This window comes from Anomalospiza imberbis, chromosome 16 (assembly GCF_031753505.1).
Source record: "Anomalospiza imberbis isolate Cuckoo-Finch-1a 21T00152 chromosome 16, ASM3175350v1, whole genome shotgun sequence".
Lineage (NCBI taxonomy): Eukaryota > Metazoa > Chordata > Aves > Passeriformes > Viduidae > Anomalospiza > Anomalospiza imberbis.
Genome location: NC_089696.1, coordinates 848953 through 990163, shown reverse-complemented (window position 1 = coordinate 990163; position 141211 = coordinate 848953). Strand labels below are relative to the sequence as shown.

Sequence of the window (141211 nt, the reverse complement as noted above, 5' to 3'; positions counted from 1 at the left end):
GCCTCTCTTCTCCCATGGGGGACCTGCTGAAACAAGGTGAGGGTGGCCAGAGCAAAGACATCTTCGCCTGAAGCAGGATGATTAAGAAGCATGTTTATAAAGTTCAGGAGATAGTTGAAAGAGTTAAGCTACTTGAGTGCTTTGGGATCCTTCAGGATGAAAAATGCTGTATACATACTGGATTTTATTATTTCAATTATAGTCAGATGTTAATCACCCCACCAGGATTTACTCAGGCAGCAGTGCCAACATCAGTACATCTTGCTGAGTAATTGCCCCCTTCCTGACTCTTGTGTGTCTCTGCTCTGAGGTGCTTCTCATTTCTGTGTTTGCTTTAGTTCTGCCACTGCTGAGAGCATTGTGTTTTCCCACCCAGCAGAGAGCGATGGCAGAGCACATCTTGCACATTCAGGTTGCCTTCACTTCAAGCACTGCATGTGTATCGGGGTCAGAAAATAGATAATGAGAACATTTCACGGATAACATTCAGCTTCAGGGGATAGCAATACCCATCTCTTTTTCAAATTGTTGAGAGCTAATGCTGAAAAAGCTGGGAAATGGTACAGTTTCATAGGTCTAATTGCAGAGTATCTGTGAGCCAAATGAGTGAAGAAAAGTTCCAAGTTCAGCAAACCAAACTGGGATCATGAAAGCAGAAATACAGAGTGAGGGAAGAAAGGCTAGATACACTTAAACTTCTGCACACAGTAAATTACTGGGATCAGCTCCCACACGGGCGCAGTGGCTCTGTCTCCCCAGTGTCCAGCAGATGCTCTGACTCTATTCAGACTCAGGGCTGGATGTCCAGCCTCTCTGTTTTAGGGGGATTTTTTTATGTTTCTTGTCTGAACCTAATATTTGGCATTTCTGGGATGATGAAGAGATAGAAGCCAGGGGGGATGCTCAGTTACTTAGTCTAGTAGTGAAGCCAGCTCTGTACAACCCCAAGCATGTGCCTGAGGGATGCTCTGGGATGACCTGTTGCAACAGTCCCTCACTTTGCTAGGTCAGAAGCACACTGTGGTGAGAAACTGTCCCTATGATCCACCTCAGGCCCTCTGCACCCTGCCTTGGCTCCAGTGGGTAACTGGTTACCTCATGGCTTTTGGAGAGAGTGACTGGCATGGGCAGGAATGCTCTTACACACTGTCAGCCTGGAGGAACCAGCTGTGTGTCCAATTTCTGGATATGGTTCAAGTGTGAGCTCAGTGCTCAGCAATGTGGAGGTAAAGGAGGTGAGGAGGGTTTGGGGTTTTGCACTGTTGACACACACCAGGCTGGCAGTCTCTGTGCCTCAAAGGCTGTGGGTCCAGCTCTTCTCCAAAAAAAAGATGTAGCCCCACACAACTGAGAAGGAGGTGAAGGAAGAGTCAGTGCTTTAACCTGGCTGGTTATCACACCAACTTGCACTGAGGGGTGAAGGGAGGCTTTCTCCCGAGTAAGTGTGATACTTCTGGAACGCTGCAGGCTTCCTTGCAGAGGGTGCTGAGATGCTGATGCTGGAGTGGTCCCACTCTGGTGTGCTGTCCCAGAGGGGCTCTAAGTACATGGCACCCTATTCTACTAAAGTTCTGCGTAAAGCTGGAAGGTAGTTTGATGGCGGCTGGGCTCTCGTGGAGAGGCAGACATGGGACAGCAAAGCAGCTGTGGAAAGCAGGGGCAGAGCGAGGGTCCCGCTACCCGGGGCTCCGTGCAGTGCCCCGCTGCTCCGGGGCCATCGGAGCTGCTGGGATGACGGCTCCCGGCGAGCCCGGGTCCGGGACCGCAGGTGGGACGCGGCTCCGGAGGGAGGTGGGCGGCTCCGGGGGTGGCGGCAGGACCCGGCTGTCACTCAGCGCGCGGTGAAAGTGACAGGGGGGCGGGGCGGCCGCGCGCCGGGCGCGTATTTAACTTGGGCGGCAGCGGCGGCGCGGCAGAGCGCGGCGGGCGGGAGGCGGCGGCGGCCGGGACGTCGTGACACCGGCCGACACCGGCGACACCGAGCCGCGCTGAGCCGAGCCGAGCCGGGCTGCACCGCACCGCTCCGAGCCGAGCAGGCAGCGCAGGGCACGGAGCGGAGCCGCGGCTGGATGCGCTGAGCGCGGTGGGGACGACCGGGTCCCCGTAGCAGCGGCAGCAGCAGCGGCAGCAGCATGGGTCGCCGGGGCTGCTGAGCGACGGACGAGCCTGCCCCTGTCCGTCCCCGCCGAGGAGCTGCCAGGGAATCGGGACGCACCGCCTCGCCGGTGCCGGGGACACCCTCCGGGTCCCCAGCCCCATCACGCCGAGGATGCCCCGGGGGCCCGCGGGCCGCCCCCGCCGCTCGCCATGAGGAGGAATCCGGCCGGGCCGCGGGCGCTGCCGCCGCCGCCCGCCGCCGTCTGAGCCCCGTGCCCCGGCCGTGCCCGCGCAGGGGCCGCCCGAGCGCCCCGGCGCCGTGACCCTCCTCCCGCCCCCTCGCCCGGCGCGCCCGGCTATAAAGGAGGGTTTTATTCTCGGGCTCCGGTCTCACGCCAAACCCTGTCACATCGTCTAGACGAGCTGTCGTGGGGCTCGGCCCAGCTGTCACCATGGCGATGGAGACGAGTCCGCTGTGAATTTTGGGGGGGGAGCGAGCGAGCGAGAGCGGCGGCAGAGGAGGAGGAGGAAGGCTCGGTCGCCGCCGTGCCCTGCCCTCCCCCGCGGGGGAGGCTCGGACCCCCCGGCGCTGCCGACCGCGGCTGGAGCCGGCCCGGCGGGGAGCCCCGGGAGCCAGCGGCCGCGGGCGCGGGGCGAGTCTCAGATGCGGCTGTCACACAACCCTGGCCGGGCTATTTAAAGTAACGGGCCCCGCCGGACACTGGTGTCTCTGCCTATTTATGAGCCCCCGGGAGCCGGCGGGCGCCGCCGGGCAGCGCTAGGAGCCGAGGCCGCCGGGAGCAGCGCCGGGGCCCGCCCGGAGCATGACGGCGATCCGGGCGCTGCTGCTCTGCCTCTGCCTGGGGCTGCCGGCGGGCGGGCAGCCCTTCCTGCGCCTGCGACCCTCGCCCAGCGACAACCTGCCCGTCAAGGACATCGTGGAGCACCCGGACCCCGAGTACGACCCCAAGGAGCAGGACCTGGACGAGAGGACGCTGAGGAAGAAGCTGGGCAGCCATTTCGACCCCGGCTTTATGGCCGTGGCCGTGCCGGGGCCGGCCAACGCCTCGGGCGCCGTGGCGGCGGCGGGGCGGGGGCGGGCGGCGCTGCCGGCCGAGCTGCGGCGGCTGGAGCTGGGGCCGCCCCGGGGCCCGCGCCTGCGGCTGGGCAAGAAGGCGCGGCGGAAGGTGCTGCAGTGGCTGTGGGCGCACACCCACTGCCCCGTCTTCTACGCCTGGAAGGACCTGGGGGTGCGCTTCTGGCCGCGCTACATCAAGGAGGGCAACTGCCTGGCCGAGAAGTCCTGCTCGCTGCCCGAGGGCATGTTCTGCAAGCCCGTCAAGTCGGTCACCAAGACCTTCCTGCGCTGGCATTGCCAGGGCTGGTCCAGTCAGAAGTACTGCACCTGGATCCCCGTGCAGTACCCGCTCATCTCCGAGTGCAAGTGCTCCTGCTAAGCCTCCCCGGCCCCTTGCACTGCCGCCCTCCTCCTCCGGATCTCTTTAGCGGGGGGGGGAGGTTTTTCGGGTGGGTTTTTTTTGGGGGGTGGGGTTTTTTTGGGATAATTTTTTTGGGAGGTGTTTTTTTTTTTTCCAACCCCCAGAGCGAAGTGGGAGAAGATGAACCGCTTTGGAGTTTTGGTTTGTTTTGGTGGTTTTTTTGGTTAATTTTTAGGGGGCTTTTGTTCTGTTTATTTTTTGTTGTTGTTGTTGTTTGATTTTTTTTGTTGTTAATTTTTTTTTTCTCTTGGACTTCTTTTAATATTATTTTATTCAAAAGGGGGGAAAGCGAACCCAGGAACTGCAGGGCAGGCCAAAGGCACAGTAAAGCACTACAATCAGATGTCTATTTTTATACGTATATAGCCTTCTAACAAAAGGAAAATTAAAAAAAAACTTAAAAAAAAAAGGAAAAAAAAAACTACCAGCCGTGTAAATAGAGAGATTTTAAAGGAAAATGGGGGGAAATCGCAGCTGTTTTTTATTATTATTATAATTATTATTGTTATTATTATTATTTTAAAGACATAGGACCACATTTTAAACCCATCCCCACAGAACCCAAGCACTTCCCTCCCAAAGGGAAGGGCAGAAATTTCTTGTAAAGATGTTTTTATCAAAAGGAGAAAAGGGGCAGAGGGTGTAAAAAAAGAAGAACAAGAACCACAGCATCCCCGAATGGTTGTTTCTCTGTGCTGTATTTTTTTATCTTCTTCAGACCTTGTCACTGATGTTTGAACTAATTTGCCAAGCTCTCTAGTGGTTTTTTTTTTTAAGTTTAGAACAATTAATTAAGAAGGAAATTTTAAAGGAAAGTACAAATCTATGAAAGAGTGGAATTGTTTTGTTGTGTGGGAATACATATAGTCTTGTAGAGATGTTAAAAGAAATTTTCTGTGTACAGTTTATTTATTTTTAACGTTTGTGTATAGAAAAAAAAAAAAAGCTAGAGATTATGCCAGAAACTATTGGAAATGTTTACTTGAATATTCCTTTAAAAACATATCAATGTAAATATGAGCTATCACTGATCAAAACATTTTTAGCAATAAACTCTATCTTTGAAGAAAAACCCCATGCTGCACTCCAGCTCTCTGGGAGACCAGCGGAAATTCGGATTCTTACTCAGAGCAGGTGCTGAGCAAAGGGCTTTGCCTGGGCCACGCTGGTGTAAATCACGAGATGCCCCAAAAGTCGGGACAGCTCCTCCGGTTTCTGTCTCTCCGGGATTCCGCTCTGGGATTTTTTTGCGCGTATAACTATAACCTGTTGAGGAGAGAGAAAGACACCAACGGGAGAGAAATGTCTCGTAACGCATAAAAGAGCCGCGATGTCCCGGACTGGAGGTGTCACCTGAAGTCCTTGGGAGATTCCGCGCTCTGCGGCTCTTGGATTCGGCTCTCCCACTGGCAGAGGAAGCGGTCGAGGTTATTGCCCTGGCCATCAAAGCGCCTGACACAACTTGGCAGCCCCGCGTGTGTCGGAACAAATGTTTTTTTCTCGGCTGCCGCTAGTAGCGAAGGAGAGAAGGATGGAGACGGGCCTGCGCCCCGACCTGCTGCCGCGACGGAGCCCCGACTCCAGCATCCCTGCCTGCCGCGCCGCTGGGTGTGTGCGGGGTCAGCAGACCCTGCGATGGCGTGCAGTGCCCACAGCTCGTGCTGGTGCCAGGCCGATCCCAGCACTCCCACCGGAGCTCACCGAGCCAGGGCAAGGCAGAAACGGGATGGCTGCACACGGGGGGGCTCCGACAGCCGGGCTGGGGAGGAGCCCGGCACAGGATAGCTAGGGCACTGGCAGTGGGAACCCGCTGCCGACGGAGATCTGTCTTTCAGTCGGTCACAGGGCTTGGAGCACGGCCCTGACAGGCTGCCAGGCCATTCCCCTGCGTGTTCTGCGTGGGCTGCTGGTGCTGGAGGGGAAGGTCTGGCCATTCCTGCTGGTGAATGAAACGTGTCTGAAACGTGCCCGAAACGTGCCTGGCATCCCTGAGAAACAAACTGCTGCCAAAGGCCCTGAGCAGTGAGGAGATGTTCTCCCCCAAGGCAGCTGTGGAGCAGCAAGGAGACCCTGCCCCATTCCAGCTTAGCATGCAGCACAGGAGAGCAGCATGACACCAAGCCCATGGGAAGGCACCAGGACCCTCCAAGGGGTCTGGCTTGTATCCCTCCATCATTGTCTGAGGAGACTGAGGTCCAGCAAGTCCCGTGAAGCAGGACTGCAGAGCCTGGAGGTCACAGATTGAAGCTGAAACAGGGAGAGAGTAGTTGAGATGGGCATGGTGGGGACAAGGCAAGAGGGACAGTGACATCCCATAGCCCACATCCCTGCAGAGCCCTGCAGCCATCCCCTCATCCCCATTTGAGAGGGCAGGTTGATCATTCCACACATTTCTCAGGGAGGGATCAGGGAAGGGAGAGATGCAGAGGGCAGGGTGAAAAGGAGACTTCAGTGAAGACAATGTGCAAATCATCAGGGGCATTTCAGAGAGAAAGGAGAAAGCTCATTTTGCAAGAGGAACAACATCTGTGGTGTGGGGGCTGAACATCTGTAGGAGGGAGCATGGGGGGAAGGCATTCTGGGAAAATATTTCTGACATAATCCCAACAGTATCTGGTGTGTTGGGATTTGGTTACAAATGGCCCTCTAACATCTTTGTGCGTTTTGTTCTGCTGGTTCCAGGGGCACACAGAGACCCCTGCTTTGTGCTAACCTGGGAAATAAACCATTCGCTGGGCTCAATGGCTGAGTTCAGTTGCGCGGGGAAGGGGGGGCTGGGAAAGGGGAAGGCGAGATTTGTGTGAACTCAGCGAAAACCAGCCTAAAAGCCTCCACGCCATGTGCTAGAGGGAGGAGGGGGGCTGCCTCCATCTCTGGGGAGAACTCAGTGGTCCCGCTTGAGATGATGGCTTGTCTGGAGGTGGAAGCATGAGAGCTGAGAGCCAAGGTGCTCAGTGAAGGCCAGGGCTGTGGAGCAGAGGGCAGCCCTGTGTGCCAGCCCACCCGGCTCTGCTTTGCCAGCCTTCCACAGCGCTGGACCATGGTCACCTGGTGCTGGTGGCACAGTGCCCTCATGCCAAGGAGCTTGGCTGCCCTGGGAGGCGGTGAGTCAGATGTGTGATGGCCGGGCCATGGGCGTGATGGCTCGCCTCAACCGCCGAGCCTCAGAGGAGAGTAAGACAAAGGGGAATAAGCCTGATTCTTCGGTGCGGTTATTGCATTGTCTCCCCAAGCTGCTTGTGATTAAGGGATGAGCTGCAGGGGGAAAGGGACAGAACAGGCAGAACCAGCAGAACCCTGAGATGTGGTGGGTGCTAGCTTCTGAAAACACGGGCTCTCCCAGTGTGTTCTGGGGTCATGGCCCGGGAAAAGGGCTGGAGCACTGAGAGTGGGTGCCATCCTCTAACTCAGGTCCCTCCTGTCATTACACTGTCAAAAGCCATGCACGGCCATGGGCACTCACTGACAGGGCTGTGCACCCCCACTCCTGGGCACCCAGCTGTTCCTCCACTCACCTGGTGCTTGCAGGGGACCTGTGCCCATGCCCTGTGGAGCTGCAGTGAGCCCCATGCTTTGCAGTGATCCTTCTCCACGCTGAGTCTCCACGATTAAGCAGAAGGTGGTTATCTGGAGGATCAGCCCTTTAACCACTTCTTCAGGCAGGGCAGAGCACACGTGATGAAGGAATTTCCACTGGACCCAATGGATGTTCCGTGCCCTGCAGGCACATGTCCCTCTGCATTACGAGAAAGCAAAGGCAGCTTTCCTCTCCACAGCCAGCACTGGCCAGAGCTCACCTGCTCCAGCACCATGTGTGGTTCAGGGGCAGCTCCCTTGGCTGGATCACAGCTGGATCTCTTCCTTGTAATCCCTACAAAGCCTGACTGAAGCAAAGAGCCCCTCTCTCAGGTCTGCAGGGGTCTCCTATCCTGCATGTCAAGGCCCTTCTACCACTAGGTGAATTGATTTCCCATGCATGAACCCCAGATTTAGATTATCCTGATTCTCTTGGGAGAGAGAATGAGTTCAGGATGGCTCCTGACATTTGACTCAAGCGGATGAAGTCACCTTTCCATTCCTCTTTCACATCCCAGTTTGATTTTGACACCAGCAGCAGGTTAACTCTTTGTCTCATTGGCAAAGCTTATTTCATCCCCATTTTCTGCCCTGCCTCTCCCCGTTTAGCTCATGTCCCCTCAACTAAGGCCAGTGTCCAGGAATGCAGTTTCTGTCAGCACGCCGGCTCTGCCAGGGTAACTCAGATTCATGGGGCCAGAGCTCACAGATGTTCAGTGCCAGCTCTTGAGATATCTGACTCAGGCCCAGGGGATGACCTAGGCCCATCACTCATCATTCCTAGAAAGGCAGACGAATGGACTGGAGGCAGTAATTGCCTTTCTTACCTTTGAAGCCCAGGCTAAACTTTTTCTCAACATGCAAAATTGTGTTCATCTCCTCCTCCAGGCCGAGCATTTGTTGTCAATTGCCTTTGCAGCCTGTCAGGAGCTATCATTGCCACCAGGAGCTATCAGGGAAAGCCAGTCTCTCTGCACACCCTGCTTGGTCTAGCAGCAGGTCCCTAGTGAGCTCATCCCGCTGACTGCTGCTGGTCAGGAGCTCCAGCTGAGCTGGACCCACTTCCTCAGGCACCCCCAGCTCCTCGCTCATCACCTCAATGAAAATCAAGCCACACTGCTGAGGTTAATAGTGCCAGGGTGCACTGTGCTCAGTGATCTCAGAGGTCTTTTCCAGCCCCAGTGATCCAGTGCTGACCATATGTGTGCCCTGCAGGGTGGGCACAGTTGGGCTCATCTCACCATCTCCTCACGGCTACTGGGCACAAGTGTGGGGGTTCTGCTTTCTCTATGCAAGACCCAGGATTCTTTTCCACTCCCGTGCAGTTCTCCTTCGCTGTGTCCATGTAGCAAACCCAACCACGTGCCCAGTTGCTGCTCCGCAGAGCAGGACCCTGACCCCTCTCCATGAGGGAGCGTAAGGCTTTACTCACTGACACTCCAGAGGTGTCAGAAGGGTTGCTGGCTCATCTGCAAAAGCTGTGCACGAGCCTCCACTCCCCCTCAGTGATTAAAAGCAAACATTAACAGCAGCAGCATCCCAGGGACATGGCTGCTCTTCAGCATTAGCTGTTTGGTATTCTGCCTACAAGTGTCAGACCCCTGTCAAGGAGAAGGGACAGCGTCATGTGGCACTGGGAGCCCAATCAGAGAGGCAGAGCCACGGAGAGGAGCTGGGAGGCAGCGCTTGTGAACCAGCCATTGGCTAAAATTGCCCTTTCAGGAGGACGGTGAATGAATCCATTCACAAAAAAAAAAAAAAAAAAAAAAAAAAAAAAAGCAGGGCCTGTTGGAAACAGCAAAACAGTCTACATATTTTACTTTTTTTCGTCTGGATGAGTCTGACCCAAACCCTGAAACAGATGTGCGGGATGTGGCTGTTGCAGCCATTTCCAAGCCCATGAGAGAATCTCAGTGGACTGATTCTGCCCATCTTTTTGTAGGCTCCACCATTCCTTCCAAGGAGTTTCAATGACCTGCCCAAAGAACCTTGGCCTCCTACTGGGCACCCTGGAGTGGGACACAGACCACCAAGGGCCCATGGACCACTGCTGGGATATGGTGGGAGACCCTGCTCTCCAGCGTCACACTGACATCCTAAAAAGGGAGAGGAGTCCTCAGAAAAGCCCATGGTCCCAGCAATATGACAGAGCATGTGATGGGAAAGGCTCCTTCTTGTATCTGGAAGCTGGGAGTGAAGGGCATCCAGATATGGGACATGCTCATAATCTGACTAGGTCAGCCATGTCCTGTGCTTTGTCACCTGTGAACATGGTCCATGGAAACCGGTGATCTCCCCATCCAGAAGAATGAGAGCAAGGTGCCCAGCCAAGCTCACTGCCCCCCTCCTCCCCCCCCCCCCCCCATTTTAAGTAAGATCTCGACCTTTCCCCAGGGGGAGTCTTGCATGCCACTAAGAGAAGCTGAGGATTTGGAGCCAGTGCTGCCAGAGCTGCTGGGGATCCACAGCAGGGACCCTGGAGTTTCCAGGATGCTGAGTCCACCCACTGAGCAGCAGCATGTCCAGTGCTCCTTGTAGCTCCTCTGTTTCAGCATTGGGTGCTTTGGAGGCAGCCTTTGGGGAGGTAGCAGGAGGCAGAGTGGAGCAGAGAAAGGCTGAGAAGAGAAGTAAAGGCTGCATCCCTGGATGCCATGGCAGGACAGCCTTTGGAGAGCCAGCTCTGAGTCTGGGGTGGGAAATAGAAAAGCAGTGCCAGAGAAAAAAGTTCCTTGTCATGGATGCTGGATCATGTACAGGTATTTGAGTCCATAAGCTTCTTGGAGGGTTCTGCAAGAGCCATTAGATCCCCTCTGAGGCTGGCTGTGTCCTCAAGCATTGTCCAGTCTGTTTCCATCACATTTGCTGCCAAAAGACACTTTCTCTCCAGGAGATGGTACTAACAAAGGACTGGGCCTCCAGCCTTGGCTCAGTTTATCTGCTTTATTGGGACAGAGACCGTATTTCATCGTGGAGCTGAGATTAAGCACTGAGCTGCACTTGGTGTTCTGCTCTTCAACCATATTTTAGGAAAGAGCCTACATTTGTCTCCCCCTTTCCCACCTGGGAACTGAGCCAGCAATCATCTTGGGCACCTCTTTGAGCCAGCAAAGGCAGCGTGTGGGTCAACGGATCGCCATGAAGCTGGGTAAAGAAGGACACTAATAAAGGACATGGTGATGGTGTTTGTGATGTCGTGGTGCCAAACCGAGCCCTGGGCTGAATTGTTCCGGGAGGTGCCCTCCACGCGGGCTGCTGGGCCGGGCTGGGACGTGACTTCTCAGCGGGAACACGCGGGCTTTGCCTGCTCCCGGGCACTGCTCTGGGGGTGCCTACGGAGGCCGGTGCAGAGACCACTGGGCAGACGCAGCACGGCAGTGTCCCCACGGAGCCCCGCGGCTGCTGTCCGCCGGGAGCGGAGCGCGGCCCCGCCGCCACCTGCCGGCCGTGCGGGCCAGCGGGACGCGCCGGGTGCGCGCCGGCGCCGCGGGCTCGGAGCGCCTGGAGGTGCCTCGGCGAGCGGCAGGGGAATGCGCCACCTCGAGCATCCGGCCATGGGACATGAGAGAGCGTCTGCCAAGTGCCCTGCGGCGGTCGCAGAGCGGTGGTGCCGTCCTGAGGAGCAGCCCGAGCTTGCAGTGCCAAGGCTTTGTGCCCCGGTGGGATGGCATGTGTTGGACACGCAGCAGCTTTCCAGGAATTCCAGCTTCGCAGCAGCCACTGCTGACCCTTGGGTGGCAGGAGCCTCTTTTTCCTCTGGAGGCTGCAGCAGCAGCAGACGCAAGAAAGTCCTCCATGACTCTCCTCTGGGCTGAAGCAAATTTGTTCTTCATGAGGAGTTTTAGCATGCCTGGAATATAAAGGCTGCCCACAGGAGCTGACAGAGCATCTCTCCGTCCTCCCAAAGGGAGCAGTGGAAGAAGCACAACCAAAGATATCCTGCATAGAAGAAAGGACATATCCTCCATGAGTGCTCCGAGTGAAGTGGGATTCAGCCAGGCCCCTCTATCCCTATTCCATACAGGCCTAGTGTCTGGGCACAGTTGTTGTCCTGGGCCAGGTCCAACCCTGTTGTCCAGCTCAGTTACTTCAATAAGACTTCAAATTGCTTAACAAATACCACAAATGTTTAAACCCTGAGAATTTGTACTCTGGATTCAAAATGTGATTTATCTTCATCTGTGCCCACGAGATTTATCAGCTGCAATTAAGGGAATGGCTGTTCTCTTTAAAGTGTGGTTCTAGTCAGAAAAAACAACTGGAGTCTCCTCTCAGTGAGTCAAACATATGGCCAAACCAGAAGGGAAAAACTGAGAAACGTTTTTCTAAAAACATCCTTATGTTTTTTGGTCAGAAATTTTTGAAGCAATGCTGGATTTAGAAACATTCAACCAGCTGTAGTGAGACAGGAATCAGGAAAGGAATTGTGAAAATTCAGTCAGGTTTTTTGCCCCCTTTTCTTCATCAAAATTTTATATTTTTATGCCATTTTTTCATTAAAAACTGCTGTCAAGGACTATGCAGCACATCTGCCTAAGAAAGACCATTTGCAAACCTCTCCCCGTGTAGCACAGACAGGAGGTGACTCTGGATGCCTACACAGGAGAATAAGAGCTCTTGTTCACATGCTCTGGGCAAGCCTGCTGAAACATGGGATGTGAGGACTTAATGCTGGGCATAGAGGAGTGCATTCATAAACAAAGCACTAATTCCTGCTAACGAGCCCCATGGACTTAAAGTTCAAATCATGGCTGCCCTGCTTATTCCTTTCCTCTTCTGTGACACTGAGCTCTGAGGGAGGAGGATGGCTCTGCTGTGTCCTGAGAGCTGTTGGAGCACAGCCAGGAAATGCCCAGGGCAAGGATTCAGAGAACATGGTGTTCCTTCATCTCTCTTAAAAGCTCTTCAATTTGATCTCTGAGGTGCAGGCCATGATCAGAAGGACAAGCCCAAAAAAAACCCAACCTCCAACAGGGTAAAACCTCAAACAAGGCAGAGCAGATGGAGAAACACACAAAGACAAGCCACTGAGTAGCTGCCACTAGGATCCAGAGATGCTAGCTTCGGCACTGTCTGTCATTAAGCCAGTGCCATACTGTTAAATGCACCTCGTCTGGAGGTGGGAAGGCATGAAAGATGGGTGCAGAGACAAATGCCAGAAGGAAATAGCCCCAGGAACTGCATTTGACATTGGCAGGAAACTTTTTTAGACCAAACTTACCTTGAAACTATATTATTTTTCTCCATGTGCAATTTCTCAACAAATTAAATTGTAAGGAAAAAGTAGTGATGGGGATTTTAGAGGTTTCCCCCAGACAGCACCAGAGCCTTTTGACCCAGTTTGAACCCATAGACTCTGTGCATTCAGATTAGGGTGCCAAAAAAGCACCAGAAGTTCCTTTCAGGCCAGATGGTGAATGTTATCCTTTCCCAGTAAGTGTGAGGAGAATGTTTTAATCCTCATCAGATTGCCTGGGTCAGTATGTATTTCTCCCTACAAAAAACTAATTTGTATTTAAGCCTTTTCTGTTCAGCACTTCAGGGCACATAATGAAAGGATTTTCCTGCCTGGAACACTGTGCTTGTTAGACAGTTCTGTCTGTAGCTCTCACCTGGGACGTACAGTAAAGAAATCTGACCTTTTATGCTCACCGTCTTTGAAGCTAGGAGGGTCCTGATTTCAATCTCAGCAGCAAAGGGCACATCCAAATCTTGATTTAAAAGGTCTGAAATTACTCTCATCATCTCGCCTGGCTGCTCGTCTCATCCAGCCACTCTCACCTCATCCTGCCTCACCTGGAGTCAGGCACAGGCAGCTGGATCACATATGCTGGGCTGCTCTGGGCAGTCCACCAGTGATCATCAGGGCCAGATGTCCTGGGCTGGGGGCTTGAGGGGCACTATTCCCCTTGTAGGACCCATGTCACATAGCATGACCACGCCCATGCTGTGTGGGGTCCCCCTGATCCAGCCAGGTTGTCATTCATCCCAGCTGTGCAGGAAGGCGCATGGGAGGAGCAGGAAGAAGCCCCAGAACTGACTTTCCCAAGCCTGAGGCAGACCCATGAGGAGACATGAGCCCCAGGAAACGTCCTGGTTTCCCCTGACACCAGCAGCAATACATTCTGCAGCCAAAGACCTGAGGGCAACCCAGGCCCAGCTCCGCATCACCAGTGACCCCTGCTAGCAGCACTGCCTGGACTTGGCTGCAGCGTGGAGATGCTGAGCCCCGGCATCGTGCTGTCCCTGCCCTACACACCACTTGGCATGCAGACAGGGAAGATGTGCAGGGACCAGTCTGCAGGGTGAGCCCCCAGACACTTCTGAGGAGGAGGAGCTGATCAGCCATCAGCTAGCAGATGGTTGCCAGTGAGCAGAGTCCCTGAACCCTCAATGCTTCTGGCATTTGGAGTGCAATCTGCTCTCCACCAGACAGCATTAGCTGATGGTGTGGGAAGTTTTTTCAAATGTGGGAGGATGGTTTACAAGTGCTAAAATTGCTCCTGGTGCTGCCAGCACCAGGTGAAAAAAAGCAGGGTCGTGGTATCTGTTATCTCAAGATCTCTCCTGTGCAGGTGGGCACATCTGGACAGATGTGAATGATCTCAATCTTACCAAAAAAAGAGATTTCCTCCTACAGGGTGCATCAGCTTGGCTACTGCTCAGTGGGCTCTGGGAATCAGTTCAGCATCCCAGCCCTGTGCCTCCAGTCAGGCGCAGGCACCTCCCCAGGACTCCTGGGGCTTGTCATAGGCCTGTCCCTGGGGTGGTTCTTTGCCCTTGGCTTTGCTTAGCATCTCTTGGCCTTTCCTATAAGAGGAACTGCTGGAAGTGTGAATTTCCATGCCTCAGGGCTGCTCACTGGAGCGCATGCACTTCTAGAACCAGTGGAAAAAGGCACAAGGTCCAATCCCTTGTAGGTGCAAACCCTGCCTCCTTCTCCTTGTAGTGTTCTCCTGCAGGAATCTGCACCTCTTCCACGCCTCCTGGTTAGGAATAAAGCTGTGGGGCCATGAGGCCCTTGGCTTTTGCCTCCATGAACACAGGCAGGCTTTTCTCCTGCCTGCACTGGTTCTGCCTCTGGAGCAGACTGGGGACTGTTTGACGAGCTGTTTGGGTGTTTGAGGCCAAAGCCTGATCCTGGACCACAACTTTCCCAGGTCTGAGCTGCTTTTGAGACATCTGCCTCCCAGGGCTGAGGAGAGGTTCTCAGGCCTGCTCAGAAGAAAAGCGTCGCTGCCTGCTTGGCACCAGAGCTTGGATGGGAATTCTCTTGTTTTTCACAAGCAGGCTGAGCGGTCAGCACATACCATGAGCAACAGTCAGAGGAGCAATAAATAGCCAGACCAGAAGGAGACAACCTGTTCAGACTGGACCGCTCATCCCCTGCGCCGGCGGGATAACTACTGCTCTGCGTCAGGCTCTCATGGGAGCCGGCACAGGGAGCCACCGTCCTGGCCCAGCCTGGCCCGAGTGCATCCTCCAGGAGCAGCCATGCCTACTGCTCCAACCAGCATGTCCCAGGACTGGGTGGGCAGCCATCGGGTTGTCTGTGTGGGATGTCTCACTCCTGCTCCCAGAACTGTGCCAGAGGACAGATGCTATCACTGCAGGCTGGCTGTGGGACTGTTCCCCCAGGGCTGCTTCCCATTTGGGATCACACCCAAACTTATTCCTGAGTCCCAGTGAAAGTTCCAGTTTTTGTTGTTCTTCATGAAAAGGAGCGCTTTGTAAATATTAAGGTTCAGTAACACATCTCAGAAAACTCTGTTTTCCCAAATGATGTTCCTTTGTGATCTTACACCATGCCGTGACTGTGGGGTACAGGAGAGGTCCCAAATAGCCAGTGAAAGCCCATTGCTTGGCATTTTCCTTTCTCCTCTTTAAGATCTGCAAGAGAAGCAGGCATGAAGGTTGTTCCCACTGCTCCAGGTCACCTCATGCTGAGCATCCAATATGGAGTAGCCAAGGGTTGTAAAGTGCTCTGAACCTGAAAAGTGCTAACTAAGAAAATGAAGCCCAACACGAGTGTTATTAATAAATGCCAGCCACTGTTATATAACTCCTAATCATGAACCGAGTCTTTCGGCCCCCATTGTTCCATTGTCAGGCCCTATTATCTGGGAACTCTTACCCATCAACCACAAGAAATAGCCTGGGCTCTGCGGGTTTGCAAACTTTGTTGTTGGAAAGCTTTTCATGCAATTGTTTTTGCTTTGCGCTGTTGCCTTCCTCATTGTACAGATGTGGGTGTGTATCACAGCCCACACCCTCTGCCTTTTGCCTCAGGATAACTTCGAACATGAACTGATCCGTCTCAGCGAGTGTTTTTCCTAAGAATTCTCTTTAAAAACAACAACATTCAAACAAAAAAAAACCCTCCTCATTTTCCTTAAGTGAAGCTTTTGCTGGGGAAAGAGGCGGGCCTGCAGTCCCAGCAGAATGAGCGTGCTGTATCCTCAGAAGAGGCTCCCCGCAGGAACAGCAGTGCCTGTGCCCAGGCCTGAAGGAAGGAGGGCGTGTGGGCTACCTGGGTCACTGGAACTCAGTTGGAGCAGGGCAGATTGGAGCTTGCAGGGCTGGACTATTGGCACCCCCCCGACCACCCCCCCAGGATTTCAGGCACCCCCACTTCAGTGCTTCCTGTCCTCTTCACCACAGCACATCTCAAGATGGGTTTCTGCGTGGTGGTTCTACTTGGGAGTCCACATGAAGCTCATCTGGCACTAGTGCAGGCTTGTAAGGAAGCCTCAGCTTTCCTTTTGAGCTACTTCAGGCCTCTGCAGAGGTTTCCATGCCTCAATAAATGTGGATCTTCAAGGCACTTTCCCACTGGTCAGTGTAAGGTACAGAAGCATGGGAGGTTCTGCAGGCGGGTCACAGCTCTCCAGTGTAGAAGCACGATCATTTACAGGGCTCAGGCTAGGACCAACCACACTGAAAAATGCCTTTCTGGTCAAAATTTTCCAGGCTGAACTTGGTCTCATTTGGAAGAAAAATTTTAAATCAAAACCAGAAAATGCCAGGCAAAGAGCTTTTGGTGTCCAGTTTTGAAGGCCTGTATTTTCTCTACCAACATGTTTTAAAAATCTGTGAGACTTTTTTCTTTCTTTCACTGGAAAGCCTGAAATGACACAGAAAGCTAAAAATAGTAACAATGCCCAACCAAGTCATTGGAGTTTTTCAGTAAGCTCTAATGCAAACTTTGGTGCTGTCTTGGGCAGGTTTTATTACTTTTCTGACCAGGGCCTATTATTAGGGTTGTAAATATTCCCAACCAAAATGGTCTGGAAGTCACCAACTTGTTCCTGAACAATTTTTCCTGTAGTTCATCCAGGGCCTCGCACCTTTGAGCAGTGACAACCTGGAAGTGCAGTGATGCTCTTGGGGTGGGGATGGAGGTGAGGAGCACCCAGAGCAGTGCTGCAGTTGATCTCAGCATGGTCCCCAAGCTGGGACTGTGGCCTTGGGGTCACCTTCCCTCACCATCTGCAGAGATGGGCTCCGGGACACTGGTCATAGGACCATCCTTGGTGGCTGGATGTGCTCCCCACACAGGTCTGAGCTGTTGTCCATCCTCTGGCTCATCTGGGCTTTGCAGGAAAGGGCAGGCACAGAACATACGTGGCCACCACTGGGCATCCCTCTCCCCAGCCACCCCCAGTACTTTCCCTTTAACAGGGAGCAAGACACGAGGTACAGAGGTTTTGTGTGCTGTGCAGGGAGCTGGGGCAGCTCAGGAGACTGCTCTCCTGGGATCTCTGCATGGCACAGAGACATCTACCTAACAATTGAGGGAATACTTTCCATCCAAAGAATCCATCTCATGGTCCCCTCTTCATTTGTGACACAAGGGAAAATGTGAAGCAGCCAAGATGCATGAATCACTGTCCCAAACAACATATAATGAACTCATAAAATCAAAGGCAGGGTTAGTTTCAACCCGTGCTGCCAGGGCTCCTTGGACATTGTCTGGAACGAATTTAAGTTGTTACAAAACTTTGTGTGTTTCTCTTCCCCCCAACCCCCCAAACCATCTTTCTTCTCTCCCTCTTCACACCCTGTTTTCCTATGAACTTCTTTCCCTTCCCTCCCTCCCTCCCACCTCTCCTCTCCTGCCTTCCTTCTCTCACTGTTCACCCTGGTCACTCGTTCCCAGCCCTTTGTCCCAGCCCTTCCTCTCAATATCCCTTCTTCCCCCAAACATCTGCCTGCCAGCCACATACCACCACCACCTTTCAGAAAGACTCATTTTCAGGACAGCTTCAGACAAAAGTCTTGAGGTGATTCAGCAAGGCCCGTGCCACCTGCTCGGCCTGACATGGCTGCACCAAGGGACCCCCTAGGCTCCTGCCTCGCTGGGAGCTCAGCCCCAGAGCATCAGCAGAGGCAGTGGAGGGATGACCTCCCCAGACATTCTGGAGGACTGGAGAAGTGTGGCCACATGCATTTGACCATAGGCTCACACCTCTGCTGCCTCACAGGAATTCACAGAATCACGGAATCTCCTGGGCTGGAAGTGGCCCCCAGACATCGAGCCCAGCTCCTGGCTTTGCACAGGACACCCCAACATTCCCACCATATGGCTGACAGCACTGTCCAAACACTTCTGGAGCTCTGGCAAGTTTGGGACTGTGAATTGCCTTCATCCCCAGAGGCCTGCTCATGTACCAGCACTCCCAAGGAGGACAAGGAAGCAGGCACTTCAATCCCATGACCACTTCAAAAAACAGGGATTTGTTTGTATCGCAGTGGCTGCTGCTGCTTGCAACTGAGCAGGCTCTGGAGCCACAGGAGCTGCTCGAGGCAAGTTTGAGCAGCAACAGGCCCTGCTGCCTTGGAGACCTGGGCTGGCATCTCTGTGCTGCAGCTCATGGTCCCAGCAGCAGGCTGGGGCCCCAACCCTTGGGCAACCAAGGCCCCCTGTGCCGTGCCCAGCTGAGCAGCAGAGGCACGGCCCAAGCTGTTGAGGCTCTCTGGAATCCCAACCCAAATCTACTCAAACACTGAATTGGTTTGGAGCAAACAAGATGCAAGCCAAACCTCAACCCCAGCCATGCCAGAGCCAGCCTAGCAAGCTGCTCCCAGCTCCCACAGGACAGCCTCCATCTGCCAGGCAGGTTTGTGGACCTCCTGCCTTGGTGTCTCGTTGGAACACCCCCGAAGCACGATTGCCACATCGTTCTGCGGTGGCTGCCTGCTCCTCCAGCGTTGCGGACGAGGTGTTATCTGCCAGCCGGCAGTGCTCACATTCCTCCGGTGCGAGGGAGCACCGCCCGACTCCTTCCGATCCCTGCACAAGGCTCGGAGCAGGGAAAAGAGAGCAGATGGGAGCAGGGTCCCCAGCACATGAAGATGCTGAGGTAGCTGATGAGGTTTATTAAAAGAACCCCTTGTGCTAAAGCTAAGCTTTGCTTCTGACTTCAGGCCCGTGAACAACATTTGGGCCCCTGGAAAACAGCTCTTAAAATTCAGGAGAGATATTTCCCAGGAGAAGCCCTTACTCTGCAGCCACATAATCCCGCTGAGATGCCGCTGGCTGGCAGCTGTGCATCCTTGAGAGGCCCCCGTTGCCCCGAGAGCATGGCGAGGCTCCTGCCGTGGCACAAGGCGGGCAGGACACGCGCAGTGTCCTCTCACTTGTGACAAGCACAGCATCCTTCCCCTGATGGCAAGAGGACGGGCGCAGCATCCTCCTGCCGACGGGAACATACACTCAGCTGTCAGTGCCCCCGGTACACCGGTGTATCCGGTGTTCCAATCCAGCCGCTCGCGGCTGCCGGAGCCTGTCCCCGGCACAGAGCGAGGGCCGCGGCCGCAGCTGCGGGGGAACGGCTCCATCTCGCGGCCGCCGGGGCTGGAGGGCCCCGCGGCTGCTGCGATCGCGCCCTTGGCGACACGCGTGTCCCTTTGCCTGCCGTGGGGAAGGAACGTATCGGTGCCATAGCAGTCACTGCAGAGCAGGGGGACACAGACAGGAGTGTAAGGTGTGGGGGTGATATTCTTGAGCGGTCTGCACACACAGCCATGGCAGTGATGAGGGGATGGAATTAGATAAAGATGAACCAAAGCATGTTCAGGAAAAGGGTCAGGCTTAGTCTTGTAGCTCAGAAAGCTGATGAGAGAGAAAGAGGCACAAAATCAATTCCTGACCCCAGTTGCTTGCTGAACAGGGGGACCTGGGCTGTGCTCATCACATTCAGCATCGTCCAGGAATGTTTTCACTGTGAGCAGCGCCATGCAAATCCCTTTGCCATGGGCTAAAAGTCACCACAGGGGGATAACACAGAGCTGAAGATGTGCTAGAAGAGCAGGACCTGGAGTGTCTGAAGAACTGCCACTTCCTAGGGGCATGGAGTGTGTTTGAGGGCTGTGTTGCACATTTTCCCCAACCTCTGCAGCATCTTTCCAGTCCAAGACCAGGAATGTCAATGACACCAGAACATGGCCTCAGCACACACTGCTGCAGGTTCAGCATCTCTCCAGCCTTGCTAGCAGACTGCAGTCCCTTGGGCTGCCCCACCTTGGCCTGGTGCTGTAAACTGAAGCTCCAGCTCTGTGCCTGACCTGTGCAATGTTTATGCTGGGGTGAGCAGGGGCAGGGCAGGGCAAAGTCCACGTAATGTCACTGCAGTGGTTATATGTGTTATAAGGAATTATTCGCTGGGTTTGTTGGTGGTGTCACACTGGGTTCCATTTTCCCAAGCCACACTCACTGCACACCTTTCAACAAACAAACCTTGTCTCCACCAGGGTGAATGGTCCCTACTGACCTTTCTGAGAAGCAGAGAAGAGCTGTTGTGGCCCAGAGCAGGGCTACAGGTCCCCAGGGAGGGCCTATTTGGGCTGCCTCTACATCCCCACAGTGCTCAAACCGTGGGTGCTGCCAGCACCTGGACCCCAGGCTGGGCAGGCAGCCCAGGACATCTGTTTTCCCCAGCTGTGCAGAGCAAGAGGAAGAACCCAAATGCATCATCATGGATGCACTGGGCCTGCAGGAAGGCTGGTGGTGAGCAGGAGAATCAGGGTGGAGGGAATAGACTCCCAAGGGCTGCTGAGACTCAGGTGAGCCCCAAGCACTGGTGTGACAGAGCATGGCAGGATGTCTTGGGCAAATCACACCCCATGAGGAGGGTGTCTGTACCTCCCCGCAAGGTCACATATCAGTTCCTGGCAACTGCTGCTGTGACCTGCACTCCAGAAGAAACCATGTGTGGGGACAGATTCTGAGCACAGGGTGGGAAGGCAGATGTGTCTGTCAGGAGACTGATAGTCCCAAAAGGGAGGCAGATAAGGTGTCCTTGGAAGAGTAAATAACACAGAAAGAAGAGAAACATGAGAATTATGGAGGCATCCTGAGGATGACCCAGAGGCTGAAACGAGATCCTCCTGTCTTACTGCACTGGGAGAGAGGCCTCTGGGACCAGTCAAAGGAAAGAGTCCTCCCTTCTGGCAGTAAACCTCTTCCTTCTCAGTGAGGTGGTTGAAGAAGGACATGGCGAGGCAGCAGGTAGGGTCTCTTCCCTGCTTGTCTGGAAACATGAGCCTTCACCTCAAGGAGCCGTTCCAACACACCGGGATGGGGCCGGGGCTGCCCACGGTGACACGTTCTCCTTCCTCAGCGGGGCTGTGGACTGGATTACAGCGGGGCTGTGGGCTGGATTACAGCGGGGCTGTGGGCTGGATTACAGCGGGGTTCCAGTCTGGATTACAGCGGGGTTGTGGGCTGGATTACAGCGGGGCTGTGGACTGGATTACAGCGGGGTTTCAGTCTGGATTACAGCGAGGCTGTGGGCTGGATTACAGCGGGGCTGTGGACTGGATTACAGCGGGGCTTTGGACTGGATTACAGCGGGGCTGTGGACTGGATTACAGCGGGGCTGTGGGCTGGATTACAGCGGGGCTGTGGGACTGGATTACAGCAGGGCTGTGGACTGGATTACAGCGGGGCTGTGGGCTGGATTACAGCGGGGCTCCGGACTGGATTACAGCAGGGCTGTGGACTGGATTACAGCGGGGTTTCAGTCTGGATTACAGCGGGGCTGTGGACTGGATTACAACAGGGCTGGGGACTGGATTACAACAGGGCTGGGGACTGGATTACAGCGGGGCTGGGGACTGGATTACAGCGGGGCTGTGGACTGGATTACAGCGGGGCTGTGGGCTGGATTACAGCGGGGTTCCAGTCTGGATTACAGCGGGGTTGTGGGCCGGATTACAGCGGGGATGTGGGCTGGATTACAGCGGGGCTGTGGGCTGGATTACAGCGGGGCTGTGGACTGGATTACAGCGGGGCTCCGGACTGGATTACAGCGGGGCTGTGGGCTGGATTTCAGCGGGGTTCCAGTCTGGATTACAGCGGGGCTGTGGGCTGGATTACAGCGGGGTTCCAGTCTGGATTACAGCGGGGCTGTGGGCTGGATTTCAGCGGGGCTGTGGGCCGGATTTCAGCGGGGCTCCGGACTGGATTTCAGCGGGGTTCCGCAGGGAGCGCTGCCGCGCCCCGCCGTCACCGCGCGCCCCGGGGCCCCGCGCGGCCGCCACTCCTCGCTGTGCGATGGGACCGCCAGGGGGCGCAAGAGCGCCGCGCGCCCACCGCGGGGCCGAGTGGGGCGCGGGGCTCGAGTGTCCGCGGTCCGCTGGGCACTGCCCGCTGTGCACTGCCTGCTTTCCACTGCCTGCTTTCCACTGCCTGCTTTCCACTGCCTGCTTTCCACTGCCTGCTGTGCACTGCCTGCTTTCCACTGCCTGCTGTGCACTGCCTGCTGTGCACTGCCTGCCGTGCACTGCCCGCTGTGCACTGCCCGCTGTGCACTGCCTGCTTTCCACTGCCTGCTTTCCACTGCCTGCTTTCCACTGCCTGCTGTGCACTGCCTGCTTTCCACTGCCTGCTGTGCACTGCCTGCTGTGCACTGCCTGCCGTGCACTGCCCGCTGTGCACTGCCCGCTGTGCACTGCCTGCTGTGCACTGCCTGCCGTGCACTGCCCGCTGGGCACTGCCTGCTGTGCACTGCCCACTGCCTGCTGTGCACTGCCTGCTTTCCACTGCCCGCTGGGCACTGCCTGCTGTGCACTGCCTGCTTTCCACTGCCCGCTGGGCACTGCCTGCTGTGCACTGCCCGCTGTGCACTGTCTGCTTTCCACTGCCCGCTGTGCACTGCCCGCTGTGCACTGCCCACTGCCGGCTGTGCACTGCCCACTGTCCACTGCCCGCTGCCCGCTGTCTGCTATGCACTGCCCAGTGCCCGCTGTGCACTGCCACCTGTGCACTGCCCACTGCCCGCTGTGCACTGCCCGCTGTGCACTGCCCGCTGTGCACTGCCCACTGCCCGCTGTGCACTGCCTGCTGTGCACTGCCCGCTGTGCACTGTCTGCTTTCCACTGCCTGCTGTGCACTGCCCACTGCCCACTGCCCGCTGTGCACTGCCTGCTGTGCACTGTCTGCTTTCCACTGCCCGCTGTGCACTGCCCACTGTGCACTGCCCAGTGCCCGCTGTGCGCTGCCCGCTGTGCACTGCGCACTGCCCTCTGCCCGCTGTGCACTGCCTGCTGTGCACTGCCCACTGCCCGCTGTGCACTGCCCGCTGTGCACTGCCCAGTGCCCGCTGTGCACTGCCCGCTGTGCACTGCCCGCTGTGCACTGCCCACTGCCGGCTGTGCACTGCCCACTGCCGGCTGTGCACTGCCCGCTGTCCACTGCCCACTGTCCGCTGCCCGCTGTCTGCTGTGCACTGCCCGCTGTGCACTGTCCGCTGTCCACTGCCCACTGCCCGCTGTGCACTGCCTGCTGTGCACTGCCCACTGCCCGCTGTCCGCTGTGCACTGCCCGCTGTCCACTGCCCGCTGCCCACTGTGCACTGCCCGCTGTCCACTGCCCGCTGCCCACTGTGCACTGCCCGCTGTCCGCTGTGCACTGTCCGCTGTCCGCTGTCCACTGTCCGCTGTCTGCTTTCCACTGCCCACTGCCTGCTGTCCACTGTCCACTGCTCACAGCCCGCTGCCCACTGCTCATTGCCCACTGCCCACTGCCCGTTGCCCACTGCCCGCTGTCCGTTGCCCACTACCCACTGCCTGCTGTCCGCTGCCCACTGTCCACTGCCTACTGCCCGCTGCCCGCTGTCTGCTGCCTGGTGTTGGGTCCGAGCCGCTCTGTGAGCACAAGGCAGTGGCCGGGGGAGTCCTTTGCAGGGCTGGGCTGGCTTTGAGAGTGTGCTGCAGGGGGAGGGGGGATGGGGGGTGAGGTACAGAGGGTAGAAGAGGGCATCAGTCTGGGGGCCAGATGGCTCCAGGGGGACTTCAGAGCCCCTTCCAATTACTAAAGTGGCTCCAACAGAGCTGGAGAGGGCCTGTGCAGTGATAGGACACAGGGAATGGCTTCCCACTGGCAGCGGGCAGGGTTAGATGGGACATTGGGAAGAAATTCTTCCCTGTGAGGGTGGTGAGGGCCTGGCACAGGGTGCCTAGAGAAGCTATGTCTGCCCCATGCCTGAAAGTGCTCAGTGCTCAAGGATAGGTTTGAATGAGCAATTTGGTCTAGTGAAAGATACCCCTGCTGAGCAATTGGACTGGATGATCTTTTAAGGTCCTTCCAACCCATTTAACAATTCTGTATCTGCCCCAGCTGACTTGATGCCGGTGCTTTTGCTCCAACAGCTTGTGGGTGTCTGTGTCCCTTCAGCAATCCTTTGTTGACTGGAAGGCCTGGCTGGCACCAAATGCTGTGCTTTCATGAAGCACAAGGAGCAGGAATGGATGCAGAATGGGAGCTTGCGACAGGCAGAGCTTCCTGCAGACTGCAGGGTGACAAACAACACAGTGTGCTTGCCCTCTCATTCTGCCAGTCCTGCCAGATCTGCCCAGGAAGGCAGCGAACACTGGGTGATGTCAGCATGCTGAGGAACGCCAACAGGGTCTCAGTCTGATTCCTACCTCAGTGAGTGTTCCATCCCTGCTGAAGTCTGTAGCACTCCCATTTGCCAAATCCACATTCACATCTTTCTCTCAGACTCTCCGTCCTATGAAGAGGGAATAGGGGAAACAGGGATTCAGGAAACAGCTTCTGCCCATCTCAACTGGGCTTTCACTGATGTAATGCCTGTGGAGAGCAGTCCCAAAACTTTTCCATATGGTGGCCAGCACTTCCAACTTCATGTTTGAGTCATGGGAGGGTGGGGGCCCAATGGGTGTGAAAACAGGAGCACTGAGGTTGCGGTGATGCAGGCCCCCCAGCTCAGCACCACCCTGGAGCAGCCAGGCCAGGCTGGGTCAGTATTTCAGCTCCTGTTCATGGTTGTCCTTGTGCTTCCTGGTGAGGAAAATGCCTTCAGGTCCATCCCTTGGACAATTCCTGCTTTGTGTCACTTCAGGATCTTATAGCCATGCCCCATTTTGCCCTATAGCCTTCATCATCCCAGCCTATCCCTGGTGCCACACTGTCCTGGCAACCCTGGGCCTTGCTCTGTCCTGCAGTCTGATGTGATCCCATACAAAGCAAACATTGGTGCACAGATGCACTAGCATCTTATCTGCGATCTGCATTGGGGCTGCTTTTGTGGCCTCTGGCTTGACTGCCCAGCTCTCCAAATGCATAAGCGTCTCCGAGAGAGACAGGGGAGCTACAAGACACCCGTAGCATTGGACTTAGAGCCTTGATGTTTCCCTGCTCACGGCCCAGGTCCCTTCTGTTCTGGTAACTTCACTCTTGTTTATCCACATCCCTGCTGCTGGAATAGGAGGGGAAACGTGTTTAGTGCAACAAGGCAGAGAGCAGCAAACAGCAATTCCCCTGGGGCTCCTGGCCAGCTGGGGTCTGCTCCTTCAGCGAGCATCTGCCAGCCGGCTGGGAGAGCTGCTCCTGCAACCTGCTGCCCCAGAGCAACAGGATGTAGGTAAGCAGGGGTCCCCCGGGAGCAGGGTGATGGTGGGTGGGGGCTTTGAACGTAATGGGTGGGCACTGTGCTGGCACCTTGCCTTTCTTCCCACCTCCGGTGCTGTCTTCAGCCCTCACATCCATTGCAAGGGCAGTTACAAGAGGATGTTCCCCAGGCCAAACTGGCAGATGTGGGGGCCGCAGGGCTGTGAACACGGCCCCAGTGAGGGAGAAAATCCAGGTCCGAGTTTCCTGCTCTCCTCCACCCCCTCGCACCCCCTCCCCCTGATTAAATTAGTTTCACCTTTTTCGTGGCCCGCTCGCAGGTGGTCTGGGGATAGCAGACCAGCCCCTGGGGGCAGCCCGGAGGCAGCTGTGTTGGGTACGTAAGTGCCCCGCTTCTCTCCCTCCCTGCCCAAAAATCAGAGACCAAGGGCGACTCTGGTGCAGCAGCGCGTGAAAAGCTCCTGTACCACGGGATGGAGCGGAGACTCCAGCTTTCTCCATAAGAGGAGCTGCTTCCGCCTCATTTGCTTTGGGAAGCAGAGGGAGAATAATCGGCTGCCTCGGCTGCGGCACCGCTGAGCCCTCGGCGTGGTGGGCTACGGTCCGCAGCCTCCCGCACCCCGCGGGGATGGAGCCGCTGTGGGCTGAGCGAGCTCCTGGGGTGCGGCGGGGCTGGCCGGGCAGCAGGTGGGACAGCGGCCACCGGGAGCCCCGCGGCGCTGAGCGGCGGGAGGGCCGGCGGGGTGGCACCCGGGACCCCGCGGGGAGGGCTGCGTGCCGGTGGGGCGGCCCCGCTTCCCGCCCGGCTCCGGCCCTGCCCGCTGGGCTGTCGGCGGGGCGGAGGGCGGAGGCAGGGCTGGCAGCGGCAGCGGGCGGCGCACACGCACACACCTCCCTGCATGTGATTAAATGGCTCGAAATCTGCTTCTGATTTCCTCGGGGAGGTGACTTTTCCCTTCTTTTCAACCCGGGATTTATTGGAGTCTTTTTACTCCACGTCCAGGCGGCGGTCGGGGCTCAGTTTCTCCAATTCTTGCTTTTCTTTTCTTTTTTTTAAGGGGTGTTTTTTCTTTTCCCTTTCCTCTCTTTCTCGCCCTCCCTTGCCGCCTCCCCCTCCCTCCCGCAGCCGAAGCAGCCGCGGGCGGTACGGTGGAGCGGGCGGGAGCGCGGCTGGCTGCGGGCACGGCGCTGGGACCCGCCCGCACCGCCGGGAGCAGCGCTCCCGCTTTTTACTATTTCGCCTTATTTCGTCCCCCACGCACGATTCCCTGGAAATTTGTTATCATTGCTTTTCTCCCCATACACCCTTTTCTTCACTTTTTATCCTTTCTTCGTGCTGCGGCCAGCACCGGGAAGGAGATACCCCTGCCCGCCGTCCGCTTCGCCGCGGCCCCGGCTCCTCTCGCCGCCGCTCCCGGACCTGTCGCCCAGACCGGCCCCGCTACCTGCCCGGCCGCGGTAAGCTGCGCTCCAAACTTCCCGACGCTCCGGGCTCCCGCTTTCCTCCCCACCGCTCCCTCCCTCGTTGCCTTTTATTCCTCCCTCTTCCCCCCGCGCTCACCCTCCCTTTATTTCCCTTTCCATCCTTTCACCGCCGAGAACGGGACCTCCCCGCAGCGAGGCCGCCCGCCCGCCGCCGAGCCCCGCTCCCGTCTCCGGGCAGCTCCGGCCGCCGCCGCTCCGCACCCTGGCCCGGCTCGGCTCGGCTCGGCCCGGCTCGCTGCCGCCGCCCCGCAGAGCCGGCTCGGGGGTTCTCGGTGCTGTAGGGGGCCCCACAGTGTCGCAGCCCGGCGGAGCCCCGGCCCCGCTCCGTGCGGGCGCGGTGCGGGCAGCGGCGGGAGCCCTGCCAGGCCGAGCCTGCGGTGCCAGCCCGGCTGACCGGGCACGAGGCATGCACGTGGTCCCCTGCCCGCCGCTCCCACCGCAGGCCCTTCTCCGCCCGTGAGGGCTCTGCCGGCACAAAGCCACCTGGGCGGGCGGCATCGCTCTTGTCACCATCCCAGGCTGGGGTCCATCGCTCGTCCCTTCCCAGCACGGCTGCCCCGAGAGACTCCCCTGCGGGGTGGGTCGGCTGCCTTTGGACACGGCTCCCGTGGGATGTGCTCTGTTCCGTTGCAGTCCTGGAGCCAGACTGGGTGAGACCCTCGGCACCCCGAGCACCTGGCCCTTGAGCCACAGCTGGGGTGAGAGCTCTGGCCAGTGAACGTGCAAGTGAGCAGCTTCATGGGAAGGGAAGCTGGGCTGCGTTTGGTGGGTTTGCTTTTGCTTTCCTCTCTTGGAGCTGCTGAAACCTCATTTCCTCAAAACACCGTCCTACAGCTTCCCTGGCCCACTGGAGAGTGGGTGGGTGGAAATACCTTTCTTGGGATGAGGACTAACTGGTGTGACGGGGACGTGGTGCTTGGCAGTCTGCTGTGTCGCCAGGCAGGGTGGCTGAGGAAGGCCCCGTGGGCAGGAGCACAAGCTGCTCTGGCAGTGCTGGGTCCTGCTGGCTTGATGCTCATCTAGGCAGCTCTTGGGCATGAATGCTCCTCTCTCAGGGAGTTCATTCCATGAACGTATGGGATGTAAGCCAGGCTGAGCATCCCCACCTCCATCTGTGGCATTTGTGTTGGACCAGTAGCCAGGCTGAGACAATACTGAATGCAGACATGGATGTGCACACCCTACATGGCTGGAAATGCCACAGATCCCTCTTCCCTGGCCAAGTTTGCTGTTGACTGTCTCTCAGAGCTAGGAGAGGCTAGAGCTCTCTGTAACCAGTGGAGAGGGATGTGGCTTCAGCCGTGTGCTGGCAACAGCCTCCAAGGTGTTTGGATGGATGGAGGGCAACTTTTTTTCCTCTTTTTCTGCAGTATCCCATTTACAAAACAGAGGGAGCTGCTGTGCTGCTCTGACACCTGTTTGGAGCGGGTTGATGAGAGGACAGGAGATCCAGCAGTCCAAGAGCAGGGTGGCCTGAAAGGGTCCCAACACCCCTTCCTCTTCTACCTGTGTGTGGAAGGAAGGTAGGTCCCTGCAGAGAAGAGGGCAGGTATAATGCCAGGCTGGGAAAAAGCTGATGTGTGTCTGCAGGCTGTGGAAGAGAGAAGCCTGGCCTAGGGATGCAGCTGAGTGCAAGATGCTCACCAGAAACGCAAGCTGCTAGGCATCCAGGCTGAGGAGCATTTCCACTGCTCTCTGAGCAGCAAAACAATGGTATTATCAGTCTGGGTTGGACTGAATGGAGGTCCCACCTTGGCTGACTGCTGGCAGAGGTGTGACTCTGAGAGAGGATTTCCCCAGCCCTGAAGAAGGAGGTGAGCATCAGTGCACACCTTGGGGGGTGTGCTGAGATGTCTTCAGCAGGAAAGCAGCCCAGCATGTCAAGGGTGTTGAGGCAGCACCTCTGCCTCCTGTTCCCCCACCCTGGTTAGTCAGGCCCTGCCCCATAAGGAAGCAATTATTCTGTGCCCCTTCGAGCCTCTCCCCGAGCCTGCGCAGGACACTTGTGCTCGGTATGGAAACGCAACAGATTTTCCATATTCCGCTTTGCCCCGTGATGTTTAAAAACGTACATGACAGCTTCCTCCTAATGCTGTAGGCTTGGCTGGCACTCAAGCAATAACAGCCTGTGGGACACCAGGGGCATGAAATATTGTACCAATAGCCAGAGAGGGGGTAAAAAAAAGAAGAGATGTCAAAGTGCAGTGTGTTTCCAGCCTGTTGTTATGAGCCATCCTCTGCCCAATGTGAGAGCTCTTTCAAAGCTGGCCAAATGTTGTCATTTCTGAATACCATTTTAAATATTCATCCAGACTATTTTCAACATCTGTGCCCGGCATGTTGTGAAAACGCAATGAGGCGATGTTATGGAAACTAGATCACTTTATTCTCATATGGAGTGGAAAGGGGTGGAAGCATGAGGACTTCTGGACTGGAACTATGAATCCCTTGCACCCACTGGGAGTAGTGGGAGGAAAACCCTCTGCACCCTGAGGGATGCTGCTGAGACCACTCTGTAGAGCCAAGCCTGGCGGTAGGAATGTGCAAAGGGGTTCGGGAGACTGTGATGGGGTTAGAGTTGTGTCAAAAAGTTAACTGGCCAAGATGCAGTAGAGGTTAATAAATAGGGAAGAAAAAAAACATAGAACACCCTGAGTTGGAAGGGACCCACAAAGACCATTGAGGCCAAATGCATCCAGGCAGTGCTTTCTTGTCCTGCAAGGTCAAGGGCTCCAAATGTCTCCTTGAGCTGCTGTTGGATTGGGAACTTTAGGAGATCTCCAGCTTGCACTAGCTGGGGGATGCAACAGCTTTGCAGCAAAATGAATTCAGGTCCGCATCATATGGGTGATACTGTGCTGAAGTCTTCTCTACCCAGGGCGAGTGGCAAGCAGAGTGGGCATGGGGGACCCAGCAGGACACCCAAGCTGGGTGTTGGTCCTTCCTTCCTGTGGTCAGCATGGCTTATGAGTTACTGAAAGTGGTGAGCAGGGATGTGTCCTAGCATCCTGCATTTGAGAGCTCTATGCATGTAGCTGAGTAGCCTGGGGACTGTTTGTTTCATGATGAATTTCTTTTTTTTTTTTTTTAATTGTTTTCGATAACCTTGGAAATCTGGGCTCTGCTGCCTTTTGTAACATCAGGCTGCAACTAATTCAAGCCAGGCTAGATCCTGACCACAGGTATGCCAGTGTAAATTTGAATGGAGTTGCTTACGTCTTGGTTTGGCCCGATGTGAATGGAGTTACTTCGGGCTGATGCCAAAGCACTGAGGTCAGAATCTGGCCCATCCTTTCCTGTGTGCAGTGTAATTTGTACACATCTCCTGGCACTGCCAGGGTATCGTCTGGCTTGTGTAATTCTGGCTCTGACCTGCCAAGAGTGCATTGCAGTATCCCTCACCTGCAGTGCCTGCTGCAGGAAGATGCTGCTGTGTGATTGCCCCCCTGAGCTGTGCGTGCAGGGGGCTGAGTCCGAGGGGCTGCGCAGAGTGGGCAGCCCAGCGGATGTGGGGCCATAAGCACTCAGAAGCTTCTGATAGTTCAATGTCAGGAGAGATGAGGGAGCTTATAAAAGAAAGTGAGGCATCTCCTTTGTGCCATTAGCCATGTCCCAAGTGGGCACCAGTTGCTCCATTAGCGGCTGGGAAGGCGATTAGCACTCCCAGCCACAGTGCATCTCTCCAGCTTCTCCCAGTGCACACTCCCTCCCTCTGGAAAGCTGAGCTGGACCAGTACCTTGGCTCCATGGAGTTTTTCCTTCCACTTTAAATACTTCTCAGTTGTGTTTTTATATCCCAGAAACACATGGAATGATTTATCCACAGCTGGAGCAGAGTTTGGGCCTGATTCTGTTTGTTGGCTGGAGAAATTAAGCTTCCCTGAGCTGGCATCGGCATGGTGGAAGAGGGATCTGGGTATCCAGGGACCCTGGCATCCCCCCAGGATGGATCTTGTTCATGGGCTGGGGCAGAGCTGCAGGGGGTTGCTCCCACAGCACATGTGGCAAGGGAGTGCAGATGCCCTCATTACAAAGGGCCTGTAACGAGGTGGAAATGTGCAGGTTGTAGCAGCAGATACACCCTGATTAAGGGACATGCTCTGGTCATTTGTGCCTGGTTTCAGCTTCTCTGAGCACATAATTTCTCTTCTACTTTGGGTCCTGTCCTGTCCTCCCAGTGGCTTCCTTCACAGAGAACATCTGAGATGCTGGTGGGCTTTACTGGAGATGGCACAGTTCAGGAATGAGCAGTCCTCCTGGATCAGTCTTAGCCAAGAGTCTTAGTTGTTGGACCCCCTCAAGTACTCAGCTCCTTTGTTCCTTGCCCAGGAATCTCTGCTTCCTGATCCATGGCTTTTGCTGTGCATGTTTGTGCCCCATGCAGGTGGGTGGCTCTATCCCTGCCCCATGCTGGCACCCGGGACCTCATCTCTGTGCACAGGCTGATGCAGCACCTCACGGGGACCAGTCATTCCCCTCTCAACCAGTTCCAAATGAGGCCACATCATTTCCTCAAGTAATGCAATTCCCTCACACACTGTGCTGTCCTGGCCTGGAGGAGAAACGCAGTGGGCTGCAGCATGGCAGCAGCATTGGTGTGGGAGCATCAGCCTGGGGGAGCAGCACAGGTCCCTGGCAGGAGTGCAGCACCATTCCCCTGTCATTCCTTGGGGTTCTCCCATCCCCTTCCAGGGCAGCGCTGGCTGCTCAGCTTTAGCTGTCACCTGCCCTCTAAGCCCACATTTTTCTGACAGCAGAGCACCACTCATGCCTTCCCCTCCACTTTAATTAGAGAAGGCTGCTCCTGTGCTGCAAAGGTCCTGGGATCAAATCTGGTTAATAACCTGCTTCCCTCTCTGCCCTGTGTTGTTCCACCTAATCCTGTAATTACTTCAGCAAAGTTGCTGTGGCCCTGGTCTGCCAGGTGGTGATCCTGGGCCTGCTGTAGGCACCAGCATCCATGTCGTGGGAAGTTTGTTCTCCTTGCCCTGCCTCACCTGCTACACTTGCCTCACCCATTCTATTTTGGGGGCCAAGCACCTCCCCCATGGCTCAGCATCAGGAGACCCAGAGCTCCAGGCATGCATCTGCACCCAGCATCACCCTCGGTGGCACTGGCTTCCGCAAAGATGATGGAAAAAAAGTCCATGGTAGGCTGGAGCATTGCCCTGACAAGTCTCCCACAAGGCAGGGAAACACTGCTGATTGCTCTGGGAAGCGTGTGGTTGTAGAAAGAAGGGGTGTGGAGGTGTTGATTATGGAAGCTAATTTTTTTTTAAAGCACTTCTGAAGTGCTCCGGCAGCATAACTTCCTTCCAAGCCGCACGGCTGTTAGCATTCCCGGGGTGGAGGAGTGAGGAAATCGCACACCTCAAAAATGCAGCCACTTCTGGGGAGGAGCTGGAAGGGCGGCCGCTTCCTTGGGAAGGGTGAGCCCCGCCACCAAATTCCCCCAGGGCACGGCTGCTGCTCGTGGCAGGGAGCCGGCAGCCACCCGAGAGCCTTGCTAGGGACACCTTCGGGATACTGTCCCGGGGAAAGGGGCTCCATTGCTCATGTCACTCCTCATGCCAGATCCAGGAACGTGCTGGGCTGGATTCGGCACCCAGGGGTCATCCCAATTCTTTCTGCTTAGTCAGCAGTGTCTCCATTTGATCTGAACCAGGGGTAGCAAAAATGGGAAGTAGAAAGAGGGGGGCAGATGGGGACCAGGGAGAGAAATACCCACTCCCAGGCCTCTCTGGCAGCTTGCCGGCAGTCCCAGGGTCATGCTGAATATGCATGAAAGGGAGCAGATTGCAGCTTGCCCTCCTCTCCAATACGGAGGTGAGGCCCACGGAGACCACTGGCCCCAGCTCTCTTTCAGTGGGATAATGGGGTGAGCTGAGCACGGAGTGTGCGTGCCTGTGTGTGGTCCTGCGGATGATAATGATTTCCACTCCTGCCCTGCCTCTGCAGTGCTGATGTGCTGCTGAGCGACTGCTGGCTCCCCAATGGCTGCTCCCCGGCAGCAGAGCCACCAAAACTTTGACACTGAACCTCAGGGACTTGTGCTTCGGTAAGACTGGCAGGAGGGACAAAGTTCCCCACTGGCACAGGGAGGATGAGCAGGAGATGCTCATGCCCCCATGCATGCCAAAACCAGTAGTATCCTAGTCCTGGGTCCTAGACCTGCTGTTCATAACAACTTCACCTGTGGCCTCTCCCCTGGTTACCAGAGATGCTGCTGCTGTCACTTTCCCCTGGGCAAGGATTTTCCCACACCTTTGTGTCTTACCAGAGAGGAAATTAAAAGGCCTTTGCTTGAGCATGTCCCTACTCCTGTCACCTTGCTGCCACATAGCAGAGAGGAGGTGGAGGAGACTCTTTGATGGCGGGATTTAGTAGATGCCTTGTTCCTTACATCCTGATTCTTCCTGGAGTGGATGGATGCAGCTGCTGAGGACCCCTGAGGGTTTCTCCTCTCTCCTGGTGCAGAGGTTTTCCCACTGGGTTGTATCCCGGCTAGTGCTGCCCAGTGGGTGGTGGGATGGGAGGTGACGGCTGCAGCACCTCTGTGGGACATGCAGTTGGAGGGGGACAGTGTGGGGGAGAGGGCTGGCGGCGCCACAGGGCCAAAGGTGCTGTGCTGGCTTCTGCAAGTATACGGCTGGGTCTTGCCAGGTGTTGAGGGGGATCCGTCAGCACCTTGCAGCCCCTTTACTGGGTGAGGATACAGGAGCAGGGCTCTACCAGTGGGCTGGCAGGGGCTTGTGCCCACTGTGTGCTGTTCAGCACCAGGCAGGGGCTGAGGGACCATCCTGTCAGGATTGTGTTGGTGGTTTCACCAGCTGCAGCCTTTGCTCAACAAGCAGATGCAGGGATCTGGCAGCAGCCATAGCTTCATCTCCTGCCCAGGAGTCCCAGCAGGGCCCTGTAGGTTGCCTGCCTGTGGGGGAATGCTCTGCACTGCCTGGTGCTTGTGGCATGGTACCTCCTCTGCTGTGGTGACAGCTACATCCCTGCAGTCTCTAATCTTGCAGCCACACTCCTCAAGTAGTGGGTTCTCAATGCTCTGGGCACTCCAGGGATGGTATCTTTTGTCTTCCTGGCAGCCAAGTCACCAAGCCATGGGCTGACATGTCCCCAAAAGGCTCTGCAGCATTGTGGTGAAGCTGGAACTGTGCTGCTGGGGTGATGCAGGGACCACCATGGGAGCTACCAATTTTTCACATCTCTTTTTCCATCAGCAGAGGATTAAGCAATGAGGAGACAGCATGGAAGTGGCAGGGGCAGGTTTTGCCTTGGGGGAGATATCCCAGGATGGGCTGAGACCCCTGTCCCTGTTGCTCCCTTGGGAGCAACCCACAGGCTGTGGCTGCTGGGCTGACTGTGGCTAGGCAGGGAGGAGCTTCCCCTCATTAGTGGTTTGGCAGCCTGGAGAGGCTGTTTTCTTCCACAGTCATGGTTCCTTTTTCTTTGCAGAATGGAATAACAAACCAAGAAAAAAAGGTCCTAGATCACTGAAATGGGCTGTTCCTTGGAGCCTCCTTTGGCCAGAGTGGGCAGCTGGACAGGCAGGAGTGGCACTGGGGCTGTAGGTGGAGGCTGGAGCTGGGGATACTGGGCTAGGTCTTGCAGACCTTCATTCCTCAGAAAGAAACACAAGTAATCCTGTAAAGATTTACTAGTGGAAGAGGGGATGATCAGGGGACCCCCTCCTCCTGCCTGGTCATGGCATTGGGCTGCTTGAGGCTGGACAACTTGGCTTTGGCTCAGCACAACCCATGGGATGGCAGGGCTGATGCCACCCACCCATCCACAAGGCTCAAAGGTCTGCTATAGCAAGAATGGGACATGGCCAATCTGCATTGTGTGGGAGATCCTTCATGCATTCAGAGCCAGCAGGAGGGAATGTGACCTCCAGAGCTCTTCCACTCTTCAAGCCAATAGCTCAGGAGATGGGCCACATCCCCTGGGAGCCACTAAGCTCCCTGGCCCTGTGCTGCAGCTGCTGAGAGAGGGGCCCAGCCAAGTCCTGCATTTGGTCCTGGCCTTTCCCCCAGTCAACAAACATACCAGACCCAGACCTGGATTTCTTGGGGATGAGGCCAGAATAACTTCCTTTGCTGCTGGGTAGTGTGGCAGAGGAATATGGAGGGGATCCAGCCCCTGCCTTGGAGAAGCCACTGTGCCCATAGCCAGCAAAGAAAGTAGTGGTGTGTTCAGGAGCTCCAGGTACCTTCATCCCAACAAGCTCCTGTCTCTTACACAATGTGCCTTCAAGGTGTTTTTGCTGCTGTCTGTTTGTCCTGCTCTGTCAGGAGCTATTTTGTGCCACAAGTGGATAACTTGGGGTTTGCAGCTCCTGTTGCATCTGAAAGATCTCCCCTAACTCTTCCCCACCACCAGTCCTTGTCACTCATTCAGTAACAGGGTCTCTGGACTGTGTGTGACATCCAGGGCTGCTGGCAGACAGGAACATTCCTGTCACCACAGGACAGTTTGTACGAGGCCAGGGAAGGGCTGTACCCCAATTTCAACCCCTCACACCCTAAGCTCAGGCCCTTTTCCCATTTCCATGGTATTTCAGTCCCGCTGATGAGCAGTGAGGGATTGGTGTGGATGAAGCAACACACCAGTTGTTGAAGTAATTGCCTCCCTGCCCCACTCCGATGATACTGCATCAGTGGATACAGGGTGGAAAGATGGGTACAGGTGACGGACCAGACATGGGGCAGTTTTCCATCCCTTACCAGCATTCCCAATATGTGTGGTGCTGTGGCCATGACACTGCTGGTACCACTCACTCTTGTTGTTCTTCCTTCAGGGAGGAGCCACTTCCCTCTCCCCAGAAGGATGGAGGTCCTGCAGCTCCTGCGCCTGCTCCTCACCACTGCCATGCTGGGCCTGTCCCAGACAGTGAACCCCTTCGTGGCCCAGCAGACACCCCCAGACCCTTGTTACGATGAGAGCGGTGCTCCTCGACGCTGCATCCCTGAATTTGTCAATGCTGCCTTTGGGAAGGAGGTTCAAGCTTCCAGCACTTGCGGGAAGCCCCCGACACGGCACTGCAATGCTTCGGACCCCCGCCGAGCCCACCCACCCGCCTACCTGACTGACCTCAACACCGCCTCCAACATGACCTGCTGGCGCTCGGAAACCCTCCACCACTCACCCCAGAACGTCACCCTCACTCTCTCCCTTGGCAAGAAGTTTGAGGTGGTCTACGTCAGCCTCCAGTTCTGCTCACCCCGGCCCGAGTCCACCGCCATCCTCAAGTCCATGGACTACGGCAAGACCTGGGTGCCCTACCAGTACTACTCCTCCCAGTGCCGTAAGATCTACGGCAAGCCTAGCAAAGCCACGGTCACCAAGCAGAACGAGCAGGAGGCCCTGTGCACCGACGGCCTCACTGACCTCTACCCACTCACTGGGGGGCTCATTGCCTTCAGCACCCTCGACGGGCGACCCTCGGCCCAGGACTTCGACAGCAGCCCCGTGCTCCAGGACTGGGTGACGGCCACCGACATCCGCGTGGTCTTCAGCCGCCCGCATCTCTTCCGTGACCTGGGCAGCCGGGATGCCGGTGAGGAGGAGGGGGCCACGGGCTCCACCCCATACTTCTATGCCGTGGGGGAGCTGCAGGTCGGCGGGCGCTGCAAGTGCAACGGGCACGCTGCACGCTGCGTTAAGGACAAGGAGCAGAAGCTGGTGTGTGACTGCAAGCACAACACAGAGGGACCTGAGTGTGACCGCTGCAAGCCTTTCCACTACGACCGGCCCTGGCAGCGGGCTACTGCCCGTGAGGCAAACGAGTGTCTGGGTAAGGCATTTTTAAACATTTTTGTTTTCTGGGGCTGAAATGCAAAAACAGGTCATCAGAGTTGGAAGTGATGGGTGCTGAGTCAAAGCAATGGAGTGTGCTTGTCTAGAGATGCTGGGGAGCATCCCCTGTGCTGGAGGATTGGGAAAGTCTCATCCGTCTTCCTTGTCTCTGCTGCAGTTGTTCTGTAAGAGATGCAGTGATTCCACCATGAGCCAAAGCACCAAAACCCTCCCAGAAATCACTGGTGTCTTCCAGCCAGTCAGCAGACCTCAGTGTGGGATGCCCCTGTGGGATTGTTTCCCTTGGGCAGCAAACTAGCTGTCCGCGGGCCAGAGGGGCAATTGCAGCAGTTCCCTGTGAGATGTGCTTGGGGACAGGGAGCAGGCAGAAAAACCTGGCAGAGGTTGAGGTTTCCAGTTCGAAATCTCATCCTTCATGTTCAGTCTTTGTGGTGGTTTTAGCTTGTCTGTCCTTGCAAAGGTTTCCCTAAGTTAAAAATATTGTCACAAAATGAAACATTTCCAAAACATCAAACTGGTATTAGCTGGCTCTCCTGCTCATGAATTTTTATGGGATTTTGGTGGAGAGTTTTGCTTTTTGTCCTGCTTTGAGATGGAGCCGGGGGATGCCAGAGCCCTGTGAACGTCTGGGAGAGGGAGGAAGAGCCTTTTGCTCCTCCTGGACAGGAGCCCAGGTCTCAGGGGGTGGCGGGAAGATGGAGACAAGGGAGAGCTGTGCCATTAATCAGCCTCTGAAAGGCTCAGTGGATGTGCCAGAGGTCAGAAGGACTTGTTAGTATTTGTGATCGATGTCTCGTTGAGAACCCAGCTGTCTGCTTCAATATATACATGTTACAGCAGATTTCTTGTAAGAATGGCTAAAAAGGCAGGGGATTCAAAGCAAGTGCTGGAGCTGATGCTTTAAGCCACCTCATGCCCTGTGGGAATGTGTCAGCCCTTGTGTTTTTCCACTTGTTTCAGAAAGATGAGTTTTGGAGTTCAGAAAAAACTCTCCACTTTGCATCCTCCCAGGGCTGCTGCAGGCCAGGCAGGGGAGGCCTTCAGCAGGTGCGTGAGCCGTGGAAACCCCCAGCACAAGGAGGACCTCACCCCACTGGCTGCCCCCTTGTACTCCCCACTCTGCACCTGCCTCACTGCCACCTCTTCCAGTAAAGCAGTACGATAGCAGTGGAGGTGGCTCTGCTGGCACAAAAGGGGTTAAACCAGAGTAGGCTCATTTTTGAGTAGCATCTGCAGGTTTTCTATCCATCTCGTCCAGGGCGGGGTGAGGGTCCCTTGCTCTGAGCATCCAGCCCCCAGCTGCGTCACCCTTTTGGCAGATGAAGCTGAAAAGATAAACGAGAGGGAAGAGGAGGCGGGGCCGCAGCGCCATCCCTTCAACCCCCCTGCCCGACAGCCCCGCACACAAAGACCCTTCCCCGAGCTGCGTGTGAAAGTAGTTTTTTCCTGTTGATTCGCTCCCCTTCTTTCTCCCTTCCCTCTCTCGGGCTTTGTGCCCTCTCTGAAGGGACCTGAAAGAGCTTCTCCATCACCCGCCTTCGAATGGCTTAGCGGCTGAAAGCTGGATTAGCTTCCCGAGCCTTCCCCTCTGTGCCTTTCAACAATGACATCTCCCCAGCCAGCACGAACAGACGCAGCAATTAGCACCAATTAAAAGGAGAGGCTGCCCGGGAAGTTCCCTTTGCTCAGCCTGGGGGCGGTGGGGTTTCAGACTCTGTCCTGTGGTCAGACAGCGCTGATGCTGGCTCGTGGTGGTGGATGTCAGACGTGGCTGGGGAGTGGGGAGGAAGAGGAGGAGAGTAGGTGGATGCAGGGGCTTGCCAGCTCAGTGACAGCCCAGGGCCAGGGTGGGGGATCGCAGCGCCCTGAAAGGGGGTGGGAATGGATCCATGGGGCTGGTACAGCTTCAGGTCATGTTGGGATGTGTCAGCTCTTGGCTCTGTGCTCCCCAGCACTATGCATGGGTGTTTTCCTCAGTCCAGTGCATGGGAGTCTCAGCCTGCTCCAGCACTGGGATAAACTGATGTCCTACAGCATGGCACGATGCTGGGGCATGCATCCATTCAGCTGGAAGAGAGGACAAACATTTGTTGTCTCACTAGAATTTGTGCCTCTGGAATTGCACAGGTGAAACAGGCAAGTAGTACCTGAGGTCTGAGCCCTGGCCCCGGGCACAGCCCCACCACAGCTGCCGTAGGGTGACTGCCGTTCGTGGGGACATCACTGTGCTGCACTGTTGAGTGGGTCAGCATGAGTTTGGCAAGCAGGGAGGTTTGGGGCTGTCGCAGCCAGGACAGTGACAGTGGATTTGCCGAGCTGCTGGCTTTGGCAAGAGGGCACTGTGCCAGCTTTGTGCCGCAGAGCGCACGCCCCCGTGCCTGGTGCTTGGAGATCATCGGCCCGCAGGCACGGGAGGCTCTCCTGACACACCACAGGGGCTGCACGTCCCGCAGGGAGCTTGCCCTGCCAGTACTGGGACTCTCTGTGTGTCCAGGGCAGGGAAGAGGGACGTGTCCCCACCAATGTATCCCCCCAGCTTTTAGCCTGAGACAGGCTGTGTGAAGGAAAATCCCAGCAGAGGGGCTGGCAGGAGCAGGATTGCCAGAATCCTGGGGATCCCCCATCTTTATCTCTGCAGACTTACACCTCTGCCTCCCCACCACTGCTGCTGGTTTCAGCCTGCACCCACGGGCTGCTGGGGGCAGCCCGGCCCCCAAACACCCGGCCCGGGAAAGGAGGGGAAGCGGATTAGCACGAGGCAGTCACTGGAAGTAATTGATGCACTCGCTGGTGATGCGGGAGCCCTTGTTCCCTTTGTGGCCGCCGCGGCAGGAGCACTCTCCGGAGCACCAGGATAATGCACGGGGCTCGCTTTGATCCGGGGCCTCGGCGAGGAAGGGGCGGCTCTCTCCTGGGAAAACCTCGCAGGCTGCTCGGGGGGGATGTGGTGTTCCACCCGGGATGTCGGTGCCTGAAAACACCAATCCCCGTAGCAGTAGTGGGATTTGGAGGATCACATGTAATTCCCTTGTCCCCTGTGCCCCTTCCTGGACATTTTCCCTTCCATTGGGAGTTCCTCTGCACCTGCTCCCCAGTAGACCTGCTGGAAACCGGTGAGTTCCCAGCAGCACCAGCCATGGTCCTTTCCTGGGGAGAGCAGGGGGAAGGCGACTGGCTTTGGGAGGTGGGCAGGCGGACAGCATGCCCCTGCCACCCCTGTGTGGACACCCCCCCCGAGTCGCAGCAGATCGGGAGCGCAGGGGAAGGCAGCCCCCCCAGCAGAGATTTGTACTAGTCTGACTATCCTGAGTCCTGCTCCTCCTGGGATGGGGCTGGAGTGTCTCAGCCTTGTCCCTCGCAGCCCCTTGGGGATTTCTCCTGCTTCTCCTGCTGCTTCTTGGCAGGAGCAGAGTGAGCCCTTCTCCCCCAACACCTTTCCCAGGATGAGGAACAGTGTGGATGAGAGGAAAGGGGCTGTTCTGGTCTCAGCTGCCATGGAACCGAGAGGTGCAGCCTCATCCTGCCCTGTGTCCCAGCCAGGCTCTGCTCCAGCCAAAGCAGGGGCGTAGCTTAAATCTGCTGCGGGTTGGCAGCAGCAGCCGGTCTAGGGTTTCGCTGATCCGGCTGCCTTCCCTAATTATTCCCAGGGAATTTGTAAGGGCGGTGTGTCTTGCTCCTGCCCTGCGGGCTCCACTGCCTGCCCCACGTGTGCCTCGGTGCATGGCGCTGCCTGTCCCCTGCCAGGGTCTCTGTCCCAAACCCCCTCGTGCTGTCACTCCAGGCTCCTACATCTGCATTAGCCTGGTGGAGGAGGAGGAAGAGAGGTTTTGGGGTGGCCAGGGCCTGGGAAGGGGTTCAAACACCATCAAAAGGGAGACAAAAGATTGCTCCATTGCAAGGTGTCAATGTTTAATTAGTCTATTATTGCAAATTATTAGATCTTGTGATTGTTTAATTGATCATATGATTGTTTAATTGGGCATACTGTACAAGGGCGGAAGCAAGCTACCAGGTAATTAGCCCCAAACTGTGCAATTAAATTCTTATTAATACCCCAAACAGCAGGGAACATTCAAGCCTTTAATTAGTGATTAACGGGAGACAGAGCTTACAACTGCCTCAGTACTGAGGAACAGTGAGAGTATTTAGCTGGGTAAGAGGGGGACCTGTCTGCCCCGATTAGCTCCGGATGGCTGCACCAGGGGCTGAGGGGATTGCCATACGTGCTGTTGTGACCCTGTCCCTGAGTGGGGACAGCCACCCAAGCTGGGGTGGCCAAGCCCAGCCAGGTCCCCCTGTTTGCTCTGGAATCCCGGCTTGGCAGCTACCAACACCGGCCCAGAGTGGGCAGCCTGAAGGAGAGGGGATAGTGCTGGGCTACCAGGGGAGGTTTCTTCCCCAAACCTAGCTCATGGGATGATCAGAGGATCTGCAGCATGTTCCAAGGGAAAGGTGGCCCTGGGGTAGATCAGGATGTGCCGGGGTCAATGATGCCAGGAGAAGGCCCCACCAGTTACTCTGTCACCAATTAAACTGGAGGCAGAGAGGAACCTGTGCTGAGGGCAGTAAATAATTTACCCAACAGTCCTCCTCCACTGCCCATTGCCCCCACTCTGGGCTGCCAGCCTTTCTCCTTCCCCAGAGGATGCCGGGGGCATTCCAACAGGGACACAGAACTGCCTTTTGGGATGACCTCACTTGCCTTTCAGTGCTGCAAGGGGAAAACAAGGCCCCTCTACTCCCAAAAATTGCTCCTTTGCCACAGTTCTGTAGCAAAAACCACCTTGTCTTGTCCCTGTCCCATTATCTGGAGACTACAAAAGCACCCTGGCTGTCAGGAGACTTTATTGTGTCTCTTCCAGCCCTAGCAAAGACTATTTGAATGTCAACATCCCCAGTTCAACAGCATCCTGTGCTACCCGGGGCCTTGGGCAGTATTTGCTGCTTTCCTTCCGCACACCACAACCCAGAATTTGCCTTTAAAATCCCTATTTTCCACTGTCACCAGGGAAAAAGAAAATAGCTGAAAAGGAACAAGCCCCTGAAGGTACCTACAGCCACGCTGGGTGTTATTTTGATGCCTGCCATGTGATTTCTCACTAATCTCATAACTCAGGGGAACTCTGGGGGCAGCCGAGGTTTGAGTGTGCTGGTGCTAACCTTCTGCTTTGCTCAAGCCTCCAAAAAACTATTTTTTATGGTTGGGGTTTGCTCTTTCTCCCTGCAGCATGCCCATGGCCAGAGCGCCAGGGCAGGCCAGGCGGTGTTTGATCTGTGCGGGGTGAAGCTCCGCTGGCTGCGGGGAGGCAACTTCACACGGCCGCCAGGCCAGGCCCAGGCAGTTAAATTCGGGCCGACACATTAATGAATTTCACAGTAAGCCTGGAAAAGCTCTCACTCAACCTCCGTTTACCAGCACGGGGAGGGGGCCCGGGGTGGGGGAGCAGGGCGCCACGTTTTGCCAAAGGAAATCTTGTTCCCATTATCTTTTTGCGAGAGTGTTAAGTTGGAATAGGCAGTGCTTTGCCTTTTTATCTCAAGCACATGGAATAGACCAGGAGGGCTGTGTGCTTCCTGGGGCTAATTTCTGCATCCACATGTAAGGGTGTGCAGATGTTTCTGTGCACATCTGCATGTGCCTGCCCGTGGGCACGTGTACAGCTCTGGGGGTATTTTGGTGCATGTCTGTGTGCACATATGTTCATGGGTATGTTTGAGTGCACGTGTGCTTGTGCATGTCTGTGCATGCACGCACAGGGACGTGAGCACACAGGGGTTGCTGCATGGGTTTCTCTCTGTGTGTGGCTCATGCATACGAGATAGAGCCATAAATATAAAGAGTTGGGGGCTCGATTACAGGGGAGGGCTGTCACACAGCCTGGCATGAGGTGGGTGGTCCTGCTGGAAGGCCGGGTGGGCTCTGTCACCAGAGCCAGCTGCCAGGGAAGGGGCAGGGGGGGCAGTGGGGCAGTGCCCGGCTGGTACTGCCAAACCCCCTAGCTGCAGCCCTCCATCCCACCCTTGCTTGCCTTCAGCTGAGTGGTGCCAGTTCCTACACGTGTCCTTCTTCCTCTGCCCTGACCTCATGACACCGGCCCCACACGGTGGTGGATGCTGCACATCTGGATGGCATGCTGGGACAGCCTGTGCTCTGCTGTGTCCATCCCAGTCCCAGCACAGCCCCTCACTGCAGTGGGGAACACCAGGGCAGCTCCAGCCCACCCAGAGGGTCCTGAATTTCACCTTCAGCCCTCATCCTCTCCCCTTCCCTCACAGCCTGCAACTGCAACCTGCACGCGCGGCGCTGCCGCTTCAACATGGAGCTGTTCAAGCTGTCTGGGCGCAAGAGCGGCGGCGTGTGCCTCAACTGCCGGCACAACACGGCGGGCAGGCACTGCCACTACTGCAAGGAGGGCTTCTACCGCGACCTCAGCAAGGCCATCACTGACCGCAAAGCCTGCAAGGGTAAGCTGGAGGGGCTCCGTGGGGGCAGATGAGTGGCAGAATCTCTCTCGCTCTCCTTGCTCTCCCTTCCCATCCTTGGGATGTCCTTCTGCTCACTTTGGCAGCTCCAGCCACCACCACCCTTATCTCCTCTACCACTCCAAGGGCACCAGGCAGGGATAGAACTTTGAGCATCAACTCGAGGTGGAGGAGGATTACAGGAAGGGAGAGAGGAGGTTGCCAGGAGCCTGGGAGGGTTCTGGTGCATTTGCAGTTGCTATCTCCACTGGTCAGTGTTTGGAGAGATGCTGAAGCAGACATGACTAAATGTGCTGAAAACCTGTCTCTGATATGTTGTCTGGCATATAGACATGCTTGGAGCATGGGTTCCCTGCTCTGGAGGGCTGGGGATGCTGGTGAAAATCTCATCTCCCAGGTGGGCTGTGGGGCTGGACCCCACATGGTGTTTTTCAGCTGTGGGATGGCTCGTGGGATCTGTTTTGGGGGAGATGCTGAATGCCGTGGCTCCTGGTAACTGGCCTTGAGCTGGCCAGGAGCCACAATGGCTCCAAACCATCAAACTGCAGTTTGACCTCTCAAGGTCCCTAGCCTGTGCCAAACACCATGGGACCTGTACCTCTCCTCTCCCTCCTCTTAACTCCTGGCCAAGCCTGTCTGGTTCCTCTTCCCTCTCCCTGCTCAGCCTGTCTATGGAGCCTTTTCAAAACAATAGTTTCACCAAAGAATTTGAGATAAGAAAACACCCTGCCTGTCCCCAAGGACTGTTGAGATGCAGACTGGAACATCAGATGGGCAGGAAGTCACCCATGGCTGTTCAGAGGCTGAGAATTCATCCCTGATCCCTGTTTTTCTGTCTTTGATTGAGTCCCTCCTGGAAGGGAGCACAGTGTCCCTCTCAGCTCTCTCTCCAATGCATTTTACAGCTGCAGGGGCACTAGGCCCCTTCTCTGCTGCAAGAACACGATGCTCATGTGTTTATGTACGGCCTTCAGGAATTACTGGAGCTGGTTTTGGACCACTAACATTGTGGGCATGGACCCAAATTGAAGGATTTGACTTTTGGGGCTTCCCTGTCAGGTGCATTAGTGCTGTTGGAGATCTGGCTCATTCAGGCTGGGATATAATAAAGGAAATCTCTCCATTGCCTGGTCTGTGCCAGTGCCTCTTCTCATCCTTGCTACTGCCAGGAATGCTTGAGAGGATGGAGTGAAGGGAGAAACTTCCCATGTTTATGCAGTGTCACAGTGGGAGCAGGGCTGAGAGGGCACTGGCAGGCGGACCCCTACCTGCAGCCAGCTCATTAGCAAACTGAGCTAATCGTTTTCAACACCCCAAGCAGCTGACTTGACACGTCCCCCTCACAGCCCGTGTTCCTGGGGACCACAAGTGGTTTCTACCCCGTGGCCTTGGCCAAGCCATGCCACAGCTATGGCCGTGGGCATGGCAACCCCTGGCACCACACCATTGATGAAGGTTGTGTCAGGTGTCAGCCAGGTCCCAAGCTGTGCCAGAGCCCAGCACCCTCAGGGTGACACACGGCAGACACTGGGAGAGAGGAAGAGGAGAAGGCAGGACAAGGCATGCATCCTGATGGTCTATGGCATAGCATCCCGGATTGTGTCCCATTCCCGGGAGAGGTCCTGGCTCTGCTGAGGCCAGGGATGGATGGCAGCAGCCCCCAGCTCCTGCTGCAGCACCACCAAACTGGGGCAGCTGCAGCAAAATTCTCTTTCCCATGGGGGTTCCATCAAGTGCTGAGGGCTGGCAGGCAGCCCCAGCTCTCCCCCAACACTTGAGAGGCACCGGGGTGGCTGTGCTGCCTCCACCTCACCCTTCATCTCCTGCAGGCAGCACCTCACCTCCCAGCCCTCCCCAAGGAACAGTTTCTGCTTTTCTTTGGATTAGGGAGGTTTAGGTTGGAGATCAGGAAAGGCTCTTCCCCCAGAGGGTGCTGGGCACTGCCCAGGCTCCCCAGGGAATGGGCACAGCCCCGAGGCTGCCAGAGCTCCAGGAGTGCTTGGACAGCGCTGCCAGGGATGCACAGGGTGGGATTGTTAGAGTGTCTGTGCAGGGATAGGAGTTGGATTCAATGATCATATTTGGTCCCTTCTAGCTTGCGATATTCTGTAATTCTCTGACCAGCTCCTTCTACTTTTTCTCCAAAATTGATACAATACCAAGCAAAGTGGATACCCTGCAGGCATTCACCTCTCCAGGGCCCCCAGCACCACTTCCCTGGGCATTGAGGAGCTCAGTTTCTGCTCCAGACGGGAAAGAGAGCACTTAGTAAAGAGCAATAAGAGAAAAAATGCCAAAACCTAATAAAGCAAGCTGAATATGGCTGGCACCAGGGAGGATTACTGAATATAGCATGGTTTGTGGGAGCAGGGCAGCTGCAGGTTGCAGTGTTTCCTACCTGGCTTTGGCTCAAGCCCTTCTCCTTGCAGGGAATGGGGGAGGCAGAGGGGGCCTGGCTGCTCCCATCTGCATGTGCCCCCCATTTGTCAGTGTGAGTCTTGCTCCACCACCCTCACAGGGCAGTAATCGTGCAGCATTACAGTGATGGAAAGTATCTCTGATCCAAGGTGGCTCCTCTGGAGGGGACCAGGTGGGCAAAGCATCCCAGGATGCCCAGGATTTGATGGGATGGGGTGAGTGCAGATGCTGCAGCACAGGAGAAATGGCAGCCAGCAGTGCCTGGGCTGCAGAGGAGCAGAGGAGTGGGACAGATGCCCCCTCGCAGACAAACCTCTGTCCCTGTGCCAAGCCACGAGCAGGGCTCTGCCAGGCTGGGCGGAGGATGCTGCTTCCGGAGGGCTGGCAGGGTTTGCCTGTGGTTTGGAAGGGCTGCAAAGCTCAGCTGAGCCAGATGAACATGTGCACAGGGCTGACCCCTGCCATGGTGCATATGTTAAGGAGGATCTGGCAGCAAAGGTGGTACCCTGGGTCTGGGGAGCCAGGTCCTGGCTGTGCCTTGGAGAACAGAGTTAATAATAAAATCCCTGATGCTTCTGCTTCTTTGGCTGCCCCTCCTTCAGTAAAGCAGAAAGCATTTCCACCCCTCCCTTATACAGAGGGGGATCTGCTGGGATTGGGAGCTCCTTAGAGGAAGAGCAAGATCCCAGGTGCTGGCAATGGAGAGCTGGTGCTCCCAGAGAGGCATATAAATACATAGAGGAGTGACAATTTGGACTTTTGAATTTTCCAAAGATATGTCCCATACCTGCAGCTCAGGTATCTACACTCCTGCAGGAAAAAGGCAAGGCAAGGATCCTCTCAGTGGACGTTTAGAGCAGGCATGGAGCAGGTGGATGGGAACAGTGTGCTGTGGATTTGAACAGAGGCTTTTGCACCTGCCACAGCGCTGGCCCAGGGCAGAGGCTGGGCATTGCAATGAAGGCAGATGCTCATAGAATCACAGACTGGTTTGGGTTGCAAGGGACCTTGAAGATCATCTGGTTCCAATCCTCTGCCATGGGCAGGGATACCTTCCACTAGATCAGGCTGCAGGTGGCTCAGTTAATATTCAGGAGGCAAATCAGTAACCCAGAGGCCAGGAACTACTACATCTTATTTAAACAAACTCCAGCATGTTATTAAATAACTCTTCAACTACAGTTTGCCTCTGCTGGGATGCAGCATCCTTGAAATGGGCACAAAATTACCAGCTGCAGATTGTGTCGAACTGAGCAGAGCCCTCAGCCACTCGGCCAGTGAGCGAGGAGTGCTTCCCTCCCACTGCCAGCATCGTTGCTGGACCCTGCAGGGTGGACAAGCTGGGAGGATGGAAAAGGCAGAGCAACCTTCAGGATTAATTCAATGGTGCTAATTGAAAAGTCAAATAAAGGATGGCTGCGCATTAATCTCGGTAATTTAAACAAAGCTGTAAACCATGAGCCTTTCTCCAATGAAAACTGGTGAAGCAGTAGCAGCTAAGCCTCAAGATGCAAAAATACCCTCAAAATGAAGTGCAAGACATGCTTTCTGGCAAGCACAGCTTGATGAGTTAAGCTCCAAGCTAGTGACTTAATCCACCATTCAAGCTCTGTGGGCCAGATCCTGGCAGCCAGAGGCTGGGAGCAGCAGGGCTCGGTGTGTGGGCAGCAGTGCAGAGCTGCACCGTGCCCCCAGGCCTGCCTTCCCTGGGGCTGGGGTAGGCTCGCTGAGCCAGCCCCCTCCACAGGTTATGTCAGGATGAGGAAGGACGGAGATGCTACAGCCGCAGCTGGGCTGGACCGTGCTGCAATGCGGGACCCATCAGGGGAAGCACTCTGGTCTGGGATACTCATCCCATGGGAATGGGAAGGAACAGTGTATTTTTGTGAGACTGTGGGAAATCCCACTATGGTAGGGCAAGTGGGCAGAGATTGATCTGGAAGAGACCAAGCTCATACCCCCATGACTCTGACTGGTTGTGCACTTAAGATGAGCAAAGCTGCCTTACTCACCCATCTGGGTAAAACATCCAGAGTCACTGAAATCCGCCTTCCACCGCATACAGAGAGATCAGCTTAGATGAACTGGATCCTTATTGGGCTGAGATTTATGTCTGTCCATAAACTTTACACCAGGAACGGACCACTGGGGCCCAAGAAAGGCCCTGTGTTTCCAACAGCCCTGTGTCATGCCAAGACTCCCTTGCTCGCTGCCATTTATTATCACAGCTGAGCCCCCAAAATATCCCTTTCAGAAAGATGTCCGCTTCTACTCCTAGCCAAGATCTGATAAGGATGGAGCATCTGGTCCCCATTAGAGGCTGCTCGCTCTGCTTTCTGGCTGTGCAGGAGAGGGGCTCAAGTGCCATGGTGCTCCCACCAGTTCCATCTGGTGAAAATTAGGGAAACAGTAACATCAGGGGGCTGTGGGGGCGGGTGGGGGAGATGTTTTTGTTTTGCTTTGAAATCACGTTCAACTCTTACACTGATGGAGGCCAAGATAACCTCCTCCAGCTCATTGCCAGCCCAGCTCCAGACAAGCAGATGGGAAGGTCCTCCTCTGAGCAAGCATTTCCTTCTGACATCCCTCCATGTAGACAACCCTCAGAGGGTCCATCATCCAGTGTGAAGTGAGGGAGCATTCTTCTGAGAGCAAAGACAGCTTTCACCCACCTCAGGTCTGGCTTGTCCCTAGAGAGACTATGGTAGAAAGGTGTGGAGTCATCCTTTGCCCAGGGTCTCCAGTAGTCAGGAGGGGCATTGAGGCTTATGAGCTTGGGAAACATTGAGAAAACCTGCTTCATTCTAAAACCAAGACAAGATTTGTTGTTTGTGTAAAACCCCAGTGTTGGTTCAGCTCCATTGACTGAAAAGGTCAGAGGTAGAGGAGCAAGTGGAGAAAATGGTTTTTAGTGCTGTGACAGGAACATCTCTCTGGAGTTGAGGTGGGGGAAGATCTTAAATGAGAGCTGGTGGCTGCAGACACCTGTGGGAATTGCAGAGGCTCTGGGTGTTCCTCCTGAGCAGCTCTGTCAGCAAGGCCATACCCTGGCCAACCCCTTTGTCCACTCGCCCTCCTGCCAGTGCTGATCACAGCACATGTGGGGCCACGGTTAGTCCGGACCCATGGGTCCAGCTGGGTCTGTTCTGTGCTAGCCCCAGCAGCTGATTTCCAGTGGTGCACTGGAAGGGTCCCCCTCCTCTTCGCCATTCTGGGACTGCACCTTGGGTCCAGTTTGGGGTTTGTGTTGTGCCTCCCCTCTCACATAACCATTTCTCTCTCTCCCACCCAGCTTGCGACTGCCACCCAGTTGGTGCGGCCGGCAAGACCTGCAACCAGACCACGGGGCAGTGCCCATGCAAGGACGGCGTGACCGGCCTCACCTGCAACCGCTGTGCCAAGGGCTACCAGCAGAGCCGCTCGCCGGTGGCCCCCTGCATCAGTGAGTGCCCCACGCCTTGCCCTGCACTCAGGGACCCCCACTGGCACTAGGGGATGCCCCTTGGTCCCCCACTCACATTGGATGGTTTGTGGTGGGTGGGAGGCTCAGACAAGACACTGTTTGTCTTTATGGATGTTCTCCAGGAAGCGGTCAAGTGGGGCTCTCTAATCATTTTCTGGGGTAACCTGGGCTTCACCTGCCCCAGTACAGGAGGCTCTGGATGACCCCTTGGGTCAGTGCTTCCAGGTAGCTGAAACAGCTCTGCTGGATCCCATCCTTGGTACAGCACGAGTCCTCCTCACCCAGCCGAGCCCTGAGCATGGTCACTTCTGGGGCAAGGCCAGAGCCTACGGTCAGCATAAAACTGTGTTTATTGTCACAGTGGGTTTGAATCTGACCCAAGTGGCAGAGGAGCAACTTCCCACCCTGCAGCTTTTGCTGGGCTGCTGGAGCAGTGGCAGTGCAAGTGACTGGTGGAGCTGGCTCCTCTCTCTCTGTTCTTCCCCAAATTTGAGTTTAGGAAAGAAATCTCCCGCAGTTTTGCTGCCAAGAGTCCTGAGGAAGTGTTACCTTTTCCCACATTTATCCCTGTGCTGGGCAGCATGAGGTGTGCTGAGATCAGCCAAGCACCAATCTGATGTCCAAACTAAGTTCAGATGAGCTGAGCACCCGGAAAGCATCCGTTCCTGGAGTACACATCCTCACACAACTACTCAACGCCCTTGGGGATTGCAGAATTGCAGCCTGGCCCAGCTTACTGAGCTCAGTTTGTGCATCTCCAGATCTATACAATGGTCTGCAATGGTCAGGTCAGATTCATCCCATCATCTCTCATTTGTGACCAACAGAATCTCCTTGTGGCCCATTTTCAGAGGGCTTTTGTCCAGTTGTCACCCCCAGAGCTGGGGATCTCATCCTTAAGATACCTCTCCCTTTCTTTTCCAGAGATTCCTGCCATCAACCCCACCTCCCTGGTCACTAGCACAGAGGCACCTGCAGGTAAGTGTCCCTGGCCAAGTCCATGGCCTCGGCCCTACCCGGAGACCTGGGGGCAGATCCCACCTTCCCCTCTCCCTGGCACAGCACAGGGGAAGGCTGAGCTCTACCAAACAATTTGGCAAAAAATTAATGGTAAAAAGTTTTGTTGAAAGATGTGACTGAGATTTAAAGTCTTGTGCATTTCTGGAAAGGACCTGACTAAGATTGATGGACTTTTTCAGGAAAAAGTCTTGCCATCCCTTAGCAGGTTAATGCAGGGATTGTGACATATGGCACCAGTGGGTGCTTGGGAGCCGGCTTTGCTTAACCTCCTTTCATCAGCGCCAGTGCAAGAGGTTTCTCCTGAGTGTCCTTGGCCTCTGCAAGACCCCAGCTCTCTGGGAGGTGCTGGGGCAGGGGGGATCTGGCAGGTCTCAGGCAGGCTCCAGGGCCCCTGTGCTGGGGCACAGGCTGCCAGGTCTCCCCTGGGACATGGGTGACATGGTGCTCAGCTCATCCAGCTCTGCAGGAGAGAAGGGTCTGGGTATGAGCTGCTTTTCCTGGCTGCACAGGGTGATGGGATCATGGATAATTGGACCACGGAGGGACCAGTGTCACTGCTGTGGTCACCCAGAGAGAGGTGACAGCTCCATTGACAGGCTGCAGGCCTTGCACAGGCTAGGGAGGCATTGCTCCCATGGTCCTCAGAGCCCCACAAGAGCTGCCCTGGTTCCTCAGACTAGAGTGGGAAGGTTGGCGTCTCAGTACAAGCTGCAGTTTCACTTCTGCTCCTGCAGAGGCTTGGCTGGAGCTGGGCACTGCTGGGTGGGTGCATGGATGCTCCCTGATTAGGGTCCTTCTTCCAGCCAGGCCAGGGACCAAGGTCCCACAAAGTGCCCTGAGCTCCCACCATCATGCGTCATGGTGTGTCCCAGTGGCACCAAGCAGTGCTGTGCCAGCCCCTGGATCCAGTGCCACCATGCTGAGCCCTCCAGTGCTGCAGGATGCACCCAGCAGGGTTAAAGAGGGCTGTAGCAGGGCTTTCCTCCCTCCCCTCCTCTTCCTTCTGCAGTCCCCTCAGCACTGCAGTGTGGCTGCTCCCAGCCATGCCAGTTCTATCCCCAATAGGGATTTCAAGCCAGGTGGAGGGGGAGAAGCTGGGAAAGAAGCAGCCCCTTCCCTCCTTGGGCCACCCCTCTTTCTGCTGTCCCCAAGAGCCCAGTCTTCCCCTGCATTCCACTGTGTTGGAATAGACATCCCAAACAATCCTCCACTCCATCCCATGGCAGCATGTGAAGACAGCAGGGGCCCTCCAGCTCCCCACACCCATATTTAATGAGCAACTTTCCTGTGCCCTGTTTGGGGTACATCTATCCCAAGGAGGCCTACTCCTTTCTTGGAGAGCCAGTGCTCTGTTTGTATCCATCTCTCCAGCTCTCCTTACCATGACCACCTTGCCTTGGCAGTGGAAAATGCCAACAGCCTCTTCCCAAGCTGATGTGTGCCTGGGATGTGCTCTCCAGCCCTCTGGGAACATTTTCCAGGACGGCCACTGCAGCCCCATGCCTGAACTCACTGGCTGCAGGAGAGAGCCAGGGACGAGGTGTGTTGAAGAGATGGAATTTTTGGCCCCTCACAACAAGGCAGACACTGAGGGGCTGGAGCGTGTCTAGAGAAGGGAAAGGAGCTTGGGAAGAGTCTGGAGCACAAGTCTGATGAGGAATAGCTGAAGGAAATGGAGGGGAACAGGTTGGAGAAAAGGAGGCTCAGAGGGGACCTCTTCTCTCTCTACAACTCCCTGACAGGAAGGGGCAGCCAGGGGGAGGTCAGGCTCGGCTCCCAGGGAACAAGTCATAGAACAAGAGGAAACAGCCTCAATTGTGCCAGGGGGGGATTCAGGTTGGACATCAGGGAAAATTTCTTCCCTGCGAGGGTTGTCAGGCAGTGAACCAGGCTGCCCAGGACAGTCACCATCCCCAAAAGCATTCAAAAAGCGAGTAGATGTGTCCCTTTGCAATGTGGTTTAGTGGGCATGGTGGTATTTGGTTCAAGGTTGGACTCGATGATCTTGGAGGCCTTTTCCAACCTTAATGATGCTGTGTTCCTCTGGCAGGAGTAAAGTGTGTGGATGGGGATGGAGAGGGGAGATGCTCAAGGAGGAACCTGTAGCTCCTTGCAGAGTGGTGTTGGCTTAGCACACGTGCACCCCAAGGAGTAGTGCAGAGCCTGGGAGCTCCCTGCCAGTGAGGAGCATCCCTGCCTGGATCTGGCAGAGATTTCACTCCTCACTGTGGCAGAGGGGGAGCGATGAGACCTGGAGTGCACATCCTACCCAATGGGAAGATGCTGAGCTGAGGTGATGGTACGACTGCTGGTGAGAGCTGGGGAGGGCAAACCACCACCTCTGCTCCTGCCTGCCCTGCCCACCCTGCCGGCTCTGAGGAGAGACTGGGAACATCAGGCTTTGGGAAAAGGAAAAAAATGGGGGGGGGGGGGGGCAGAATGAGAGATTTGGCCAGTTTTATTGCCAGCAGAGAGTGCTGCGTGGAGCAGAGTTAATCAAGGTGACTCCCCTCCAGTGCTTTATAAATAGGAGCAGTCTCACAATGATGTCTGAGCTGTTCAGCTGCACAAAAATAAACAGCACTGGCGGAGAGCTGTGTTGTTTACTCTGTTTTAGCAGAGCGTGTCTGCCTCAAACTGCATGCAGTCTATCTGTGGGTTTGTTGGCTTCTAGCTCAAATATCCTTAATGCAACGTAGCTGCCTCTGCCCAGAGTCGCTGCCACTGGAGGATCAGGGGACCCAGTGGGGGTCCTGCTGCTCCCTTCACTGGGGGGATCAGAGATGGGGGTGATGCTGCCCTGGCTGCACTGCCAGGGTTACCTGCACCTGGTGTGCTTGTCCTGCAAGCAGGGCTGCCAGCCATGGTCCTTTCTACCCACTCCCTGCCTGCTCCCTGATGCCCCTCTGCCCACATCCCTCTGCCCCAGGAGCCCCCAGCTGTCCCTGAGCAGGACACTCCCCAAGGGGCCCTCAGCACCTGAGGCAGCCTCCAAGCCCCTTCTCCCCCCATTTCCCCACCTCCTGCCCTGCCTCTGGCAGCAGGTGCTGGCTGCAGGAACAGGGGGACATTGTTCAGGGCTGCCATGCTCAGGTGCTGGGCTTCCCGCCCTCTCCCCATCCTCCTCCATGCTGGGGTTCAGTCCCTGGGTGTGTCCAGGCTTTTCACTGACATTGCCATCTTCTGCATCACTTTTCCCAGCTTTCTCCTGCCTTTCCAATTTTCCAAAGCCTTTGAGGTCCAGCTTTGATGACTGTGCCTGGGCAACTGACTGGCTTGGTGATGAAACGTCCTGGGTCCACTTCTCATAATTTTTATTATTATTATCTTAAAATATTTTCCACTTAGTGGAAAAAAAAATAAAATCCACCTTCCCCATTAGCAGAATTAACAAAACTCGTGGAGCACAAAACAGGGCTTTAAGGGAATTCAAAGTAAGCAGTAAAAGATTTGCAGCCATAGCACCTGATTAAGTTACATCTCTCTTAAAACAAAATATTCCTTTTTTTCAAGGAGAGGAGAAGTAAACCAGATGTACAAACCTGCCACCTCTCACACACACGCTCCCCCCAGGGATGGGGAATGCCACACCAGGCCAGTGGCTCTGGTTTTCAGCTGCCTCCTCCCACTGCACCTGTAGCATCTCCCAGGGATGCAGCAGTGTTAGAGCTGAGGCTGTAGCATGTCCCAAGGATATATTTGCGCCTGGGATGGAGCTGTAGTGAATCCCAGGGTTGCAGCAGTGTCAGGGATGGGGCTGTAACCCATCACAGTGATGTCTCAGGCTCAGAGATTGCTCTGTAACTTGTCCCAGACATGCATTAGTGCCAGGGATGGGGCTGTAGCATATCCTGGAGATGCAGAAGCATTTCAGGATTTGTGGGTGCACTTTCATGCCATGGGCTGTGTCAGGTCTCTGCTGAGCCCCAGCCCTTCTGTGGGGCTTGGCTGCCCAATCCAGCTGCACGGACACAGCAGAAAGGCAGCTAAAGCAGCTCTTCTCCACACTGCCCTGTGGAATGTGCAAAGCCATGGGCTCTCAGGGCCTGTCTGTGGGAGCAGCCCCATCAGGCACTCAGTATCCCAGGGAGGATGGAACCATGCTCCATAGCTATGTTGTGATGGGGACTGGGTGGCTCCCGAGCAGAGACCTCCCATGGCAAACCCCTGCAGGAACAGGACAGGATGCACAGGGAGAGGCAGTCTGGGGAGGTGCAGGCAGAATCCTTCTGCCCTGACATCCCTTGCCACATTCCAGCCACAGCACCCGTGTCTGCTGCACACCCAGTGATGGAGGAGGCCACGTGCTCAGGGCTAAGGAACGGAAATGTTTCCAGTTATTTGGACTTTTTTTTTTCTTCCCAAGTTTCTTAGATAAGCGGAGCAGGAATTGATTTTAGATTTGAGGAATGTTCCTCCACAGCACAAAGCAGTGGTTAAAAAAAAAAATCTCTAAACTAATCCTAAATTGTTAATTCCCAACACCATTTTCTGGCTCCTTTGAATCACAGTGTTATGTTGTTAATCATGAGCAGGAGCCCAGGGCAGTTACAGGATTTCTTTCTGCTTTTCTTTCATCCCCATTGCCAAGGGAAGGGGGTGGCAGGTTGGCTGAGGCTGCCCCACAACCTCCTCCCACCACACATCACCCCACACTCCACTAGCCCAGCACCCATTGTCCCGGCCCAGGCCATGCCACCCTCCTGCCCACAGTGCCCGGTGTCCATGGGCAGGCCTGTGGCAACTGGTGCCAGGTGCGGGACAGTTTCTGTGCCCCTTTGCCTGGGGCGCAGAAGGCGCTCCAGTCCTGACGGGCACTCCCCAAAATAAGGTGGGAGGCTCTCCCTAGAGTCCCTTTCATGGGTGCTCTGGGGTCTGGGATGGGGCTGTAGTGTGTCCCAGAGAACACAGCAGGCTGAGGCCGCAGCACATCCCAGGGGCGCAGTGGGTGAGGGCACCTTCAGTGCCGCTGCCCAGCACTCCAGCACACTCCACCCCCCTATGTGGAGAGGCCCTGAGCCCCCTCTGTAGCCACCTCGGCTCTTTCAGGGGAGGCAGCAGGGCCAGGGCAGCTCTGCCAGCCCAGGCAGAGGGGCAGTGTGGCAGCATGGGGGGGCTGAACTGAGAATCAGAGCTCATCCCCCTCTGCCAAGAATTAGCTGCACGCTGCACTGCTTCTATTGCTGACAAATTTGGAACAGGTGGCATGAAGTCCCAGATAAAAAGGAGCTGGGCAGAGAGGAGAACAGCAGAGCCCAGGGTGAGTTTGTGCTCCTGGCTTCTTTCCTCATTTCTCCGCCTCCCTTTGGCACAGGGCTCTGTTATTCCGTGTCTTCCCCCAGAGCTTTGCCTCCATCCCCAGTGATCACTGTGGCAACCTGCAAACAAAGACAACTTCAGAGGCTGCTGGCTCTATCCTGGGACACGGGGCCAAACCAGAGGGAGAACCTGCAAAAGGCAGAGAAAAGAAGAAAGATGGGCTCAGAAAAAAACATGCTATTTGGAAAGAGACAAATTGAGATGTTCAAAGGAAGATGGCAGGGTAAAGAAAGAAGGAGAACAGGGCTGCTTCGGGCAATTGTTGGGATCAAAGGCTTTGGGGAGAAGGAAAGAGGCATTCCCTGCCCTCCCTCTGCTTGAGATGCAAATCTGAAGGCTTTAGAAATGCACAGAAAAAGCTTCCTGGAGGACAGGAGCCTTGGGGGACCGCAGGGTGGTGGAGGACAGCCTGGTGGCCTCCCCAGCCCCTCTGGAGCAGCCTGAACAGGGGATGCCTGGGCAACAGGAGTGATGTGGTAGAGTAGGGCCACTTCCCTCACTTGTCTCCTTCCCACAGCCTGAGTCCCCTTCCTGCTTGTGGGAACCTACGAGGCACAGGTCCCTGGAGGACCTACCCCCTGAGCGTGCTTCCCCCACTCTGGCCCCTGAGAGCTGAATGACTCTGAGGATCATGACCCCCTTGGTCCGGTGTCACACCTGCCTTTGGATCTGCCCCCTGTGCGGCTGACTGTGGGACTGGTGCCAAATCCTCTTTTCCCACATCACCCAGGACTGCAGGGTCACAGCAGTTCTATTGACTCTCCTTGGCCATGGCCCCTGCCAGCCCTCCATGGAAGCCACTATCACCTCACCTGCATTCCTCCCATCCATCCCTTTCTGTGTCTGGAAGGAGTCTCCAGGCTTCCTCCACTACCCCTGTGCTGACTTATCCAGCAGGACGCTGTCACTACAAGTGACAGAGTATGCTCAATGCACCCAAGGCCACCTGGTGGCCTTCCTCTTCCCAGTTGATGTGGCATCAGCCATTCATGCTGGTCTTTGAGCCCCGGGCCCCTGTGAGGTGCCAGGGGAGCAGCTGGACTCAACAGACCCCTGTCCCCAGCAGTGCTCAGGCCCCGGCTCAGGAGGAGTCAAGTACCCACCACCTTCTGCCAGGCTGGGTCTTGCTGCTGTCCCCTCCACCCACTCCCTCTTCCCCTGTGGTGGGATGAGTCCCCACATGCCTCAAGCCCCTCAGCGCTCAACCCACTGTTCTTCTGCCACAGACTGTGACTCCTACTGCAAACCAGCCAAGGGCAACTACAAGATTAACCTGAAGAAGTACTGCAAGAAAGACTATGGTAAGGACCTCCAGCCTCCCCTGGGCTTTGGCCCAGAGGCAGATGAGGGCTGGCTGTGGGTGGGGCAGACGAAGGCATCCAGGGGGTGGGGGACACTCCATATGGAGAGAGGTCTCCAAATGAGCCCTCCCAAAGTTGCAGTGGATGAGGCAGGTGGGGCTGCTGGGGAAGGGCAGTTCCTGTCCCCGACCTTCCTCTGAGGAGCAAGGCAAAGCATCCCCCATCACTATGCCTCCCCCTTTTTTCCCTCAGTGGTCCAGGTAAACATCCTTGAGATGGAGACGGTGGCCAACTGGGCCAAGTTCACCATCAACATCCTCTCTGTCTACAAGTGCCGTGACGAGCGGGTCAAGCGCGGTGACAACTTTTTGTGGATCCACCTGAAAGACCTGTCCTGCAAGTGCCCCAAGATCCAGATCAGCAAGAAGTACTTGGTCATGGGGATCAGCGAAAACTCCACTGACCGGCCTGGACTGATGGCCGACAAGAACAGCCTGGTCATCCAGTGGCGGGATGCCTGGACACGCCGCCTTCGGAAACTGCAGCGGCGGGAGAAGAAGGGCAAGTGTGTGAAGCCCTGAGGGGTTTGCACCCACCCTGTCCCCCATGCCCAGCCCCAGCCCAGCTGGCTGCACTGCCCACAGACTCTGTACATATATATAGTGTGAATGGACTCTTTGTCTATAGTGTATATTTTGGCAATGGTTTCCCGTTGTGTGCGTGTGCACGAGTGGGTGTGCGTGTCAGTCCTTTTCTCTAAGTGTGTATTAAAAATAATGCAGTAATGACAAACCTTTAATGAGGAGCAAAGCGGAGCGAGGTCCTGTGGGTGCCTGTCACCTGAAGGTGCTTGAAGGGGATTGGTGTCCTGCTCCAGGCATTCTGGAGCTCATTTTCAAGGCTTTTGTATTCCTTTTAACACAGTTGTCTTCTGCCCAGTGCTGACATCTCAGTTGATAGCTCTCCCTTCTCCAGCATCCAGGTATGATTCTTCCTCACTCTGAAAATATGCTGCTGCCAGACCTCTCTCTGCCTTTCTCCTCTCCCAGGAGGAACAGGAGGTCAGAGTCTTCTGTCCCTCATTCTGATATGCGGAAAGGCTGAGTGGAAACTGTCCAGTGCTGCAGAGTGTCCAGCCCCAGGACCTCCACCAGGAAGGACAAATGAACTTTTACAAGGCCTTATGCCCCGGTGACCTTGGGCTCACATGGACCAGTGCTGCTAGCTGGGGCAGGACCTGTGCGGTGCTGCAGTGCCATAGGGAGAAGCCAGGTCCTGGCAGTGTGCTGGTGGCCACTACCAGGCAGGACTGTGTCCACCGGGGAGAAAGGGACAGACCTGGCAACCCCTGGTTGCCACTGTCCTGGTGCCTAGTCCAGACAACCCAGTGAAAAAGACCTGGACACACCATTTTCCCCTCCCATGTCCACCTGCTCCATCTGAACCTGAGGTGGAGTAGCTAGGCTGACCGGAGCCATCGTGTATAATCATCCATCCATCCACCCAGGTCTATGTGCCTGTATTCTCACCTGGTACCAACTGACATAATTCCACCTGTTTCTGTTGAGATGACACCAAGTGACCATCTGCCTTGGTGTGCATCTTCAGAGCTGGCCAGACTGTGTGCTATCCTGGGAAGAATTGCTGTGGCCAAGGTTATCCAAAGAGATGCACAAGGCAGAGGTGACAGAAAGAGAGAAGAGTTTTCATTGATCCACCTCTAGGCTTTTATATCTTCTTCACCATGTATTAGTCTCTGGTTAAACAGACACCAGTATCTTCCCATGTTGAGATTGTAGTGGTCTTGGCTTAATAAATACAAATAGAAATAATAGGTGCTCTGACAATAGATATTCATTTCCACACAAACCTTGCCTTGCTTATTGAATGGCTCAGTGAAGGGTTGTAGCCTAATGGTCTTTCATTAAACTTTACCATTTCCAGCCCACGGCAGCTTGTGTGGACTCCGCATTCCAGGGTGGTTCTTCCAGGCTTCAGCATCCCAGGGTGGTGCTGAAGCTTCCAGCTGAAGAGACTAATGGAGCACTGTTGGGTTTCAGGACAAGAGAATTTGGGGAGTGAGGATCTAGGCCCTGGGATGTCTGTGTGGACATGCAGGTGCATTGGTGAAGCTGCTGGAGATGCTGGAAGTGACATTTCAGAGCTGTGGAGGGCCTGCAGTGCCATTGTTCAGGTCCCATGGGTACTTGGGTGCCTACAAAGGGCATGGGCAGAGGTGTGGGGAGGCTAGAAGCTGAGGGGTAATGGGTATGTGGGACCACTTGGGCTTGGATGAGCTGATATTATCCCCTCTCCCTACACAGACCCTCTTCCCTCCTCTCTCTGAGCTGAGAGGACCCTCCCATCCCTGGCTCCTCTTGTTTGGAAAGTCAGACTATTGGCCTCTGCCATGAGATGGCTCTTGATGTAGTTGGGCCACCCAGTTCTCCTCTTCCTCCCACGGCTGCTTTCACCAAACTTGCCCTTGGCCCAGGCTCACTCCAACCCCATGCACCCAACAGTCACAGAATTGTTTGGGTTGGAAAAGACCTCAAAGTTCACCTTCTTCCAAGTCCTGCCATGGGCAGGGACGCCTTCTACTAGACCAGATTGTTCCAAGCCCCATCCAACCTGGCTTTGGACACTTCCAGGGATGGGGCAGCCACAGCTTCTCTGGACAAATGCAGGACTCCTCACACAGACATCAGTGGTGGAACACCCTTTGGGTGTGCAGGGACAGGACTTTCATCAGGATCATCCCTCAACATCACTCCATAGGGTGTGGGGGGTTCTCTGACCCCCTCCCCCCCCTCTTCTCAGCACCCACAGCCCAGAAGGAGCAGGGCAGCACCTCTGTTCCACAGGCATGGATACTTCTCCGGGCAGGGCTTCAGCAGCGCGTGGTTTCTCCAAGCAAGGAGAGGCACAATGTGTCTGTGTTCCCCAAAAACACTGGGCACAGCCTTCTCAGGCAGGCAACTCCAGGGTTTCCTTTGGGACCTGATTTCTCCTCCACTGAAGTGGGGTACCTAAAACTCTTTGAGGAATTTGCTGACTGGAGTTCTCCATTTATCCTCCCAGCAGTTCTTCCCTCTTCTTTCACCTCTGCCATCTGTTGAGGAAGGATGGCTCCCATCTGGCATCTCAGTGTCCTGCTGGGGCAGATCAGAGATGCCAGAGCAGAACCACCACCCCATGGTCTGTGCTGAGGAGAGGCGTTCTCTCCCTCTCTCCCTCTCTCCCTATGGCTGGAGAATGTCCTAAAATCCTGGTTGAAGGACTGGAGGAAGACACTCTGCACTGAGTCTAGACTGAGGAATACACTCTTCACTGAATCTGATCTCTGAAGGACTTTTCCTGACTTCTCTTTCTTATGTCACTTCCATGTCCAAAGCAAGAATTCACCTTTCTTATTCCTCTCTCTCTGCCTGGCTCGGGAACTGGGGCCTGAACATTGGTTTGGCTGTACCTGGGACACTGTAGCTGGATCACCCTGAGCTGGTGCCAGGACACCAAGGGCAGTGGAGGAGGTGCCATGGATTTGCTTAGAGGTACTGCTCGTCCTGCCCTATGGATCGGGCTAGGAACACACACCAGCACAGGCATCATTTGGTGTGGGGCTGCAAATCCAGGGGCAGTTCCACATCCACCAGCTCCCACCCAGCCCTGTCCACCCCTTTGGTGGTGAGGAATGTTTTACACCACTGGGAGCAGCCAGAAGCCATGGGTGACACAGGGCAGGGGGCTCAGGTGGCAGCAGGATATGTCACACAGTCCTGGTGGCTGCAGCCAACAGCTATGGGCTTTGCAAGGGCAAGAGAGAGAGACTGCAGTGCAAGCTCTGCTTGGCACTACAAAGCCATGTATTTTCCAAAATAGCTCTTCAAGGAAAAAAGTATTAATTCAGCAAAGCATCTGAAAAGCCTTTGGTGCGCTCTGGTGCACTCCCAGTTCCTCGAGCACGGATCCCCCTCCCCTTGCAGCAGCTGGCTGAGCTCAGTGTGCCAAGAAGCCCCGTGCTGGGACCGGCTGCTGCAGGCGGCGGATGCCGGCCCATGTGGGAAGGGCCAAAACCACCACGCACATTTCCATCCATGTTTTTTTATTTAACAGGTCTTTTCCCAGTATTCAGCCGGGACAAAGTATTTGAGACACAAAGGCAGCGGAAAGAGAGGCCAAGTTTGCAATTTCCCCCCTGCTTTGGGACTGAATTTTGCAGCTGGTTGAAATTTTTCTCATTTCAAAACGCCAGTGGACATCTTTCATGAAAACGCAGAATTTGGCCAAGGAAAGACACAAAATGTGAGAATACTATAGAAAACTCAATGCTCTTTTTCTGTATTGTCCAGCCAGCTCCACTCACGAGAGATCACAGGAGTTTGAACAGCTGAACCCCAGCCTGACAAATGGATGTATGTGTAGAGTATTTTCCATCATTTTGCTCTTGGTAACCAAAGTCCACATAAATAAAATTGACTGCATCAGACAGGAAACCACGTTCCTTAAGTGAAATGGGATCAAGCAAAGAGCATTTTGCTTGGCCAACAGGGCACCTCTGTCATAGTCTGACCTGGTTTTGCTCTCCTTGTTCTCCTGATGCTCTCTGGTACACAGAGCAATTTGTGTCCATGCTACCATACTTTGTCACCTGTGGACATGGTACTAGGCAACTGTGGCCTGCTGCCACTCCTCAGCTGTGGTGACCTGTCAAACCAACCCCATCTTGTCCAGCCAACCAGTGCCTCATCCTCTCTCCCATGCCCTTGGTACTGCAGCACTCTGTCCATCACCCCTTACCCAAACATGGCGTTTTACTTGGCACTTTCCAACCCTCACAAGTCTCATTAACATCCTAAATTTTGCTTCCTAAGCACAGCACAGCCTCTGCAATACCCAGCCCTCCTCCTGCCGTCCCAATCTCAATGAAGGCTCTTTCACCCCCTTAAGGTCCTTCCAGAGGGGCTGTAGGACCAGGGCAGGGCATACTTTTCCCACTCATAACCATGTCAAACAAGTGTTTGGGGAATTTAGTTGCTCCAAGCCCCTCTTGTCCTTGCAAAGCTGTGAGAAATGTGCTGTTCTTCAGTATGCCTAGTGTATTTTTACCAGCCTTGGGGGCACTTATTACATCAGCATTAATTACCTGTCATTCATTAATTTGTTCAGGTAGTCCTTATCCAACCTATCTCCTTGTTCATCTTTACAGGGGCACAATTCACTGGTTAAACACATGCTCCCCGTGTGCACAGGATATGCAGCACCTGTGTGGGGTCTGGGGGCATAGGGAGGCAGGGGGCTCAGTTCAGCAGGGCCTGAGGAGCAGGGAGACAGCTTCCCCCCTCGGCTTGTGGGGGGAACATGAGGAAACCATTAATCGATGGGCTGGCCCAAGCCGTGTTTTCCTAAGGAAGAGCTGAAGACGGGGAACAGCTGGGGTCAGCAGGGCACCATCTGGAGAAACCCATCAGCTCCCTCCTGCTGGGTTTTTCCCACCTCAGTGGCAATGGAGAGGATGAGGCAGGAGGGAAGAAGTGATCCCAGCAGCGCCCTGCTGCCGCCCCGGCCCTGCACATGCCCTGAGCTGGCTCTGAGGCACTGCTGTGATGTTGCTGCCAGCAGCACAGGAGTTGTGGCACAAAGAGAACATCCACCCAGAGGAGCTGCTGCCCCATCAGAGCCATGCTGGTACCCCCATGTCTTGGGCTCAGCATCTTTGTGCAGAAATAAATTATTTCTCTGCATGGGGCAGGATCAGACCCTCAGCATCCATCGAAGCTTACCCTCTATTTACACAGCCACTGTGAGACTCAATAAACAGACAATGTTTTCATCTTGGACAAGATGAAATATCCCAAAATCTTGGAGAACCAGCCTCTCCACTGTCAAAATAAACACCACACACTGCTTCCTCCCCCCCACTCCCCGCACACCCACACGATGGGAAACTCAGCTGTGCAGGAGCAGGGAGAGGTGGCACTCCCAGAAGATGGCTGGTCCTGGAGGATTCCCTGTCTGAGAGCAGGCAGTGGCCAGCCCAGGCACACAGAGTCACCAGCCGATCCCTGGGTTTGCCACAGTCCTGCTCACAGCACAGTGAGTCAGAAGATGAAGATGGGCAGAGCAAAGCCAGGTCAGCACATTCGAGGAGTCTAAAGGTGCCTGGGTTGTGTCTCTCCCTGGCACTGACACCACCACAGAGACTTCTGCAGCAGCAGTGGTTGAAGCCAGGTGCTGCATCCTGTCTGTCCCCTCCTGTCCCCTGCCTGTGTCCTGCCAGACAGATGACAGTGGGACCAAGTAATCTCCAATGTTTAAAGCTCCAGGACTGTGCTATGGGTCACTAACCTGACCTCAGGGCCATTTGCGGCTTTTGGTATGTGGTGACTCTTGAGTGTCCCTTCCCATCCCTGCTGGCCACCCATGCTGTGATCCCCGTGGCCCCGGGACAGGGTTGGTGCTGCTCAGGTCACTGTCCTGGGAGCCCTGGGTGCTCCCCTTGCTGGGGCAGCTGGGGCAGCTCATCCATCAGGAAACCCAGCAGACCACAACAGGCTCTAGCTGGCCTCTTGAGCCAGAAATGAGGTGGCTTTGGCCAGCACGCACATACAGACTGTCCCTTTTCCAGCAAAACTAGATGGCACCTGGAGCTAGGAGTGAGGCAGGGTGGCCAAAGAGGGACCTTGGAGTGGCTGGGCAGTACTGCCCCCACACCAGCAAGGCTCAGTCATTCCTGTGCCCTGCCCAAATCTGAGCTACTGGCACAAGCCCCCAGGATGCTGGTCCCCACCTCCACCTCCATCCCCATCCCTATCCCTTGCTCCTCACTTCCTGAGCAATCCCTTCCTGTCAACCTGCTGGCTGTAGGGGGAAATTCCTGGTCCTGACTGTTATGCAAAATTAGCTCTCAGGGAACGCCTGGTGAAATCGTGGGGCCTTCGTCTGCTCTGGGTGCTTTCAGACTTTTCCCTGGCATCCAGTGGGATGGCCATAAATCCCCGCTACTGCCTCCAAGTCGAACATTTCCTCCGAGCCCCATTATTAATTTTCTGAAAGATCCCATAAACCCCCAGATGGAAAAATATGGAGATATTTGCACATGTGCCGTAAAACACATTGCCCATCTATTTCAAATGGATGTGGCAATATATAAAACATACTTAGGGCATGAGCCAGGTTTCACGGTATTTAAACAAGGCAGCATGATGTAATTGGAATTTACAGTGTAAGAGCAGATTGAAGCTGGGCCACGGGTGCGTACCATATATCTTGGATCTCCTGAAGATTTGGCCTGCTCTAGAATGTCAAATACCTTTTGTACTTGTCACCTATATTTTAAGTGGATGAACAGCTCTTTTCACTAAATATAATGGTTGGAAAATGTATTTTTTTTTCCATCTGAATTTCAGAGCCTCTCTGGAGAGGAGAGATCTGCCCTGTTCCCTGTAAAGAGCGTGATTCTTAGGGATGCAGGTGTCTCAGGGCTTTGTTTCCCTCGTCTCCCAGCCCAGATGGCTCCTGTTCCTGGAAAGCACAGTGCCACCACCTCTCCCACTGCATGGCCTCGATGGTGGGAGTGAGGCCCTCAGAGACTCCATGGTGTGGTGTGGGGATGAAGACCTGCTTCCCATAGCCACTGTCCAAGGCCAGATTGGATCAGTCTCTGACCAACCCAGTCTTGTGGAAAGTATCCCTGTCCATGGCAGGGAGTTGGAAAGGGACATCATTTAAGGTTTCTTCCAACTCAAACTATTCTATGATTCCCTGGAGCAGGAGAGGGTGGTCAGGCTCTAACACTGCTCTCCACTTCTGGGAAGAGCACCTGGAGTCCAGGGGCTGCAGGCAGGGGCACAGGCAGGAGCTGGTACAGGAGAGAGCAGCCAGTGGAAGAGGTGTCACCGTCAGGTCCCCAAAAAACAAGTTGTGGTGAAGCCTTTCAGGTGCCTTCTCTTCCCTGCAGTGATGGCAGTATCAGGGCAAGAGGTGGGAACCACTCCCCAACTGGGCAATGGGAGGATGGTGCTAGAGTAAGGGATGTTTAGGGACCACCCAAGCTGTCCCCATCACCAGTGCAAGCACCCCTCCGCCACCCATCCCAGGACAGGGGGCAGATGGGCACAGCAAGGCTCCTCCCAGCAAGGTCCTGATCTCTCCCTTCGCAGACCCCCATTGTGCTTGCCAATGTTGGGAATTTTGGAGACGTGAGGGTTGCTAAGGGGCTGCAGACACACCACTCTGCCTGCTGCTCCTTGATGCTGACCCAGCTGGGAGAGACCTGCCGACACAGACTGGAATCTGCACCTTGGCACAGGAACATGGTGCCCCATGCTAAGGGCAGGGACATGGTTACGGGCCCTGTCTGAGGGATAGGGTACCCCACGGCCTGGAAATCCCCCTCAGCTCCTCCAGTTAAAGGGAAAGGCAAAAGAGGGAAAGCTAATAGACACTAAAGCATAAAAATTTGAATTTTACTCGTAGATGTACTGGTGTCTCCATCCTAGCCAGTCTCCATCCTAGGCACTGGTGGACTGAGGGCACAGGGCTGATGGTGGTCTGATCACCAGCCCAAGTGTGCCAGGGTGCTGCAGGGCACTGGGGGAGCTGCGGGCACACGAAGAGGTCCTAAGGAACTCATCTGCAAGCTGAGGACAGTGAGGAGGAGCCAGGAGCCTCAGCACAGAGTCCCCTGTGCCTGCCACCTTCAGGCAGGGTGTGTGCATCTGGTCTGCCCAAACTCGTTGTCCCTCTCTCCACCCCCGTTTGAGCATTCAGAAAGTTTGGATGAAAAACTTTTGAAAAATTAATAAATCAAGTCCTTCCTTTCCGGTGGGAGGAAAACCCCTCCAAAAAATGTCAGTTAGAAATAATCCAAGTGATTTGTTTGGAAAATTTTGAAGTGCAGGTCCTCCTGAGAGCCAGAACAGTCTCTCGGCCTTGCTCTGCAGAGCGAGGAACCAAGAGCCAAGACCCTGCTCCAGGGCAGGAAGCCTGGATGCTCTCATAGCCACGGCTCAGGCTGGAGCCCAAAGGAACTGAAGGCCACCTGCAGCCCAGACAGCACTGGGACCACACGAGCCCACCTGGAGCCTCCCCAGGGCTTTCCAAATACAGAGATTCAGCTTGAGGGAACTGGGCCAGATACTGAGGAGAGTGACAGTCAGCTGGCTCAGCTCAGGCAAACTGGCTCTTTCAGAGAGTAAAACCAGTTGGATTGGGGATTTCCTAACCAGCTCTTGACAACCAAGCATGGAGCTGGGCATGGATGAAACACGGGACTGGTGTAGGCTACCTGCTGGTGTGGAAACCAGGCTACTGCTCCTCAGCAGCCCCCGAGCTGTCATCCCATGGGGTCTTTTCCTGCTCCAAAGCTCCAGACAGAATTCCTGCTCATGAATGAGCTGAACTGCTCTGCAGAAGCATATGAAGAGCCATTAGCTGGACAGTACTTGTGGTTTCTCAAAATCTCCTCTATCATGTTCTGAAGGGCTCTTGCTGCCAGACAGAAGGTCTCTGAGGGTTTCTCATGAGCTTCAAGTGTGTACAGCACAGCAGAAACTGCTCAGCAAGGTTTTATCTGTGCACCCCCAGCTTCCAGACCTCTTGGAGACCCAGATGTCTCAGAAGATGTTGAGAATGAAAGCTCTCTGAAAGCTGGCAGCCTTTCCATCATTGTCACAAGGGAGGCACCTGGAACTTCCCAGGCTGGGGAGCTTGGGCATCAACCTCACCTGCTGAATTTTTGGCTTTCTGCTAATAATGGGATGTGTCCTGCAAAGGGCTTTGTGCTGAGTGCTGGCAGAGGTGTTTGGCTCCTCGGGGGCTCTGGAGCCAGTGGCAGATCTCTCAAGTGGGTTAAATGATGTAGAGCTGCATTCTACCATCCTCACTGCCTCTTAATGGCACATTTCTCTGAGGTGAGCTCTTTCAGGCCTGTTGTGGCCATTCACAGGTTGTGATCAGGTCCTTCTCTAGGCTGACAGCAGTGGTCATCCAGTATTTTGGCTCTTCAACTCAAAGGGGAACAAGAAGGCAATGAAATGAGCTTTTCTTGGCAGGAAGAGGAGAAAGCAAATAGTTTCAGTCCCGTGGCTTTACCTAAAGAGTCTACAAACCACCCTTCTACCACAGGAAGGGTGGGATTGCAAGAGGCTGGGAGCATTCAAATCCAGACAAAGCAGCTCTGACAAAAGGATGGAGCTGGAGGTGATGGCTGAGGAGGGGGTAGTGGGAGATAAGCACAGCACTAGCAATTCTGTCTGAAGAGATTGCAGAGGTGGCAGCTCTAGGCCATCAGAGGCCCATGAAGCCCTTGCCTGTGTGGCACACGGTGGGAACTGACGCTACAGGCCTGACTAGAACATTAGCAAGAGTCGAGGAACTTGATCGAGAAATCACGTTTCCATATGTCTGGGTCATCCTTTCATGTTCTCACTGCCTTCCTCCATCTTTCTCTCATTCATCTCTCTCACTTTTGACCTCTCCCCTCCTCCTGCCAAACTTTCTCTTTTCCCAAGTTTCTTGCTGTTTGGCTGCTCATTCTCCAACTTCTGTCAGGGATGATAAATCACCTCTACAGATGAGCATCATGAACATACCAAACTCATCCTTCTTTTGACCTTCTCGGCTCTGAGTCACTTCCAGGAGGTAAGAACTGGACCAAATTACACTGGAGAGGGGATAACCAGTCAACCCATTGAAGTAGGAACTAGTCCATTTCCCTTTTTTCCTCTAGTCACAAATCCTGTCCTCACCAGTCCTACATGTGTAGTGAAGACTGCACGTCCCTCTGGCCATCATGCTGTGCATCCAGCTGCTGCACCTCATGAGGAAGAGATGCCCATGTAGACGTACCCTTCTCTTTCTCTTGATCTCCCTCACCTTGCTCCCCCCTTTCCCTTCCCCCAACACACATCTGCTCACATAGTTCCAGAAATTTTGTTTCATATCACCATTGAGCCGTTTATTTCTTTCCAGAGAGTTAAAAGCCTGTCTCCCTTGATTTAGTGAGTCAAGAATGCCTAGGAGGGAGCGGAGAGAAGAAAAGAATGAAATAAATAAAATAATGAAAAAAAGGTCTTGGGAACATCTGGAGTTGCTCTTAAGCAAGACGCAATATTCTTGGCCAGATGTTGAATGACTGGCTTCTACTTGGGAAACGTCAACATGTCAGATATTGAAATCCCACCCGATACCCTCTTCCTAGCTTCCTTCCTGTCTTCCTTGTCCTGCTGTGCTTGTGCTGCCCACATCATCCCTCTGGGATGGCACCAAAAAGAAGGGGTAGTTTTTCTGGGACCTTGATGGGTGTGAGATACCAAGGGGTCAAGCTTGTCACTTTGAAAACCACTGATTCACCAAGAAGAGGGCTGTGGAGAGGCTGGGTGAACTTGCAGTGGTGCTGCTTGCACTGGATAGGCAGAGCCAGGCAGTGGAGGAGGCATCTTCAAGAGGTTCCAAGGAGCTGGGAACAGGGCTTCAGCAGGCAAAGCCATCTGGGATCTCTGGCAGCAAAGCTCTGCTGGAGAAGCAAAGAAAGACTTTCAATCCTTTGGTGAGCACAGCTGAGCAGACAGCTGCCAGCGAGGAGAGGAGGGCACTGGCACGCTGGAGGCCGTGAAGCCGCTTCCCTGGAGAAAGGAGATGCCGGACACACCGGTCATTCTGACTGCAAATGACTGTGGGCATTTATACCAGCTTCAGGGCTGCCCTGGGGGAGCAGGGAGAGCGGGTCAACAAGAGCAGGTGTAGCCGGGGCGATGACATCCATCCTGAGCCGGACACGCTCCATGTCCCACAGCACAGCTGGAGCTGTCACCCCTCCTGGCTGGACCCGGCACAGCTGCCCGAGCACTCAGCTCCTGGGGGTGCCCCTCTGCAGCACCCTGGATGAGGTCCATCGCTCCCACCCTGTGGTGCCCATCTGTCACTTGAGCTGGCACATCCAGCAGCACCACACAGAGGTACTTAGGAGTTAAATATTCCTTCTGCCCACCACTGGTGTATAAATTATGAGCCACAATGTGAAAAAGCAGAATGGGGAGTTGGTTAGAGGAAAATCCCCACTGGCTGCTCAGAAGGAGGACTGGCACCTCAGGACAAGAGCAGTGCTGGGTGGCACCTGCCATGCTAGGCCACTTCCTTCTCTGTGCTGGGTGTCCTGCAGAGGCTGAGGTCCATCCAGCTGTGCCTGACCCAGCCTCTGGCCTCAGCTCCCAGTGCTGTTACTTCAGAGCCAACCCATGGCTTCATCTAACCTACTGCTTTTCAGCATCCTACAACCCAGGGCTCTGCTGGAACAGGGCAGTCACCATGGCCAGGACCACGGGATCGTCCTCCTCCCTCATCCATACTGTCATGAGAATTAATAAGGAGAGAGAAGCTGTGGCTACCTCATCCCTGGAAGTATTCAGCCCAGGCTGGACGAGGCTCAGCAATCTGATTTAGTGAAAGGTGTCCCTGCCCATGGCAGGGAGTGGAACTACTTGATCTTTAAGGTCCCTTCAACTTAAATCATTCTATGATTCTATGATTCTGTTGTCAGCCCAACCCTGGTGCTCTCTAGGGTCTTGTAGTTGTCTTTCTGCTCCCACATCTCATTATGGTGGGTATCAGGAACCCAGGGTTTATGACCAACTGTATAGAGGTTTTGGGAGCTGGAATCTATCCTCATGCCTCAGCATTGTCCAGGTACCAGGAGGAGCCCTCCAGGGCTCATGGAGGGCCTCCCACACATCAGAGATTATGCTTGGTGGAGGATGACCACCAGTGTCTTCCTACTGAGCTGAACCAGGTTAAAAAGAGACCTGCATCCCCTTCCAGTGAGAGTGAGAAAAGGAGCGTGGAGAAGTTAAGGACAGCTGATCCAACCCTCCCATCACCTAACTCTGCATGTGTCACCTCAGCAGGCATTGCACAGTGATGGTTGGGATCTGCCCACAAGAGGCTCCAAGTCACACCCACAATGCCCATGGGCAGGCAAAAACGCCTGCTTAGAGAGGGATCACTTTGGGTGCTGCTCTCCCCAACTTCCTGTTCGCTGGAGGGTACCAAAGCCCACTCAGGCCCTTATTAATGCTTGAAGAAACTGAGTAATCACAGGCAGAAGGAGCATCTTCCGCCTCTTCAGAGCAGGGACAGGGACCACCTCAGCCAGCAGACCAAGGCACAACATGTCCAGGTCTGCCTGCAGCCTTCCCTGCACTTGTTTCTTCTTCTCGGACCAAAAATTAATAGCTGGAAGGTTGAGAGTATAGTCACAGTCCACTCTTGGGACTTGTCCATCTCCCCATGGCTCATAGCCCCCACTACCCTGCACAGGCGGCATTGCAGAAAGACACACAGTCCTCCCATCTCTGCTGGTCCCAGCCCTGCAGCTCCTGGCCTGGGCTCCCCATGGCCAGGACAGTGGGAATCTGCTCAGGAGGTGTCAGCTCTCCCAGCTGATCAGAACAGGCCTGCAGGAGGAGGGCTTGGTCCTTTGCCATGGCCTGGTGCACCAGCAGGGAAAGGCTGGGGGAGAACAGATGGCCACTGCTCAGGGGTCACCTTCTCCAGGTGCCCAGAGCCTTCAGTCCCCTGTGACAGCAAAGCTTTGTGCTCCCTCCCTCTGGATGTGGGGACATTTACAGTCCTTAATCCATGGAAGGACAGTATATCCATCCAGGATATAATCTGTATGGAAACAGAAGCAACTGTGAGGAGTAAATCAAGCTTTGGTCCTCTTTCTGGAGGATCACCCTCCCCAGACTGCCTGAGAAAGCCTCTGACCCTCTATCCCTCCACAGGGATGGGATTAGGGGGTCCAGCCCCATGTCACATGGGGTTCCCTCTCCCTTGGAGCAAGCTGCCCTCCAGATGTGAAGGCGGTGGGGAGAGGGGTGACAGAGAACCAGACAAGCAAGATCCTCCGTGAAACCCCCACGGGGTGTCCCCACTGCCATGCCCCCACCCCACGGCAGCGGGGCCGGGTACCGGGTGGGAGGGGAGCGCAGTGCCCGGGCAGCCGGACTCAGGTGGCTGCAGCGGGGCCGGGACCGTGGTAATGACAACCAGGTGATCGGGTGGCGATAAGCCCCTAGGAATGCGGCGGCGGCGGCGGCTGCCGGCCGCGAGTCGCTCAGCCCTTGGATGGGCCAATTAAGTAAATAGAAAATTTAGAGCACGGGATCAAAGCCCAAGCGCGCGGGCTTTATTTATATGGAAAAGGTCAGATTATATTGGCAGATGTGTTAAAGGAGAGAGAAGAAAAAAACCTTTCAAAAACATTGGCCCTGATTTGAGGTTTCCTGACGGGTGGGACGGGGTTTTTTCATTATTTTCGGGCCACGGGTGCGTTGGAGTGCTGGCAGTGCACTGGGGGCAGCTGGAAAGGGCACGTCTGGTGCTGGGCTCACTGCCCCTGGCCACCCACCTCCTGGACCCTCTGCCAGCAGCACAAACCCCAGCAACAGGGTCCCTCTGGCTCAGACCACCACCTTATACTCAGTGATCCCCCAGGTGATGCGGAGTTGGTCTCCAAAGTGGACCTGCTGGGTTCTACCTGGTACTCCACCCCCCTGTTGCCCCCAGCAGCTCCATCAGTCCTGGACTCTGCACTCCGAGGTGATGTCCCCATCCACCCAGCGTCACCCTGGATGTCCCTGGCAGTCACTGTCTATCCCAGATCACTGTCCCACCACTGCTCCGCTGCCTTTTTGGTTTTCCCGCTTTGCAGAGTTGGGAAAGCCCACCTGTGTGATGTTCCCCGGCGACAGCAGAGTGCCTGACATCCCTTGCTCTGCACATCCCGCTCCTGGGGGGCAGGGAGGGCTCCAGGATCGGCTGGCAGCGATGAGCCTGGGGACATTCCCACTGCCCTCAGCGCTGCCAGCAGTGCTTTGGAGCTGATGGTAAGGCTGGGGCTGGAACGGGTCCCCTCGGATCGCATTCAGAATCACCACCTCCCCACTGGTGCTTGGCCAGTCCCCCGACATGGCAAATGGGGGCAAATATCACCTCTTTTAGCACTCCAAATGTGCGGAAGGATGCCAACTTCAGCATCCCGAGTCCCCAGGCTTTGCTCTGCTTCCCAGAAGGAGCGTGAGAGTCCCAGCTGAGGAAACTGAGGCAGGAGGGTGGGAGGGGAGAGGGGTAATGTGCTGCGAGCAGTGGAGAGGGGCAGCTTCCAGCAGCAAGGTGGGGAGGTGGCAGGAGGGACCTGTGATGGGGGAATAGAGGAATGCGTTCGCCCGGGCAGGAAATTGTTGGGCTCGGAGAGCGCGGGACCCGCCTGCTAAGAAAACAAGCGGAGGCCGAGAGGCAGCGGGGGCGCAGCGGCGGCGGGGGGGCAGGAAGGGGGCTCCGGGGGCAGGAATGCCGGCTATGCACCCGCTCCGGGCAGGTGTGCTGCACCCACTGCCGGACCCGCTGCCCGACGTGCCAAAGCTGCACTCCGGCCGTGGGACCCTCATTTCTTCTGCAGGGCAGGCGTGGAGCAGAGCAGCAGCCCCAGAAGTGCAGTCGGCTCATCTTCTACACTTGGCCTGGCTACGCCTCAGTTTCCCCAACTTTAAAATCACCCTGTGCATCAGTCATAGGCAGTGGCAAGACCCATCCTGGGGTTGCTGGGGTGGGCACAAGGTGTCTGCGGGGCTGAGAGCTGCTGGGTTTTGCTGTGCCAGCCCCAGACCTCACTCAGGGCCATGACCAAGGGAGCTCCTGCTCTCCCATGTTATGGGAAGGAAAGCCCTCTGTCACCACTGATCACCCTCCCAGGTCTTCTCCACCTGCCCACTGGGTGCCACTGAGGTGAGCAGAGCCCACAGGGGTCAGAGCAGGTCAGACTGGGAGCAGAGGGAAAAGCCGGGGATGGTCCTGCTGACAAGGGATGGTGCAAGAGGGTAAAGCCAGAGTGGTGTCTAGGGACAAGGTGTCCCTCATCTTAGCATCTGCCACTTCCTCCTCCCCCACAGGACTGCCACCACCCCGGCCACCTGCCCCACCTTGTCCGCACCAAGGGCTGCTCAGTGCTGCCCTTGGGAGGGACATGTCTGAGTGGTCTCTGCTCCCTTTAAGGGACAGCATAGCACAAAATGCAACCTGGATCACGGCACTGCTTTGAAACTCCACTGGTCTGTAATAAATATCTGGCAGGAGTGTCTACAGCTTTATCTGCAACAGATCAGGTTGGAGCAAAACCTTCTGAGACAGCATCTGGAAGTGGTTTAACCCTCACCAAGTTTTGCATGAAATACCAATTTTCCACCTCTTTCATTTAGTTTATTGAAATTAGGAGGGAAAACTCCCCCTCCTCCCTTCTCCTGCTTCCCCTATCCCTGGGTTCTCCTCCGGGCTCAAGCTTCTCACAGCTCTTCTGGAAAAGCAGTGGACATCATGGAGCTGCATGTCCAGCCGGGAGCACCTCCCCATGCTGTGCCAGGCAGTGTGGCTGTGCCAGCACAGCGTCATCGGAGGGGCCTGAGAGGAAGAACACTGTGCCAGGCCACAGGCAGGGTCCAGGCAGGCTGCAGGCAGCAACAGGAGCAGGATAGTGTGGAGGAAGCCCATGGTGGCCGACACTGAGGTCGGTGGAGCAGGGGTGGGTGCAGCATCCCAGAGCAATAACCTGAGGGAAGGGTTCAGCTCATCACATGGGAGCTGGGCAGGAGCTGTGCAGAGCAGCCAGTGACACCATGAGGGGCTATGCCAAGCTGTTACCAGTGCTGACGTTTCAGAGGAGGAATGCTTTAGCCACATCTCTTTTTTTCACCCTAGACTCCATCGTGCTGAGCCACAGGGCCTTGCTGCAGAGCAGGGACACGTGAACTGCTGAGGAACCACCACACACAGTGGAAAATCAGCCAAATTTTGAACTCAGCTTCAAACTGCTGCAGCAGCTGCTAGGCTCCACAGCCTCTCTCCAGAACTTTCCTTTATCACTGGAGGCAGAGGGACAGAAAGGGACAGCTTTAGGAAGGGCAGTGTCGGCTTTGCCACAGGCTCTGCCTGCCAGGAGCTGCCAGCCAGGTCGCGAAGGGCCCGGAGGGGCCAGCTCGCACATGTGCCACTCTCACAGGATCTGAGCAGGTGTTTCCAGGATGGAGCTGGCACATCGGCTTTGGGGACAGATTTCCATGTGTTTGCCCATGCCAGGTGGGGGCTGTGGAGGGACTGTGCCACTCCTGGCACAGGGCAGCAGCAGTGTGTTGTCCCTGGGGAGAGCTGGCAGGGGACAGGGAACTGGCTCTCTTCCCACTGTCAGGACAAGGGGCAGGGGTCAGAAACATGCCAGGCCCCTGGCCAGAGGGGATGTACTGAAAATCCAGGAGCTGCACTGCCTCAGAAAGAGATTTGGTACTAAAATAACTTCCAGGCAGGAAGCACATCCCAGACCTTGCCTGGCAGGAGGTGATGAAGGCAGATGTCCAGCTGCCTGCAGCTCTTACTGGCACAGATCCATCACACCGTGAGGACAGTCCATGCAAGCTCTGCCTTGGACATCTGAAGAGCACGGGGAGTGTCTGGAGGTGGCACCGACCCAGACTGCCTTACACAGCCTGGACATCCCCCTCCAGAGTGGGGTGGGGGATTATGAGGCTGCTTGTCCCCTCGCTGGGTCCTGGGCTGGAAGTGGATGGCAGGGCACAGCTCTGTGTCAGGGTCTGTGCTGGTTGCCCCTCACTGCACCCCGGCTGTGCCACAGCTCCCATGGGACTACAGCATGCATGGGACCATGCAATGCCACCTTACCAAGCCACCATAATGCTGCTGCCAAGGCAGAACATCACTTCCTGCCACTCCTGCTCCTGCAAAAGGGGGATGGAGGAAGAGGGGCCCAGTGTGCACATCATTAGGGTGCAGTGAGTGGGAAGGGGGGGGGCTTTAGCTCCCTCATGACCCAGAGACCTGCTCCTCTCCTGCACCACAGTGGGGGCTTTAGGGCTGCTTCTCTCCAGCACAGCCCCCAAGCTCTGCTCCCCACCCTCATGCCTCACTGCCCCCCATGATGGGCTGGAAGGGTGTTTGTTTTCTTCTGGCGTTGGTCCATGCAGATCCCAGCTGCCAGGCGGGGAGGGGAGGTGAGGTGAAGCCAAAAGCTGTAGAATCAGTGTGTGAAGCTCAGGGCTTAGCTGTCCTCGATCCCGTTCTTCTCCTCCCACCCCTTTCCCCAGAGGACTCTGCCTTCCCCCTGTGCTGCGAGCAGGGCCAGAGCAAAGCCGTGGATACGCTCACCTGCAGCAGCCGTAGGCTCAGAAGCTACAGCGAAGCCCCTCTGCTCTGGAGACAAAGGGTTTGCCTTCCCAAACGCAGGCACCCCCCAGCATGCTGCTGCCTCAACATCCAGCTGTGTCCTTATCCAGATCCAACCTTGCAAGGGGTGGGCACAGGCTGGGGCTGTGCCCTGGTGCAGGACATCACTCCTGCATGATAGGGGTGAGATCCCAGTGCCTCACTCCTAGGGGTGAGATCCCGGTGCCCATCCTGGGCTCTGTGCTGGGTGCTGTGACCACAGGACACATCCATCACTGCTGCAGGTGTCAGCGAGATGGCACCCAATTCCCACTTGTGAGGTGGGGAAGCAGAACCCTTAGGGACACCTGGGAAACCCATGTCCCAGTTGGGAGGGCCAGGGAGGGATAGGCTGTAAGAAGAGCCAGCTGCCCCACACAGCTGGATTTCAGCTCCTCAAGTGCATCTCCAGGGTCCTGCCTGCACATCACAGCTGGGGCAACTGAGGCTTGGCAGGAGGAAACCTGTCCCAGCCTGGCCTCAGCAAGGTGCTGCCAGCATACCCCTGGGCATCTGAGGATCTGGGGCTGTCCATCCCTGTGGCATGCCAGTGTGGAAGTGGAACGTGACAGCTCTCTACGCACAAACAACCCCTCCGGGGTTACTTGCATGCACTCAGTGGTGACTCCATTCCCCAGAGCCAGCAAATGCATCCAGGTCAAACAGCCTCTCTCCTCCGTCCCTGACTTCTCCATCCTGCAAACCCCTGGGGTGTTCCAGGGCCCAAAGCCTCCTCCTTGCAGAGAGTTGCACCTATTTAATTAGAGGTGTGAAATGATCTCATTAAACCCGTGCTGGCTCTTAGTCCAAACTGCTCCCACAGCACATGAATGGCTTGATTCCACTCTGCTTCATCCTTTTCTTTTTCAAATTTTCCTTTCTTTTTTGGCTTGGTCTCCAAAGCACTCAAAGTTTCTGCACTCATGGTATGTGCGGGTATGTCTCTGTGTCCAGCTTTGAAACTGTCGAAGCCACCAGCCAATTTCAGCTGGAGTCAGTGGATGGATGGAGAGTTCAGGGTTCCTCCGTCCCCACGCATTCTTTAGTAAGAGTGGGAGATGCTGAACCCCCAGCCCTGTTTTCACTGGATACAGCAGGAGCCAGATAGAGCCAAACAGAGCAGGAGCTTTTGAGATACAAATCCCAAAGCCAGGGTTCACCCCCATTAAACCTAAGAATAATTTGCTCTTTCCTACTGGAAATTTTGCCTTGATGCTGCCTAGACTGATTCACTGCAGGGGATATTTTGACTGAAACATCAATTTTGAAACACTCTTCCCATCTAATAATCACAAATTCTCCTGAGTGGGAAGGGATCCATGAGGATCATCCAGTGAAACTCCTGGCCCTGCACAGGACAAACCCAACAGTCCCACCCTGTGCATCCTTGAGAGCCTTGTCCAAGCACTCCTGGAGCTCTGGCAGCCTTGGGGCTGTACCCATTCCCTGGGGAGCCTGGGCAGTGCTCAGCACCCTCTGGGGAAAGAACCTTTTCCTAATATCCATGTAAGCTTCCCTGACACAGCTCCCATAAGACCAGCTGCGGAAAAAGAAAGGAAGAGCTGAGCAGTGTGAAACTTGTCCAGGAGCTGTGTCAGGGCATAGAGCTCACATCATTTTACCCAGCAAGGATTAATCCCTACAGATTAATATTAAACCTTGCCAATAAATCAGCTCTTGGGGTGCTTTCTAGACATGTCAGACAGAGGGATGGCATTGCATGGGGATGAAGGCAACCTGACTACAGCTGGAAAAGCTGTGTGCCTTGCACTGCCACAGCAGAACCAAGCAGGGACTACCTGGCACGAGGGACTGGCAGCAGAGGTGCCGTGAAATCCCGGAGGTGCTGACCCATCCCAGTCCTTGTCCTTTTGCCACTGCCCTCTAGTGCAGACCCTTCACACCCTCCTCACTCCTGCTCCCTGCTCAGGCCCTCGCTCCCCCCTTTCTTGGCTGGGTGTTTGCCGGCACAGGTGCACTCTGGTCCCCCCCACCACTGCCCTTTTTTTAATTAGATGATAAAGAAAGCGTCCTTTTGAAGCAGGTAGGGGATTCCTCGCATCCCTGGCATTGCTGGGCTGCCTGACTGTAACCCTATTCCAGTTAAAAGCTTTCTGTGCCCGTCCACGGCCCCACACCTGCAGTCAGATCCTCATGGGCTGCCCTCTCGGCCACTCGTGCAATTATTGAACGTGATGATTAACTGAGGCAGCAGAGGAGGGACGGGGCCCTCTCCCTGCCAGCTGCCACTGCCTTCACCCGTGGTGGAGGTGAAGCCCAGCATCCACTGCTGGGCAGCCCAGCATCCACTGCTGCCTCTGGAGACATCTGCTGATGACGGGTTCTGGGGGGACCTGGGACTCAGAGCAGCTGTCCTCTCCCCATCTCGGGAACTGGTTGCTGTGGGCATAGAGATGTTTGGCACAGAGCCCGAAACTGGCCTGGGGCTGCTGCTCTTTCCAGCCTGGTGGGTGACTAGGGGAGAGAAACCCAAGCAATGGGGCTTGGAGTCCTCTTCTGGACAGGGTCTCTGCTCCCTGGCCTCGGGCAACCTGGAGTCCTCAGGCAGATGGAGCAGATCCTCCCGCAGCCAGCGCAGTCACTGCTAACGCACATCCTCCCTGCAGCCCCGTGAACGCCTCCTGCCGCCCATGGCGTGTCCCCCCGCGCGTGTCCCCTCCCTCTGTGTCCCCCCCGGCCCCAGGGCGGGCCGAGGCCGCCTGTCAGCGCCACCCGGCTCCCGAGTGCTGCCCGCTGTGCTGCGGAGCCCCTAAAGCTCACTCCGCCATGTGCCCGTGCGGTCTGCAGCGCGCCCCGGCCGGAGAGAACCCAAGCGGAGGGAGCCCCAGGCTGCGCGTTAAGTCCTCCCGTCCTTTGGCAGCCACCCGCGAGTGCCCGGCCCCTGTCCCACGGGCAGCATCTCCGCCGGGCCCCGGCCAGCGCCCGCGGAGCCCCGCAGCCGCCCCGGAGGGCACGGCCAGCGCAGCGCAGCGGTGACGGCATCCAGATCCCGCTGTAAATCAATTGCTGCGCCCTGGCAGCTCCAGTTCCACGCTCCCATGTTATTTTTTCACTCAGTCATGGGGAGAATGATTCTGTTTTCCTTCGGCAGTTTGGTTCTTTTTCCCCCTTTCTTGCTTCCTTTCTTTCTCAGGGCAAAGGATGGGGTCAGAGCGAATATTCATTTCCACGGTTCCAGCTCATTGAGAACAATAAGGGCAGTAAACAGAGGGCAGCATTGCTCAGGAATGTGAAGCATTTGCCTGCGGTTTAAAATTACTAATTTTTTTACAGGCGAGAATTTTTTTTTTTTTTTTTGAGACTTTAAGAACAGGCCAAATTCTGCTTCCCCACATCGCCGTCTCCCCAGGATCTCCAAAATCTTCCCCCTCACCAGGTTTGTTGCAAGTTGTCACTAAATGTGAGAGGTGGTGGAAGGCTGTGTGAGCCGGGGGTCCTGGGGCAGCCTGGCCTGGAGCAGGAATGGAAGGGAGAGACACAAAGTCACCATCTGAAGCCACGGAACTCCCTGAAGATTTTGGGAATGGACACCAAACAGAAGTGCTGCTGCCCGTGCAGAAACAAAAATGAAATGTGTCTGGTGGGGAGAGGATGCCACCCTGGGCATCACTGGTAGTGGTCTGGGCTGTGGGCAGGGGAAATCGCAGGACACGCCTGCCTTTCCCGGGGTGCTGCACAGCAAAGACAGGCTGTGCCCACACAGGGATCGCGTGCTGCCCTCAGGGTTGTGTGCCCATCAGGAGCAAGGGTGGGGGACATTAGGGCCACTGGTTGCTGGGAGGGAGCGGGGGTGGCCCGAGGTGCCCCAGGACAGCCACAGTCAGCTGCTCCTCAACCTGGTACCCAGCACTTTCCCAGCCAGCTGGGACAATTTCCACCTCCAGCACTGGAGCAGGTGCTGAGTAGAATTGTGCTCCACCACTTCCCCCAGCCCAGAGCTGCTCCCCGCCATTCCCAGTGCCATTCCATCCCTTTTCCCTCACCACCATACAGCCCTACAGCTGCTCCTTTTGCAACAGGAGCTGCTCTGGGAAGAACAAAGGGAAGGGATGTCTCCACAGCCTCAGGGGGATCATTGCACCTGAGGGGACCCAGTTTTAGAGCTGCTCAGCTGCCCAGAGACACAGCTGGTGCCCTGAGCTGTGGGGCTTGACCTGGGGGCACCTGCAGTGTGTGAGGTGGAGCCTCATGTGCTCCTGCTCAGCTGCACCCGTCCCCACATCTCACTCAATTCCTCCCCTCAGAGGGGGGCAGAAGGACCAGGAGAGTCAGCTAAGGACATTTGGGCTCACAGCTTCACTTCCGAATGCAACAGAGGAGGGAAACGTTTTATTGAGAGCAATTGCTTTCAGAGCCTGTCCCCAGCAGACACCCAAGCATCCTGTGTCAGGCTGATTAGCTCCAGATCCACACATGCTGGGTGTGTGGGGATGGCTGCCTCCCACTCCCCACTCCCGCAGCCACCCAGCCCCGGGGCTGCCCCCTGCCAACCTTCCACCCCACATTCCCAAAGACATTCAGGCTCCACTCACAGGGAGCAGCTGCGGTTCCCCCCATCTGGATTCTCTTTGCAGATCCAGGTCCCAAACATTTTGCTGCTCACCCAGAGGCTGAATGGAAACATTTGGATCCTTTCTCTTTGCTTGCCTTTTCCTCTTTGTAGCCACAAAATCCCCTCTGTGCCTTGTGCTATGGCATCAAGGCTCAGCCTGTGCTTGTCTACCCTGTGGGACATCAGGCAAAGACCATTGCAGATCCTAAACTGGACCCCACAACAGGATGAGCCCAGGATAACGGATGGATATGGAGTCCTCTGGCTGATGCAGTTTGCTTCCACAGGCTTTTTACAAGAGCTGAACAACTTGAAGAGTCACAAAGCATGAAGGATTATATCAAAAAGTCCATAAATCAAGTAAAAAGACATGGACATAAAGCTGGGAAGACATTTGCCTTTTATTGTCTCTTTGGACAGGCTTAGCATTTAAAGGCTTTTATCTCCTTCTTGTGGCTTTTCAGTTGGGCTCCAAGCCAATAGGTACCTCTTGTCCTTATTCTGCATTAAATTACACCACAGGGACAGGAGCCTGGGGAGCAGATTGCCTGGATGATGCATCCACTGCATCCATGCCTTCTGCCAGGAAGACTCATCTTGCCTGGACTCTCCTCCCAGTGGCTGTGGCAGTTCTCCTGCCCTGACAGCCTTAGCCTGTTGTCCAGCCTCAGCTGGTGGGAGGAACTGCTCTATCCACAACTTAGGTGATGCTTTGGTACTAGCCAAAGGGACTGCAGCCTGTCTGGAATTAGTCTGGATTAGACCCATGCCCACTAAAAGCCTGGATCGCAGTGCTCAGATGATGGAGAAAAGTCCCAAAACCTCAAGGGTTTGTGCAAACAGTTGGGGAAATCCCATCTTTCTTCCTAACAGACAATGCATCCTTCCTGCTCCCGCTGCCAACAGAGACCCCAAACCTGCAGTGAGTCAGGGGCACCCAGCTGATGGGCTGGGAACCCCAGATATCCCCAGGACTCATAACCACGGTATGGTCAGGAGAGGGCAAGCTGCCAGAGGGAAGGAGTGGACTTCTTGCAGGAGAATCCCAGGGAAAACGCTGCCTTGGCCAAAACACCTCTACCAGCCAAGAGGCAGGAGCTTGTGGTGAGCTTGCAGCAGAGGGAGGGCTGTGATGGAGAGGGTGCACAGCCTCCCCAGTCTGGCAAGCAGACCCCTCAGCAGGGTGACTGGCCTGGCTGCAGTGACCCATAGTTTCAGGACAGGCTGTTCGTGCTACAGAGCTGGCTTGGCTTAATAATAGGGTTTGAATTGAATGTGCTTTTAGCATGGTTCCCTGCTGACACCAAACACTGGCTGTGTGATGAAAGACCTCTGCTCCCCCAGGCCAGCACCCCACGACTCCCTTCTCCAGACCTTCCCCTGGAAAATTTACTGTCTCCCACAGAAGTTCTGGGGAGTATCAGGGCACAGGAAGAGAGAAGGTGGCCATTGGACCCCCATGTCACCCATCCCTTCAAGAGCTCTCCCAAAACAGGGTCATGGTCCCCAGAGGATCCCAGCACTATGGATGTTGTCACGAGTGGGATGTGCAGCCAGGAGTCACCATGCCAGGAGTGGGGCTGTGGGTGCTTGGTGGGCTGTGTCCCAGCAGATGCCTGCTTCTGCATCCCCTGTGGCCAGACTGGGTGGGAGATGGGCAGGAATCTCTGCATCTGCTGGCAGCTGCTCCCCGAAGAGCTACACGTGCCTGCACCCTGCCACCCTCTGCTCCCACAGCTCTCCATCCCCTGGGGTCTCTCCCAGAGAGAGACCATGCTAAAAGAGCCCTGAGAATGGACTCTTGGTGGACCAAGCTTCCTTCTTCTGCAGAACTCACATCTCCCAAGGGCCAAGGGGACAAAACTATGTGGCCAGCACCTCTGTCCCTGTGATGTTCAACCTCCTTTCCCAGTCCCGGGGCTTGGAAGTAACTGGGCACTCTGGTTTTTCCCCACCATGGGTTTGCAATCTCTGCTGAAACCCAAAGGATGCTGGGGCTGCAAGACACTCACTTAGATGCCCAAGCAGGATTTTTTTCTTCCCAAATCTTGTCCTGTGTTTGTAGCAGCAAGTCGCATGTGGGCAGGGGTGTAGGGATTGAGACACGGCCACAGGCAGTAGGTCAGAAGGGGAACTCCCAGCGGCTCCCAGCTAAGCTCCCAGTGCCCCCAGAGCAATGACTGCAAGGTCAAATGGAAGAAAAAGCCTCAGTACCCTGTTCAAACCAAACATCTGGCTGGACATCAGCTGGAAGGACAGCCCTGTGCTGGCAAGGAAATGCTGCGCTGGGGACACAGCGAGAGCAGCAAAGGGAAAGGACATGGCACGCAAATGGTTAAAGGTGTCCTACCCACCCAGCTTATGCTGTGTGCCAATACTCCCAGCCATGTGTTTGAAATCCTTTCTGCTATCTCCTGAAAATATTTACAGTACATGCAGATAAATTAGCTGTAGCGCTTATTACGTCTCCCTGGAAATATATACAGCAGTTAAAGATGTTTAAAAAAAAATAGTCTAAAGCCGTCTCTTTACTATATCTGGAAGATATTTCACAGTGCAGGGAATTTACAGGGCTGGGTGGTGGGGAAAGCACATTTATTTTCACTCGAGTAGAGAAAGTTAAAGGACCCTTCACTTGAGTTTATTTTGATCTCTGCTTGTGAGACAAGGAGCAAGGTTGGCTCGGGAGCAAGTCAGCGCAGCGAGGCGGGGGTGCAGGGCAGGTTGGGGCAGAGTGGGGATGGAGATCAGGAGCCTGGTGGCACCACGAGCTGCCTGATACACATGGATACCGACCAGCTGCTGCAGGGCATGCTGCCTGCCAGAGTTCCAGCTGTGCCTCCAGAGAAAACAGGTGACACAGAGGCTGGGGACACCAGTGCCAGGTACCCATGGAGGTTCAGAGGACAGGACACCTCTGGTAGTCCAGGCTGCCTGGTGCAGGGTGGAAGACTCCCCTCTGACCAGGGGGACCTCAGCCACTCTCACTCCTCACAGACCTTCTTCCACAAAAGACGTGCCTGTCCTCTTGCCCCAGACAGATGTTTCTGAGGGCACTGAAATTGTCCAGAGCCCCCACAGTGCCATCACAGAACAACGTCCTCCCTGCACACATCTCCTCTGCTAAACCAGCCTGAGAAGCTGCTCCCATTCCCAGTGCCAGCCCACGTCAAGCAGCTCTGCCAGGACAAGGTGATGGGACATCATCACACCCCCTGGTTGCTTTTTGAGTTCTTGTCTGAAGGAGGAAGGTGATAACTGGAATCATCTCCATGCACAACTTTCTTAATAACTTCCAGGTGAAAAACAAGGTGGTCTTTAAACCCACAGCAGAGGCACAAGTGGTCACACTCGCCCCATCTTCAGACCTCAAGGCTGACCCTCCTCAAATGTCCTTTCCAGAAACTCCCAGATCTTCACACTGGAGTGAAAGAGCTATGGTAGAACATCACTCCTCTGTCAGCTCCTGTAGTTGATGTTATCATGTCCAGAGAAAGTTCATTGATGGAATTCTTCTCCTCCTGTCTTTTCTGGCTTCTCCCTTGGCTGAGGCTTCTCATGGTGAAGGCACCTGCCAGCTCTGAGCCAAAGACCAAGGTCCTCAAATGCACTGGTTGACTCACGGTCACTGACCCAACATGAGATAACAATGTCTTCTGGGCCACTGGCACCGAGATTTGGAATCAATCTGCTGTCCCTGACGTAAAAGTCTTTGAGAAGCCATTTGCTAATTCCCCTGAGTCACCCGCTCCCTCTGGCTGTTTTGAAATTCATATCTAATGAGTGGTTTTGGTGAAGGAATTCTGCAAAGATGCAAACAATTCCTTTGCCAAAAGAAATGGAGCCAGAGCTGGGCTTATAAACATATAAATCATTTCTAGTTTTTAGCTTGCAAACAATATACTTGTTTCTTGGGGGAAATTTGGGGGAGAGCAGGAGGAGCAGGGTGGGGAGGAAGCCAAATGAAGTTCCCCCTCAAAGGCAGCCCAGGCCTTCCTCAGGGCATAGCATGGGGCACCAGCAACCATCCAGAAAACCTCCAGGAGAGAAGAGCTCCAGAAAATCCTCCAGAAAGTCTCCAGGAGGGAGGAAAATTGGGCTTTTGACCAGCTTTTTTGGTTATTTGCTCCTTAAAGAATCATCTGCAGCAAATTAACTCAACCAATTCTTAATTTGCTCTCCAAGTGAGGGATGACATGTCCTGGGCCAGGCAGGGAGGAGAAACATCCTTGGGGCTGCAGAACATTGCACAGGGGACAGTGTGATCACACTGCACAGGGCTGGCTAAACGTGCCTGCTCTTCTCTGCTTCACACAGAATTGCTACAGGGCAGGAGAAAAATGGTTTAAATCACCAAAAACAGTCAGTCAGAGCACGGCCCTGGCATGGCCTGCAGTAGATGGAGCTCACTGGGCTGCAGCTCCCTTTGCCATTCCTCTGACCCCCCCCGGGGAGAGGGGGGGGACACAGGAGGCCCTTGGCTTTGGCACCCATTTGCCCAGGAGCTGGGTGGTGGCAAACCTATACCCTGTGATGGGAGCTGCTCCTATGGAAGAGGTTTGCACTGAGCTCATGCTAACCACATTTTTTCCCAAATAAAGGGTTCTAGCGTGGTCAAATTTGAGCATATTCCAGGAGCACAAGATGAAGCTCAGCCTCTCTTCCCTCTCTACTTGCCAAATTGCTTCAAAGACAGAATTTTAAAATGAGAACAAATCCTTTCTTTTTTCCCTTTTCTCCATTCTTGGAAAGAGCCAGCTGAAATTTTCCCCAAAAATTTAACTGCAGGCTGGAATCAACCCTGCACAAAATTGCCACCCACCCTGGGATGGTTTGGCAAAGCTGCCAGCAGCTGCAGGCAGTGTTTTTCAGCAAGAAGCACTGGACATCCTTAAGAGTCAGGGGCACCTCCACTCCCCACCCTGAGCACATGGAGTCCGTCTGCGGCACACTCGGAGTGCAGTCACTTTATTTACAGGACACCGAGGATGTGCCTTGCTCTTCCAGGGGCTCTTTCCCCTGTGTTTTTCCCAGGCCTGCGGAAGCCAGGCAGATATCCAAAGCCCCAAAGCCGTTCCTCACTTTCACAGCAGATAAGCTAATTGTCGGATGTGCCCTTTGAGATAAGCAGAGCCAGGGTTTATGAGGGAACATGTGTTCTTGGGAAAGCTGTCACCCAGCTGCAATGCAGGTGATAACCCAAGGTCGGGCAGGCTCCCTCCTCAGGGAGCCAGGGTGCTCCTCAGCCACGGGGCCTCAGGGGTAGTTGCAGTAGTTGCCTTGTGCCACAGTGATGAGGTTTTTGGGGGCTCCTCTCCCGCTTCCCTACTTCGTTGCTGCTGAGCAGGGAGACTGCAGTGCAGAGCACTATCAAGTCTTTACCGAGACCCTGCTCTTCAGGTGCTTTCCAATTCAGCCAAAAGTTTAATGTTATCAAAAACCACCAAAAAAAATCACAGTGAGGTTGGGCCAGGCTGTTGGTGATGGGGAGGGTTCCCTGGCAGCGCTGGTGAGTGCTGAGTCCCTGCCAGAAGCACGAATGGAAACAGGAGGATATCTCCCCCCAGCCCTTAAATACTCACCTGGCTCCATCACTGTGGCACTGATCAGCACTGGGGGAAGCCAAGGCACGGAAACCGAGGCTCAGTCCAGAAAGAGCTGAGCAAGAGGAAGCTGTGGGTGACCCTGCAGGCTACAGGCTCATCTTTTATAGCCAAAATCCTCCAGAGGCAGCCTGCCACCCACACAGCCTCCAGACCAGGTCTGGGGCCAGATTTCACAAATTTCACAGAAATGTCAAGAGCAGGGACCTCTTAGAGGCCCTTTCACCTGTCCCAGCCTGCCCTGACTGCCACCAGCCTGCCTGGGAGCAAACAGGTCCTCAGCTCTCCACCGATGGGGGTGGCAGCAGCTGCCATGGCACAGCAAGGCTCACCCCCAAGTGAGCCACGTGCCAGCAATGCTGTGCTGGAAGCTTGTGCTGCCCAAGCGACTTCCACCAAAATCTCTCCCACACAGTCTTCCCTGTCATGGAGAGAGAGCTGCTATGCTATTCTCCTCCAGGGCCACAGTCACATGCAAAGTGTGAAAGGCACAAAGGAGTTGTGAGCCAGCATATCCTCAGTGCAGAGGGTGCTTGGAGGGTGTGTGGGAGAAGGCTGTGGGAGGAGACCTGCTTCTCTGCCCCTCAGGGAGACTGACCCACTGCCTGGCCCCTGCCTGCTTGGACACCAGCCCTTCTGCCCTGACCAGGACCTCCCAGCCTGACTGTGGGCTGGGAATGATCCAACCAGCATGGCTCCTAGCACTGGGGATGTTCTGTCCCATGTGGCTTCCAGCACTGGGGATGTTCCATCTGATCCACTTCCCAGCACTGGGGATGCTCCATCCAGACCAGTTCCCAGCACTGGGGATGCTCCATCTGATCCACTTCCCAGCACTGGGGATGCTCCATCCAGACCAGTTCACAGCTCTGGGGATGCTCCATCCAGACCAGTTCACAGCTCTGGGGATGCTCCATCTGATCCAGTTCCCAGCACTGGGGATGCTCCATCCAGACCAGTTCACAGCTCTGGGGATGCTCCATCTGATCCAGTTCCCAGCACTGGGGATGCTCCATCCAGACCAGTTCACAGCTCTGGGGATGCTCCATCTGATCCAGTTCCCAGCACTGGGGATGCTCCATCCAGACCAGTTCACAGCACTGGAGATGCTCCATCTGATCCAGTTCCCGGCACTGGGGATGCTCCATCCAGGCCAGCTCCCAGTGCCACCACCCACAGCTGCACCTGCAGGACCTGACAGCAAAGGCCCGCACATCTTGTGATCCCACCGTGCCCCTCCCCGGAGCTGTGGCCGGGCCGCGCTCCCTCCCCCCCGCGGGTGAGCCACCCTCGCTCCACTGTCCCTTCCCTCCCTGCCTTGAGCAGCCATCACTCACCAGGCTTTGATTATGGCCACAAAGGAGCCTTGGAGGAGCCACGGGAAGCTGGAGGGAGGCAGGCAGATGATGAAAGAGCTGTCAAATGGGATTAAACAGTAACCGTCTCCTACACTGCTGGGCAGCAGGAAGGGGGACAGATTGTACCGGATTGTAATGCAGGAGCCCTCCCGCTGCCGGAGCCTGCCAGCACCGTCCCCCATGGGCTGCAGCTGCCGTGCCCGCCAGCGGGACAGAGGGACAGAGGGGCAGGCAGCCCTGGCGGGCGGTGGCACTGGGCAATGCCTGGCAGAGAGCACCCACATCCAGAGTGAAGCCCCTAAGTCCCGGCTGAAACTCCCCTCCGTGCTCTCTCGTGAGCTAAGGAAGCCACACTTGGAGTTTCCAGGCACGGAGAGTCCCCAGGGCTTTGGATGGAGGCTCTGCCCACCCCCAGCCTGCAGCTGGTGATGTCCCCCCTGTCCCCACCAGCACCTGTTGCTGCCAGCACGGCCCTGGTCTCTCCTGCCAGCCAGTTCCCAAGGGGCAGATGGTCTGGCAGGTGACACCTCACTTGAAGTGTCCTTCTTGCCAGCCCTTGGGTAGAAACTCCCTTTTTCCTTGCTTGGCCGTCAGGCAGAGGATCCCAGAGGTGGGGAGGGGGTAGGCAGATGCTTTCTCCCAATACAGGGATACACCAGAGCTGTCCAGGGAGCTTCTGCAGCTCCCCAGTGTCACGGGTGATGCTCACCCCAGCATGCAGAGCCCTGGGTGCAGGATGGGCACTGGGGATTCTGCCCATCCACACATCCTCCTTCCAAGCCTGAGCAGCACAGCAAACAGCTCAGGGGTTTCCCAAACTTTGGAGCTGTCCCATGCATGGCACGGACATCTCCTGGCTTTCCCAGGGGTGCATGGCATCAGGATCTCAGCACTTGGTTGATGAAACACGAGGGTGCTGGCAGGTCTCCAGGAAGGCTAAGCCACATTGCTGGCCATGTCCTGGTGCTCCCACCCCTCCATTCTCTGCTGCTGCTCTGGTTCTGCCTTCACCCCAGGGCCAAGTGGCACGTGGGGTTTGGGGTGCCGGAAGCTCAGTGGGGATGCTGTCATCCAAGATCCCAAAAAGCCACTCATTCTGCATCTAAAGACCAGCGTTGCTGGGGCTGTCCAGGCACAGGAACAGGTCAGGGGTCCAGCAAACCCATCCCCACCGAAACTGGGCCTGCCCTGGCCTGGACAAGTATTTCCTTCTTTCTTCTGCATCTCCCAACTTTTGGGTGCTCCAGCATCACCTGGGCTGCTTTTCACCCCCAGTAAGTGATACAGCAGGGTAGACCTTTCCCTCCTATGCATGGAGCCCATTCTGGATGTGCTGGGGTGGGCACTGCAAGGTTGTCTCCCCACAGGCAATGGACAGGTGGGGGGACAGGCAGGGGGCCAGATCCTTGTCTTTCCAAGCCCCCAGGCAGCACAGCCCTTGGGATCCCCCATCACCCCACTGCCTCACCACCCCAGCTCCATGTGGGAGCCCCAGCCAGGCGCTCACAGGCAGATCCCGTCCACCCCCCCTCGAGCACCAAGTCCTCACCACCCACTCTGCCAGCAGCAGCCCCAGTTTCTCACAGCACCCTCTTTTCTGAGCCATTCGTCACGGCCTCCAGCACAAAAGCCAAGGAGAGAAAGAGACAAGGAGTAGGAAAAGGAAGGAAGATTAAAAAAAAAAAAATAGAGAAAGGGAGCAAGAAGGAAAGAAAGAGGGAGGACAAGGCATGAAAAGAGCCAGGTCTGTCGCCGAGAGGGGAGGAGGGGAAATTATGAAATAAATGAAGCACCTCAGCAGTTCGGGGACACTGGAAGACAGCCCGACCGCGGCTGAATTTTAAATGCCTGCCGCACAATCGGTCCCATTTTGCGAAGAGAGGAAACTGTGTCCAAAGACCCTCATGTTTATTCATGAGGAGCCTCGCTGGCCCCTCCCACCCTATTGTCTGGGGGTATTTATTTGGGGGCATCTGTCTGGCCCGATGAATGGCAGAGGGGTAATAAATGGGCTGGTGGGACCGGGGAGGGGAGCCGGTGCAGCCGAGCCGGGCGGTGGGCTGCCCTGTCTCCCAACCCCCTTCCCACTCCTCCTCTCAGCCCCCTGCCACCTGGGGGGCGTTCCTGCCCCCCGCGCTGTCCCCAGCCCCTAGGGACAGCAGGCAGAGCTGCCCAAAGACCCGTGGCTGCCCAGGAGTGACAAGCTGGAGGGGCAAAGCTGGATGGTGCTGGAGCCGTGGACTGCTGCAGGCCAGGGGAGTGGCGGGTGGCCATCCCCAAGGTGCCAGCAGCAAGGCCAGAACAGGACACAGAGCATGGTGTGCCACGGAGAGGGGCTGAGCGGGATGGGGCTTGCAGGGGACTTGCCTTGCCTGGCTGGGGACAGTGACAGGCAGTGCCATGGGCAGCAAGGAAGGGCAGGGAGCCCCCAGGGCAGGCATGGCTCATGAAAAGGAGGTTCTGATTCATCCACACAGAAGGGCAGGGTGCTCATCGGGGACAGTGAGAAGACCGGGATCCCATGTCTCAGGACAAGGCCACCCTCACCCACCTCTCCTGCTGGCAAGGAGCAGCTTTCTCTGGTGGAAACACCTCATTCTCCCATGGTGGGACATGTTCTTCATGGGGAGCAAGGAGATGCTCATCATCCTAACTCATTTTGGTCATGTCAAGGGACTCAGGCACTTTGAAGCCCAGAACTGAGACACTTGGGATGGGATGTCCTGGGGATGTGGGGGCCTGTATGCTGCCAACCTGGCTCTCTAGGAATCACATCACACCAGAGGAACCCAGCAGCTCTCCTGCCAGCGGGGCTGGTGAAGTGTGGGGGCAGGGGGACTGAGCTAGTGCAGGCAGCTAGGCTTTATCCATCCCAGCCTTTCCTTCCCCCTTGTGCTGAGGGACCTATGTCCATCCTGACCTGCACCCATGTGGGACGCAGGAGTGGGACATGTGGGACATTTGCAAAGTCATGTCTATGTGGGACATTTGCAAAGTAATAAGATCACCCATCTGGAAGCTGGAGCTCATCAAATTCGACCTTGAAACAGAAGCTACAGCCTGGCATCTGCCAAGGAGAGAGCAAGAAAAGGAGGGGTTCTTGGTGGCATAAGAGACAGTGCACACTATCACCCAGATGCTGGCAGAGGTGACATGATGCCAGGAGCAGACCAGGGCTGCTAAACAGCCACCTTCACCCCTTCACCTCAACAGTAAGAGCCCACATGGATCCTTCTGCCCAGGCACCAGGCACCTGAGGATGGCTGGGAGTTGGCCAGGCAGGGACCATCAGCCTGGCCAGCAGCTCAGGGAGCAGATGGTGCCATTGGCAGGGGAGCACAAACCCCTCCCGATGCAGGCCAGGAGCCAGGGTGATGGTGCGGCTTCCCACCAGCACCCACGGGCTCGGCTGGGACAGAGAGGCAGCCAGGGAACAGGCGCCCACACCCACCATGCCACTCAAAGCACAGATGTCCTCAGTCGTGCCAGCATTGTGTGGGCCAACATGCACACCCGAACGCTGCGGATGGGAGGAAGGCACCAGAGCTGTGCCTGCCTCCATCCCTGTCGCTGGTACAAGCTGGCTCAGCAGTTTTCTTGCAAGCTGTATCTGGGGAAGTGTTTTTGGAAGGGCATTAAATCATCGGCATAGGAGTCACCTCGCGGCCATGTAAGCCCAAGCACAGCTGCCAGCTGCACTTCCCGGATCTCTCCCATTCTCAAACCTTGGCAGAAAGCTCCCCTGCAGTCACAGCTGGTAGTCACCAGATCACTTTGGATCCTGCCTCGCTTCCCCCGCACATCCCAGCCCCTGTGCCAGCTTGTATCCCACCTGAGACAAAGTCTCCAGCAAGTTTTGGGACTATGCAGGCTCCACACACGTGCCTCTGGCATAAGTCCCTGTGGGACAGCCACACTAGGGAGCAGATCTCCATGAGGCCAGGTGAGAGATGTCCCCCAGCCTCTTGGGACAGCACTAGAGACAGACCAGCCAGATGCTGCTGAGGATCCTACTTGCACTAATGTTATTAAACACTTGTAACCACCATTCCCAGGACTCTGCTCCTAGACCTTCACCTCCTGGTTGGGGTGACTCCACACAGCCTGAGAGGAAGGGCAGGAGAAGCTGGAGGGAAAAGAAATGGGTGGGAAGACCAGCCTGTGCTTCAGCCCAGCAAAATCAAACACCCTTTGAACCAAAGTGGGAATGGGGAAGTGATGTAATAAGCTGGAAGCCTCCAAAATCCCATCTCCTTTCCACTCAGGTGCCAGAGAAGAAAAGATGAGGAAAATTACTATGGGCGAGAGAAGATGGTGACCAAACAAGCTCCTCACCAACTCGCCTGCCAGCCAGCCCACATTCCTATGCCTCTGGCAGTGTTTTCCAAGCACTCTATGTTTTGGAGACCTCACTCCCCACTAATGAGACGCTTCCTAGGTTGTAATTCGGACAAGTTGGCTTTGATTGCGAGAAACCAGAGGAAAATCCTCCCAGTCTTTCTGGCTTCTGTAATTGGGTGCGAGTTGCTCGGTAAATATCTGCAGCCAAAAACCCCTGCGGCCAAGGAGCAAGGAGGGAATGCTGAGCTCCAGAGGAGATGGATGGCTTCTACCACAGGGTTAGCTTTCTGGCATGCACGCTTGGCTCCTCATGACAAAGGGAGAGAGCTGGGGGGCACATCCCCAGCCTGCACCGGCTTTGCCTCACAGAGGTGCTGACAGGTTGGACAGCACATGTGCAGGAGGCTGTGATCCTCCCACTGCCCGTGGCTGCCAGGCCTCCCAGCCTGCCAGCCCTGTGCCCTGCAAGGCCTGCAGGGTGATGCAGGCATTGACTCAGCCGGGAGGGACACTCCTCAGGATGGATCTGGGTGGAGGCAGGGAGAGCAGGAGGGAAGAGACATGGGAACGGTGTCACACAGGTACTGCCTTGTCTGTCATGCGTTGTCATTGGGCAATGGGGGGTCTCCTGAACCCTTGAGCTACTTGAGTTAGATAAGGCCCAGCCAGACTTGGGGCACAGCTCAGCCCAGGGCCACAACAGCTGCCAGCAGCCCCTCACAGAGCACCTCACTGCAAGTGATGGGTTCATCTCTGATGCTGCATGCAAACCTCAGGGATGCTCTGTCCTCCTTCCATGACCATGGGATGCAGGGTAGTGTCCAGGGTGGGCTCCACATGCCCTTGAGGAGAGAGAATAGCCACGAGCAGTACTGGTCCTCACTGTTGCCCACCACTGATGGGGAAGCCCATCCTGTTCTGCACTGATCCATCCTTTCCTTGGCCACTCACCCATCTGTCATCACTCAGCACGTGCTGACAGTGGAAGAAGCATCTTGGACAGCCCAGCATGACCCACAGATACTGTGCAAATTCTGCACACATGGAGCACTGTGAGCTGCTCCCCATGCAGACACCAACACATGTGATAAGATACTCGGCTACACAAACTTGCTTCTGGAGAGATATTTAAACAGGCAAGGGAAACAGCCCCAGATGCCCAAACCCACTAACAGACAGATGCAAACATTGAGCGAGACACCCAGAGCCCACAACGTGTGCATACACACAGTCGGACATATCCATACACAATACCTCATTAAACATGGGCAGTGCACAGTCCCAGATTAGGGCTGGCTGGGCTGTGGGCACCCAGCCAGACTGGGATAAGGGTTCAACTTCAGCTTTCACAATTCCCGAAGTCTCACAAGCTGTTCTCATGGGATTCCAGCAGCCTGAGTAGTCAGTGGCACAGAGGGGCAGCCCCAGACTGGAGCAGGGGGCAGAAATGCTAAAGCTCATGCAGTCCTGGAAGCAGATTCTGGTCCCTGAGCCTGTGGTGAGTGTCCCTGGAGATGTCCCATCCCTAGCAGTGCTCGAGGTCAGGTCGGACAGAAAGATTTCCAGGAGCATGGACCAGATGTTTTTTAAAGAAGTGGGCAAAACCACTCTCCGATGTTACGACCTACTGTTACTTCAGTCCAGCGCGTGGGTCCCGCTCGTGGGACCGTGGTGGGAGCAGACGTCGGGCGGGGGGACGCGCATCCTTCCCGGGCCGGGACCCGGCACCCGCGGCTGCGGCGGCAGCTCCCGCGACCCCCGTCCCAGGGCCTTTGCTGCCACCTCTCCGCGCTGCCTGGAAGGACAGCCCGGCCCCGGGGGATGCACAGCCAGGTCCCGACCCCGGCCCTGGCCCCGGCCCTGGCCCCGAGGGATGCACAGCCCGGCCCGGGGGTCACAAATCTTCCGCTCCCAAAAGTCGCTCCTTGCTCTCACACCTTGACCCCTCCGTGTCAGCAAGGTCAGCCCTCCTGGGCTCCAGCTTGGAATAACTCCGTGGAAGCTGTGAGGTGCCTCCCTTGCTCCCACTCTCCACCCACCCCACACAGCCCCATGTGCCCCTTGTGCCCCACATCAGCTGCACTCCTAATCACCTCATGCCCCTCATGCCCCTCGATGTCCCATGCCATCCATGCTCCTTCTGCCACTCCCAGCCCTGCTCTGGCAATATGCTCAAGACCCCCATGCCTGGCCCACCTGCCCAGTGCAATGAAGTGTCCCACCTTAAACTGGGAGAAATCCTGTGCTGCTCTGGGCCCAGTGCTCCAGGCAGGTTGTCCTGGCTGTGCTGCACTTCCCACCTTCAGGGGCTGGTGTGTGTGCAGGGAGGGCTAGGTTCCAGAGAGAACAGGGCAGGGGAGGTTCAGAACAAGTGATGAACCACAGGGGGGTAGCTGCCCAAAGCAACCTCTACCCACAGGGCAGCTCTCCACACTCCCTCAAGAAACACCACGGCTGCCCAGCCAGCAGCTGGTAGGATGGGACTGGGACAGGCCATGAGGTGACTTTTTGGGGTCTGGAGGCCAACAGGCCTAGCAGGATATTCAAACATAAGAGTTGGACCCCGTCCATGACCATTTCCCATTGGAACAGGCAGTGGGCTTAAGCAAGTGATCCTGAGGGGTACCACAGGCATGGAGCAGTGCTTCCTTCTCAGCATGACTCTGAGCACGGCCATCGGCGTTAAGCAATATCTTTCATGCCAAATGCAAGATGGACTTCAAACCCCATATGGGCATCCTGGACAGAAAGAAGGACATAATGTCGCCAAAATGAAACCCCCAGGGCCAGACCTGGGAAAGAGAAATGCTTCACGTCATTGTGTCACCAAGTCCTCAGCAGTACACAGCAACAGGGAAACACAATTACTGAGACAAATGCAGCTGCCTCCCATATGAAAGAAACAGAACTAGTCCAAGCCAGGGAGCCTGGGAGGAGGGAATGAGAAAATTTTCATTAAAACTTTTTTTAATGACAGCAGGGCTGAATGTACATCGCGCTCACACACACAAACACACAATAACAAAACAAACAAAAGCTCTGACACACACTGAGGTCCTCCAGTGATGCCTTGAATCAGTTTGGGGGGGCGGGGTGGGAGAGCCTCCCTGCAATGCCACCACCTCCATGGATGCCCCTCTCCTACACTGACAAAAGGCAGCCTCACACATGCCTGGAGAAGCGGGTCCCAGAAACCATTTGCTGTTCTTTCCATTGTTTTGCTTTAATGAGTTGCTAGCAAGGGATGACCTTTCCCTCTCCCTCCTCAACAAATAAATGAATACAATTCTCAAAATCACGGGGGAAAAGAAAACATGTCAGGAAGCACGATGGCTACAGAGCTACTAAACACGCTGCTGACAAAGACCAAGAGAACCACAGCGAGCTGACACAGCTGAAGAGCCATGGGGGGCAGGAGGCATCAGGAGGACTTCAAGAGAAGGGAATACTCCTGCGAGCCTGAGGCTGCAGATGCAAAGCACTCTGGGGGCTTGCACTCTCACTGCGACACAAAAGTAGGTTCCCAAGAGCTCCTCTGGGGTGGGACTCTGTCTGCCAGCCAGCAAGGGGACTCGTGCTCATCCTGAAGAGCTGGCAACTCAGAAAGGAGCAAGACCTTCCCATACCCACACACCAGAGGTGATGGGGTCCAGATTAACAGACACCCCTCAGGCCCCTGTTCCCCACCACCCCAACACCTCTTTTGGGTACAACTGCAGGGCTTGGACCTCATTGGCCCTGCCCAATTGGGCTTTACTAGGTCCCTGCATATCCCTTTGCCAGGGATAAGACAAAATTGTTAAACACTGAGGTCAGCACGACCCTAAATGTGCCCTTCAGCCTGGATTTGTCCTGCCTGAGTCCTCACAGACCTCCAGAAATGCCTTCTTCACTTCAGGGGCAATGCTGCTCCACCCTTTGGCACAGCGTGCACCTCTACTCAGCTCAGGGACAACAGTCCTGAAGTCCCGGTTTCTGCTGATCTGGTGAGACCAAGCCTGTAACCCTCATCCAGCTTCAGCTAGGCAGGGACATCCCTTCACTGAGCTGTGAAAAGTGAGGAACAGCTTTGGATATCTGCTTGGCTTCCACAGGCTTGGGAAAAAAAAAAAAACAGGGGAAAGATCCCCTGGAAGACCAATGCACATCCTTGGTGTCCTAGAAATAAAGTGACTGTGCTCTGAGCTGTTGTCTCCATGGCTCTGTTATCCTTGACTGCCCAGGTGGCTGCTCCGGGTGGTCCAACAGAGAGGGACACATCAGCACTCAGACCTGGATCAGCTGGTCTATTTTCATTTGCCTCCCCCACCCTTTCCATGGCATCTCCAGGCTCTGAGAGAAGACACAGCTATGCACTCCCCCATGACACCTACCCCAGGAGGGCTCCCTCCACTACCACAGGCTTTAGAGAAAGGGCAGGTTTTCCCTGGCACTTCCCATCCTTTCCGCCTGCTGCAAATCATGTTGTGTATTGGCAGCTCCACCTAAATCCCTGCCAACATCCAAACATCTGCAACTCCTTAGCGTGCGGCATTCTCTTTCTTTATTTCATTGGTGTTGCTGGAGTTAACCTCCCTGCTCCCCAGCTGCGGCCCCACATCCACCACCCAGCATCTCTGCTGGCCGGGGTGGCTGCTCAGCCCACTCCCAGCCCCACAAGCGTTAACCCTGCTGAGCTGTGGGCACATGGCATCAGCTGCTGCCCTCTCCTTGGATGGTCTTTTTATTTCGGTGGGCTGGTTTCTTCTGAATTTTGGAGCCCTTGCAGAATGTTTAAGCTGCTGCTGCTTGGCATGGAAAAGCACAACCACCATCAAACCTGGTGGAAAGAATTGAAAGACTTTCTCGCCATCTTCTGTGCTCCTGGTGGCAGCAGCCAGCTCTTCCTCTCCCTCCCATCTTGCTGATGTCCACCCATCAATGGAGGCTGGACGTCTCCTTGAAGACATATTGCCACTGACCCTGCCGTAGTGCCATGGAAACAGCTGCCCTTGGCCACGTGCACCAGGCTATGCCATGCCATGCTGTGCCCATAGCTAACCTCCTACTCTCTCCTATCCCTCCCTTTTCCTCCACGAAGCAAATCCTCCTTAAAAGCCCCTTTTGCCCTGTATATACCTGTGCTGGCTCAGGGGAGGGCAGAGATGTGCTGCAGGTCACCCAGGCTGCCCCCAGAGCATGGCCAGAGGCAGGGACCAGAGTCTGTCCTCCCTGGATGGACAGCAAGGGCATAGAGTGGGAAAAAATTATGTGGGATGTTTTCCCTTGGAGGACACTCCTTCCCTGCTCAGTGTTGGGACTGGAAAGCTCTCGGAAAGTGAAAGGGGTTGACACTTCTTCTGGCAGCAGAGGTCAGTAGGGGTCAGAGCTAATCCAAGCAGAGCCGACGGGAGGGGAGGGAGGTGGCGGGGGAAGCGCTGAGAGGTAAAAGCTGTGTCAGACACTCCCAGGAGGGAGGAAACAAATGTATAATCAAAACAAAACCAGCTGGGGCTCGTGTGGTTGATGGTGGGTCTCCGGGGGGCTCGAATTTTATGTTTGGCTGCTGCAGTCAGCATGGAGGAAGAATGGGACTAGGAGTGCTGCTGTCAGGAGCCACAGTCAATGCAACCAACTTGCAGCCTGCTGAGGATCTATCTGGCCTCCAAGCCATCAAGATTCCCAATAGTCCTCAAATCACCCCACGGATGCTCAAGGCTTGTTCTAGGTCCCATTTCCAAGGGATGATTGGGTGGGAGCTCAGGCTGACAGACATCCTGGGAATCAGGTTAGGACCCAAAAATACTCCTGCTCCTTCATCCTGTGTTTGCACAAAGCTCCAGACACTGGAAACACAACCGCCAAGCCAAGCTCCCCACCCCAGAAGGAGAAAAGATCGGGATAATTCAACAAAACCTGAGCTTTGACCCTGACAGCCATGCTATGCTCCTCCCATTGCATCTGGACACAGCATTGGAGCAGCCCTGAAGGGTCCTGGAGGGCCCTGGGCAACCACATGGCTCTGTAAATCCAACATGTATTATCCAGGGCACCACACACATGTGGAGAACCAGCACACGTCTAGAGCTCAGGGGACACCTTCACCTGCCAGCGCATGATTGACTTGGTGTTGAGCCTCAGGCACTGGTCCAAGCCATGGGATGATACTAAGCAGTGTCTGATAATAAAATCAGCACCAGACAGCAGAGCCCATTTGTTTCAGATCAAGGGGATTACCAAGATTTTTACAGGTTTGCTAACAAACAGAGTATTTCTGTGGAGATATCCAGAGCAAATCCATCTTTCAGCCAGAAGTCTCAGGTCTGACATGGGGAGCTGTGGGCAGAGCATCTCTGTTTTTCAAGCATGCATTTTGTTCATTTTAACAGGATCCAGGACTGAAAAACAGATCAAAATCATCAAAATGCAGGGGTTTCTAGTGGTTTTGAATGTTGGGGGGGGGCTGAGTTTTTTAACTTGGAGGATTGATATCATTCATTTCCCAAAAAGGAGTGGAATGTATGGGCAAAGTGATGTCAGGGGCACACAGGTGCAGAAGGGCACTTGCATGTCCTGTTCCTCCAGCCTGGTAGGTTCTGCATCTGCCTGGGAGCAGCCCTGAATGGCCTCAGATTGGTGAAGATTCACAACTGCAATTTCTCCACCAAAATTGTCCTGGTTTTGAATCATTGCTGAGACTTTCACTGCAGCCATCCCCTCGCAGCCCCACAGGCAGTGGGGGGTGACTGTGTCCGTTTCACAGGTGGGAAGTGAAGGCACCAGCCATCCCAAGCCCAGCAGGAACGTTTGTTTGCTCAGCACTAGAACACATTGGGACAGTGGGGTGCTTCAGTGGAGCAGGGTCTGGCTGAGACCAAACACAGGAGCAACCACCAGCCACGAGGGCTCCGAGATGGGGTAGATGGGCCTGAAGCAGAGGGGGGCACGATGAAGGGCTGCTTATACACCAACTTGCTGCCTTGCCAGGGCCTGACTCCCTTCCAAGGACACTTCCACTAGAAAGAGTAATCTTTCCCACTTGCCCCACAGACCATTTGTGTGGTGTGTGTGGTGACCCTGTCTCCCCATGCCCAAATGGCCAGAGGCCCCTCCAGCACAGTCCTTGGGGAGACCCCCAGCCAGCACAAGCCCATTCCCCTCTAATAGTCTGGCAGAGCTAAGGCCCTCTGCATGGCATTGGAGGGGTTAAGAAAACTGAACCTGCCACAAGAGATTTGAGTAGAAACTCCACTGGAGACCTTGAAATCCTGTTAATTGATGCCACACATGTGCTGCATTTAACCTTTGCCCTTTGCTGTAATAGTTTACACAAGTGGCACGAAGGCTGATGCGCAAGGGCGGTCTGCACGAGCCCTAGCCCGCAGTGATCACACCAGGCACCCTCCGAGCCAGGGTCCCCTTCTCTGTGCCAGGCTCTTCCATCCCAAAGGCACTAGTGAGCCCCCTGATGGGAATCTGGGCTCATGAGCCTTCACACAGGAATCAGCAGCTATTTGCAGGCATGTCCCAAGCAAAGAAAGAGTAATTACTCCATTATTTGCAATAAAACCCCTGCCGCGGTCTCTGGGGAAGTGCAACCCTGCCAGCTGGTGCCCAGGCAAGCGGCATCCCCATCCTGCTGGGTCTCACCCAGGGATGCAGAGGAGCTACTGCTGCTTGTGGTTAACACCAAGCGTGTGGGACACCATCTTCCCAGCCCTGCCAATGGGAGATTTGTTCTCTGTCGCTCAGGAAAATACTGCGGAATCAAGACTGAAAAAAACGGTCAGAGTTATGGTCATTGTTAGCTCCTATTCAGCCAGGCAAAGGACAGAGCAAATGAGTCCTCATGACTTTATCCATCCCAAAGTCACCTGAGTAGGTAAAATATTAAAATACAATTTTGTAACTTCTGCCTAATAGGGGTCATGCTTCAAGCCAGCTTGTTTCTTCCACTACGCAGGCTTTGGGGTTGGACACAAGAAGGACATGCTCTGACAGCAGGGCACCAGGAGGAATGAGGATATGGCCTCCAGGGCAAGGTAAGAGAAAGCAGGATGTGTCACCACTGGGGACTTGCAGAGTTACCTGTGATGATGCCCTTCATGCTGCTCCTCAGCCTCAGGAGCTGATACCTTACCCAGCATGGCAGTGCCCAGGTCACAAGTGAGCAGTGGGACAAAATTCCTAGCTGGCACATTGGCAGATATGTAGTGGATCCACCATATTCCTTAGGCTGGGTCTGTCAAGACACAGACCTCTTGAGTCTCCAGGGCCAAGAGCACCAGGAGCAGTGCAAGAGCCCCTCAGCCATGAATGGTGCTTACTGAATTAATGGTACCATGAATGGTGCCCCTATTGTGGTGTAGGCAGCTGTGAGCTGCTCTTGGACAACCCAGAGGTTGATTTACACTCTCTGTTTTGTCATGGCTGCTGTCATTACCATCCTTGTCTTCACCAATCAAGGGATGCAGACCCACGACCAAGCTGAAGAAAGAACTGACACTCTGTATATTCAAGTGCAACAGCAGCCCTCAGCAGTGGGTGCTGTGGAGGTAAAAGTTTCTGCATGCAGGAGAGCTAGTATTATTATCCACACACATTCCTACTTCGACAACTCCCAGGAAAATCCCTTCTGGTAGAGATACAGGGAGAGGAGAAGAACCTCATGATGGGGATCTGACTGCCAGAGTCACTCCAACCCACAACTGCCTCTCATTCACAAACTGCTCCATCCAAGACAACTCCCAAAGGTTTTCCTTCAAGTTCATACCAAAAGATGCAAACAAAAGGTTGGTTCACAACTGTCCATTTTTCTTCCTCTTTGGAAGATTTAAATGAGATGTCAGAGTTGTTTCACTGTTTTTGCCTTCTCTCCACAGACTGTTGGGGGGACTGTCATGGAGAACCCTGATGCTGGTGCAAAGATGCACTTCAGGAGATACACAACCCCTCTGGCTTCTTCCAACCAGCTGCAATCTTAAATCCAGTGACACAGAAGGTCCTGTTTTATTTCAGAATATTTGTGACCAACCAAGCATGGGTCAATCAAAAATAGGACTGTCCTGGGGGAAACAGTGGGCATGACACACAGTGGGGTAGCCTGAGGGCCTCTCAGAAACTCTTTGGGTCATAACTCTGACAAATCCAGGTCCCCAAGAGACCAGCGCCAATAGGCTTTAATTAGGCTTCAGCAGGTCCTGCTTGCGAGTGTGCGACCCAGATTTTGGGCAGCAGTGGTGCAGGAGACTGGGGGGCTCCCAGCAAACAGGAACCCAGGAACCACCTGCCTGCGTTGTCCCCAGGCAGGAAACCTGCAAGAGCAGCTGCCAGCGCGGCTTGCTTTTGGCATCAGGAGAGGGAGCCAAGGTGGAGAACTTCAGCCCGGGCTAATCGGCCAGGACTTGTTTTATCTCCAAATGTTCCTGACGCAGCCATTAGAGCTGCCCGGCCAACATCCCAGGGACGATTCCCTTTGAACGGCCGCTTTGTCTGGTAACTTTATTTACACTTTTGATGCCAATGTTTATCCACTCTTTAAAAAGCTATTTAGAGCGTCTCCCAAATTAACTTCAGATGTGAGAGCAAGGGGAACATTCCCTACATCATATTTCATACACTTTAGTGTTATTTAATTCTTGGAAAGTATTTTTTTTAAATATAAAAATATTTTTTAAAAAATCTCCAAGGTTTTGGAGAGTATAACCTCTCCCTGTGTGGTCTGTAAAATCTGGCTGTAAAGCTCTTTCCTAAAGTTCACAAATGCCATTATAAATCGTCTCCTTATCTTGCTTATTGGGTTTCTGCTTTCACTGACACACATCCTGGATAAGGAACTGCTTCAAGTGGCCTCCACCACCAATGGGCCCGTGCCCCTAGCAAGAGCAGCTCTGTCTGGGGATGGCTGGCATGGATGTCCACAGGAGATGGGGATGAGGTGGAGGGTGATGAAATAGGTATGATTGCATGGGAGGGAAGAGGCATGTGGGAGGATGGGGTGAGTGGAATAGTATGGTTGCGATGGGATGAGATAGAGTGGGATGGGACAGGGTAGGATGGGACAGGAAGAACATAAAATGGGGTGGGATGGGTTAGGTAAAATGGAATGGGTGGGATGGCATAAGATGGAGTGGGATGGGATAGGGTAAGATAGAATGGGAAGGTTGTAGGGTAGTAGGAAATAGGGTAAGTAGACTGTGATGGGTGGGACGGAGTATGATGGGATGGGATAAAGTTATGAGATGAGTCAAGATGAGATGGAGACTAGACCAGACCAGACCAGACAAGAGCATTTGATTTTCCCTACTTCACCACAAAGCTTCCCTCAGATTCCAATCTTTTTCCTCTAAGTGTCTTAGAAAAATGAAGCTGACTTTCTGTGGAGGAAAAAGAAGCCCAGAGCAGCCTGGTAGTCACAGGGCTCATTGGAGACCCACAGCCAAATCCCTGGGAGGTTGGAGCAGGAAACCAGCTCTGCTCCTCAGAGAAGCAGCTGCAGTGGCCCAGCAGGCTTGAGGTCCATCCTCCAGATCCCTGGGAAGGGGCTGCACCATCGGCACCTGGAGCCAACCAAAGTGCCTGTGAATATTTCTGCATTGATTCTCCCAGCAATGTCCAGCTGGACTGGAAGAAGGCATCACCTACACCCAGGATTAACCTCTCCATTCCCAGCTGGCATCACCACTGGCTCCCATGCAAAAGGCATCCATGTCAGCAGTCAGCTCTTGGGCTGTGACTTTCCAGCTCTGAGTGAAGTTAAAAGGACTCTTCCCAGGAGGGCAATTTTCACAAAAAAAAAAACCAGTATGTAGCTTGAGACAGCCTCCAAAACCATCTATCAGAGCCCAAAATCCTGCTTGGATGCAGAAGCCGTCCAGCTGTCCCTACCTCAGCAGCCCTGCCCACAGCCCAGGATGTCCAGTGGAGGAAGATGAGCAGCCGAAGGAGCTGGAGCAGAGCTGGGGAGGCAGAATGTTTCTTCTACTTGGCCAAGCCAGAGCTGTGTCCGACAAAAACCACTGCATCTCCTGGGACCCTGCCACTGTGAAGAAACCTCTGGACAGGACTAAAGAGGACCTGATGACAGACAAGGGCTTAGACAGGGAAGACGGAATCTGAAATGCTCTATTATTTGGATTCAGCAAGCAAGACTTCCATCAGTTAACACCCATTCCTTCCCCAGGGCACAGTGTACCAGAGAAACCCATTCCTGACCAGAAAGGTGGTCTGGGAACACCAGAGGCTGGCTTTTTGTTGACCCTGCAGCTTTGATGATGTGGGACAGCTATGCTGATTCCCTGGCAGGGACTTTCCAGGTGGGAGGTGAGGGTGCAGGCCATGTGCCAGGCTGCAGGGCAGCATCCCATCAACTTAGACTGGAGCTGCTCATCTCTGAGCACCTCACCCTGGGCACTCCAGAAGGGACAGAGATCTCCATGGAGGTGGCTGGGATGGGAGGGCAGTCAAGAGGAATGCAGAGGAGGCTGCAGCACCAATGCAGGCATGGTCAGGCATCCAGGTGAAGTGTGGGAAGGGTTTATCACCTTGCCTTGGTGGCAGGGGAGTGGAGGGGTGGTACTGCGGCCTCCTGGCAGGCTCTGAGACATCAGTTTACAGAGCACTTGGGGATGCTCAGAAGCAAGGCGCCACACAAGCACGAAATGTCATTACAAAGGATATGATTTAAGGCCAGGCAGGGCCAGGAGGGGAGGGGGATCCAGTTTGCATGGAACACTATACAAAATAAATCCTGTCCGAAAGGCTTCCCGCCTCCACAGCAGAAAGTGGAGCTGTATCAGACGGCCTGTCTCTGCCATGCTCTCCTTCTTCCTTTTACAGGCATAAGGAGATTTTTTTTTTTTTGGCTCATCTTTGCTGCAAGACTTGCTGGGTCCCGCCAGCTGATCCATGGCCAAGGGGAATGTTGAGGAGGAAGGAAAACGAAGCAATCCAGATCCCTTCCATGGTGGGACCTCCACAGCCATGTTCTCCCTCAGCTGGGCAACCTGCAGGGTCAGCAGAGGGATGTGGGCATCAGAGGGACATAGCACTGACATTGCTGGCCACATGCAAAGATCAGGAGAAGCTACAGGAAAGGTAAGCTGGTGAGCCAGAAGCCATGTCCCCAGTGTGCCACCACTCAGCTCCTCCCAGCACAGCCAGGCTCAGGGCTTCTCTGCTCTCACTCCATGTGCCATGGCCACACACCTCCTGCTGCTGCTGCTCCCAGCCCAGGCCTCTGCTCAAGTGATCACTCTGCTTGAGTGACCTAACCTCCCCTTGCCTTCCCACCTCCAGTGACGGCCCATGGCCACACTGCTGGCACTGTTGATAGCACTCCGAGGGGTGGCACACCAGGGGGTAGAGAGCCAGCTGCATCCCACCACTGGGAGATGAGCTCCAAAGAAGCTGCAGGGAGAGCATTGCTCAAGCTCTCAGCCATCATGGATGTGTAGACATGGTCAGGAAGAGCTGGGCAGGATCCAGCCATTTGAGGCTAGGTGATGAGGAGAGCTGGGCTGGTGCCTCTCTCCTCTCACTGCTCTGCCTGCAACCACATTCAGGTGGACATGGCTGGTGCAGCTGAGGATATGTCCAGGTGCCCACCATGCCTGACAGCCAGGGTCGGGCAGCCCAACCTGCCGCAGACTATGTCTGCCCATCACTAAAGCTCCATGGTGGGCAGGAAATGGTCCTGGGGCAGTGGTTGGGTGTTCAGGGCTCACTGGCCCATGCCCCAGCCCCACTGCTGTCACTGTAACAGGAGCAAACTAAAACAGGGCTCCAGTCCTTGTAATGCCCAGTCACAACAAGGGTGGGAAGGAGGATCCTGGTAACTATAGGCCAGTCAGCCTGACCTCAGTACCAGGTAAGGTTATGGAACAGTTCATACTGAGTGTCATCATGCAGCACTTACAGGATGGCCAGGGTGTCAGACCCAGCCAGCAGAGGTTTAGGAGGGGTAGGGTTAGGTTGTGTCTGACCAACCTGATCTCCTTTCATGACCAGGTGACCCACCTGGTGGATGCAGGACAGGCTGTGGATGTGTCTGTTTGGACTCCAGCAAGGCCTTTGGCACTGTCTCCCACAGCACACTCCTGGAAAAGCTGCAGCCCACGGCTGGGACAGGAGCCCTCTGTGCTGGGTTCAGAACTGGCTGGATGGCCGGCCCAGAGAGGGGTGGTGAGCGGTGCTGCATCCAGCTGGGGACAGTCACCAGTGCTGTCCCTCAGGGCTCTGTGCTGGGCCAGCTCTGTTCAGTGTCTTTATTGATGACATGGATGAGGGGATTGAGATTTTAATTGGTAAATCTGCAGACGACACTAAGCTGGGAGCGTGTGTCCATCTGTTGGAAGGTAGGAGGGCTCTGCAGGGAGACTTGGAATGGATGGATGGACGGGCGGAGTCCAACAGGATGAAGTTTAATCAGTCCAAGTGCCAAGTCCTGCCTTTTGGCCACAACAACCCGCTGCAATGTTAATAGTCTGGGGACGGTGTGGCTGGACAGAGCCCAGGTGGAAAGGGGCCTGGGGGCACTGGTCGACAGCCGGCTGAACATGAGCCAGCAGTGTGCCACGGTGGCCATGAAGGCCAACAGCATCCTGTATCAGGAATGTATCATCCTGTATCAACGGCCTGTGCCAGGAATAGTGTGGCCAGCAGGAGCAGGGAGGTCATTCTTCCCGTACTCAGCACTGGTGAGGCCACGCCTTGAGTGCTGTGTCCAGTTCTGGCCTCTCAGTTTGGGAAGGACGTTGGGACCCTTGAGTGCATCCAGAGGAGGCAACAAGGCTGGTGAGGGGCTTGGGACACAAGCCCTCTGAGGAACCACTGAGGGAGGGGGGGCTGCCTAGCCTGGAGAAAAGGAGACTCAGAGGTGACCTTATCACTCTCTACAACTTCCTGAAAGGTGGCTGTGCTCAGGTGGGGTTGGTCTCTTTCTCCAGGCAGCAACTGACAGAACCAGAGGTCACAGTCTCAAGCTGCGTCAAAGGAAATATAGGTTGGATATTAGGAAAAAGTTTTTTATGGAAAGAGTGGTAAAGTTCTGGGATGTTCTGCCTGGGGAGGTGGTGGAGTCCCTGGATGTGTTTATAAAAAAACTGGATGTGGCACTCAATGCCATGGTTTAGTTGAGGTGTTGGGGCATGGGTTGGACTTGATGATCTTAAAGGTCTCTTCCAACCCAGTAATTCTGTGAATTCTGTGATTCAGTCAGCAGGAATCCCCCCCGAGGCTTGTCTCCATGGATGCAAATGAAACAAAAGGAAATTGTGGCCAAGAGGTTTTGCCAAAAGTGCTGCTTCTTTTATTTTTAGGGACATTTCAAAGTGAAAATTTTTCATTTTCAGCTTTGCTGTGAATTTTTCCCTCTTTCCCCACACAGGGCAGGTAAGAAGTCAAATGCTATTTCCATGGGATAAGAAACATTCTTCTTTCCCCTTTCCCATGCATTTTCTCGAAGGACAAGAAAATCTTGATAAAGCTAGAGGAAGGGAAAGCCCATTGAAATAAAATAGCCAGCAGCAAAGTCATTGGGAAATGTTAAATGAACAAACAAATGGTTCATTGCTCTTAAATGTCAGACCAAATTGTCTCTGCAGAGCACATGGATCTCCATCCCCACTGAAGCTCAGGCAAGAGAAGAGAAGGAGGTTCTCTTTGGCTTCTCTTGGTGATGCCTCTTAAAGCTTTCCATGCTACTTCATTAATCTGTGTATTCTCCCCCTTTTGCCACAGAGAAGGGGAACCCTTTTCCCAGGAGAGCTGCCTCCAAGGTCTGGATCATTTTCTTTGTCCATTGGCTCTGAAGGAGGGTAAGAAGATACAGCTCCAAGCCTGGATACCTCTCTGGTTTGGCCTTAAGTCAAGCAAGACAAACCCTGGCCTGCAGGCAGTTTTAATGAGGAATTTGCGACCCTAATTAGAAAAATAAGGGCATATTCACGCAACATATAAATATAACACAAAGGTTAAGTTCAAAGATCCAAGGTCTGGAGAGGAGAAAAACAGAAGAGGCCCCAAAGTTTCTGAGTTCCTGTTGGCTTTGGAGAGAGGTCTATGCCTGGGGAAGTTCAAGCTTCTGCAGATCTCCAGGGTCTGCAAAACCTGTGCCGAGACTCTCCAGCGAGCAGACTTGCTCCCTCAGTTTCTGGCATTTCCTAGTGAGGGAAGGTCTGGGAAGCACTGCAAGAAGAGCCTTTTGCAAAGTATTTTGGCACCCTTGCTTCCAACAGGGATGCAGAAAGTTCAAAGGCTGGAAAACTTAAAAAAAAAAATGGTGGGGGGGAGTTAACTGAAGGTTTCAAGCATTAGCAAGTTTGACTTGGGGGTGGTTCAAGTTGGAGGTGGAAGTTCAGGCGAGGTGCTCATTCTCTGTGACTCAGAGCATCCGGAGTGGCAGGAAGCTGAGGAACAAGAGGCGGCTGTTGGGGGCAGAGACTTTTACCAGAGCCAGCTCCTGGGGCCAAGGGCTCTGCCTGGCCAAGGCAGCCTGTGGCTCGGAGCTGAGCTTAGTCCCGTGTGAGGCGTCGGAGCAGGGACAGGGGTGACAGCCCAAGCAGTACATGAGACACCGCGATGTGGGCACGAGGATTAGGCAGCTGCTGGCAGCGCTGCCTCTGTGGCTCAGCTGCTGGAGATGAGCCCAGGATGACCTGCTTTCCCTCTGAACCTCTGACAACCTGCCTCCACACACCACAGAACCAGACACACCCCCTGAGATGCGGCCGATGTCCCCTGGTGACCTCGCCACACTGCCAGGGAGGCACCGGAGCCCTGAGAATGGCACTCAGACTCACTGGAGAGCAGGACAGCAGAGCAGGGCAAAGGATAGGGACCAGATGCTGTGCTGGTCCTCCCCCTCTGAGAGACTCTGGGGACTCCTGAAATTCTTCAGCAATGGAAAATTCCTTCCTCTTCCTAAATAACAAAAATAAAAAATAAAAAATAAAAAATATTAAAAAATAAAAAATAAAAATAAAAATAAAAATTAAAATTAAAATAAAATAAAAATAAAAATAAAAATAATAGTAATAGTAATGAATTAATAAACTAATTACTAAATTAATAAAATTTATTATTAATATTTATTAATATTTATTTATTGTTTAGCAATACTAATTACTAAATTAATAAAATAAATTACTAAAATAATAGTAATCCCTCAATTTAGGCAAACTGAACCATTTTTGCCCTGTAAATGGCCTGTCCTGAATCTGCTGAAAGGACATGTTCTGAAACTACCAGAAAAAAAATACAGAAAATAGGTTTCAAACCGAAATCCATGCAATTTCCCAGAGCTCAGCCATGCCATACTGCTCAACACTGCATCCTCCTATTAGCATTTTGCTGACTGACCACACATGCAGCACTTCTTTTCTGCTGAAACACCACATCAGCATCCCTTGTTCTGCTCTTCAGCCAGAGTCTGTACTCCAACCTCCTACACATCCCCTAATTTTGGGTGTCTTACAATTTTTGCTTACAGAGTTTTGGGAAAGAGGCTTGCAGACATGTTACAGATGCCTGATGGAGCTCAGAGACAATGTGAAGGTAGAACCAGCACCCTCATTTTGCAGGCAGCAAGAGAAGCAAAGAATGAGGCTGCTGGTGGCTGGTGTGGCTGCCCCACCTAGTACTGGATGGAAATGGATATAAACATTCCTGGCAGGAAATGGATATAGACAAGGCTGGAGGGTTTGTCAGGTCCCAAGTGGAAGCTGCAGCTGAGCCTGGTAAAGGCCTTTTGCTCAAGCCCCAAGGTGGCCCCATGATGGCCCAGGCTGGAGCCCATCCTGAAACCCTCAGCCCATCCTGAAGACTTGCTTTCCACCAGGGTTGAGCCAAATGCAAGCAGGAGACACATGAGCATCCCTAAAAAAATCTGTAGACTGGGAAGAGTCTCTCCCAGTCTGCTCTGCATTTCAAGCCCAGTGCCAATCCCTGCTTGTCCAGCAGTACCCATTTCGTGGAAAGGCTTTGAATAGGAAAGAAAACAACATATGCAACCCAGTTTGCAAAAACAAAGCCCAAACAAAGGCCATAAAATCTAATAATTAACAGAGCAAATAAGCTGAAGGCCCATTAGGCTGCACATATTAAGTAATGACAAGTAGTTCACAATAACCACTGCTGAATGGACTTCACCCAATATGCATTTAATTAGGGTTTAATAAAGCAACAGCATGTTCTTAAAAGCCAATTAGAAACATATTCACTGAGGTTTAGAAGCTATGTAATAGATGCCTGTAGGAACCAGATACCTGCTGATTGCATAGCTATTAATCCCCAATAAAGGGTCTAATAATCATTTTGTTCTTCAGGAGCAAGCAACTGCTTTATTAAATCTTAATGAAATGCATGCTCAGGAGCTTTCCTTCAAAGTCGGTCTGTGTTAGGAAGATGGGTTTAGAAGTGGCAGTCTGCTGAGGGAATGGACTCCCTCCTCATCACCACCTCTGCCACCGTGGCAGCGACTTTGAGGCCCACTCTGCTTCCGGAGCAGGTGGCTGATTCCTGCAGCCACAGAAGAGATCACCAGCTCTGAGAGCACCGTGAGACATTTCACCCATTGATGAACATTTCCTTGCACAGGGAAATGTCTCCATGAGCCAGGATATCCATTTGATTCATGGCTCTAGGTCCAAAGCATCCCTGTGCAACTCACATCAGAAGGGGAACAAGGCCCTGGGGTCAGTGAGGTGGTGCCAAAATCCATGAGGATCAGCTCAGCCACTTCTCCAGAAATTCACTTCCTGCCTGTATTGATGGCTGCCCAAAAAGGAATGACTGAAGTGAGCTCCCTTCCACCATCTCCCACAGAGGAGCTTGTTTGATTGTGGTTCTGGGCCACTCAAGTGGTGGCTTCCTGCCTTACCTCTAGGATAGGAAATTGATCTAAAACCTGGCAAGCCATGATTATGTTCCCATGGACACACATCAGAGTAAGCCATGCCCACACCTTTCCACCGTAACTCCATCAGAAAGTCAGCAAAACACCATTGCAGTCTTAGAAACTGACACATTGCAAAAACTTTTCATGAACACCCATCTGTGTTTTCACCTGCTGTTTTCCCACCCCTCTAAAACATGGGCTTGGGTTTTCCATGTTGGCTGGAAACTTCAGCACCTGCGGTTGGGATGCAGCCACACTTCATCCCGACACTGACCCGAAGATGAAGATGTGCCTGGTCCTCACCCCGGGAGCAGAGACCACCCCAACACAGCAGCTGAGTGTCAGCTTAAAGCTGGCAGCCCATCCTTCTCTGCTGCCCAGAAGGATGAAGGCACAGTCAGCCAGAGCTGGTGCAACAGGGCGAGAACCAGCTGGCAGCACCAAGATGGATCCAGGCCCCACAGCTGGACGTAGCACCATCCAGCAGCACAAGGCCCTGCCAACCAGCTCAGAATGCAACTGAGAGGTGCAGGTGTGGTCCTAACTGAGGCCAAGCCTGGCTCCCAGCCAGCAGCCCTTGTTAGCCCATCAGGACTCAGCAGTGTTAGCACTGCCAGTCTGGCCACAGAGAGGCCATGTAGGGCCAGGTAGGGCCCCACTGTAGGGGCCCCATTCTCTCCCCCAGCTCCAGGTCCCAGGTTGGTGCTGAACTTTGCAGAGGATCAGTCAGGGCTGATCATGGGAAGAGCAGCCCAGGGCAAGAAGCAATGGGAATGAGAGAGGGTGTGCAGTGGGGTGGCCCCTGCAGCCCTGAATTTCAGCTCTCTGCCAGGCTCCCCTGGGGAGAGAATGGATAAAGCAGAGAAAACACCTGGGATACTCATATGGCGTCCCAAATTTGCTGCCCTCCTGAACACTCTCAGTGGTCCTACACTCTGATTAGCCCAGGGAAGTTGAGCCCTGCCTGCTGCTCTTATGCCAGGCAGGGGGTCTGGCTCACTCTGGCAGGGCAAAGTGCCTCCAAGTCCCCTGGCTGTAGGGCTTTGCAGTCAGGGGAGCAGCTTGGAGGGGCAATGCCCCACCTGCCCACAGCTGTGGGGCCAGGGAGGGCACCCCCAGAGACCTCCCATCTTCACAACAGGACTGCCTCCAGCCGCTCTCCTGTCTCTGAGGATCACTCGCTCCTCCCTGCCCAGGCTCATGCACAGCACCCTCCACCCCAGGGTACCTGAGTCCCCCCTTCACCCAGACCCTACACCACCATCCCAGCCCCATGTGGGCATTTCTTGCAATGCCCTGCTGCAACCAGAGCAGGTGTCCCACAAGGACAGCAGCCAAATATCCTGGGTCAGGCATGCTCACCCTCAAGGGTGCCTGAAACTGTAAGATCCACGTCCCCCAAAATGGGGAGACCATCCCCTACCACATCAGCAACTTCCCTGGCCAAATGTCTCCAAGAAAAGGAATCATGATTAGCCCTAAGCAGGGTGCTGGGGGTGTCTGTGGAGAGCCTGGTAGATTCTGGTTCACATTAGGTGTGTCAGGCCTTGCTGCAGGTAACATTATCTCCTGTGGTATTAATTCATGTTTTTTCACAGAAAAGGGTTACTTCTTTCCAACCTCAAGGAGGAGATCATCTGCTGCACAGATCTGCCCTCCCAACAGCCCAAACCAGACTCAAGGGAAATAAAGGAATGAGGCATTTAATTATTCTTGTTCCTCTCAGTAAAGAAAAGATAGACCTGGCCAGGTCTCTCCCACCTGCCCATCTGTCCCTCTGTGTGCCCTTCCAGCTTGGCATCCCACTGCCTTGTGGGGATGGAGAGCCTCAGCCATGGCTCCTGGTGAGACCTCACACATGAGGTGAAGGACTGGGATCTCCCCTCTTTCAACCAGTGAAATACTGACTTACCCACAGACATCCACTTCTAAGTGTTTGCTCTGGAGGTTGTGGCAGGAGAAAGATACTCCATGTGTCCACCATGGACTCTGGTTACCTCCATCAGCAACCTTCAGGTAGTCCTTCCCACCCAGACACAGGTGCCTGAACAACACACTACTTTGCCTCCGAGCTCAGAGCAGAGACTGCTTAGCTGGGCAGAGATGCCCAGACCTGTGCAGAGTTCTTGTTTCCATTGGTGATCAGCAGTTTTCTGGTGGAACCCACGGCTTCTGCAAAAGTAATGTCTTCCCTCCAGGAACGTTCTTGTTTTCTCCCAAAGACCAAGCGTCAGGCTTTTTTAGCCAAACCTGAGCAGTTTGACATCAGCTTGACATGAAACCTCCTGCAAAGCTTGGTCTGGGGAAAAGAGTGATGCCCTGCTAGCTCCAAAGTGCAAAGGCTGGCATGGAGGAACTGAAAATGAGGGTTTCAGAATTGAGCATTGCTGCCCTCTTTATTTCTGTTTTCCTTTTTTTTTTTTTTTTTTTTTTTTTTTTTTTTTTTTTTAATTTCCAGCTCAGGGAAGATTTTAAGAAGTTAATTTTTCCACCCTCTTGAGGACAGGTGCAAATTCTGAAATCCCACAATTTCCACAAGGGTGAAACTCCTGATTTTCAGCCACTTTCTCCCAGGGCCTCTCCAGGAAGTCTGAGTCACCCATGCAGAAGATGTCTCATATATATGTATATATATATGTGTGTGTGTGTGTGTGTGTGTGTGTGTGTGTGTCTGGGTTGCAGCCTGGGACTCTTGGAAGTTCCATGAGGCATAAGCCCACAGCATGGTCCCCTCTCCCACCCTGGCCCCTGCACTGGAGCTGAACACTGGTGCCATCCCCCCCAGCCCTTGCTGAGCCACCAAGGAGGTGGAGACATGGGAATCATGAGGTGCACAAGGTAGGGAAGGGAGAACAATCATGCACATTTGGGGCATCCTGAAGACTGACCTCAGAAAAAAATATGGAGGCAACAGGGCTGGGCTATATTTAATGAATATACTCAAGGGAAGGATATTATTTTACAGAGAAGAGCCCCCAGAATATCTGTCAGAAAGTCAAGCCTGAACTTGAACCCCAGTAGACAGCACAAGGCAGGAGTCTTCAGCAAGGGTGCTGTCATGCAGGGCCTGCCTTGCCCGATATCCCTCCTTTGTGCCCCATCTCTTAGTTTGTTGGGTCCCACATGGAGAAAGAATGCTAAGAAAAGGCAAAAAAAAAAGAAAATTGTTGGGGGCACATAGGGGTGCATTTAGAGACACCCCACAAGACTATACCAAAAGGACTGGAGCTATATGTCCAGTTCTGCCAGATCACAGAAGAACTCACATGAGACCTTCCCAGGAGTAGTCAGCTTAGAGACATCCAAATCACTGCCTTCAACAGCCACCAACACACCAACATTTCTCTTATGCCTTTTTTGAATCAGACATGGTCAACTGGTGGTGTAAAAAAAGCCTGTCTGTTGGTTAACTCTGAATAAAAGCTGTAGCTGAGGCACCACAGATCACCACAAGCTGGTCTCTGTCCCGCAGGGGCTGCTAGAAGAGACAAGAAGGGTTTGTCACATGGCAATTAGCTGCAAAGACTCCCCAAAACCCTCCAAAGCTGCTGCTCACAGCCTTTGGCCTTTGCAATAAACTTACCACTGCTCCCTGTTTCAGCTGGCAGCTGGTCCTCATTTCTATACCTGTTTCCTTTCTACTAATTAATCATCTCCAAATGTGTCTCTGCCTGAACATATGGCCAGAAACACGATGTCAGGACACACTCTTTGAGACCCAGTCGTACTGCATGTGAGGGGCCAGGAGTGCCAGTGGCAGAGCTTGGATGACCCTGTGTGGCCACTCCTGCGGCCACCGTGCTGCTGCACACAGCCAGACTCCACCCTGCTGCATATCCAGGGCACAGGCAGCTCTTGGCAGGGACAGTGGATGGAGTGGATTGATAAGGATCAGCGCATTGTGCTGACTCCTGACCCCAGCACCCCACAGAGGGAGGCAAGAGTTGGCCCCATTTTCACATGCAACTGCAGCTCCTCTCTGTGCAGAGATGGGGCTGAAGTCTCAGGGGTAAAAAATGGGTTCAGGAGGCAAAAGAAAACAAAGGGTGGATGAAGAACTCTGCAGAGCTGGCCCAACAAGGTCAGCTTGGCTTATTACCCATTGCTGACACACCCTGAGCAGAACTGTCTGCACAGGGAGCCAGCCATGGGGAAACAAGAACAGGGACTCATGTCCAGGATACCAGAGCCAGTGGCCATCCCAGTCCTGAGCAGAGGAGCTGGGACTAGAGACCACTCCAATACCCTGGGCTCTGCTGTTACAGTTCCCTTCCTCTTAGAACAGCTGGAAGGAACTGAAGTTTTTTCTTTTGTTATCTTGGATCAGACTTGCACAGTGAAGGTGCTCCAAGGCCACCTGTGCTAGGACATTTACAGAGTTTCACAGCAGAATAATGAAGCAAAACAAGGGGAAGCTTTTTAATCTTTATGCACCTGACACTCTGAGGGAGCAGCAAGCATGAAGTTGCCCTTCCCATCCAGGTTTGTGATTGTTCCTCATGGCCATGGCCTCAGGCAGCAGCACCAAGCCTTTTCTCTGCTGGAGCTGGGCAGACCACAGAGGAGTGCTGAGGACCATAAAGCTCTGCAGATGAAGCATGCCAAATGAACAACCTTTTTGACATTTAGTCTCTTTTCAGATGGTAATCTATATTTTGAAGATTTTATACAACCAAGGAGGATTTTCTGTTATGTTTTTCCAGCTCTGCTTCCAAACCCCATCTACCCCAATAAGCAGTTGTGGTTAACCTCCAGAGAGGGAAAGGTTGAAATCCCCAAGCTGATGGTCAGTCCCAGAGATGATGAGTCCTTAGTACAAGGCTGTAAGTTGTAACATGCCTTGGGTTTCTGTAAGTGAAAGAACTGTAGGGAGGCAGGACTGTCCCTGTCGTAGGATCGGTGTCCTTCTTTAGGGTCTCATTCACTGTTGCAGCTCAAGTCTGCAGTCCTAGCCTGGAAATTGGGTGGTAAATAGATTTGAGTGAGACTTCAGCCTTCCCTGCCTCCAAGACTGCTGGAGATTTGGGGTGTCTTCCTGTAAGAGCAGAGGAAGAGCAAGCCAGAGCCACAGCACATCCACAGCAACACAGGCAGGAATGAGCCAGCTGTGTCACAACAGCAAGGTCCTGGATTTGTTGGAACAGTGATGATTCCCATCCCACCCCAGGAGAGGAGCCATGGGGTTGTTGTCCCCTGAGTAAAATATATTCTCTTATTCAGCTCCAGAGGTTACACATGCAAGGACTGTTTCCTTCACGCCGTTGAAGGAGGACCCCGGAAAGTTCACACCTGTCAGTCTTGCTTTAGTGCCCAGTAAAATTCTGGAAAATATTATTCTGGGAAGTATTGAAAAATACCTGGAGGACAATGCTGGCGTCAATCACAGCCAGCAAAACTTCATGATAAGAAAGTCCTGCTTTTCAAACCTGATTTCCTTCTAAAGCAGGGTAACCCAACTGCTTGATCCAGGAAAGCCACTAGATGTGATCATTTTGGACTTCAGCAGAGCTTTCAATGTAGTCTCTGCCAGGATCCTTCTGGACAAACTGTCCAGCCCACACCTGCTCACAGGGCAGACACAAAGAGGGACAGTGAGCAGGATGACATCAGACTGGTGCTTAGTCACTAATGGGGCTCTGCAGGGCTCCATCCTCAACTAAGTTCTCTTCAACATCTTCATTAATGGCTTGGATGAAGGACTTAAAGGAATATCAAGTTTACCAACAACACTAAATTGAGAGGAACTGTTGACTCCCATAAAGGCCCCACAGAGAGACCTTGACAAATGAGAGACAGGCAATCACCATGCAGAATTTAACAAAGGCAAGTGCCAGATCTTGCACCTGAGACAGAGCGTCCTGGTTGTGTATGCAGACTGGGAAAGAGATGCTGGAGAGAAGCTGCAGGAAGTGACCTGGAGGTCCTGGTTGAGGGCCAGTTGGAGCTGAGTCACCAGTGCCCTGAAGCCAAGGAGGAAAATCCCTGTCTTGGGGGCATCAGGTTCAGCATCGCCAGCCGGGCCAGGGAGGGGATTGCCCTGCTCTGCTTTGCACTGGGGTGGCCTCACCTCAAATCCTATGTGCAATATAAAAAAGACATTAAGCCATTGGAGAGCATCCAAAGGAGGTCCCAAGGATGGGGAAGGGTCTGGAGGGGCCATATGAGGAGCAGCTGAGGGTACTTGGTGTGTTGAGTGTGGAGGAGAACTGAGGGGAGACCTCATCGAACTCTTCTCCCAAGCTCATTCTCCCAAGGGGCAGCACAAGGGCAGCTCTGATCCCTTCACTCTCATGACCAGGGACAAGACTCAAAGAAATATCTGGATCTGAGGGGAAGTTTAGGTTGGATATCAGGAAAAAGCTTTTTTACCCAGAGGGTAGTCAGGCACTGGAACAGACTCACAGGGAAGTGGTCACAGATCCAAACCAATCTGAGTTGAAGGAGTGTTTGGACAATGCTCTCAGGCACAGAGCGGGATTCTTGGGTTGTCCTGCACCCGGCCTGGAGTTGGACTCAGTGATCCTGATGTGTCCCTTCTAATTCAGCATGTTCTATGATTCTATGATTCTAGTATAAGGACTATTCAAACACCACCATGCAGATCCCATCCATCGCTAGAGCCACTGCATGGGTTAGATCACCCAAGGCAAGCAAGGGCTCTGGTTGAGCAAGCCAGCATTTCTTCATGCTGTAAACAAGCCTGAATCTTGCCAGATCATATGTCACAGGGGCTGCCAGCCCTGGTCCCTCTCTAGAAACCACCTTCACCAGGGCCCTGGCAAATGGAGAGGACTCAGCAGCTACAGGCCAAACAGATCTCTGGAGCCATTCTCAGAGCCTCTGGCTTCTTCTGCCCATGGCATAACTGTGCTGCAACCTGCCCCACTGGCAGTGGGCTGTACCCACCAGAATCACACCCTCCGGCCCAGAAGAAACACCTGGAGCTGAGCTGGGGGAAGTTTACCCTGGCCATGTTCCCCATGCTACCCTGCACTCTGGCCCCGCTGCCAGCTTTGTTCCAGCATAGGATGCATGCAGGATTTCAGGACCTCCTCCTGCTGAGGGATTTATTTGTGCCAGCCAAGATGTCCAGCAGGATTTGAGCTGTCTGGGTTGCAGACAACCAACACACAAACCTCTGCCAAAGCACTGATGTCCCAAGAGCACAGGGCTGGCAGCTCAGAGCTGCCCATCTGACTCCCGGGGGCTGTGCAAACCCCCTGTCCGCCCCTCAGCCCTTCTTGGAGCGAAAAGCCCTCATTTCATCCAGGACATGAAAGGACTCCTTCCAAGTTTTACTGAACATGCTCCCACATTGGTGCCCAGGGAAAGGGCCTGTGGAGCTGAGGCCCTCAGACACATTGCACCAGTGGCAGCTGCAGCACAGCCTGTGGGGTGGAGCAGGGGGCAGGCAGAGTGTGACCAGCAGCGGGGGCTCTGCAATCATGACTCTTCCCAGCCCTTCCCAGCACATTAGAGGGAATATGGGAGCCCCAGCCAGAAGTGAGGGGAGGCTGATGAACGAGGTGATAACTCCTCAGCAGATGGTTCCAAAGGCTGCACCACACTTGGGGGACGCAGACAAAACATAGAGGTGAAACCCAGATGTTTAATTTCAGCATCTGGATGTGATTCCTAAACAGAGACACTCCATATGACTGCTCTGCCTAAAAATAAATGGTTTGTTTGACCTTCCCCTTAGCCCACCCCAATATTTTCTGAGTCTCTCCTAAACACACAGCAGCTGGTCCCTCCTCGCTGGGACCAGCCATGTGCCAGACAAGTGCTGAGGCATCACTGTTGGCACAGCAGCTGTGGTGGATGCAAGGGACACAGCATCAGGGGATGTGGGGCAGGGCACAGCACAGACCAGAGCCGCCAGCCCGGAGGGAAGGAGAACATCCTTCTGCACTACAGCCACCCTGTTTTGGGCTCCCACTCAGCACATTTCAGAGCAGGACACCAACCCTGGGTGTCCACTCTGCCCAAGAGCCTGCTCACAGCTTCTACCCTGCCAGGTGTCTGCTCCTGCCCCAAAAGTGTTATGAGAGTAGAGAGGAATGGGACTACAGAGAGGGACTGGTCTGCAACCATGTCCTCCTACCTTCAGTCCCCGAGATCCCCACCTGAGAAGCACCAGAACAGCAAGGCTGTGTGAGCATCCCCTCAGCTCACCCAGGTACCCCAGCACTCAGCACAGCCTGGGTCTCATTTCATCGCAGAGCCCACAGCAGCCAATCACCCAGCAGGGACTGGTAGCAAGTGCTTCCAAAGCCAAGAAGGGACAAACCTGCTCAATGCCTCGGGAGCACTGGAAGAACCTGCTCAGTGATCCGGGTCTCCAGGACATGTCGAAACCAAGCAGTGCCCTTCAAAGAAGATATCTCATCTTAGATCAGAGACGCCACGGGCCAGAGAATCCACCACACTCCTAATAAATGGGAATAGTAGGCGTTGGGTGGTGCTGAAACTGACAATGAAGATAGTGATTAGTGATGACGGGCAGTACTAATTATGGCTAATCTGCCTAATGGCCAAGTCTGAGGGTAGTGTGTGTGACTGATGGTGACAAGTGATGGCAACTGGAGGACACCACAGTGACCACAGAGATGTCAGACAATGCTGGTGGCAGACAGAGCAAACGAGTGGTGACAGTAATCTGTTACTTGGGTTGTTTGTAATCCTGCAGACACATCTGGCTCCGAGCATGCCACAATCCTGCAAGGCTCCTGAAGGATCAAACAGGCAGCACAGGGGGTCAAACCTCTCTTTGCAGCTTCCTGTGGACATTGTGGGGTAAGAAGTGGTGGCATGGTGTGGTGTGGCACACCAGCTGACACCTTGGTCCACTCCAGCCCAACTCCACATGTGCTCTTAGACCAGCAAGAAGAAGGCAGAGCCAACATGGTGGTGCAGGAGTTGTTGGACCCCCCCAGCACAGTGGAACAAGGACCCCAAGGTCCCACTGAGATCCAGTGACCAGCTGCCCACCATGGGGCACCCACCCTAACACAGCCAGTCCCATGCAGCAGGAGCAGCCCCATGGCAGCAGCACATGGCCCCACGAGCCCTGGCCAGGGCAGCCAGCCAGGAGCAAGGAGTGGGTGCAGCCAGGGTGCCAGCATGGCCATCCTGGGGGTTGTGGGTGCACTGGCTGCTGCATAGCCACTCGCAGCCCAGCCTGGCCCTGGGCACACTGATTGCATCCCCCACTGCCTGTAGCATCAGCTACAGCAGGCAGAAGGGACAGAGGTGCCCCAGGCAGCAGTACCACAGCATGGTGGTTCATGGGTGAAAGCCAGGCTGGCCCTTGGGGACTGGGGCGATACTTCACACAGGCAGAAAGAAAAGGGCAAAACATGTCAGCTGGCTGTGATAAGAGCAGTCACACAAAGCAGGCGCCACTTGCCGAGCAATATGTTCATTGTCATCAGCCTGGCAGCACAGCAGGGGCCAGCACCTCATGCCCATCAGATTTATTCTCTGCCTGAGGTTAAAGCAGGGCTTAGGTCCAAACAAAGCTGGGGCAGATTAGCCAAAAGATGCCCAAGTATGAGCACAGAGTTACTAGCACTCAGAGTGCAAGCAAACTCCAAGACTGCTGGAAAAAGCAGAAGCTCTGCAACCCAAGAACTGCTCAACAAGCTTGCTAGTTTGGGGCAACAAAGGCTGGTTTTGTGGCCTATCCCTGGGATGGGTCTTGTGGTGGTGCTTCCTGCCCCCACCCCTCCTCGGGCCAGTTCTACAGTGCCAGATGTTTCTGATAAACCTTGATGGTAGTTGGGCAGTGAAGCGTCCCCTGACTGTACCAGGAGCTCTTGCATGGTACTGGAGGGAATGATCCTGCCTGTAAGAGGATCCCAAGATGGGGAGCAAAGGAAAAGCAGTAATTCTTGTTAGCCTTGGTAAATCATTTACCTGAATCACAGCCCAAGTGAATTGGTACCATTGTTACAAGATCTTTGGAAAAAATGAATCGTAGCCCAAGTGGAACAGTACCATTGTTACCGGAAGAAATGTCCTGTAGCTTCCAACTCGGATACTGGCCAGGATGGAAACTTACTGGTGGCTAAAGCAAATCATCTTGTGACTCTGCAAACATCAGTCCTGCAAAGTGAGGCCCTCCTGTACCTAAACAGGGCCTATTAGGACCTAAAGGCCTACAAGAGAGCTGGAGAGGGACTTTTAGCAAGGGTGTGCAGTGATAGGACAAAAGAGAATGGCTTTCCACTGCCAGAGGGCAGGGACAGAGGAGATATTGGGAAGGAATTGTTCCTTGTGAGGTTGGGGAGGTTCTGGCACAGGGTGCCCAGAGAAGCTGTGGCTGCCCCTGGATCCCTGGAAGTGTCTAAGGCCAGGTTGGACATTAGAGCTTGGAGCAGCTTGGGATAGTGGAAGGTGTCCCTGCCCATGGCAGGGGTGGAAAGAGATGGACTTTAAATTCCTTTCCAACACAAACTACCCTGTGATTCTATAGTGATGAACAAGCTCTGCCCAAATCCCTCCCTAGCAGGGCTGCCCTGCCCATGCTGCAGCAGACCCCGGTGCAGCTGCATCCACCAGACACTGTTCTTGGCACTTTCTTCTCCAAAACATTCCAGGGAGGCAGCTGATGGAGCTGGGAATACCCTGGTGTTCCCATGAGCATGTGGCTGCATCCCAGCTTGTCAGAGCTCACAGGGACTTGGAAAAGAGGTTGGCAGTGGTAGTACAAACCCAGAGCTGACCTGACAGCCCACACCAGTCCTGGCAGGAAGCACCAGTGAAGAGTATAGGCACCAGTGGCCCCTGCAGCCCCATAGCAGCCCATGCAGCAGGTTCCCCAGTTCTACATCCCCATGTGCTCTCCACTGGCAGTGCTGGGAATGGTAGCATGGCATGCCAGCACAGAGCTGCTCCCAACTGGAGCAGGCATTTTCAGAGGGATGTGCTCCACTCTCACTTCCACTGATCTTATCATCAGCCACGAGATCCAACACACTTTTGTCTTGATTTTGAATTTGCACTGTTTTTAATTTGGGGGATGATGCTGTATCTAGTGCAGCAGCCCTTTATTAGCACACACACCAGCACACATGCACACACCACATTGCCAGACTCAATCACACATGTTTGCTCAAGACCTTTTGCAAATCTTTGGATTCAGACCAACTTTTCTCTTCTTACATGAAATTGTTGTAGTCTGATATTTATAGTTTACTTAAAATAAATGGCTCCTTATGTTTCCTGCTTCTCGCTCCTGAGGCAAGGGTCTCACAGAGCTGCTGCCTGTCTTCTCTCTTTCCTCAAGGTTTTGCTATTTTTTTCTTCTTCATAAACATTTTTGAGCAGATTCTACATTTGCCAGATGCTGCTGAACCTTGTCCCAGGTCTTTTCAGTGGTTCCAGTGAGCAAGACACTGGTTCAGATTGAATCAGACATCACAGTGCACAGCAGGCAGCTATGCTAAAGGGCCTTCATGGAACAACATGGTGGAGGGGGAGGAGGATAAAGATGAGGAGGATGAGGCAGAGCGGTCTCTGGGTCGTGAGAGCCAAGCACAGATGCAGGCTATTGTGCAGACTCATTCTCTTGCAGCACTGGGACATGAGGATGCATCACCTGGTGTTGGGAAGGATGAAAGTTTGACAAGAAAGTCTCACAGATATGTATGCTTGGCAGAAAGATTTTTGAATGTAGAACCTGAGAATGAAACAGAGATGGAAGCAAGTTTTGATATAGAAGAAAAGAATTGCTGAACCAGTCTTACTGGATAACTAAGAAAGCAAAGGGTATGTTAGTTAGAAGGGGCTTTTATGACTTAAGAGCAAAGGATAAACCCACCTCAAACAGAAGGTGTTTTTACCAAGCAGAAAGATAGCACAGGCAAACAAGACTGCCAATGTTGCAAGTAGAAAAAAGGTCTCAGAATTTTCCACTGCAAGAAAACTGAAAAACAACTTCTAGCTTAAACTCTAACATACTAACTTTTTGTGATTGGAGAATAGTAACATCAATATGGTAATTGTAGTAGTTATGATAGGCTATAGGTAAAAGTAAAGGTATAGACTGGTTCTTCTGTATTAAGATGTTCAGCAAAGGAAAGTATATAATGCATTGTAACCAAAATTAAAAGGTCTTCAGGCTTGTCTGCAGCTGGAGCCGACAGCTGTAGGTGCAGGCTCTGTCACACACAACCCTGGACTGTTGTAACATCTTGGATACAATAAACTGCATTTTGAAGAGCTGCCTGGAGTCCCACATCCCTCATTAAGGCTCTTACAACCTGGAGTCATTGCTCTTGCACGGGGTAGAAGGGGTGGCAAGAGTCCCCATGTCCACCATCGCTACCCTGCTTGGGTTGTGAGCATGGGGCACTTGCAAGCCCCACTCCAGGAGGGACCTTCCCAGAGCAGGGTGGATGGTGGAGCTTCATGAAACTATCTGCTCCCTCTTGGGCCAGCTCCGAGCAGGCTGCTCCTGGGCTGCTCCCATCAAGTATCTCCAAGGATAGATTCCCACCCCGCTCCATCTGAGTGTCTCCAAAGTCAGATTCCCAGTCCTCTCCAGGCCTCTACTGCAGTATTTGAGAACACTCACAGTGGCCTCATGTCTTCATGGAGAATTTCCCTTATTGTAGCTTCTGCTGCTGCCTCTCACTGCATCTCTGTGCATCTTTTAGAAGCCCCAGGTGCAGCCTCCTGTTCGCTCTTGGACGCACAAATGCCCAGCTCCAGCAGCAAAGGGACTGCAAGTCTTGGCAAAGGATGAAGACCTCCCAGGAACCTCAGCCACTGGGCTGGCAGGCCTGGGGGAGCCGAGGAGGGAGAGCCAGGGACGACCTGAGAGAGGCGCAGTGCCCAGACTGCTCCCTGGGGTCTTGCAGCATCTTGGGGTGCAAGAGTCAGGGATGTTGGTAGAGCATCCCTGCAGGCAGTGGGAGGACAGAGGGATTAAACCAATGTTTTCATGGCCTTTCCCACCCAGCAGCCTCTTGGCAGCTCTCTCCAGTGCTGAGGCCGACGAACCCCATTTGTTTTGGATGAGCCATTTGTTTTCCAACCCTCTGCTGTGAAGGGAATGCTTTCACTGCAAAAATTATCCTCTCTTTTTATTTCAGGCCCAGGGGCTCCATTTGGTCCTATCTCCCCAGGAGAAGCACACCTGCACACACTCGTGCAAGCTCACACCCAGACCTTCCGGTCATCCTTGAGCAGGATCCCATATGCACCATTTACACACCAGCCCAGGAGCTGCATATCCAGAAACATTTGTGCAGGCCCACACCCTGCCTCTCTGCACACTCCGTGTGAGCTCACACACTGCCCCTCTGCACACCCTGTGTGAGCTCACACACTGCCCTCTGCACACCCTGTGTGAGCTCACACACTGCCCCTCTGCACACCCTGTGTGAGCTCACACACTGCCCCTCTGCACGCCCTGTGTGAGCTCACACACTGCCCTCTGCACACTCCGTGTGAGCTCACACACTGCCCCTCTGCACACTCCGTGTGAGCTCACACACTGCCCCTCTGCACACTCCGTGTGAGCTCACACACTGCCCTCTGCACACTCCGTGTGAGCTCACACACTGCCCTCTGCACACCCTGTGTGAGCTCACACACTGCCCTCTGCACACCCTGTGTGAGCTCACACACTGCCCTCTGCACACTCCGTGTGAGCTCACACACTGCCCTCTGCACACCCTGTGTGAGCTCACACACTGCCCTCTGCACACCCTGTGTGAGCTCACACACTGCCCCTCTGCACACCCTGTGTGAGCTCACACACTGCCCTCTGCACACCCTGTGTGAGCTCACACACTGCCCCTCTGCACACTCCGTGTGAGCTCACACACTGCCCCTCTGCACACTCCGTGTGAGCTCACACACTGCCCCTCTGCACACTCCGTGTGAGCTCACACACTGCCCTCTGCACACTCCGTGTGAGCTCACACACTGCCCCTCTGCACACCCTGTGTGAGCTCACACACTGCCCTCTGCACACTCCGTGTGAGCTCACACACTGCCCCTCTGCACACCCTGTGTGAGCTCACACACTGCCCCTCTGCACACTCCGTGTGAGCTCACACACTGCCCTCTGCACACCCTGTGTGAGCTCACACACTGCCCTCTGCACACCCTGTGTGAGCTCACACACTGCCCCTCTGCACACCCTGTGTGAGCTCACACACTGCCCCTCTGCACACACCGTGTGAGCTCACACACTGCCCTCTGCACACCCTGTGTGAGCTCACACACTGCCCCTCTGCACCCTCCGTGTGAGCTCACACACTGCCCTCTGCACACCCTGTGTGAGCTCACACACTGCCCCTCTGCACACTCCGTGTGAGCTCACACACTGCCCTCTGCACACTCCGTGTGAGCTCACACACTGCCCTCTGCACACTCCGTGTGAGCTCACACACTGCCCCTCAGCAGGCAGCTTCCATCACCCCAGGAGGGCAGCTCGGGGACTCTTGTCCCCATCTCCAGAGCACCACCTTGGTGTATAGGGGAGCCCAAGGTAGCTGGAGGAGAGCAGGTCCCACACTCAGCCTGCTGGGTGACCTGCGTACGGTGCCAGCAGGGCTGGCTCTGCAGCGCCTGTTGGGGCCATGCGGTGCCCAGCACTGCTCTGCTCGCTGGCAGTGCTGTGTGGGAATCCGGGCTGGGAATCCACCGGAGAGGCTGAAGCCTCTCTGTACACTAGGCACAAACAGGATGGCACTACTGCCCTCTCCCAGGCAACAGCACCCCAGCACCTCCCTGGAGGAAAATATAATAATAGAATAACAGACTGGTTTGGGTGGGAAGGGACCTTGAAATGTCAACCAGTCCAAAATTCTTCAGTGAGCCAGGACACCTTCCACTATCCCAACTCCAAACCCTGTCCAACCTGGCCTTGGACACTTCCAGGGATCCAGGGGCAGCCACAGCTTCTCTGAGAAGCCTGTTCAGGGTTTCACCACCGTTACTGTAAAAAATACTTCCTAACATCTAATCCAGATAACCTAATCACTTTTAATCTAAAGCCATCCCACCTTGTCCCATCACTACAAACCCTGCTAAAATGTTTGTTCCACCTCTTTTGCAAGTCGCCTTTAGGCACTGGAAGGGACTATAAGGTGTCTCCAGAACCTTCTGTCCTCTCTGCTGAACAACACCAATCCTCTCAGCTTTTCCCCAAAGGAGAGATGCTCCACCCTCTGACCATCCCTGATCCCAAAATCTTCATCCATGCAGAAGTCTGGATGTAAAGGCAGGAGTGTAGCCTGGCTTTCTCCTCCAGTCACCCTACAGGCACATCATGCCATTGGGAACTGCTCCAAGCCAAAAGCACCACATAGGCCAGGGCTGTTTCCTCATGGTACTTTGATCACTGTATTTTTTTTTCTTTCTGCTTTTGTTTCTCCTTCTTTTCTTTCCCTCTTGTTTCTTCTTCCTATTTTTTCCCTTCTTGTTTTAATTATTATTTTGGGAGTTTTTTTCTTTTCTTATATATTTCTTTTTTCTTTTATTTTCCCTTTCCCCTTTCCCCCTTTTTTTTTTTGTTTTCTTCTTCCTCTCCCTTTTCTTTCCTTTCTCTTCCTCTTCTCTGTTCCAGCTGCATGCAATCCATGCAAAGATCACTTGACCTTCCCACAACCGTTAATCATTTGCCATCTTGCTCTTTTGAGCAGGGCATGAGCACAGCAGCACCACAGGGCTGGTGGAGGGGTAACACAGGGCTGAGCCCCTGGTGGGGTGGGAGGACCTATGGCTGGCAAATGCCAGCAGATGAGTAAAAACCCTCCCAAAAATGCTCCTGCAGTATGACAATGGGCTGAATGCAACTGCCTCCTCCAAATGTTCCTGCTGGGAGCGGGGCCAGCAGCAGCCAATGCCTTGGCAAAGCAGCCAAACAGCACCAAGGGACAGCTCTGCCCATCCTGCCCTGCCTGGGGTCAGGAACCAGCATCCAGTGGGCAGCTCTGCCCATCTTGCCCCAGCACGGCCTCATCTTGCTGCTAAAAACCATCCAACCCCTGGGGGTAAAATATCAGAGAAAAAGAGGCACCTGGGGAAGGTGTGGCCTCAGCTCCAGGGAGAGGGAAGAGTGAAAGTAAATTGAGCTCCTGAGCACCATGTGACTTGAGGCTGAGGGTTCTCCCTGCCCAGCTTATCCTAGAGCAGGCAGGGGGCTCCAGTGATGGGCAGCCATCACAGGAATTCTGACAGCATATGTTGAACAAGAAAGGAGCACAGCAATCTATGTAAGCCAGACAGTATTTTCTAGAGTGTTTCTGGATACACGCTCTGGGGTTCCTGGTGGAAAGGGCAGATGGCACCCAGGTGGCTGTGCAGGGCACATCCCAAGCCCCAAGGCAAAGCAGCTCCAGTGCAAACCCTGCAAGAACTCAACCAACCATTCAGGTGCCTTTCTCCCTATCTTCATCAAGCCCCTGGTCCTTGCCCAGCACCCACTAGCACACCCCTCCTGGTCAGGGGGCCCTGGGCTGGAATGATGCCACCATTCCAACTGCAAGAAACAAAGTCCAGACAGACAAAACGCCTGGAGTTCCCCAGGCTGCTCACAGCAGGCTGAGGACTGTATCTCTTAGGCATGAGCATGGATTACTTGGCCATCTCCCATATTCCTGGAGGCCTCACACAGCCTGGGGGCATTAAAGAGGCTTCACTCCCCTGGGAAAATCAAGAGTCAGCATGGGACAGGATCTGGGAGCAGGGAACATAGCCATGGGAGCCAGCTCACACGTGAACTTCCCAGACACCTGGTGCAACCCCAAGGATGGGCATAACACTGTCCACTCCCCTGGGCCCCTGACCCCCCCTGACTTCCACAGCTCCCAGTTCTTTCTCTTCTGGCACAAGGAGTCTTCAGAAAGGATCCTGGGCATCCAGTTTGGAGGGGAGCTAGAGCCAAGTGCCTGGGGCAGGCTATGAGGATGCTGAAGTATTTCAGAGCATGGGCCCAGGCCAGCAGGACCTGGCAGGCGATGAGTCAGGAGGACAATACAACAGCCCATTTGTGCTCCTTGCTCCCGGGCCCCCGGCCCTGCCCCATGCCATAGTAAGGCTGGTATTCAGGAATTAATTGATGCAATTAAAGTATGGCATGACTTTGCCACGGCCTCCAAAGGCAGTGGCAGCAGGCCAGAGTCTAGGGAAGGAGGAGGAGCCCCTCATGTGCTATTCTCCCCATAGAAAAAGGGCAGATCTTGGGTAGATCTGAGGCATGAAATTGGTATGAAGAGATTGTCAGGGAGGCATAACCACGCTGGTCTTGCTGTCATCAGCAGCTGCAGGGTGATAATTCATCCTGGGAAACTGCTGCATCCCATCCCACCACAGCAGCACCACTGGCAGGAGGTTGCCAGACTCCACACCAAGAGGTGTCCAGGCATGTCCCAAACCAGCTGTGCTCCGTGGTTGCTTTTCTCTGGTTCTTCACTGCAGCTCTTGAGCATGGACAGAACTTGGTCATGGGGCTGAGGGCTGCACTGGCAGGTTGGGGACATCTTGCCTCATCATGGACCATGCATCAAAGGACAGGGATGTCTCCAGCCTCCCCCTTTCCCTGCCCCTGCTCTCAAAGAAGGCAGAACTCAAGCAGTGACTGTAAAAATATCCCAACACTGGGCAGAGAGGGCGAGGGAACAGAGCCTGGCCCTGATTTGTAACTGCTTGTGACTTGCCTGTGTGGGAATAATTTTCCCACTAGGGTTCCTGTGTCAGAGGGCAGCCGAGCCTGGGGCTAGACATGGCATGCCAGCTGGAACACTCCCAGTTCACTGCCAGCCTGGCAAGGCTGTAAGCAACCTCATGTGCTTCCAACAGCCAGAAGAGAAGGAAGTGGTACAGCCCAGAGAAAGCAGGAACCCACATGGGGGATGCCTTGTTAAAGAGGTGCAAAAGAGGACATGGACATCCAGCCCCTTGCCTCCCCAGGGGTGCTGGCTCTGCAGCCATTCCAGCAGCTTTCCCTAGGTACAGGAGCAGCAGCAGGCACTACCTCTACCCATCTAAGCACTGAGCACATCAATGTCTGCTGGAGGGAGCCAGGGGGACAGTTGGGGTGCTCCTCCACAGGCAACCAGTCAGACCCTGCTAGTACCATGGTCTGGTTACTGCAGGGTGAAGGAGTTCATCCCTGTCCCCTATAGCACAGTGACAGCATCAGGACAGATATCTCTTCCCTTCTAAGAGCTCCACAGCTTCTTGCTCTGCAGCATCTCCTCCATCCACCCTCCTCAGCATAGTCCAGGCACCAACCCGACCAGGCCAGGAGGAAGTACAGACTAGTCTACTGGGAGACAAACAGCTCAATGCTACATCTCCCCAGAGTCTCCAGCCCAGCAACTCCCGCAGTCTCAGACAATGGGTTGTGCTTTGCTTTTTCTGGGGAAAGGGAAAAATGACCATGTGCCAGCTTATTTCAGAGAGCCACAGAGAGGTGATGGGTTAGGGCTAGGGCCAGAGTGACATTGCCAGGCAGCTGCTCCATCCTGTATGGGCTCTGGAATGTAGAGCAGGCAGGACATCCACACAGCTTCAGCCACTGGGCTTTCTGGGCTGGGGACAAGCCAGAAGAGAGGCAGCTGTGGGGAATCTCCTAGCTCCAGAGCAAGAGGAGCCACTGGGTTCCTGCCACTGCTCTACCAGTTTGAAGCAGGACAGAGAGCAAACATGAGCTCAACCTCCCAGAGCAGCCACTGGAAACCCAAACAAGCCATCCAGCTGCACCAAAGAGAGCTAGGACTCTCCCCATCCTTCCTTCCCAAACCCAGGGGCCGCTTCTTTGCAAGACACTGCCAAAGCTGTGCACCAGCTCCTCTGCCTGCAGAAACCACAGCTCCCATGCCTCGCACACTCTATCCTCTCTCAGTCGCTCGCCAGACACTGCGGCTTGGCCCATACCCCACTGACTTGGGCAAGCACACCCATAGCCCCGGGTAAACAAACAATCCTTCCTCCATGGCTGATGCCTCCAGCCACCACAGCCACCTTCAGCTGGGCCAGCTGTGCCACCACACATCTCAAATCTTCAGCAAGGTCCAGCCCCTGTGGTGGCTGTGGGCTCGGCTGCCAGCCACTGCCTCCCACCACGGTTGGCACAGAGCAGGGCTGAAACAACTCACAAACAAGGAATATGCACAGCTTGGCTTGGCCTGCACATTGGAAACAGAGATAAGCTGCTCCAAAAGCTGAATCCCAGGCAGGCAGTGGAGCAGGAGGAAGAGACAAGACAGTGGAGCTGCCATGTGCTGCTGGGGAGGAGACTGCCCTGGCAGCTGCCTGATCCTACCTCTAGGTGCTAGGGAGGGGAAGCACTCCGAGGTGTGAGCAGAAGTGCCCAACTCCAGCCATAGGATGCAGGGAGGTCTGCTGGGTTGGAGAGTGCTGTGCCATCCCCTCATGTCACAGTCAGCCCTGCCAGAAGCCACGTGGCCAAGCACATACAGTGATGGTGGCATACAGTGGGCAGTAAATCACTAAACTGCTCTGACTGCTCAGTTAGACCCTGCACTGGAACATCTGGGTACCTCAACCTGCCTGTGACTGCATAAGGGCCGGAGTGTCAGGGTCTGAGTGTCACCACCCTCACCCCTGCGCAAATCCTTGTGCTTTGCCCCAGGGAGCAGCTGCCTTGCCTCTTTGGCTCATTATATTTTTCTAAGCAACTGGTCTTGCAAGTGCAGCTTGGAGCAGAGCATCTGCTGTGTTATGTCTAGAGCCCTGATTCTTTAGAAACTGCTGAAGCAGCAAAGTCCCCCTAGAATGCACACAACCTTCCCAGAGAAGCTGAGTGAGTGGTTTGAGCAAAAGACTTCTGCTTTATTCCCAGCTAAGCCACTGACTCATTGGGTAGCTTTGAATCCCTTCCCTCCTCCTGTGCTTCCATATGGCAAGTGCCAGCCAGGGCAGCTGCTGCTCCCCAGGTAACCGGTGGATGTACCTGGGTGGCTGCAGGACAGGCAGCAAGGGCACAACATGTTGGAAAGGGGCAGCTCTCAGCTCCCTCAGGACCAGGACATCCCTGCTAAGAGGCCCAAGGTAAAGCAGCCTGACCCCCCCAGCAGTACCCAGCCTGCCACTGCAGGCACAGAATGGACAACACCTCATGCCACTAAAGAGGTTTTCTCCCTCTCTCCCTTGTGTCCCATTCTGCCATTCCTACATCCTTGGAGCCCATCTTGCCCTTGGACAACCTCATGCTCCATCAGCCCAGGTCAGATGGGGGTCGTTCACCCTCCTTCCTAGTGCAAACTGAAAAGACCCAGACCAGACACAGCAGCAGTATCCCCAGTATATCAGATCCTTTGGGGAAAAAAATGTGTCTTGACGCTATAAACAAAACTATAAATGTTCTGGACTATCATGGCGACTCAATGCTGCTAATGCTGGACAAACTCTGCATCTTGTGGGCTTGAAGTAGCACAGATGCCCAGCACCGGAGGAGCTGCACCTACAGACCTGCAGGGTATTGTTCCCATGGCACTGGGATGGGCAATTGCATCCATCAGGGGTTTGTGGTAGGGAATCACCTGGTTTCTGGAAGAACTTCCAGAAGAGTGGCCTCTGGGATGTTATGAGGGGATGAAGCGAAGGTAAGAAATACAGGAACTGGTCGGGAATGTGGACAAGTGTCCCAGGCCAGGGCAGGTTGGGAGGTGCAGTGGGCAGCATTGCAGTTATTGGGAGGACAAGGGTCAGTCCATGAACACAAATTCTGCATTTTCCTGAGAAAATTGTGACAGGAAGAGGCAACTCAGGTGTGGAGATCAGCAGGAGTGTGAACATGGAGAGCAAGCCTGGAGCACCCTGGCCAGCACCTCCACCACGTACAGCCTTCCCATGAGGGCAATGTTCCCCTCTGCAGGGCAAGGAGGTGCCTCAGGTGTGCAGCCAGGTGCCAGACCCCCCCCCACAGTGCACAATGAACAGCCACAGAGAGAGGAAGAATACATGCACCAGAACACAGGTATCTTCCACAGATAATGCAGCTACTGGGGTCTCAGGGGGGAAACGGGATGGGAGGGACCTGCCTGTCCCTCAGTGGTCTCAGCTCTGTCCAGCTCTGTCCCCAGGGCTGCAGAGGTTTGGGATCACCTCTCCTCTGCCCCACTCTGCTGTGGCCCTGGGCATATCAGTCCCAGTGTTTGTGAGGTCATTCTGCAGGCCTTGGCTGCCAAGCTGTCTGCCAGCGAGTCTGCAGGCAGCTCCTGATGCAGCCGTTTCACGGCAGAGCCCAGTGAAGGCACAGGGCTCCTCCTGAGGCTCCAGAGGAGCCACCTCCAGCCAACGCACTCACAAACTGAACAGTCTGTTCCTTTCCATTCCCAGCTGGCTCCAGGCAAGACGGGACTGAGTGTGCACCAGGCAGGCAGCTCTGCCCACCTGCTTGAGTGGGCAGTATGCAGGTCAGAACACTCTCCATTGCTGCTCCTGATCCAGCACCCAGTTCCCACACCAGAAAAGGAGAGAAACTCCAAGGCCCTGGCTTGTCACCTGTTTAATAGGCACAGCAAAAGGATGTCTTTAAATCCATTTCACTTATCTAAATGGATTTGCATTTGTTATCCTTTCCAACAAGGGCAATGAAAACAGATTTTTAATATCATATGCTATCATTTCACTAATAAAAACAGACCACAGTTGCCAAATACATTTGAGCATCTTAAAAGTGCTCTGTGAATTAAAGTGACATTATCAAATTTGAAGGGCAAATTCTTCGTTTAGTAGCTAGCCTGCATCAGTTAGACACAGGACAGCAGCAGAGATGAGGGACACAGGCCAAGTACCCCAGTGTGCTCCTGCACACAGCTCTACGTGCACACAGCTGCTCGCACACATGTCTGGCCTCTGCACTGCTTCTCCAGCAGCAGCATCCCTAGCTGCCAAGTGGATGTGCTGGGCCCGCTCCCTCAGCACACCTGCCTGGGAGAGCCGGGCTCCCAGCGGAACCGGGCGTGGAGCTGCAGGAAGCCGCAGCAGCACGGGAGGCTGCAGCTGGCCGTGGGGGAGCAGCCAGCGCTTCACTGCGCTCTCCCAAAGCTGCGCAGCCTCCCGGGGCGATCCCACCTGCAGAGAAACCTGGTGGGTGAGATCACCTCGGGGATCAGTCAGATGCTGAGGTGAGTTCTCCGCACAGAGCTGGGAGCCCTCGGGTTGAATCACAGCGACTTGAACTCAGGTGGGAGCCAGCAGCTCTCCAGCTCCGAGCATCTCCTCCAATGTGACTGCCTGCAGAAAGACACCCGCAAAGGAAAGCAGCCCTCAGACTACTCCTGCCACCACCAGCTGCTCCAGACCTGGGTCCACAGGGGTGTGGATCAGGGTATCAGGGCCCTGCTTTTGGGAAAGAATGAGGACCCAGCAGCTGGGACAGTTACAAAGCCTGTCCCTGCACATTTCCATCTCTGAGTCACTGGCTGATGCTGGCTAACAATACAAGTAGTTATCAAAAAAGCAGTTGTCGAAAGGGCCAAGTCTGATTGTTCATGTCACTGTCTGCCTCAACCTGTCTGCATACCTTCATACCATGTCAACAACAGTCCCCAAGGTTTGGAAAGGCTCCCACTTCCCAAAAGTCAGCAGTTTGGAGGGCTACTTTGAGGAGACCCAGCCTCCACTCAGCATGCAGGAATATGCAGACCAGCCATCACTCCTGATGGCCTTGTCCCTTGGGGAGTGGGGACCTCTGTGCTGGCTAGAGATGCTAAACTCTCTGCGTTCCAGGGCTCCATGTCTCAGCTCATCACAAAGATGTCTAAAACTGGGAGAGGTGAATCACCCCCTTCTTCACCCTTCCGGCAAAGCTGCTCAGGAATTTTCTGTCATTGTAATTTTCCTAAAGGAAAATCTCCTTGTGCCCAGCCTACACTTCTCAGCTCTGTGACCTTTAAGACTGACTGTCTGCTAGGAAAGCAGGAAACAAACAGATTTGTTTGGATCAGTTTGATCCAACTCGAAATATTTTTGGTTGTGGTCTTGATCCAAAGTGTTTCATCTCAGATCAGTTCTACAATCATCTGTAATTCCCTGGCAGGCTCCACTGCCGCCATTGTGGCTGAGATGCTGCTCCCTCCTGGGGCCCTGCTCCTATGCCAGGGTGTCCTGTGTCCTGCTCCTCTGTGGCTGTCCTGACCAGCCCTGGCTAGGTGTGCTGTGAGGATCTCAGAGAGCTCAAGAGGAGCATTTTTCAGGAGGTGCAGGTCCCCAGCTGTGGGTGCAGGTCTGTGACAGCCACCTCACGATGTCCCTATGCAGTTCAGTGCCCGCATCTGTGCACTGGCTGAGGACTTGGCCTATGGAGCATCAGGCCCCAGAGCTCAGCAGAAGGCTCTTCTGAATCAGCTCCTCACTGTCTTCTCTGCAGCTTTTTTTGCTTCTCTCTGCTCTGGGACAATCCCATTTCTTCCTAGTATTTACCCTATCCCTAGATCTTTATCTTTTGACACTGTACCTCTGCCCTGCTTATAATGCTGTGTGTAAGCACAGGGGAACCTGAGCTCTGTGTAACCAGACAAAAAAAACTTTGCTGTCTCTTGCTGCCTGGCTGTCTCATTGGTGTAAGGCAGTCAGTGTTTCACAACACAGAGCCATAGCAGGGGAAGAAAAGTGAGGGCACTGTGTCAGGATCGACAACGAGCAGGGGCTGCAGACGACCCCTGGCTGTGTGTGCTTGTCCCATGCCAGCTCCCCTGGGCAGGCCCAGCTCCAGGCAAACGTGCCAGAGGTGTTGGAGGAACCACAGCCTGGGTGGAGCTTGCTCACAGTCAGCTGTATCTGAGACAGAGCAGAGCTGCTGCGACCAAGGGAAACCTCTGCCTGCAGGTAGAGACTCCAGGCAGGGTCAGGTCATGATGTAGCGTTAACATCTGGTGCCACATGGCACAATTGTGTTGTCCTTCTATTTCTATCCTGGGTGTCCTCAGCCACAAGCAGAAAGGGTTTGCAAAGCATAAGGACCCTGTCCTTACCCTTGTTGGGATGCACCTTCAGGTGTGCATACTCAGAGAGCTAGCCTGTAGCAGGCTCAGCCCCAAGGGTGCCTCTGTTGGACAGGCACACACTGCTCTGCCCTGAAATCACAAAGGAGGCCTCCAGCATCACTCACCTCACTGCCACTTGCTGCAGAAGTTTGTCCATACACCGAAACATCCCAGGCAGTCTCAGTGGCATTATCTGGAAGGGGGGGAAGGGGCAGTCCAATGAACCTCTATGCCACTATTACAGTCTTCCCCAACCTATTTCAGAGCATCTGCAGGGGATGTAAGCGCCAGCTCACACACATCCTCAGGGAAGGGAAGCACAAGGCATGCTGAAGCTCAGGTCAGGTTAAAACAGTGGCCTTGGGTGGAGGCAAGGTGTGTGAGGATCTTGATGAATACCATGAAACTCTGTGGTCCAGCACAGCATAGAATCCACAGCCAGGAGAGTGCTTTTAGAGGGGGAACCTGCAACTTTCCTCAGCACCTCTGTTTCCCACTGTCCTGGAAAATGGTTTCATACATGGATAGTTTTTGCCATGGCAGACTGGTGTACATACAGCCTCCAAGAAAGATTTTCAGGTTGGTTCTGTAGAAAAACTTTATAATGTCTGGGTGTTTCAGCCTGCCCAACTCAAATAACAGACACACGCTATCATCTCAGGTAGCCAAGGCTTCCAGGAGCAGCATTAGGAAAGCAAACATTTGGCTTCCAGGAGCAGCATTAGGAAAGCAAACATTTGAGATTGTGCTCCATGGACCCTAGGCACAACTTCGCTGTCTTGTTTCTAAAGTGCTCCTGGTCTCCAGGCCAGGTACCACACAGGGCTACAGGACACATATCTACACACTCCAGCAATTTATCATTTGAGTACCCAGCTCCCTGAGCTCATTTCCTGGTAAAAGACTCACTGCACTTCTCCTCTTTGAGTGTGAATACAAGACTACCTGCCCCAGCAGGGGAGCATCACCCCACACCTACAGACCCCAGGTGCCGTGCCACCCCCATACTGCAACATCCTCTCTTGCAGGGGGGAATTCTTACTGCACAGAATGTTGAGAGTCAAGGGACCTCCAGAGGTCACCTTGTACAACCGACTCAGGGAGGAGGGGGAGCCACATGGAAAACACATGGCTCCAGGGCCAGGCTATTCTGAAGCATCCAGGGGCAACCACCACAAGACAGAGCTGACATGCTCATGTGTTGTTTCTGCTTGGCACATTGCCGCCAGCTGCCAACCATGTCTGCATGGGTGCTGCAATCAGTGGGAAATGCATGGAATACTGCAGCCATGAGTTGGCTTCACAAACAGCTGCATGACCGCAATGCACAGAGCTAACGTGCAGAGACTCACACCAGGAACTGCACAAGGAGCCAGACAGCTCACAGACAGCGTTGGCATGGCAGGAACCATCTCCATCTACCACTGGCAGTATATCTGCTCTCATGGCATCACAGCACCAGGGAGGCTGCAGTGGGGAGATGAAGGATGGGGCAGAAGGGCAATGGATGGTTACAGAGAGGTGGAAAAATCAGAACCATAGAATCTCATGAGTTGGAAAGGGAGCCACAAGGGTCATCAAGTCCAACTCTTGGCCCTGCACAGGACAACCTCAAGAATCTCACTAGGTTCCATGAGAAGAACTGGGAAAGGGAGACTGGCAGTGTGATTGGCCATGGTAGAAAACAAGAACCCAGAAAGAGTATTTTTTTGTAATGTAAACATAAGGTCTTTCAGCTCTTCATCTTTGCTACCTCTGAGGGTATTACGTTAGGGGCTCAGCAGCAATGTTACACGAGGTCTTCTGAAATGAAGACTGAGAAGTATGAGACAGTCCAAACAGCAGCTGTACCCAAACTGCAGGACCCAGAAACATATTTCAGCACCAGTATTTTGTAGGAATCAAATTACATCATAGCTCCACAGCAGGATAACAGTCATCCATCCCACTCAATGCCAAAGTCAGTCAGCCCAGGCAGCAGAAGCTGAGCTGTCAGGCACTGTCCTGGACTTACAGTGCTACACCACTGCCTTTAGCAAGACCTCAAGGTGCTGGGCAGATGTTTGCAGAGCATCAGACATGTGGAGATGATGTGCCTGGGAGCTCTGCCAGGCTCCTCCTTCAGGTTCAGAGGAGGTCACAGCCTGCCCAGTTGTTCATAGTCCCTTTATTCTGGCTCCCTTTTAAAATGTTTGCAGTTCTTTGTCTAGAAACACCTTTGTTGCTCTCAGCAATTGTTCTTCCTTACTCAACAATAACAGTAACTTTGTATTGTTTTGTTTATCTTTCCAAGGATAGTTTGCCTGGTTCTCCTTATCTCTTCTGTTCTTCTTAAAGAGCCTTGAATCACATCAGAACAGCAACTCCACTCCCCATTTTTGTGGTTCAGAATATGTTGTCTGTGCTAAACCATCACTCACACCAGCTGCAGACTCTTTGACCTGCCCTCTCCCTTGCTGAGTTTTGTGGGAAGGAAAGCTGGACATAAAGCCTGGAAAGAAACTGTGACATGCTCTAATCCTGCTGATCAGGCATAATTTGTTGACACATGGTGAAGAGCCAAAGCATGAAGCTTTGTCAGAGGAGGCTTAGATCAAATACTAAGAAAAGGCTCTTCACCCACAGGATCATCGGGAACTGGAACAGGTTCCCCAGGCAGTGGTCACATCCCCAGGTGTCTCAGAGTTCAATAAATATTTGGATGAGGTTCTCAGACACATGGTGAGATTCTTGAGGTTCTATGGTCCTGTGCAGGGCCAGGAATTGGACTCTATGATCTTGTAGGACCCTTCCAACTCAGAAGTTTCTAAGATTCTATGATTCTGCAGTGCTGCAGAGGGAGACTGACCCCCAACTTTTATGTTTGTACCACAAACAAAAGTCCCAAGTTGTGAGTAAAATCAGACCAAAAACTACTTGGGTCACCTCTCCCAGCATCTTCATCCTCCTGCTTGTTGAAGTCCAGTGGGAAGGACCTCTCTGGAGCAAGCCCACTCTACCAGGACCAGCATACTCACTTTGAAAGGCCCCAGCACCTGAGAACATGACTGGTCTTACTTCTGTGTCCCCACTGTGTCAGCAGGTCTTGATCTCTGTTGGCAGAAGCCTAAGATCAGGCATTTCTTCACCCAGTTTTCTCCTCTGGTTGCCTGTTCCTTGAAATCCCGGTGCAGCAGGATCTGCCATTTCAGGCCAGCTGTTGCACATCAAGATCTGTCAGCTGGTTCCAAAGGCACAGAATGAGTTTGCCCCAGCAAAAGATCCCATGCAGATACCAGGAATTATGACCTCTGCAATGTTTTTGGTCACAAGCAATCCCATAGGGAATAGTGGAGCTGGCTCCTTCAGCCTGGTTTCCAATGGAAATAAAACCTAAGGAATCATGCTGTTTGTCTTTGTTCATCCATCCCCAACAGCTCAGAACCCATCAGCAAATTTCACCCAATCAGACAGAGCTATCAAGAAGCCAATGGTCTGACTTGACCTGTAACATGGGATTCCTCACTTTACCAGTTGCATAGGAGGAGCCCATACAGAAAGCGGCTGTGACAGCTCAACTTCTATCAGACACCAGAAAAGAGTACACAGAGTTTCCCCAAACACCTACTCATGCAAAATCTTTAGGCAGGACTCACACTTTCCAGAACACTAGAGGATCCACCAGAGAAAAGAGAGTCCTGGGAGGTGAGGTTTCCTTGAATAGGCTGCCCAGGCTTGCGGCCTCTAGTTTTGCACTGAGGATGTCACCACCATAAAACAGGAAATTTAACACTGATAATCAGAATGACCAAGAACACATGTACCTGACGAGCAGAAGCAGCCCCCCCACCTTGTGAGACCAGCACCCCAAAATGTCAGGCAGCATCAACCACGGCTAGGCCCCTATGCAGAACAGCATAAGGGTCATGATTTTCCCACCCTTCCAGACGAGTTTCAAAGATAATGGTGTTTTTTCTCCAGGCTTCACCAAACACTCAGAACAAAATCCAGGGGAAAGAATTGATGTCAGTGACTGATGTGCCCACTACAGTGCTCAAGCTGGTCATAGGAAGAAGCACAAAAATAATACAATTTCACTGTTTATCTAACACCAGCTAAAGGCAAAATCAACAAACAGTCTTGGTTTCTCTCAGGAGACAGAAAGCTGACAGCCCCAGCCTATACTTAACAGACAAGGGACACATTAACTTTGGCAGCGCTGACTGCTGCATGCTGTCATATCAATAAACATACCCATAGAGATATTCAGAGGAGGTGAAGAGTCATGCAACATGGAGAACTGTTTGCTAAAAAAAGACAAGGGAGAGAGAAAAATCAGTCTTATTAATAACAAAACCTCACTTTATGATATGCCCATGAATAAGGAAAAGTTGGAACACTGATGGGGGAGGCTGTCCCAGATACACTCCAGAAGACACAATATTGCCTACACTGCTGTACAGCTGGCACCAGCTAAGGAGATGGTGATGCTGCTGCTTTCCTGTGTGCTTCCAGAAACACCTTTACCTCACCACACAGGGTGAACCACTCAGGTTGCTCCTCTCCTAGAACACAGTCCCCATGTGCCAGTTTGCATGGAGAGGGAAGAAGCTCTGTGCCAGGCTGTGGCTGGAGAACTAACGTGGAGGAGGGCTCCTTCAAGCCCACACCTCCTCTCATATCCAGGTCCTTTCCCACCTCACTGCACAGAGGCAAGCCCTTGGCAGAAGTGCATTAGGCTGATGCACTAGCTTACCTGTGATAATGCTGTGATTACATCCTGGTGCTACTGCTACTGTGGGAAACCCACAAACATAAAACTATGGCTCACGGTGCAAATCTAACTCACTGAGGTGTGACTAGTCTAACACAGTCCCTTCAGCTGCTTACTTAGAGAAGGAATGTTCGTTTCCACCATCTTCAAAGAAAGAGAGCTGCCTGAAATGGAAGCAAGAAACAAACAAGCACTGCAGGCAGCAGAAAATGCCAGGCCTTCAGGGCTGAAATGCATATCACAGCACAGGATAGAGGACAGCTTGTGAAGTGCCCTTTGACTACCAGCTGTGCCCTCGGAGGTATCAACTGGTTGTCGCTACTCTCGCTGAGAGTGCACTCTAAGCCATTAAAAAGGGCATTAAACATTATGGGTACCAGTATCAAAAAAGTGTTGAATATCTGCCTTTTCCATGCCCTTTGTTTCTATGTCCTCTGCCCAAGTACACAGCAAGCCCACACTTTTTAATAGCCTTTATTTTGCATCTGGCATAGTTGAAAGAGGCCCCTCTTGGTGTCTTTCATGTCTGCTGGACCCAGCACTTTGGCTTTGCTCATTTCATTCCTGAAAGTTCAGGCAGTGCCTCAATACCCACTGCAGGTAACCTGTCCCTGAGTACACTCTTGGATTCCCCACCAAACATTACTCTTACATCAAGGAAGCTGGTCCTTCTACAAGATGCTGCTATTTCAGTGGATCCAGGGTGAAAAGGAAGGTAAAGTTTCAGTCCAGTGTATCAATGGGGAATCAAAAGTGAAATTCCACTCTTCCCAAAACATCTAAACTGTGCACAGAGTATAGGCCCATTTTAAGAGCAACAATGCCCCCTGCCTGTCTCCACTCCTGCACTCTCCTGTCTCCACTCCTGCTCCCATTCCTTTGAATTTTCTACTTACAAAACAGTTGATTTAGATCTGGCCCTTTTGTCATAACACAGCTACAACTGTGGTAAAACTCCAGGTTTAGGGGAAATGGATCTTTCTGGACTGAATTCTGTTTCAACATGGTGTAGAGTAAGTGTGGCTTCACTGAAGTCTCTGCTCTTCAGCCTGAACCAGTGCTTGGTCAAGGATGAGACATCCTCAGGAGCACCCAGAAACTCAGCTCCTTCTATTTTCAGCTTCATTCCACACTAATAACTTCATCCTGCCCCCTCCTTTCAACTCCATCACCTTTTCCAGATACTCACTGGGCCAGAGAGAAGATACTGCCAAGATCCCACCACTGACCTCACAAGAGTGCTCCACATCTTCTTGCTCTCTAAGGGTAGAGCCATGTCTGGACTCAGTTTTCTCCAAGTGGGGAACAAAAATAAAGATGGAGGAGAGGCAGGTTCTGGTGCCCAAGGAGGCCTGCTGGGTTGGAAAGGGTTTATGGAGTGAGGGGAACCATGACCTGGGGTCCCACAGGGAGCTGGCTGGCTGAGTACCCTCAGAAGAGGACTAGGAGAGCCTGAATCTGGAGCAGATCATTGAGACTCCATGGAGCAGAGCAGGAGAGTTGCCAAAACTACTCTCTGGACAGACACGGAGTTGCTGTAGGATCACAGACATCCCTGACGCAGAGGAAACCAGGCACTGGGAACCTGGAACAAGGGACTGAGAAGCACAGCAAGGGAAGAGTTTGGGGTGATGAGTCAGAGGCTGAGCGCAAACACAGGAACCGGCTATCACGCGGTAACCGGTTACTGCATGTCAGCCTTACGGTCCATGTGCATTTGCTTAGTCCGTGCAAATAAGGTCATTTCAGCCAGCTTAATGCGGTTCTGTCACGTTGGCTAAGTTGAACTGACTTGCATGTGCCATGGACTAGGCGTGTGCACACTCAGCTGCCCCCCACTGCCAGCTGAGGTACAGCAGTGTATTCTTTGACAATTTGTCCAGTCTGTCCACACCTCCAGCTTCAGAACAGCTCCATTGGCGGGACAGGAGAAACTCAAGAAAAAGCACCTGGAATACAGTAAGATAGCTAGGAAGGTCACACAAACAAGGTGGCGAGTGAGGTTATGCTAAAGCACAGTGAGGACACATCCCATGCCATTTCAGCCTTCCATCTTGGGTATGCCTTCTCCAGGACCACAGCATCCCATGTTCCTCTCCTAGGTCGAAGCCTACTGGGCTTGGATGGCTGCTTGCCTTGTTAGAAGGTTTCGCAATCAGCTCCCTGTGACTGTATTAAGCAGCCTGCATCATCTGTTTTGACTTTGCTGGATTTGTCTGTGTTCAATATATTTCTCGCAAGGGTCCCAGTTCAGCCCTCATTGACGTCAATGGGAGTTGGTCCATTCCCTTCAGTGAGAGCAAGAGCTGTCCCTTGGTGCTTGTATCTCAGCTGTTCCATTTCGGTGCCCAGCTCCACATACCCTCCTACCTTTCCCATCCTTTCCACATGACTGGCGGCTCTACTCTCTTCCTTCTGGCTGAAGAGCAGATCCTGTCCCTAACTCTCTCTTGTTCCCTGAAACGGTTTTCCACCACAAATCTTGATTTTCTGAGCACCTTCAGAATTGTATTTCCTCAGCTGGACCCTCAGCAATGTTTCCATTTCCCAGTCCTTGACAAAGTAGGTTTTGTTGGTTGGCCTCTCCACCTGGCAATGTCCTCCTTCTACAGTATAGTCATCCAGCTGGACAGTAAGGAAGGCTTTCCCTTCAGTTAGGTTTATTTCTGCATTAGCTCAAGGGTAAGTTCCAATCCTAACTTAGATCTCTGTGTGGGTGATTATCAAAGAGGAAAGCTGAACAGTCACAGAAGTCTGAGAATATGGTTTCAACACCACACTCTGTTAAGGATTCCCACTGAAATTTTGGATAAGTCATTTAAATTCTTCACTCCCTCCTGTAAAACTGGGAACCATGCTCCCCCCTCTACAGTGTTTTTTGATGCTGAGATGTCCTCACAGTACTTTTGAGACCACTACTAAATCTCATGCAGAGAACTTTACATCCCCAAGCCTTTCTAAGTGCTTAGCACAATCTAAGACACTTCAAAAATGGACAAAGATACAAAAATATTTGCTGATCACCCACCAGATAAACCTTTCACCACATCCATGGACCATCAGATAAGAGGCAAGATAGCACATGCCATGCATGCATTGTTTCCAGCCTTTTCCTACAGCACTTACTCCAGTGATGCTGTGGAGAAAACCCTGTACTCGACGGCTCCATGGCGTGACCCACTGCAGCCTTGCTTACGTTTGCACATTCATCCTGAAGCCAAACTGTCTGTCTGATTTATGTTATCCTAAGGAAGATCTTGAGTTAATGGCAATAAATTTCTTCTTTAGAGAAGACCCATCTCATGGCAGAAGCAAAAAGACAAGGAAAGAGGGAACCACGGGAATTCTTCTCCTTTCACATCCCAGCTGGGCTTGGCTGGAGCTGGCTCCAATTATGCTGGTGGAGCCCAGCACAGCGTGCGCTTCTGAGGCTGCCACAACTCCCAGTGCCAGAGATGTGCTCTCAGGCAAAGTGGGAAGCAGATGGGCCAAACACAGCACCCCCAGCTTGTGCAGCAGGCATGGTTTGAGAGTAGGGGATTGTTTTATCAATCAAGAGATTCTGCTGGAAGGGAAAGGCTTCCCGTGGGCTTCGGCAGCAAGGAGGGAACGGCAAAGCACTCAAAGAGCAGTCAGCCACAGTTCCAGGGAAACGCTTTCAAGATGTGGTCTGTCACACTGATATGCAATCCCAGAGAATTCAGCCTCAGGAGCAACCCTATATCCCACCAGATATAGAGATGAGAAGGAGAAGAGACAACTCTTCCAGGCTGATGGTGTCCAGGCTACTCCTGAACATCATCTCTCTGAGGATCTGCTGAGGCCTGTCAACTCTGTCACAGGGAAAGCCACTCAGACTGAGGTGGTCACTCCCAGCTTCCATCTCACAGGCAAATCCTGGGGAATGAAGAAAGGCCATCTAGCTCTGCATTCCCTCAGAACTTCACCTGCACAGCACCTGTACCAGAAAACAGGCAGGAAATGGGGACATCCAGAGACATTGCTGCCAGACTAAGAAGGAACCAAGGATGTGAGGAAGGTAAATGAGGAGGGATGGAAAAGGTGAACATGAGCTGCCAGAGCCTCACTCAGGTGGCAGCTGGGC

General features: G+C 54.2%; 2 protein-coding genes and 1 long non-coding RNA gene across 3 annotated transcripts; 2 read left to right on the top strand and 1 right to left on the bottom strand.

Annotated features, from left to right (window-relative positions):
- The first annotated feature begins 1777 nt into the window (after positions 1-1777).
- Positions 1778-3631, top strand: LOC137483939 (noggin-2-like). Its single transcript, XM_068207429.1, has one exon. The coding sequence runs from the start codon at positions 2922-2924 to the stop codon at positions 3552-3554; it is 633 nt and encodes a 210-aa protein (XP_068063530.1). The 5' UTR covers positions 1778-2921; the 3' UTR covers positions 3555-3631.
- Positions 3632-25799: 22168 nt separating this feature from the next.
- Positions 25800-58193, top strand: NTN3 (netrin 3). Its single transcript, XM_068206433.1, has 8 exons — positions 25800-25988; positions 26391-26502; positions 35339-36334; positions 42634-42822; positions 48551-48700; positions 49646-49699; positions 56287-56361; positions 56614-58193. Exons 3-8 carry the CDS (start codon positions 35368-35370, stop codon positions 56940-56942), a joined length of 1764 nt encoding a protein of 587 aa, XP_068062534.1. The 5' UTR covers positions 25800-25988; positions 26391-26502; positions 35339-35367; the 3' UTR covers positions 56943-58193.
- A 23503-nt stretch (positions 58194-81696) lies between these two features.
- On the bottom strand, positions 81697-92829 carry LOC137483407 (uncharacterized). The gene is made up of 3 exons (XR_011004460.1): positions 92723-92829; positions 86139-86216; positions 81697-83520 (listed from the first exon to the last, which is right to left on the bottom strand). It is a non-coding gene; the product is annotated as an uncharacterized lncRNA (long non-coding RNA).
- Between the last annotated feature and the right edge of the window lie 48382 nt (positions 92830-141211).

What these genes read in the sequence shown, in the direction of transcription:
- LOC137483939 (XM_068207429.1), top strand. Translation starts at nt 2,922, where the DNA reads ATGACGGCGATCCGGGCGCTGCTGCTCTGCCTCTGCCTGGGGCTGCCG.
- NTN3 (XM_068206433.1), top strand. Translation starts at nt 35,368, where the DNA reads ATGGAGGTCCTGCAGCTCCTGCGCCTGCTCCTCACCACTGCCATGCTG. An exon ending in TGAGGCAAACGAGTGTCTGG is followed by an intron (nt 36,335 to 42,633) that starts GTAAGGCATTTT and finishes CTTCCCTCACAG; the next exon opens with CCTGCAACTGCAACCTGCAC. An exon ending in GTACTGCAAGAAAGACTATG is followed by an intron (nt 56,362 to 56,613) that starts GTAAGGACCTCC and finishes TTTTTCCCTCAG; the next exon opens with TGGTCCAGGTAAACATCCTT.